The 144,179-nt window shown below is 39.6% G+C and overlaps 1 protein-coding gene across 4 annotated transcripts; it reads left to right on the top strand.

Annotated features, from left to right (window-relative positions):
- Positions 1 to 39,214: 39,214 nt before the first annotated feature.
- IGF1 (insulin like growth factor 1) lies at positions 39,215 to 121,947 on the top strand. 4 transcript variants are annotated; one of them, XM_003269932.4, is made up of 5 exons: positions 39,215 to 39,459; positions 43,940 to 44,096; positions 98,200 to 98,381; positions 99,887 to 99,938; positions 115,253 to 121,947. In XM_003269932.4, exons 1-5 carry the CDS (start codon positions 39,397 to 39,399, stop codon positions 115,276 to 115,278), a joined length of 480 nt encoding a protein of 159 aa, XP_003269980.1. In that variant the 5' UTR covers positions 39,215 to 39,396; the 3' UTR covers positions 115,279 to 121,947. The 4 variants fall into 4 exon arrangements, with proteins under 4 accessions (XP_003269980.1, XP_003269978.1, XP_012365599.1 ...); XM_003269930.4 differs by lacking the exon at positions 99,887 to 99,938 and having other exon boundaries at positions 115,253 to 121,923; XM_012510145.2 differs by lacking the exon at positions 115,253 to 121,947 and having other exon boundaries at positions 99,887 to 100,396.
- The last annotated feature ends 22,232 nt before the right edge of the window (positions 121,948 to 144,179 follow it).

Raw genomic sequence — 144,179 nt, 5'->3', positions numbered from 1 at the left:
AGCATACTAAGCAACTTGTTCCAGGTTCATTTTCAATCGGCATTTTGTGAGCACCTCCTAGGCACCAAGCAGTTCATATACTAGCAGCGCTTGGCCTTGGCTGCATATTAGAATCACCTAAGGAGCTCTGTGAAACGACTGCTCTCTGGGGCCCTCCTTCAGAAATTCCAGCTCAATTGGTATTGTTTTGAGGTGGGGCCTGAGCATTAGTATTTTTAAAAGCTCCCCAATGGTTCTAAGGTGGAGGCAGCAAGAAGGGCCACTGATGTATACAGTTTTGTTTATTCTGCCCAGCAATATGACAAGGGCAGCAGCACAGGGTGCCTATATAACATAAGAGGCAGCTGCTCACTATAATGCAGTCTCTATGACCACCTCCTGGAGCTTGGGCCCTCTTTTACGCTCAATTTCATACCATGACAGCTCATGTTACTAGGGCTTTGCAGGACTTGGTTTTGTTTTTTTAATTGAGTCCTCTAAAAAGAGTATATCAATGCTCCAAGCATTTCAGAAAATTAAATTTAACATACCAAACCATGATAGAGATATTTTAAACTTCATATTATAAAGTGTTTAACATACCGTCAGTAAAGGAATAGTATAACTAGCCCTCATTATCCATCACTCGGCCTTAACAATATACACATTTTCCTAGTCTTTTTTCCTCCTCTATCCTCCAGACTTTTTGTTTGTTTTGTTTTACTAGATTATTTTAAAGCAAATCCCAGGCATCAGATCATTCATTCTCCTGGAACTACTCCAGCATTTCACTCTAACACCTAAGAACTCTTTTTTTAATCATGGTAGAATAAACATAAAATTTACCATTGTAAGCATTTTTAAGTATAAGTTCACATGCATTAAGTATATTCACATTGTTGTACAACCATCACCATCCAACCATGAGCTTTCTTCATCTGCCCAAGCTAAAACTCTGAATACATTCAACACTAAGTCCCCATTTCTCCCTGACTCTGGCCCCTGGCAACCACCATCCTACCTTCTTGTCTATGAATTTGACTACTCTAGGCACTTCCTATAAGTAGAATAATACAATATTTGTCGCCTTGTGTCTGACTTATTTCACTTAGCATGATGTCATCAAGGTTCACTTATGTTGTAGTATGAAACACCTGAGAACTTCTTTTCCTTTAGCCAAACCATAGAACCATTCATTACCCTTAATAAAATGAATAATAGCTCCTTAATGTCAACTCATACCCAGTTTGGGTTCATTTTTCTTTGGCTGTCTCAAAAATGTCGCTTTACATCTAGTTGTGGAGTGAGGACCCAAACAGGATCTATCATTGCTTTTGGTTGAAACATCTCTGAAGTTTCCTTGAATCTAACTCACCCAAAACCTGGCACTTTTCTGTGTTAAAAAAAAAAAAAACAAAAAACAGAAGCAGATAATTTGTCCTGTAGAACTGTCCACACTTAGAGTTGGCTGGTTACATCTTGTGCCCTGTAATGTGTTCAAAATGCTTCTCTTTCCTCATTATTTCTGGTACATGGTAGATAGATCTAGCAGCTTTACCAATAGCAAACTATTGTCTTATTTTCTGGAAAGAAAACTTCACAGGGAGTGCTACGTCCATCATATTGTGCCATTCAGCAGGTCCGCACATAGGTCATCCTATGTTTAGTGATGCTAAGATTGCTGAACTGGTATCACCCTTATCCTTCTATCCCACTTCCGCCCCCACTTTTAACACTGAAATAAGACTTACACGCCAGCTACTCAGAGTTTACAGCCCTCTGCCCAGCGTTTCTCTTCTGTTGAAAGCAAGGAACAGGTCCAAAGATGTTAATAACTTGTTCAACATCAATTGTTTGTCAATCAATATTTACCGAGCTCCCACCCCTATGAGAACCTGAGGCTCTTCCCATGTGACGTCTCTCCACTCTTCCTCGTGCTTCCATTTGGCTCAGTTTTTTTTGTTTTCATTTTTCCTTTTTATGCTTCATTGAGGTATAATTGATATACAAATAATTGCACATATTTATTGTGTACATTTTGATGAATGTGGACATATGCGTACAACCACGGTATCTGTCACCACAATCAAGGTACTAAACATATCCATCACCTCCAAAAAATACCTTGTGTTATTTTCTGAGTTGGTTTCTTTGTTTGTTGTAAAAACATTTAACATGAGCTCTATCCTCTTAGTGTAAAGTACACAATACTGTATTATTAACTATAGGTAATATGATGTACAGAAGATCTGTAGAACTTACTTGTCTTGCAACATGGCTGAGTTCTTACAGGCTGTGAAAACTGCCTAGAGTAGAGCACAAGCCCCAGGAAGGCAGAAGATACTATCTGTTTATCCCCCCATTGAAATCCCTGGACAGAGCACAGTTCCTGGCACAGAGTAGAGGTATGATAAATATTTGTTGTATAAAAGAAAGGAAAAATGAATAAATGAATGATTCATTAATTTAATTAAAAGATTCATAAACTTTTGGGGTACTTCTCCAAATGTATGTTTTTTTCTAATCTCCTTTATGATCGTCATAAAAGAGTGCCCAAAAAGCTCGTGTTAGATTCTGCCCATGATTTCATTTCAATATGAATTTTAGACACTTGTAAAAAGCAGTGACCCTTTGCAAAGTGCTTTTTCGAGGAAATCTCCCAAGAAGTCAAGGACTGGCACTGAGTTTGCCAAAGGGCTTTGAAATCTCTTATCTGGATGCTCCATTGCCCATCTGTAATTCCCAGAAGGCAGCCAGAGTGAAATTTTTAAAAGGTGATTCCCATCATGTCAGTCTACCACTGAAAACCCTCCAGTGTCCTTCCATTGTGCTACAAATAAAACTCAAACTCCCAGATGGGGCCCCCAAGTCCCTGCTCATCCTCCCTTGTGTTCTTCTTTCTAGGCTTATTTCTTAGCATCTCTCCTCCCACTCTGGCCTTGTTTCATTTCACTGACCCCAGAACATACCGGCCCCTTCCCACCTCAGGCCCTGGTAGCTGCCTTTTACTCTTCCTGGCCTGCTTTTCCCCAGATCCTCCCAAAGCTTGTTTAACCTCACCTGTTTGACCTTCTATCAACTGCCCTGGGACAACCCTATGTAAAATGGGCCTCTTCCCTTTACTCTCCAGTCCATCACCCTGGGTATTTACTTCATAACATTATCACCATATAGAATGAGCTTACTTACTTATTTGTTCCCTTGCTTATCTCTTCTCCGTTAGAATAGAAGCTCCATGATGGCAGACAACTTATTTACCTTATTCACTGCTCTGTTCTCTAAAATTAGCACAATGCCTGGTAGAGAAAATAGGCTCAGTAACTACTGGGTGAATGGATTAAGGTAAATATTTAAAAGCTGTGAATGCAGAATGCCTGAATTGCCTCACATCAGCCTGTCTGCCCCTACCCTGGTCCTCACCCCAGTACACTGCTAAGCCTCTTGACACACTGCCTTAGTCCATTTGGGTTGCTATAACAAAATACTATAAACACAGTGGCTTATAAACAACAGAAATATACTTCTCAGAGTTCTGGAGACTGAGAAGTCCAGCATCAAGACCCTGGCAGATTTAGCATCTGATGAGATCTTGTTTTCTGATTCATGGATGCTGCCTTCTAGCTAGGCCCCTACATGGTGAAAGGGAGAAACAAGCTCCCTTGAGCCTATTTTGTAAGGGCACTAATGCCATTCATGGGGGCTCTACCCTTATGTCTAATCACCCCATAAAAGGCCCCATCCCCTTTTACTATGACCTTGGGGGTTAGATTTCAACGTTTGAAATTTGTGGGTGATGCACATATTCAGACCACAGCATACATTATAGTTTGGCATGGCCCCAGACTCTAAAAAAGGTTAAAAGAACCCTGATTTGCTCAGGTCTCCAGCTCCATATTTAATTCCTCTAAGGCAACTGGTAGCTTCAGTATTGGAGTCAAGTGATGGGGCAAAGCTAGGCATGGCTGAGATTCGCATCCACTTATGCCAGTGCTCACCCGGCACTGGTGTCAGGTGAGGCTGGCAGGCTTAGGGACGCTGGGGTCATGGCCTCAACCTCCCAGGTGTCTGGGGAAACCCTCAACCATAGCACACTCTCGGCGTCACTCTCTCCAGCTCACGGGGACTTCATAGAGAAATACGATGTGAAGCTGAAAAGACAAACCCCTACCTGACCATCCTAACCTGTGAATGCCCCATCGTGCAGCCTGAGCTCTGGAACCACCACACATTTGGCAAAGAGAAGAACATGTCTTTGCACAGCTTCAGTCCTGATCGGGCAACTAGATCCCTGGAGAATATACTGAGTGGCAAAACCTGAAGCTTCCACTGAGGATTAAGAGCAACAGCCCCAATGCCTGGGCTCTGCTGGACTCAGTACAATGTGGAAAAATGTGTTCTCCTGTTCACATTTAAAGAACAAAATAAAGATTGCACCTCCTTCTACCTTGAAACTGAGGCCTAACTTCTGAGGCTGTGGCTTATTCCTGGTTCTAAACATTCATGTGATTTCTCAGGTCCTATGTAGACTCTGTCTTATTTTCCTCTGCTTCTCCCTCTGCCCTTTTCCTCCCACTCTCGGAATCAGGGTCCTGCTCCTTATCTCAGTCTCTGTGCTTGGGGCCATGCTCCCTGCTGAACAGGCAGTCCTTCTCTGGATCTACCTCCACACCTTCCCATCAAAGCTTTTTCCATTGCCAATTCCACCACCTTTGCCCACAGCAGCCAACACCCAGATGGTGAGCTATGTTAAGTGCTGTTATATCAAGAGCAAGGAACTTGGCCTTGCCCCTTCTGTTTAGAAGAAGAAAGGGGTGGCTGGGTCAAATGGTATTTCTAGTTCTAGATCCCTGACGAATCGCCACACTGACTTCCACAATGGTTGAACTAGTTTACAGTCCCACCAACAGTGTAAAAGTGTTCCTATTTCTCCACATCCTCTCCAGCACCTGTTGTATATACCCAAAGGACTATAAATCATGCTGCTATAAAGACACATGCAGACGTATGTTTGTTGCGGCATTATTCACAACAGCAAAGACTTGGAACCAACCCAAATGTCCAACAACGATAGACTGGATTAAGAAAATGTGGCACATATACATCATGGAATACTATGCAGCCATAAAAAATGATGAGTTCATGTCCTTTGTAGGGACATGGATGAAACTGGAAAACATCATTCTCAATAAACTGTCACAAGGACAAAAAACCAAACACCGTATGTTCTCACTCATAGGTTGGAATTGAACAACGAGAACACATGGACACAGGAAGGGGAACATCACACTCCGGGGACTGTTGTGGGGTGGGGGAAGGGGGGAGGGACAGCATTAGGAGATATACCTAATGTTAAATGACGAGTTAATGGGTGCAGCACACCAACATGGCACAGGGATACATATGTAACAAACCTACACATTGTGCACATGTACCCTAAAACTTAAAGTATAATAATAATAAAATAAAATAAAATAAAAAATTTAAAAAAGAAGGAGAAAGGGGTGTCCACAAGATCTTGAGAGGGAAGAGGAAGTGGTTCTCTTTCCCTCATAAGTACTAAAAATGGAAAGGAACACCAGCATTTCAGATTTGAACTATTAAGCTGAACCACATGAAATCACCAGTATGCTACCTACAAAAATCAGGAAGTTCATATCACCCTAACACATCTCCTAAACTGCCTCTCCCGCCCAGGCACACAAAGCTATTGTAGGCTGTTTTGGACTAATTTGGAGTGAAGAAAGTATGGTATAATTAAAGGGTGAAGGCTTGGACCAAACAACTCTGTGGAGGAGAAAGCCTTACCAACTCTTTTCCCATTGCTTAGGACACTTTAAGCAAAGGATTAGAAGGAAATACTGGTCATTCATTTACTCTGTCCACAAAAATACATTCAAGTTCTATTGTATGCTAGGTATTATGCTGCTAATCTAATATTATTTTTATACTATGTTTACTCCCAGCCTTATTTTTCCTTTCCAGGAAGGCAAACATGTGCTGGTGTTATAATGGAAACAGCACTGGTTTAGGGTCAGAACAATTACGGTTCAGCTCCCAGGTCTGTTTTTAATTAGCTGCATGACTATGAGGGAAGTCCCAGACTCTCAAAGTTATCAGTTTCTCCATTGATAAAATGGGTATAAACATGTCTGCACCATATGTTAGGGATGAAATAAGTTGATCCATATGACAAGTGCACTCGCTATGGGCAGTTTTCCTTCACTCCTCCTTTTCCCATAAACCTTTCATTTATTCTCAAGTTGCCTGGTGTCCTAGACATGGCCTCTGGTTTAAATAGGCCTGTTCAGCTTGGAGCAGACTCTTATATTAAGTGGGGTGAAAGTCTGGATTAAGGTTCATAGACACTAGGTTAAGAATCCCTGATATATATTTAGGTGTTTCAATACTTACTGGATAACTCTAACCCCAAATGATCAATGTCACTGTTTGCTTTCCTGCTCTATTTCTAGACATATTATATAAACATGGCAAGATCAAAAAGCAATAGCAGTTTGGCTGCCACTTTAGACTTTGCCCCTGCCCAAAGCACTTGGCCAACGTAATCTTTGGTCATAACTAATTGTTGGCAAAGCTACAAGGAGTAGCTGCAATTCTATCCTGTTAGGGGAAGTGTAAATTGAGAACACTTTTGGAAGACAGCACTTTTGGACAGTTTTTATTAAAACCCAGAAATGTATATAATGTCTATCCTAAGAATTCACCACTAGGAATATCTGTTAAGAAAGTAGTCAGACATAAGAATATCTGATAAAAAAGTAATTCATTATATGTTTGGAGTTTGTTTGTTTTTGAGACTGTGTCTTGCTCTGTCATCCAAGCCAGAGTGTAGGCACAATCATAACTCACTGCAGCCTTGAACTCCTGAGCTCAAGCTATCATCCCACCTCAGTCTCCCAAGTAGCTGGGACTATAGATGAGTAACACTAGGCTCAGCTAAGTTTTTAAAAATTTTTTTGTAAAGATGAGGACCTCGCCATGTTTCCCAGGCTAGTCTCAAACTCTCAGCCTCAAGCAATTCTCCCACTTTAACCTCCCAAAGTGCTGGGATTATAGGTGTCAGCCACCACATTCAGTCTTAGATGTTTGTTTACAAAAAATCTGAAGGATGGGGCACCCCCAACAGTCAACCAGAGAGCCTTGATTAAATAAATTATGGCCACTCATAAAATGGAATCCAATTGAGCTACTAGAAATCTCACACAAAATAAGAAAGGATAATCTATTGCTAGGTGAATAGAGCTAATTATAAAAGAGCACAGTACAATGTTTTTGTTACGAAATGCACCAAAAGTTTAACATTGGTAATAACTGCATGGAGAGATTATTGATGATTTTTGTCATCCTCTGCTTTTCTACATTTTCCAAAATTTTTGCAATATGTATAAAGTACTTTCAAAATTAGGGGTAGAAAGAATGCATCTCTTTGTTTCTAAGTAGTTAACACATAAGTAACTATCTAAATAGCACCCTGCCACAGGGGAACAGAGCAGAGATCAGGGACTTCTGAAAATGAGAGAAACACTAATGGCCGTTGTTACATCATTGTTAGCAAAGGTCTGAAGATCAACCTTGTTGCAATTTCCATGTTCTGCATCAGTGCATATTTAAACGATGTTGTTGTGAGCTTTCCAAGCTACATAGAAAAGATTCCCAGGACCCAGTTGCATTCAACTCAGTGCATAATACAAAAGAATGTCTGGGTAGGAAGGAATCTTCAAAATCATTTTGTTTTGCTCTTCCCTTTCTTAAATGAGGCATCCAAGCTCAGAGAAACCAAGTGAATTGTCTTAGGCCACCGAGCTGGTCATGTGTATGACATTCTATATGGGATTCTGTACTAAGTACATTGGGGTTCATATGATGAATAGGGAAGGATTATCACAGATTAGGTGGACTTGTCACAAAACATGTCAATTTGGAACAAGGTGATGTATGAACAAAAACAGCAACAAGCCAAGATAAAACTATTTGCCAGCATTTCTCTTCAGGAGTGTACAGTGTCTGTTTCAAGGAATGTGGTGATAAGCTTACTTGGAGTAGACGCTGAGGCCCTGGGGCCATGAAATGGCTGGTACCATGGCTTCAGGAAGAGGGGCAAACTCCTCTGTACAAGAATTGTATTTGTTCCTTAAAGAGAGAGGGAGGGGAAAGAGGAAAGAGATGAGAAATGTCAATTACAAAATGTTGGTGAGTAGATCTTTTTTTGTGAACTCATGAAATAGCTGAGTTCTGTATACAAGTTGGGGCAACCAATAAGCTTACAAGCTCACCCCATTTTACCAATGACCTTCCCACTTTTAGCAGTGATAGTCCTGTGTCCCAGGAGCCCCTCAGTCCTGAGCAAACCAGGGTGGTTAATCTACCAAGGGCAACATGTGCACTTATGGGAGTTAGAGGCCTCTTCCAGCATCTGCATTACAAAGTAAATTTTTACAAATCCAAGAGACTGTCAAGTTTTGCAAAACATTGTCAAATTTTGCCAACAGGTTAAATGAGCAAAATGAGAATGAGAATATCTCTTCTCACATATAAAGAATCTATAATTTTTCAAAAGCCACTGCCTAAGTCATAACAATGCTTTAACATTATTGATAAATGTGAGAGCCTTGATTATCTGTGCTCTTGCCATTCCTGTGCTCAAAGACTAAGGATTAAATTCTTGCCCTGTTTATTGGGCAACTCACCAAACATCTGTGATGTATGTAGAAATCACAACTTCTGTAAATAAAACCAAACAACCATATGTAAAATGGAGATATAATTATTGCAGTCCTTCAAAGTACTGAGGTTTAGATGAGTTCATATGAGTAATGATTACTTAAATATTGTTAGTTTCTCTGGCTTTGGATGGTTAGAGCCCAAGGGGCTGCTGTTTGCTTTTATTTTCCATTTTCAAATCTTCTGCAAATATTGAAAGCAAAAGAAAAGTGAAGGGAAAATCTCAACAATCTTTCTGCTGGGCCAGAAGCTGCTCCCTAGTCCCCAGGAGCTGCCAACTTTTCTCTCTCCCAGGTTTTCTCTGTTTTTCTTTTCTAGTCCCTCCTGTTCTCAGAATTAGGATTTGGGTTGCCACTTTCTGTGCTCCTTTTACTTCAGAGGAGAATGTGTACTCAAGAGAAAGAGTCAGGCCAGGAGGGAACAGATGTGCCTTCCTCCTGGTCATTCCATTAAAGCCACCTTAAGGTTTGGCTCATCTTTCATAATAGCCTTTCTCACGGTATCTTTGTAGATACAATAGTAAGATGGAGTAAGTGGAAATTGATGTAAAGATGTCAGTTGAACAACAATACTATCCACTAAACTCCTAAGTAGCAATTAGAAAACCCGGTTCTAGTGGGTAGAAAAAAATGATTCTCAATCCTGAATGAGAAAAGAATCACCAAGAGAATTTGCCAAAAACAGGGATGTGTAGGGACCCATCACAGGCTTTCTCAGTCTGTAGGACTATATTTCTAACAAGTACCTGTATATTTAAACTACCTCCTTGGGTGATTCCAACGTACTGCCTGGGTTGAGAGCCCTGAGTATAGCATATGTGTGGTGCAGTGGGTCTCATGTGAGTGGTCCTGAGACAAGTGCACTGGAGGGCACACTTTGAGAAAGGCTGTGGTTGAGAGCACTGGCTCTGGACTCAGCAAGACCTGGGTTAGAATTCCAGCTCTGCTCCTATGTAATTAGACACATTACTCAATTGAGTTCTCACTTTCCTCAGACATGAATTGGGAATTAAAATAGGATTTCTCTTGTGTTTGCTATGGATGAAAGGAAAGAGTATTTGTAAAGTGTTTAGCAGCATAGAACAAATTACACTGTAAACAGTTAAAAAAAAAGTCAATTTTTTTTTTTTGAGACGGAATTTTGCTCTTGTTTCCCAGGCTAGAGTGCAATGGCACAATCTAGACTCACTGCAACTTCCACCTCCCAGGTTCAAGTGATTTTCCTGCTTCAGCCTCCTGAGTAGCTGGGACTACAGGCACCTGCCACCACATCCAGCTAATTTTTGTATTTTTAGTCAAGATGGGGTTTCACCATGTTGGCCAGGGTGGTCTTGAACTCCTGACCTCAGGTAATCCTCCTGCCTGGGCCTAAAAGTCATTACTTCTAACTAGTCACTTATTCCTCTTTGGGCCTGAGCATCGTCATCCATAGTATGGAATAGAGTATACTCAAAGAGGTCATCTATAAGGCCCCTCCCAGTTCTAACTTTCTATGATTGACAAGGATGTATAGCAGGAATTGGCAAACTTCTTCTGTAGAGGAACAGATAGTAAATATTTTAGTCTTTGCAGGCCATGTGGTCTCTGTCACAACTACTCAACTCTGCTGTTATAATGTGAAAGCAGCCATAGACAACATGTAAATTAATGAGTGTGACTGTGTTCTAATAAAACTTTATTGGCACAAACAGGCAATGGGCCAGATTTGGCCCTGGGTTGTAATCTACCAGAACTCTGATGTAAAAGATAAAAGGAGAAGGGAGGCTTCCTCCACTCTGTGCTAGTCAAAACAACTGCAGTAGTGTGTCTTCTCCAAGACTACACTTTTAGAATACACTGAGGCACACAGAGGTTAAGTAATATGCCTGATTTAACTTACATGTTTCAAATATGGCCATTCTCTTCTTACAATAAGACTTTAACACTTTTCTCACCAAGAGCTGGGGTCTATGTCTCCTCCTTTTGACTCTGGGCAAACTTATGTCTATGGCACAGGTGGTACTACATGACTTCTGAGCCTAGGTCATAAAAGGTGATACAGCTTATATCTGGTTCTCTTAGGACTCTCACCTTTGTAACCTAGACATCATGCTGTGAGAAAGCCTCTCACCCTATATATTAGTCTGTTTTCATGCTGCTGATAAAGACATGCCTGAGACTGGTTAGTTTATAAAGAAAAAGAGGTTTAATGGATTCACAGCTCCACATAGCTGGGGAGGCCTCACAATCATGGCGGAAGGCAAAAGGCATGTTTTATATGGAGGCAGGCAAGAGACAATGAGAGCCGAGTGAAAGGGGTTTCCTCTTATAAAACCATCAGATATTATGAGACTTATTCACTACCATGAGAACAGTGTGGGGGAAGCCACCCCATGATTCAATTATCTCCCACTGGGTCCCTCCCACAACATAGGGGAATTATGGGAACTACAATTCAAGATGAGATTTTGGTGGGGACACAGTCAAACCATATCACCCTATGAGGAAGTTCACATGGAAAGGAGCTGGTAATCAACCCCAAACTGCCAGTTCTGTGAATAAGCCAGTTTGTAAGTGAATCCTCCAGCCACCAGATAAGCCACCCCAACCGAGTGGAGCAGAGATGAAACATCCCTGCTGAGCCTTGCCCAGGTTGAAGATTCATGAACCAAATAAATTGTTGGTTTACCTTAAGCCATAAGTTTTGGGGTGGTCTGTTATGGAGTAATAGATAAATTAGTTTTTTTGGTATGAGAATTGGATGTTGCCACTTTGAAAAAATGTAAAATATGTGGCATTGGCTTTGGTACAGTAGGCAGAAACCTAAAAGATCTTGAAGAGAATTTTAGTAAAAGCCTAAAAAGCTTCAAGGAGATACTCTATCAGAAAGAAAAGTGAATAAAATGTTGTTCGAAGCTACAGGAAAAGATCTCCTGGTTATATTACATAGTGGCAGAAAATTTGGTAATTCAGTCACCTGGGTAGCATGGTCAAAATAAAATGTACATAGTAGATTTAATGATTTAACGAAGGGGACTTTCAAGAAGAATATTGGGAGAGTCATCTTGCTTCTTCTAGCTGCCTATGATAAAATGCGAGAGGAGACAGCTAAAGGACAAGCAATTACATACAAAAGAGCCAGAATTTTCAGGGTTTGGAAGTAAAACTGTGTCTCATCCCCAGCCTCTCCAAGATTTTCAAATCTATAAATGGCTTCGAGGCAAAGAGGATTGAATACAGGATATGGCGTTAAATCTCTTGTTAAGACCTAAGAAATATTTAAGGTGGTACCTCAGAGATGTATTCAGATAAAAGAACTTCTGAGGGTATGAGTGTCATCTCTCACAGATCTTCTCCATTAAACAATAAGGCTTCCAAGAATCATAAGGGTGATGTTCCTCAGGGCACTCACAGAGGTCCAATGGAAAGAAATGCCTTCCTCAAATAGGTCTGTGGATGACTTTTGTCTAGTGGGTACGTGTCAATATGATGCATAGAAAGTCCAAAGAGTTTTTAAGAGAATTGTTCTGAGCTGGGCATGGTGGCACACGCCTATAATCCTAGCACTTTGGGAGGCTGAGGAGGGCGGATCACCTGAGGTCAGGAGTTCAAGACCAGCCTGGCCAACATGGCAAAACCCTATCTCTACTACAAATACAAAAATTAGCCGGTGTGTTGACAGGCACCTGTAATCCCAGCTACACGGGAGACTGAGGCAGGAGAATTGCTTGAACCCAGGAGGTGGAGGTTGAAGTGAGCCCAAGATTGTTCCACTGCACTCCAGCCTGGGTGACAAGAGCAAAACTCCATTTCAAAAAAAAAAAAGAGAAAGAATTGTTCTGGTAGAAGCACTGCCAATTCAGACTAAAAGGGATAGAAACTGCATACAATTAAAAGAGTGCTTTGGACTAAGATGTAGACTGAGAGAATTATTCAGCGCAAATATGGGCTACAGTTTATGGAAAATAAAGGATAATTTAGAGTACGGAGCCAAAAGTCAGGGGAGAGACAAGAGCTGTGTAGAACCATTCCCAGGCAGTAGAATGAGGCTTAATCAAAGAACTAACAACAAGCATCTGCCTGTATTTCAAAACTGTTGTAGTGCCATACAGGTGTGTGTTTCTTACTTTTTCCCTCTTTGAATGGAAATATCTATGGGGATTGAAGTCCCCAATTATACGTTGGGTATGAGAGGAGCAGATAACTTGACTCTTTAGTCATAGGTCTTCAGAATGATACTCAAGTGGTTGTACCCAATGTTATAATAGGATGAGACTTGGGGGTCTTGGGAGAAGGGTATGAGCATATTTTGCATAAAAATTGGTATGAATTATAGTGGCCAGAGGGCAAATTGTGGAAGATTGTATTTTTTAAACATAGCCATAACAGTAACTTCAATCTCACATGCTCTTCTTACAAAGTAGAATCAAACCTTGTCTTAGTCCATTTTGTGCTGCTATAATCAAATACTTGAGACTGGGTAATTTATAATGAACAGAAACTTATAAGGAACTCACTTCTACAATAATGAACCCACTCCCAAGATAACAGCATTAATCCATTCATGAGGGCAGAGCCCTCATGGCCTAATTGCTACTATTAAAGTTCCCACCTTTTAATACTGTCACAATGGCAATTCAATTTCAACATGATTTAGGTGGGGGGGGGAATATTCGAACCATAGCAACATCCCTCTATCAAAATGTGATGCTCTGTGATTTCTGAGGCCAGACCATAAAAGGTGATAGAACTTCTGCCTAGCTGTCTTGAGTGTACATCCTTGGAATCCAGCCACCATGCCATAAGGAAACTCAAGCCATGCTGTCCATGTTGAAATTGACAGCCATGTGAGTGAGTCATCTTGGAGGTGGTTCTTTCAACATTTGATGAGCCATCCCAGCTAACCCCAAGTGCAGAAAAATAAACTATCCCCACTGAACCCTACCCAAATTGCAGATCTGTGATCGAAATAAATGACTTGTTTCTTAAGCCATTAAGTGTCAGGGTGGCTTGTAACATAGCAATAGAAAACTGGAACACTTAGCAAATGGTAGAGTTCACATTTAAACACAGGCATTCTGACTCCAGAGTTCATATTTACAGTTGATACAGAATGCTTCACTGTCCAGATCCCTATTTGAGACTGAAATTCCTGATTATTACCTCAAATGCTGCAAGTGTTGCCATTCAACAGCTCTCAGTTCTCAGGCCTCTACACCAATTGCTCTTGGGTGAAGAGAGAACTTATAACCTTACCCAAGGTTATAATCCTTTCTGGGGGCAGTCTGCACCCAACATTTGGTTGATGTAGGGATATAAAAACTCAGCCTCTCTGCCCCAACTTGGGCAACCCTCAAGGACTACCCCAGCTTTAGAGCTTTCCATGGGGTCAGCTAAGGCTTTGTTGCCTCCATACCACAGCCTAACTTCTCTTTTTTCCCAATCTGCTTCTTTCACTTCCTCCCCAGGTGCTGATCCTGAGAAACCTCCCCCAAAATTTCAGCACATGAATCTTCATTGCAGTGTCTTCTGCTTGGGGAACCCAATCTGCAATGCTAGTCTTAACTACACTTAAAATAGTAAGAATGGAATGAGGTGTTTACAAACGTGGGTAAACTAGAGGCATTCAAGCAAAGGCATTTGATGGGAAAAGAGTAGAGGGGAGCTAATCTATGTAAACAACTTTTATTGAATGCCTACTGCATGTTGTGATTATAAAGATAAGAGACTATATTTATCTAGAAAAGTTTGCCATCTAATAAAGGATATGGTCAATAAAACATGAAATTACAATACATGGTAGTAAATACTATGACAGGGGAAAACTCTAACAGGGCCATGGAAACCCAGAGGGCCAGCATCTCTGACCTTGCAAATACAGGAGAACATAAGCTTCATGTAAATATCAGTAAACATGCAGAAAGCATAAACATATGGAAAGTTGAAAGTGACGTGGCTAGATAATTTGACAAGGATCGGACCATGAAAGGCTTTGAGTACCCTGGCTAATGGTATGTATTTTGCTTTATAAGAAAATAGAGTTCCACTGAAAATCTTCAGGAAATGGATCATCAGAGTTAAGTGCACATTCTAAAAAGATCACTGCAGCCACATCTTGGAAGATTATTTTAAAAGTGGCAAGACTAGAGACAGGAAGAGCATTCAGGGTTACTGTTGTGATCATTCAGATGAGAAATTATGATCTTTGTCATTATTATTATTCACTAGTGCCAACAAACAGAAATGGGGATTCTGTACCTCTCCCCCTACCCTACTCCCTGCCCAAAATTAAACTATCTAAGCTGGGCATTCTATTCTAAATGTGGCTTCCTATACTGATTACATGGAGCAATTAGCTGATTAATCCTCTCCTCCATGGAGAGGCTGAGAAAGCAGAAGAAACAGCAGCAGTTCATGAGTTTCATGAGGGCAAATTAGTTCCTCTGTCCCCCAGCATACCAGAAAAAGCAGCAGTTCCTCAAAATGAAGATCTACATTAATCAGACACTTCTGTGACACACCACTCCTCAGCCAAATGCTGAAAAGCTTTGAGCACTCTCAAGGTACCCCCAAGGAGTGCCTTCCCTGCCTAAAAGAGTGTCATAACCACTTAGGGGACTTTCTTTAAGGATGAGAACATTTCAACTGGCAACCAATTATCAAGGACATCTAGTACAGCTTGAAGCAGAACGTATTTGTGTTTTGTGTTTGTCTTAAAAAGACTCATCAGCCATCATGTGTTTTGGTTGCAGAAAAGCAGAGACCTGTAAAAAATGCAACAGGGAAAGAAGCCTCGAGGACTCACTTTTGTGATTGGCTTGGGATGGAATAATCCCAACATCAGGGCTTCTCAGAGCCCCCAGATAATTGTTGGAATTCTTTAAGATTCAATTCCCTTGAGATTAGAAGGTGGGGGAATAGAAGCAGGGGAAGCAGTTTTCATTTTGTTTTATTAACTACAATCCATACACATATAAAAAGTGCTACAGGAGTAGGTGCACTTTCTTTTGCCCTTCACCTTCCACACTACGAGGGCACAGCAAGAAGGCCTCACTAGATGCCAGCACCTTGATTTTGGAACTGCAAGAAATAAATTTCTGTTCTTTATAAATTACCCAGACTCTGCGCAAAATGGACTAAAGCAAGTACTTACCTTCAAAATTTCTGTCTTGGTTGACTTCTAAGGAAATCCAACTAAGAAATGCCCTCCAGCAAAGGTTGTAATAATTTGTACTTCCACTAACAATGTGTGTTTTCTCTTTCCACATCAGTTTTATCCCTACCCCAACTTATCATCATTATTTATTCATTCATTTACTCATTTGTTCATCCATTCACTAGATGCCTGCTAAGCATATTCTGTATCAGACACCTTTCTGGCTGTTGCATACAATACAGGGAACTGGAAATCAGATATACTATCTCCTTTTCCTGTACTCCTGCCATTGCTAAATGTTTTTTAAAGAAGGAAAGTCCAATATCATTCCACAGCTGGAGAAAAGACATTTGAAATACATATTCTCAACTAAAGCAACACATGGAGTGAGGGATTCCAACAATCTGTAATCAGCAGTAACAAGATTGATTATCAAATCCTTCCCAGGTTTGCTAAAGGGTGGGGTTGAAGAGAACAGGAGATGTCAGACCCCTGAAGCAGGTCAAGGGGACCTGGGACAGAAGACAATCTTCAAATATTTTACATGTTGATCTAGACTAGGGTCTGATCCAGGACAAAAAGAAACTGCATGCTGAGCAATTTTGTCACAAGGTTACAAATGTTCTGCTTTCATGATTTATGGACATGTTTTTGTTTTTCAGACTGCCTGTTTTCATAGTAAAGAGCTTTATTCCCGGAGCGCTCGTTAATGGAGGTATTATTGTTCTCAAAAGAGCAAGAGAGAAAGTCACCGCTACCCTGGGTAAATTCCAGTCTGCCTTCTCTGCCTCTAAACCACGGCTGCCAAGTGTTGGGAGAAGTCTGTCTGTTCTGCAATCATGGAGTCCAACCACAGCTGAGCCCTTGCTGCTCTGAATACAGCGTGTGTTTGTCCATGCTTAACTCTCCCTTCCTTCTCAGCAGCTACTTCAGGCTTTCTCCTCTCTCTTTAAACCTCCTGCTCTGCTACTTTCTCTTTTGCTCTAATCAGATGAGCTTGTTTTCTATCTTAAGGGAAAAACTGGGCAATTCAAAGATGGTGAGGCAGGAGAATCGCTTGAACCTGGTAGGCGAGGGTTGCAGTGAGCCGAGATCGCATCACTGCACCCCAGCCTGGGCAACAGAGGGAGACTCTGTCTCAAAAAAAAAAAAAAACAGAACAAAACAAAAAAAGGATGGGCTCCTGCATTCACAAACCTCTCCACATCTGCCGCCATCCATGGCTCTCAATTACCTGCCCCTCCATCTGCAGGTCTCGCCTATTTTGTCTGGTCCCCTCCAGCTCATTAAGGTAGCATTCGCCTCCTGTCCCTCCCGTTCCCTTCTGTTTCTCAGAGCTTCACTACAGCTCTTTGGCGTCATCAAATAAACATGCCCAAATCTCTTTCAACTTTAAATGAAAAGGCTTTCCCTGTAAGTCCCCCTATCTGACTCCTCTTTCATATTGTATTGATTGATTGATTGAGACAGAATCCTGCTCTGTCACCAGGTTAGAGTGCAGTGGCTCAATCTCAGCTCACTGCAGCCTCTACCTCCTGGGCTCAAGCCATCCTCCTGCCTCAACCTCTGGAGTAACTGCGACCACAGGCATAATTTTTGTAGAGACGGGGTTTCACCATGTTACCCAGGCCGGTCTTGAACTCAAGCAATTTGCCCTCCTGGGCCTCCCAAAGTGCAGGGATTACAGCTGTGAACCACCACACCCGGCCTCATTTCTTTGAATAATTTAATGCCTTGAAAGAGTTGTCCATCCTCACTTTCTTCATATCTTCTCCTCCCAGTTGTTCCTAACTCCCTGCATCTTTTTCCACCCAACACAACATAGATACGTTTTTCTTTTCCTCATTTTCAAAACAATAAACTATTTTCAAATCTCAACTCACTCAAAATCTTTACAGCAGTGGTTTGCCATCATAAAACAAATATCACCTGGGAACATATTAGAGACTCAATTCTTGGGGCCCACCCAAGAGCTGCTGAATTAGAAACTCCGGGATGTGACCCAGTAACCTATGATTTAGCAAGTCCTCTAGGTGACTCTGATTTATACTTTGAGTTTGAGTTTAATATTGCCAACCTCTCTTGTTTCTTTTTTTTTTTTGCATATCTTATTTTGTTTTTTGCTTTTTTTAAATTTTTTAATTTTTTTTATTATTATACTTTAGGTTTTAGGGTACATGCGCACAATGTGTAGGTTTGTTACATATGTATCCATGTGCCATGTTGTTTTGCTGCACCCATTAACTCGTCATTTAGCATTAGGTATATCTCCTAATGCTATCCCTCCCCCGTCCCCCCACCCCACAACAGTCCCCGGAGTGTGATGTTCCCCTTCCTGTGTCCATGTGTTCTCATTGTTCAATTCCCACCTATGAGTGAGAACAGGCGGTGTTTGGTTTTTTGTCCTTGCGATAGTTTACTGAGAATGATGGTTTCCAGCTTCATCCATGCCCCTACAAAGGACATGAACTCATCATTTTTTATGGCTGCATAGTATTCCATGGTGTATATGTGCCACATTTTCTAAATCCAGTCTATCATTGTGGGACATTTGGGTTGGTTCCAAGTCTTTGCTATTGTGAATAATGCCACAATAAACATATGTGTGCATGTGTCTTTATAGCAGCATGATTTATAGTCCTTTGGGTATATACCCAGTAATGGGATGGCTGGGTCAAATGGTATTTCTAGTTCTAGATCCCTGAGGAATCGCCCCACTGACTTCCACAATGGTTGAATTAGTTTACAGTCCCACCAACAGTGTAAAAGTGTTCCTATTTCTCCACATCCTCTCCAGCACCTGTTGTTTCCTGACTTTTTAATGATGGCCATTCTAACTGGTGTGAGATGGTATCTCACTGTGGTTTTGATTTGCATTTCTCTGATGTCCAGTGATGATGAGCATTTTTTCATGTGTTTTTTGGCTGCATAAATGTCTTCTTTTGAGAAGTGTCTGTTCATGTCCTTCGCCCACTTTTTGATGGGGTTTTGTTTTTTTCTTGTAAATTTGTTAGAGTTCATTGTAGATTCTGGATATTAGCCCTTTGTCAGATGAGTAGGTTGCAAAAATTTTCTCCCATTCTGTAGGTTGCCTATTCACTCTGATGATAGTTTCTTTTGCTGTGCAGAAGCTCTTCAGTTTAATTAGATCCCATTTGTCAATTTTGGCTTTTGTTGCCATTGCTTTTGGTGTTTTAGACATGAAGTCCTTGCCCACGCCTATGTTTCTTTTTAAAACATTTTCTCCACTTGGTTTCTGTAAACTAGTATTCTAACTTTTCTTTTTTAAAAACTTTTATTGTAAATCAATAATTTATAATTGTATAAATTTGTGGGGTACAAAATGATATTATGATTTATGAATACAGTATGGAATAGTTGAATCAAGCTAGTTAACATATCCATTGCCTCAGATACTTAACATTTTTTGTGGTGAGAACATTTGAAATTTACTCTTAGCAATTGCAAGGTATACAATACCCTATTATGAACTATATTCACTCACTGGGTAATAGCAATACAAAAATGTATTCCTCTTGTCAAACTGAGATTTTGTACCCTCTGACCATTATTTCTTCATTTACCCTTCCCCCTAACCTCTGTAACCACCATTCTACTCTCTGCTTCTATGAGTTTGATTGTATAAATTCCACATGTAAGTCAGAATATGTGGTATTTGTCTTTCTGTGCCTGGCTTATTTCACTTAGCATAATGTTCTCCAGTTCCATCCATATTGTCACAAATGGCAGAATTTCCTTCTTTTTAAAGGCTATTAATATTCTGTGGTATATGTACCACATTTTTATCCATTCATCTGTTGTAGACACATTGATTTCATAGTGCTGCAATGAACATGGGAGTGCAGAATCTCTTCTCTTCAACAAACTGATTTCAAATATTTTAAGTAGAATTTCTGGGTCATATGGTAATTCTATGTTTCGTTTTTTAAGCAACCTCCTTACAGTTTTCCATAATGGCTGGCACTAATTTACATTCTCATCAACCGCATACAAGGGTTCCCTTTTCTTTGCTGCCTTGTCAACCCTTGTTATCATTTGTCTTTTTGATAACAAGTGTGACCAACATTCCTATGACCACTTATCTAAACCATGGACCCATCATCTCTTACCTGACTCTTTCATATGAAGTCTACCCAGTCTTCTTGCTCCTAGTCTTGTCCTTTCTCCCAGTGTTCTCCACATTGTTTCTGGAAAGGTCTTGCATTTCCAGACAGTGCTGAGGACTGATTTGATGTTCGTGGTCAAAAATCTAAAGTGAGGCCATTCAGCTTGGTTATGCATTTTCTCCAACCACATTCAGCTATACAGGTGTACGCATGGAGTTGATGGAGATTCAGAACTGGTTTTTCCTTACAAATGTGTTGGGAAAAGACATGGATAAGGTACATACACACAGGGGATGGAGTAAAGTGATGTGGGTCACGGAATGGGTCATGGAATGACGGGTTGGGTAAAAGGGAAATTGAGGGTATAATGGGATAAAGAATAAGGAAACATAGAAGAATCAAAGGATTTGAGATCCCAATAGTGGCAAGGAATGGTTAGAAATGGAGTACTAGAAGAGGTGAGCTGGAAAAATAGAAAATGGCATACAGGGAGGGGAATACTTAGAATGGAGACCTTGGAGGTAATGCAAGTTACCCAAAGTCTAGGGTATATTAGGGTTGATATATGAGGTACAGTGGAAGAACAGATGACTGAATGCAAGGAGGCAAAAAAGCTGAGAAGCCAGATTGTCAAAGAGACTGTCTACATAGACGCCAAAGTACTTAAGAATGCTAACAAACTCAGTGGTGGAAAGAAGGCAGTGATCCAGACCAGAAATCTTTAATGAATGAAGGGGACTGACAATAATGACAAGGGGTAATGGCAACAAGGTGGGAGAGAAGGAGGTATATTCTGATAACTTGTGCTCCAGAGGAGCTGCAGATGGAGGAGTTTGGGAAAGAGGGAGAGAAATCATCTGAAAATAGTCATAGGGAATGAGGAGGACATCTATCCATCATCTCCAGACCCTGGTGTGCATGAAATACAAGAGAAAAAGAAACAGTCTCCACAGAGAGGACTAGGCAAAATCACTGTCCTCCAGAGGCACATGGGTTTCAGTTAAAGAAAAAAAGGGGAAGCAAAAGACGATGAGGAAATGGGGAATTTTGCTGACGACCTGCTGTGAGTTCCAGAGGGCACAATAGAAAGATCTGGGGGAGGGGTATAGAAGATAAAGTCAGTTTGAGAGATGGACAGAGCAGTCCAGAGAGTCCCCATGATGGGATGTCAAAAGGATCAAAAGCTTGTAGGGTGACCATGTGGTCTTTAAGAAGGAAGTGAGTAGCCAGTTCTGACTGTAACCTCCTTTTTGAGACTAGTCTTGGAAGCAGTTTTCAGTGAGGAGGTGGGACATGTTGGAAGGCAACATGTTGTGTTGATGAAAAGCATAAGCTTTGTTAGTCTTATGTAAAACCCCAAAGCAATTCCTATTAAGCTCCCAGTGAATGTAACCTTTCCAGGAATTGTTTGTATTTTTAAGAGAGGCTGTTTTCCTTAAGTAGACAGGGAGGAAGGTATTTTGAGCCTCTGCATCTCACTTTTTCTGACTTGCATTTATAAATGCTGTTTTATTCCAAAAAAAAAAAAAAAAAAAAAGAATTGAGTCCCTCCAACTCTGCTTGAAGCTCTAGGACATAGATGAGTACTGAGTAAACTCTTCCCTTAAGAAGTGGAGAAAACTTAACCCTCTGCCTCTATATCTATTCCTTAAGGAAGATTTCCTTGCCTCCTTCCTTTTCAGTCCATACTTGGATCAAGTACCTTTGTTACACTCTTTAAAACAACAAACAGAAAAAAGGAACATATATTTCTTGTACGATTCATAGCTCAGCTTGTAAGCATACATTAATTAGTATAATTATTTAATGAATAACGGTCTCCCTGCAGCGGATTGTAAACTCCATAAAAGGAGAGATGGGGTGTGGTTTTACTCATCAACATGTTCTATTTCATGGCACGTTGGCTATTATGCTCAATAAATATTTTATGGATGAAGGAATCAATAAATATATGGATAAGTGTCTACATATTTACATAAATGCATAGAAAGAAGAAGGCATGACTCAAGTGATATAGGAGTTCACAGAGGTGAATCATCACTTCTGGCTGGTGCAAGGGGTGGGGGCACAGAAGAGATGGCAGGAGGATTAATGAAGGACAGGTGGTAAATGTGCTCAACTTTTCAGCTCAAAGCATTGGGATTGAGGTAGGGATGAGGATTCTTTAGCAGGAGCTGAGGGTATACATGGAATGAAGCATGTCTAGAGTGTAAAAAGTAGTCCAGTTTGACCAGAAGGATGGGTGAAATTATGTAATGCAAGGTATGTATGTATATTTGTTTGCAAAGGTCAGCCAGGTTGAATTGTAAAGGGCTTGGGTTGTTATATTGATTTCATAATATCTCCAACAAAAAAAGTTGATGTGATTCAACACATCACCCTCCAAGATAAAGAACGTTTGAAGCAGATTTCTACAGTCTAAAAGTCTAAATACTTTTTAAGGGAACTCATTAAAGACTGCTTAGAATTAATTCATTTTGGAGGAGATTTTGCAATTTAAGCAGCACAACAAGTGAGTGTCTTTTTCCGATAGTGCAGGCCATTGAACAGTCTGATTTTGCACAGGTCCATTACTCAGTGATCCAGTCAATCTGATATGCATGTGCATTAATTTCCCATGTCCCTGGACCTTATCGGTAAAGGCTCAGCTTGACAGTAGAAATGAACAAGGTGTTGTGAGGCTGAAATGGGAAAGAAAGAGCTTAGGTGCAAAGGTCCTATAGTATTGCCTTTTCTTGCTCTTTCTTTTTTCCTTTTCTCTCTCTCCCCTCACTGCTTTTTATATGTTTGTTTTATTTTGCACATATACACTTACTTAACTGGAACTATGAGATTTAGTATTATAATTCCAAACATACAATATTTCAAGTTAGTCTCTGTTTCAATTACTAAAATCAGACTTCCTGGACAAGGAGAAAGCCTCCACTTTACTCCCAACAAATCTTTGGGACATAATGAACATCTGGAATGTATACTCGGCGTCTTTAGATGATTACTGATAGACCCCACCCCATTGCGTTCTTCCAGGGCTATAAAAACGTGTTAACATAGTTACATCACACATTTCAGCTGGTTTGTATAAGGCATGATTTTACCCCATGACATTTATTTAAGAAAGTAAATCATAGTCTCATTCAAAGAGATGCTGTAGTTCAGGGCACCTACGTGAACCCAGCCTGTTATTTCTGCCCATTTTCTGGACTTAACCAACTTGTTTGACAATGAACTGTATTAACATATTTTTCCAGGCAACATAGTTTAGTAGTTCCAAGAGAATGAAGTTTTCTCCAGTCTGGGGTGACCTGGCTTCCATGCGAGTAGTTGGATTGCCCCCACTAAAGGGTTGCATCTTGCAGTCATGTATTTCAGTAATGGTTTTCCCTTCACAAAGAAATTCCCTCTTGCATTGTAGGATAAACACAACACTGGGTTTGGCATGCTTGGGACATGAGTGTCAGTGAAATTTTTCAAAAGGGCTCAATGAAGATCCTGTGGAACTGGTATTTATAAACAGCAAAAATGCAAATTTGCCACCACTGGTGTTGAATGGTAACAACTGCTATTGTCCAGTTATTCCTGATTTCACTTAGCATAGGTTATCAGTTCTTCCCTCCCACTGGAAAGATTCTCTTCAATCTCCAGCAGCTTTGGGTTTTATGTTTTGTGTTTGGGTCCTAAGAGTTATTTGAATTTGGATCACAGGAGTTCCTTGCCCCACTGAGCCTGTCCTTGGGGGCAGCACTTGCTGAATAGTCACAGGTTTGGAAACATTTGCTTTATCTGCAAAATCCACAAAAGTGAGGGGCTTGGAAAAGGCCCGATGTTGGGAAAACATCTTGGGAAAAATAGAGGCCCTCTTGGGAAAAATAGATGCCCTCACTGAGAAGCCCTAACTTCTCTCCAAACTTTGAAAATGCTACAATTGCCTCTGGATGTCTTCGCTTTCCAAAGCAGTGGAGTGAATTTAACAACTTTGGCACCTCGCAGAGAAGTTCACCAGTCCAGGATGTGGGATTGCTACCTCGATGGGAACCCAAGCTGGGAAAGAGACTGCCAGTGGGTTGGCAGTGCTCTAACCCCTGCAAGATCCAAATCTGAAGTCACCATTTTCCTTGTGAAGAGTCATGGATGTGAAGCCAGAGAGCAGTTGATTAAAGGGAACTAGTTCAGCTAGTATTCATTAGCCAGGGAAAGTGGGAAAAGAAAAGAGGGAAAAAACCCACAAAGAAGAACTGGGAGCAAAAAGCCAAAATGCTAGTCAGAAAGCATACAACCTGGTTAAACCATACTATCTTGAATTTCAAGAAAGTCAGCATGACTTCAGAAACTGTCTCTAATCTACCATGAGCCCATTTGAGAACTGCCAAACAGGGAAAGTAATAGCCTCTGAAAACCCCCGAACTGCACTGATTCTGGGGCAGGTTGAAAGGAATTTGCTATGTTATTTATCCTAGGACAACATGTAGATGTTTCTTTAACCTTAGGAAGTACAGATTGAGTTTACCCTAGACTTAGGATTGTAAGAAATAGAGCATTCAAGGCTATTAAGTGGGAATGTTAAGGCTTTTACATCTCATCAGAACAAAGCCTATCCATATCAGAGTGTGACACAGTAGATAAAAGTTTGGCATTATGATTTGCTTTACTTCAGTTTCCCACATATAAGGCTCCAGTAAGACATGCCCCAGAAAACCTATCCTTTGCTCTTATTATAACTGGAAGAGTATAAGTGGCTTCCTGACAGAGTTGGACTTTGCCTGAGATTCTGGCTTGGACTCTTCCAACTCTTGCTTATGGAGACTAATTGTCTATTTATGCTTCTCTGGCTGCTTGTTTTGTTTTGTTATAGGTAACATAGTATAGTGAAAACTCTGCATGAAATTGTAGTGTTGGGCTGGAAGAGCACATGGTGTTGTGTATTAGAACAACCTGATTTTGAATCTGGAATCTGTAATTTACTAGCCATAGGACATCAACCAAATCATTTAACTTCTAACCCAATTTTCTCTTCATTTATCCACCAAACATTTTTGGGTATCTGGTATGTTCCAAGAACTGCCCCCAGGCACTTTGAACTAAAAATGGAAATAGAGTGATAATTAAATGAGATTATTAAAACTAATATGAAATAAAGTATTGAACATAATACAAACTCAGTAATGGTAGCATTTATTAATATAATTATTAATATATAAATATTTATCGAGCACCTATTAAAAACCAAGCACTAAGCTGGGAGCTAGGGACATACTGGTATACAATAACAGTTTAGCTATGAAGAAGCCATGCTGAATATTAGCAAGAGATGAGGTTGCTGAGGAAGAGAGTGTTTTGAATGGCAGGAGGGGGGCTTAGATGTGATCAAAGGACTCTGAGGAGCCACTGCATGTTGCTGAACATGGTATGTGTGGAAGACGATTTCAGCAACCAGACAATGGCTAGATTGCCATGAGGGAAGACTAGTTAGAAGCTTATGCAATAATCAGGATTTCATCAATCCATTATGGAACAATTCCAGGCAAATGGAAAGGAAGAAGATGGACCGAAAGACATTATAAAATAAGAATGAGGGTGAGGTTTGATGAGCAAGTGAATATAGGTGTCAAATAAGCAAGCCAAGACCAAGATAATACTTATAGAGGTTCAAAAGCTTTGAAGAGTAAAGCACAAAACTGAGTAACTAAATACACACCCACATCTCTGGGCAGGGCATCTCTGAAAGAAACGCAGAAGCCCCAGTCAGGGGCTTATAGATAAAACTCCCATCTTCCTGAGACAGAGCACCTGGGGGAAGGGGCAGCTGTGGGCACAGCTTCAGTAGACTTAAACATTTCTGCCTGCCAGCTCTGAAGAGAACAGCAGATCTCCCAGCACAGCACCTGAGCCCTGCTAAGGGACTCAAGTGGGTCCCTGACTTCTGTGCCTCCTGACAGGGAGACACCTCACAGCAGGGGTCGACAGACATCTCATACAGGACAGCTCTGGCTGGCATCTGGTGGGTGACCCTCTGGGACAAAGCTTCCAGAGAAAGGAGTAGACAGCAATCTTTGCTGTTCTGCAGCCTCTGCTGGTGATACCCAGACAAACAGGATCTGCAGTGAACCCCCTGCAAACTCCAGCAGACCTGCAGAAAAGGGGCCTGATTGTTAGAAGGAAAACTAACAAATAGAAAGCAATAGCATCAACATCAACAAAAAACTCCATCCGAAGGTCACCAACAGCAAAGACCAAAGGTAGATAAATCAACGAAGATGAGGAAAAACCAGCGCAAAAAGGCTGAAAATTCCAAAAACCAGAATGCCTCTTCTCCTCCAAAGGATCACAACTCCTCACCAGCAAGGGAACAAAACTGGACATAGAATGAGTTTGACAAATTGACAGAGTAGGCTTCAGAAGGTGGGTAATAACAAAACACCTCCAAGCTAAAGGAGCATGTTCTAACCCAATGCAAGGAAGCTAAGAACCTTGATAAAAGGTTAGAGGAATTGCTAACTACAATAACCAATTAATAGACTAACATAAATGACCTGATGGAGCTGAAAAAAACAGCTTGAGAACTTTGTGAAGCATACCCAAGTATCAATAGTCAAACTGATCATGCGGAAGAATGGATATCAGAGACTGAAGATCAACTTAATGAAATAAAGCATGAAGACAAGACTAGAGAAAAAGGAATAAAAAGGAATGAACAAAGCCTCCAAGAAATATGGGACTATGTGAAAAGACCAAACCTACATTTGAATGGTGTACCTGAAAGTGACAGGGAGCATGAAAGCAAGTTGGAAAACACACTTGAGGATATTATCCAGGAGAACTTCCCCAACCTAGCAAGACAGGCAAACATTCAAATTCTGGAAATACAGAGAACACCACAAAGATACTTCTCAGGAAGAGCAACCCCAAGACACATAATTTTCAGATTCACCAAGGTTGAAATGAAGGAAAAAATGTTAAGGGCAGACAGAGAGAAATGTTGGGTTACCCACAAAGGGGAGCCCATCAGACTAAGAGCAGATCTCTTTGCAGAAAACCTACAAGCCAGAAGAAAGTGGGGGCCAATATTCAACATTCTGAAAAAAAAGAATTTTCAACCCAGAATTTCATATTTGGCCAAACTAAGCTTCATAAGTGAAGGAGAAATAAAATCCTTTACAGACAAGCAAATGCTGAGGGATTTTGTCACCACCAGGCCTGCCTTACAAGAACTGCTGAAGGAAGCACTAAATGCGTAAAGGAAAAACTGGTACCTTAAAGATCATCAACACTATGAAGAAACTGCATCAGCTAATGGGCAAAATAAGCAGCTAGCATCATAATGATAGGTTCAAATTCACACATAACAATATTAACCTTAAATGTAAATGGGCTAAATGCCCCAATTAAAAGGCACAGACTGGCAAATTGGATAAAGAGTCAAGATCCACCAGTGTGTTGTATTCAGGAGACCGATCTCACATGCAAACACACACAGGCTCAAAATAAAGGGATGGAGGAAGATTTACCAAGCAAACGGAAAGCAAAAAAAAAGCTGAGGTTGCAATCCTAGTCTCTGATAAAACAGACTTTAAACCAACAAAGATGAAAAAACACAAAGGGTATTACATAATGGTAAAGGGATCAATGCAACAAGAAGAACTCACTATCCTAAATACATATGCACCCAATACTAGGGCACCCAGATTCATAAAGCAAGTTCTTAGAGACCTACAAAGAGACTTAGACTCCCATGCAATAATAGTGGGAGACTTTAACACCCCACTGTCAATATTAAACAAACCAATGAGACAGAAAATTAACAAGGATATTCAGGACTTGAACTCAGCTCTGGACCAAGTGGACCTAATAGACATCTACAGAACTCTCCACCCCAAATCAACAGAATATACATTCTTCTCAGCACCACATCACACTTATTCTAAAATTGACTACAAAATTGGAAGTAAAACACTCCTCAGCAAATCCAAAAGAATAGAAATCATAACAAAGTCTCTCAGATCACAGTGCAATCAAATTAGAACTCAGGATCAAGAAACTCACTCAAAACTTCACAACTACATAAAAACTGAACAACCTGCTCCTGAATGAATACTGGGTAAATAACAAAACGAAGGCAGAAATAAATAAGTTCTTTGAAACCAATGAGAACAAAGACACAATGTACCAGAATCTCTGGGACACAGCTAAAGCAATGTTTCAAGGAAAATTTATAGCACTAAATGCCCACAGGAAAGAGTGGGAAAGATCAAAAGTTGACACCCTAACATCACAATTAAAAGAACTAGAGAAGCAAGAGCAAACAAATTCAAAAGCTAGCAGAAGACATGAAATAACTAAGATCAGAGCAGAACTGAAAGACATAGAGACATGAAAAACCCATCAAAAAAAATCAATGAATCCAGGAGCTGGTTTTTTGAAAAGATTAACGAAATAGATAGACTGTTAGCCAGACTAATAAAGAATAAAAGAGAGAAGAATCAAACAGACACAATAAAAAATAATAAAGGGGATATCACCACTGATCCTACAGAAAAACAAACTACCATCAGATAATGCTATAAACATCTCTATGCAAACAAACTAGAAAATCTAGAAGAAATAGATAAATTGCTGGACACATACATCCTGCCAAGACTAAACCAGGAAGAAGTTGAATCCCTGAATAAACCAATAACAAGTACTGAAATTGAGGCAGTAATTAATAGCCTACCAACTGAAAAAATCCCAGGACCAGACGGATTCAAAGCCAAATTCTTCCAGAGGTACAAAGAGGAGCTGGTACCATTCCTTCTGAAACTATTCCAAACAAGAGAAAAAGAGGGACTCCTCCCTAACTCATTTTATGAAGCCAGCATCATTCTGATACCAAAACCTGGCAGAGACACAACAAAAAAAGAAAATTTCAGGCCAATATCCCTGATGAACATCAGTGCAAAAATCCTCAATAAAATACTAGCAAACCGAATCCAGCAGCACATCAAAAAGCTTATCCATGATGACCAAGTCGGCTTCATCCCTGGGATGCAAGGCTGGTTCAGCATATGCAAACCAATAAACATAATCCATCACATAAACAGAACCAATGACAAAAACCACATGATTATCTCAAGAGATGCAGAAAAGGCCTTCAATAAAATTCAACAGCCCTTCATACTAAAAACTCTCAATAAACTAGGTATCAGTGGAACATATCTCAAAATAGTAAGTGCTAATTATGACAAACCCACAGCCAATATCATACTGAATGGGCAAAAGCTGGAAGCATTCCCTCTGAAAACCAGCACAAGACAAATATGCCCTCTCTCACCACTCCTATTCAACATAGTATTGGACATTCTGGCCAGGGCAATCAGGCAAGAGAAAGAAACAAAGCGTATTCAAATGGGAAGAGATGAAGTCAAATTGTCTGTTTGTAGATGACATGATTGTATATTTAGAAAACCCCATCATCTCAGCCCCAAATCTCCTTAAGCTGATAAGCAACTTCAGCAAAGTCTCAGGATACAAAGTCAATGTGCAAAAATCATAAGCATCCCTATGCACCAATAACAGACAAACAGATAGCCAAATCATGAGTGAACTCCCATTCACAATTGCTACAAAGAGAATAAAATACCTAGAAATACAACCAACAAGGGATGTGCAGGACCTCTTCAAGGAGAACTACAAACCACTGCTCAAGGAAATCAGAGAGGACACAAACAAATGAAAAAATATTCTATGCTCATGGATAGGAAGAATCAATATTGTGAAAATGGCCATACTGCCCAAAGTAATTTATAGATTTAGTGCTATTCCCATCAAGGTACCATTGACTTTCTTCACAGAATTAGAAAAAAAAAAACTACTTTAAATTTCATATGGAACCAATAAAAAAGCCCATGTAGCCAAGACAATCCTGAGCAAAGGGAACAAAGCAGGAGGCATCGTGCTACCTGACTTTAAACTATACTACATGGCTACAGTAACCAAAACAGCATGATACTGGTACCAAAACAGATAAATAGTCCAAAGGAACAGAACAGAGGCCTCAGAAATAGTGCCACACATCTACAACCATCTGATCTTTGACAAACTGGACAAAAACAAGCAATGGGGAAAGGATTCCCTATTTAATAAATGGTGTTGGGAAAACTGGCTAACCATATGCAGAAAACTGAAACTGGACCCCTTCCTTAACACCTTATACAAGAATTAACTCAAGATGAGTTAACAACTTAAACAGAAGACTTAAAACCATAAAAATCCTAGAAGAAAACCTAGGCAATACTATTCAGGACATAGGCATAGGCTAACACTCCATGACTAAAACACCAAAAGCAATTGCAACAAAAGCCAAGATTGACAAATGAGATCTAATTAAACTAAAGAGCTTCTCCATGGCAAAAGAAACTATCATCAGAATGAACAGGCAACCTACAGAATGGGAGAAGATTTTTGCAATGTATCCATCTGACAAAGGGCTAATATCCAGAATCTACAAAGACCTTAAACAAATTTACAAGAAAAAAACAAACAACCCCATCAAAAAGTGGGCAAAGGATATGAACAGACACTTTTCAAAAGAAGACATTTATGTGGCCAAAAAATATATGAAAAAAGCTCTTCATCACTGGTCATTAGAGAAATGCAAATCAAAACCGCAATGAGATACCATCTCATGCCAGTTAGAATGGCAATCATTAAAAAGTCAAGAAACAACAGATGCTGAAGAGGATTTGGAGAAATAGAGGAAATGCTTTTACACTGTTGATGGGAGTGTAAATTAGTTCAACCATTGTGGAAGACAGTGTGGCAATTCTTCAAGGATCTAGAATCAGAAATACCATTTGACCCAGCAATCCCATTATTGGGTATATACCCAAAGGAATATAAATCATTCTACTATAAAGACACATGCACACGTATGTTTATTGCAGCACTATTTACAATAGCAAAGACTTGGAACCTACCCAAATGCCCATCAGTGATAGACTGGATAAAGAAAATGTGGCACATACATACCATAGAATACTATGCAGCCATAAAAAAGAATGAGTTCATGTTCTTTGCAGGGACATCATTCTCAGCAAACTAACACAGGAACAGAAAACCAAACATCGCATGTTCTCACTCATATGTGGGAGTTGAACAATGAGAACATACGGGCACAGGGATGGGAACATCACACACCAGGGCCTGTCTGGGGGTGGGAGGCTAGGGAAGGGATAGCATTAGGAGAAATACTTAATATAGATGACAGGTTGATGGGTGCAGCAAACCACCATGACACATGAATACCTATGTAACAAACCTGCACCTTCCACACATGTATTCCAGAACTTAAAGTGTAATTTAAAAAATACAGATCCACATAAACACACATGTGTATGCTACATTTTCAGTCAACACTAAGGACAGACGGTACAAATAGCACCTATCAATGTTTCCAATAATTGTTTTGGGAGACTTTTCCTGACTATAAAATACCTGCTTAATGTAAAAAAAAAATGCAAAAAAGTATTAGAGGTGCTAAAAATCACTTGCCTCATGCTACACAAAGGTTCATAGTCCCACATAGGGTCAGGCACAGAGTCAGTCTCTAGAGGCATAAACATGTTGTAAAAGCTCTCTCCCAATGTTGCTAAAGGGCAGGAAATCATCCCAACTCAAATATCACCTTAGGCTTGAAACTTCTCTCTATTGGTCTAAACAGCTAACTTTCTTATAAGGGAATGAGTGTACTTCTTATTATCCAGAGAAACTAAGCACAGGTGCCTATTTTTGTATTTGTTTGCATGTGTTTGAGTGCGGTGTATGTTCTAGAATAAGAGAAGAAAAAACCACTGCTTATTTTCTTGTTGCCAATGAGTGTCATCTTCATAAAATATTAATGACACAGCCAAGCCAAGTGGCCACAACTTCTTTTTGGCAATGATTAAGAAACAGTAAGTGCAGGAGCCACAGGTATAAGAAAAATGAATGAGAAGAAAACTTAGAATTGGAAAATATAATTTATTAACTTGGGTTTTCTTTTTTGCCACTTGGAAAATATTATTATTACTCTTCAGTTTTAGTGAGGGAGGACCAGTGAGCGCACCTTTTGAGAGGCACTGATATGATGGTTAATTTTATGTGTCCACTTAGCTAGGCCACAGTACCCAAATACCTTGTCAAGCATCATTGTAGATGTCTCTCTGACTTTTTAAGGTGAGATTAACATTTAAGTCAGTAGACTTTGAGTAAAGGAGATTACCTCCATAATTCGAGTGGTCTCATCTAATCAGTTGAAGGCCTTAATAAAAAGAGACTGACCTCTTCTTCAGAAGAAGAAATTCTGCTAGCAGACTGCCTTTGCTCCCCTCCCTGGTTCTCCAGCCTGCTGGTCTACCCTGCAGACTTTGACTTTCCAAGCTGCCACAATCATGTGAGCCAGTTCCCTAAAATAAACCTCTCTATATATACTTGTATACATCCTGTTGATTTTGGTTCTCTGGAGAACCATGACTAATACAACTGGGCTTAACATTTTATCTGGAGCTCTGAAAGAAGCTGAGGTCTTCACCAAGGTACTGTGAAAAGGAGCCAAGGGTGTCCTAGGAATATCTGAGTGTCTGCAAGGTGTTTAACTCGTGTTAAAGGGTTTGTGCTGGGCAGAGGACAAGGTACTTTTTTTTTTTTTTTTTGAGACGGAGTTTTGCTCTTGTTGCCCAGGCTGGAGTGCAATGGCACAATCTTGGCTCACCACAACCTCCACCTCCTGGGTTCAAGCGATTATCCTGCCTCAGCCTCCCGAGTAGCTGGGATTATAGGCACCTGCCACCATACCCCGCTAATCCTTTTTGTATTTTTAGTAGGATGGGGTTTCTCCATGTTGGTCAGGCTGGTCTTGAACTCCTGACCTCAGGTGATCCGCCCACCTCAGCCTCCCAAAGTGCTGGGATTACAGGCTTGAGCCACCACACCCAGACAGGACAAGATACTATTTTGGAGGGTATGTGCTTCCCAGGTAGAGCATCACAAAGGGCTCTTCTGGATGCAGCATCCCCACTGCAATTGAGTGCCCTAACTTCTGTTTATGCAGGGGACCCCAACAGGAAGCACCCTGAGAAGTTTCCTCAGTTAGCCACCTTGAGGTAAAAGATTGAGACTGAGCCTCCATGCCCTGCTTTCACAGAGCATAATAAAACTTCCTTAATCAGCCCACATGAAGTATGTGATGCTCTGATGAACCTGCATTCCTAGAGAGTTCACTGCTCCCCAGAAACAAGATCTTGCCTCAACTCTTACAGTGGAAAATCTTTATCAAGTGTAATCATTAAAATCTACCTCCCAAAGTATAAACACTGCAATTAAGCTTTACAAATGGAATATCTGGAAAGGTGAATAGATGATTAATATGTACCTCAGTTCTTACCCAGGCCTGCCTCTCGCGGGCCTGGGCTCTTATGTAACCCACGTCTGCTATTACATATTTACCTTGAGGCACTCTGCCATTCCCAGGGTGAATCACAGACTTAGTTACACACAAATCTTTGTGTACAAGGGAACATGAGGAAATTAAGACTGTTTTCAAGTCATCCAACTGTGTGAAGGAGGCTATTGACGGGGAGTGGGAGGTAAAAGGTTTCCACAGGGTAGGACTCTGAGCTCACAGCCACAGCCTCATCTCCCACATCCCCCCATCACTGTGAACTTTCTCATGCCTACATAAGTTTGCTCATGCTGTTCCCTCTGCCTGGAATAGCCTTTATCATTGTTTTTCCATCTTGGAGGTGAATTCATGCTTCAAGTCCTAACTCAGATGCTTTTCTGTCTGCCAACCCCTCTTCAACATTTCCGGTCTCTATGAAAGACTGAAGTGAAAAATGAGTGAGCTTAATGGAGATCAAAATTATCTAGAAATGTAATTAATGCATTTATATGGTGGCATCTTTTTATGTAGAAGGTCTTTGTTCCCTGCCTTTATGTTGTGGCTATGTATTTGTTTTTCTAACACAATGCCATGTTATTGTAGTGATTTCCAAACATCAGGCCTTCAAACACCACCTACAATTGTGTGTCATAACCGTTGGCCACCTGTCAAATTATTTACTTACTTTAAATATATATGTTTTTCTTGACTTGATGTTCTTAAGACTTATATACATACATTTTAAAACTAAACTTTAAAATATCTATTTTAAATATAGCATCGTTTGCCTTAAATAGAAGGTTTGCTTAAGAGCAAATTCCATAAAAACAAAATAGGAACTTCTGTCTGGGAAGACTTTGGACTTGAGATTCACTTTTTGGTTGTTAAAACGAGAGGTTTTTGTAACACAAAGGATAAATGTTTGATGGGGATGGATACCCAATTCTCCATGATGTGTTTATTTCACATTTCATGCCTGTATCAAAATATCTCACGTGTCCCATAAATATACCTACTACATACCCACAAAAATTAAAAATTAAGTTAAAAAATAAAATAAAGAGAGACCAATGAGTGCTAGGGAAGCACTGAAGACAGACTAGCGCCAAACTGAGACTTTCTCCTTTAGAGATTCAGGATCAGAAAGGGAATTGTAAATGGAACCATCTCTATACTTAAGTGATTCTTCAATGCCACGTCTTTGACCAGGGGTGTTATAACCCACATTTTGAAAACTAACATGATAGAAATACTGCAGAACAGACAAGGAGACTGGGTTTGAATTCTATTTTGTGAGCACCTAAATTTGTCTTGCTTGAGAAGTCATTTTTCTATCCTCCAACCGCCCCTCTTCCTGGTCTTATTTTTTTTAAAAAATGAGGAGGTTGATTATTTTACTCTCAAAGAGTTTATGCAATTTTTATATTTTACCTTTATCATCATTTGTTTTCCAGACTTGCATTCATTCAACAAAATGTTTTGAGCTCATGCACCCGGAGTTAAGTGCCGGGAATACGGCCATGAGGAATCCATCTATGCCCCAATGAAGTTTATGATCTTTCTTTCCCCCTTATCAATCTTACCCTTTTTAAACTACAGTGAGTTGAATGTCTATCTTACTTATTTCAAAAGACTTAATAAAACTAAAGATAAGTGCAGCTTAAAATGTATTTAAATACAGAGCTTTCAAAAAAAACCCCACTCCTGCCAGAACGCATAGCCACGGTCAAGAGTGCAGTGGCAGTTTCTCAGAAGTCCACTAGAGGGCGCGCACATTTTTTTTTTTCCCCCAAGAAAGCGTTTATGTGGGTTCTGCCTGTGAAGTTTGGCGTTGGTGTCTCTTTTCCCCACCTTTTATGCAACGTGGGGCAACTGTGACGAGTCCTCAAGTTCTCTCACTCCACCAACCCATCCTTACCCCATGCCGTGACTTCTCCTCTGCCATAACGAAGAATTACTTTGCTCACACAACCACAACAGTTTCGTTTCTGTTTCCAGCATTTGTCCTTTTGACATTTTAGAAGAAATAAGATCCAAGTTTGATGTTGAAAAGAAAGCATTGATTTCTTTAGTGAGAGGATTTCTCCTCCCTATTTCTGTTTTCCCTAGTCGTGGGCGAGACACTTCTTTAAGGAGTTAGAGCAGCTCCTTTGAGCAAATCTTCTTGGGGAATCACAGGAATCTTTCTGAGCAAATGTTTTGGAGCTGACATTAGGCCCCTTGCTCCGCAGCATGTTGAGTTTTTGAGGCCCTGTCTTTCCTCTGAGTTTTATATTCTGAATTGACAAGTTCTTGACCTCAAACATTAGTTTGAGCAACCCATGACCAACCCTCCTCACAAACCATGATCCAAGAGAAACATCCAATAGTTTCCCCCAAGTTCTTTGCCTAGTGGTTGCCCTAGAACCTTAAGCCTCACCCTTTATTTGATTCCAAAATTCCCTTACCTCCAAATGTCCATTCTGAGCTTTCCTTGGGAGTCAGCAAAGACACTCGTGAAATAAATTGTAAATATGCCCTATTGTACATAGATATGAAATTACCATTTGGATGAACGCCTCTCCAGTTAACACAGGAAAGACTGGGAACATGGCTTGAGAAGAAAAAAAAAGTTGGGGGGAAGACAGGGCCTCCTTGCCCACCCCACCCATGCTTTCTGTGAACCTTAGCCAGCTTGCCCTTCAAGGAAATGAACAATTTTTTCTGTGTGTGTGCGAAAGGTGTCAGAAGGCTTCTGAGGCTGTAGCTTTATGCAAATATGCTACTCAAGAAGAAGGCTTTAGGGGAGAGTTATTTATATCCCACAGGCATTACACATGCAAAAGGTGAAACTGTGAATCTCTGAATTTCCAGGAGTGGATGTTCTCATGATGAGCACATCCTTGCAGTTAGCTATTTTGGTGGCCATATCTCACTGTCAGATTTTTGCAGGCAGGAGACTACATAATCATTCCATAATTTTATAATGACCCTAGATATTTCTCTGCAATGGGACTTCATAACCTGAACTCTTCTTGGTCTTCAGATTTACTACTACTTTGGATTTGTAGTAATAGGTGCATTCATTTCTTTTACTCCTAAACAGGTACAGCACTTAGCCATTAAAAAGTAATCTGGTGGCACGTTTATTGCTCTTTCATTTTCATATTGACTCCTGGAATTAGCCAAGAAAATGACCTTTTCTCTAGGAATTATTGCCCAGCTCCATTGCTGGCTCACCCTGTCCAAAAATATAGACCATTCTACAAATTGAAATATACATTAATCACTTCAGGAAATTGCTTCCCCCATTGGAAACTGATAGCTCTCATCGGAATGTTTCCAAAGCACAGCTGATGACAATTACGACTCACTGAAATTTCAGTTTTCTTTGATTGTGACATAAAAACTGGGACATAAATTAAAACCTAATTATCCTTTAAGGGTAATTGGGGTTATAAAACCGAGAGACTGTGAGTCAGTGTGTCAATATCGTGGAGTACAGCATCTGTCCCCAAAACAGCCTTTCTCATGAAATGCTTGTGGATAAGGTTATCTGTGCACCGAGCATGCCAAGAGAGAACATCAGAGTGGGTGATAGACTTGGAGACATATAATTAGCTTCTAGGACATCTTGGAACAATTAAAGTATGCTAAAACTGCAGTGGGAAGGGGTCAAAGTCCTGGCCTTCACCTGTAATGGTGTCCAATGTTGGAACAAGGAACTCAGCACCAAGACTCCAGCCAGTATCTGACTCTCCAAACTTGGTTAAAGAGGTTCTTTCTCATCTGGAAGACAGGTGAGATCAGCTCTTTTGTTTTATACAATCTACATCCTCAAAGTCTGTAAGAGAATAGACATTTTTTCAGAAAGGGTGTGATCTGCAAAAACTGCAGAAAAGAAAAAGATTTGTCGTAAATCAAGTGTACAAAGAGAGCTTATTAAAGGAAGCCATGGATTATTATTAAATGCAGGGATTACTCACACAACTGCACATGTGGATAATCCCTGCATTAAGAATAATCCAGGGCCACCTACCGGGCCACCTCTTGATGATACCTCTTAGTGTGCTCTTTGGATCAAATCCCATCCACTGAAATTTCCCAACATGGTACCCCAAAGCCTCTCATGACACAATCTGCCTCCCTCATTTTGGATTTTCCAAAAGATTTTACTCCCCTGTCTTCCCAGAGAATGTGTCACTCCCTCTCATTGTGCACTGTTCATGTTTTTAAAAGAGCACATGCCCATCACATGACTGTGAAGTTTTCCTCTTTGTCTCTGACATTCAGCTGAAAGCCCCTGAAGGGACTTGACCATATCTTATTCCTCTTTGTTTTCCTAGGGATGTGTGTAGTTGGGCACACAGTAGAGCTCACAAAATGTTGCTGAACATAGTGCACCATTGACACAACATAATTCCAGATTTCTAACTTTGATTTCTGAAAGGTAAACATTGCTACAAGGTATTAACCACACAGAAGACTCAAACAAACCCAACCCCCTTCCAAACAAAGCAGGTTTGTTTGTTTTTTGTTAGGGCACCCACTTCTACAAACAAATTTCTGGCCCCAGGATAACATAAAGAGCCAGAGTAGGATTTCAAGCAGACCTGTGTTTTCAGCGGATGTGTCAGTCCCCTGAGAGTCAAGTGGAGAAAAAAAAAAAAGAAAAAATTCAAGGTCCAGGTTATTTCCACCACTCCTGGGAAACCAGGCCTGGAGAGCTCTCTAGCGAAAGAGGTACGTCTGCTCTGGGCTTTTGCAACCTTATTTTGTAATTCACTTTCTTATCTATTGCTTCACAAAACCAAAGGGAAATAGGTACAAAAGGTATCGACAAAAGATCAGAACTGAATTCTCAGTGGCAAAGGCAAGTGTACGTTATAAATAGCAAAACAGCTGGCTTGGACCATGTTGCCGGCCAGTCACCCAGTTAAGGGATTTGAATGACATCATAACCCTCGAGAGGGTATTGCTAGCCAGCTGGTGTTATTTAGAATACACGAAAATCAGAGAAAGAAAACACACTCTGGCACACAGACTCCCTCTGTCTCTCTCTCACACACACACACACAGGTTTGAGTTATGTGGAAAATTCAAACAACAGGAAAATTGTTTGCCCCCCAGGTACCCTTCTCCCAGAGTGGTGGGGTGGGGAGGGGACAGTGACAGGCAGCCTAGTAGAAGAATAAAGAAAAATGTTCTATTTCAGTTGATTTTTACAGCTCGGCATAGTCTTTGCCTCATCGCAGGAGAAAAAGTATGAGACAGTGTCCTAAGGGGACCAATCCAATGCTGCCTGCCCCTCCATAGGTTCTAGGAAATGAGATCACACCCCTCACTTGGCAACTAGGACAAGGGGTCACCCGAGTGCTGTCTTCCAATCTACTTTACCTCAGTCACTTCAGGGTTAAAATTGTAGAGTTTGCTGGAGAGGGTCTTATCGTCCTTTCTTTCTTTTTTTGTTTTAAATTATACATTTGCTCTAGAATGTAAAATTGCTCTCCCATCCCCCATGTATATTCCTTTAATACTGGTAAGGTGTATTAGCAGACGTGTGTGTCTTCATGCCCAGCAGAAAGTTAATCAGAAAACAGATCCTTATTTTCTACGGCAGCATAAGTATTTTAATGTCTGCTAACCCTGTCACTAACACACATTCTTTTAAGGGAAAAAAATGCTTCTGTGCTCTAGTTTTAAAATGCAAAGGTATGATGTTATTTGTCACCATGCCCAAAAAAGTCCTTACTCGATAACTTTGCCAGAAGAGGGAGAGAGAGAGAAGGCAAATGTTCCCCCAGCTGTTTCCTGTCTACAGTGTCTGTGTTTTGTAGATAAATGTGAGGATTTTCTCTAAATCCCTCTTCTGTTTGCTAAATCTCACTGTCACTGCTAAATTCAGAGCAGATAGAGCCTGCGCAATGGAATAAAGTCCTCAAAATTGAAATGTGACATTGCTCTCAACATCTCCCATCTCTCTGGATTTCTTTTTGCTTCATTATTCCTGCTAACCAATTCATTTTCAGACTTTGTACTTCAGAAGCAATGGGAAAAATCAGCAGTCTTCCAACCCAATTATTTAAGTGCTGCTTTTGTGATTTCTTGAAGGTAAATATTTCTTACTCTTTGAAGTCATTGGGGAATTTTATTTAAATTGTGTACTGTTTGCTTCTGCCTAGAACTGTTATTCACTTTAAAATTTTCATTGTTTCGGAACTGAGAGTTATTTATAAATTGCTGAATATGCAATTCTGTGGAATCTGAAAAATAGCTCGGGGAGATGGATGCATTTGCACAGATATCTGTATGAGTAGAAACTATTGCAAGGTACTTATGCTAAATCCTCCACTTCTGCAGGGCTTCTGTGGTGTCATTACAGAAGATTCCTTTAAATCCCATCTATGGCTAAGGGCTATAGAGCATGGATATGAACTTGGGGATTTTTTTTTTCTTTTGCAGGTGCAGATGTTTTATTTTTAAGACCATGTTCTTGTGCATGTGTGTATGTGTCTCTGTGTGTGTGTCTCTGTGTGTGTAACTCATCAGGACTTTATTTACAAGGCATGCTATATATGAAAGGTTATATTTTAGATGATATTAAAGCTTTTAAATATGATCTTTGGAGCTAAGGTCCCGGAACTCTGCACTTATGCCCAGAGAGAGAGTTAAAGTTAGAGTAAAGTGTAATTTGTTCTTCCAAAAAAGAACTCCTTGACAACTCTTGCTGACCTTGCATATTTGTATAATTTAAACAAATACATACTGTATATGGAAAGCAGAAACTTTTTAAGAGCTGCTTGCCCAACTTTTCTGTTTAGAAGAGGACTTTCATGGGCAAAGTTTGGACTTGGGGTTTTGTGTTATAAAACTGTGATTTTATATTCGGTGTCGTGAAGTCCCTTTAGGTAAATCTGGCTGCTGCTGTCGGTGCACCGACTTCTCGTTTCCGATTGCTGGCCGTAGTTCTAGTTTCCATTCTCAGCAAAATTATATCCTTCAAGACTTGTGTTTTTTTTTCAATTTGCAAGCGCTTTTAAGCTGCTGTCACTGGCTCCACCGATTCAATTGCCTGAGGGCTCAATTCATAAGACATCTCTGCCACTTAGTGCAGCATTCAGTTGCTGCTTTCAAACACTTCACCACTAGGACTTTCCTTAGTCAAGTAAGTGGCTCCGGGAGTTAAAGATACACCCTTGTCAGGCACCTGATTCTGCTCTTCCTGAGATGCCAACACATGCAGGCCACCTTGCTTTCAAAGAAATGACGTCACTGTGCATACATACTATGTGATCTAGCAGCTGGAGTTTTTGTCTCCCTGCTTAGGGGATCGTAAAAGAGGCTGTGGAACGTTATCTCTGCATTAATTACAAGTTAAGAAAATTGTTTCCAAATGCACTTTTCATGCTGTGTATGCTGAACACTTCAGAAGTGGAGCTCTTAATAAGTTGTTACTTTTTTCTGTACTTGAAGCAGGAAGTGGTTTGAGGGAGCTGCGTGGTCTTTCACATGTAATTCAGTGAGTAAAGGTGTCCTGCCCAGAGGCAGAGCTCACAAGCTGATTGTACTCTGAGTCTCAAGGTATTTCCAAGTGAGTGAGTCGGGGGAAGGGAGTAAGGGAGTGGACTGGAGCTTGGGTCACTATCTGGGCGGCTACAATAGGCATACAATGGAAATAGGTGGCTTGATTGGGGGAAAAAGATTGACTTAAATCCCAGCTGTGCAATTTGTTCATTGTTTCAATGGACAAAAGGCAGTTTACCCAGGCTCATAGCATACCTGCCTGGGTGTCCAAATGTAACTAGATGCTTTCACAAACCCCACCCACAAAGCAGCACATGTTTTTAAGACCTCAGTTTTCTATTCACATCGGCCTCATAATACCCACCCTGACCTGCTGTAAAAGACCTGGAACAAACAAAAATGATTACACCTACAGTGAGTATTTTCTTATAACTGTTGCCCTCAAATTTTACAGGGCATTTTCATTGTAGCCCAGACATCTGGAATCAATTAATATTCCATTTATTTAAGATTAAAAAAAAAGAACTTTTAAAATTTGGGTTTGTGAATGATTTTTGAGAAAATGTTTTCTGATTTTTTTTTCTTTTTTTCTCATGTCTTTCTGATTCCTCCCTTTTTTTCTATCATATCTTTCCTTTCTCTCTATTCATTTCTTTTGTGTTTGGCAAAATAAAAGGCCAAGGAAATAATGAACATATGGGACCACTTGTTTCACACTTTTGACTCCTAAGCAAGTTCGGTATTGTTTTCATTTGTGGGAACATAATGTGATAAATTCTCTAGTTCTCTGTGGGTGTACTGGACTGTTCCCTAAAGGAAAATGCACTAGAGGTTCTATCTTGTCCTAGAACTATAAGTACTGAGATTTATCTGACAATATAACTCAGCAAAAAAAAAAAGAAAAAGAAAAATCTATTTAAAAAAAATCTTAAATTCTTAAGTTCCAGAGACTTATATGTATTGCTGCACTTAAATGTGTTAGACTAGAAATAACCATTAAAAATATAGTTTTGACATCTAATGAAGTTTGAAATTCACTAAGGCTATAACTTGAGTAATTTTTTTCCCTGGATTTCAAAAAAACTGAAGAACTTGAAGGCATCTACAGTTGCAGGTGCCTTCATCATTGCTATAAACTCAACAAAGAAGGGAGGGGTGGAGAAATAGGATTTGGTAGAATAACATACTTTCTAGAGCTGGCCCATTCCCGCAGTGTGGGGGTATGCTCTGCAAGATCAATCACAGGTTTGTTCTTTTGAAAAATGCCATGAGGTCCAGGTGGGTTGGATTTGTTGAGGTTTCCAATGGAAATATTGAACAGGAAAACCCCAATAATTTTACAACCAAAAAAAAAAAAAAAAAAGGAGAACTAGATGATAACTGGCTTCTTCCAGTCCCAGTGTTTTGGGCTATGTAGGGGGTGGAAGATTTCCATGCAGAGATCCTGTTGAGAAAAATGCAGTAAATGTTCAGTTGAGCTTTTACCTCCTCTTCTATTTTATGTCCATTATTTATGATCATTTGCAAATAGAGGGCGCTTTTCATCTTCAACTGCTTTACAACCATTAACTAAATATTTACGTTTTGTTAACGAGAGACAGGGGTTTGGGTTTTTTTTTTTTTCCTCAGTTGCTGAGGTGAAGGTCTGACTACAAAAATGGAAATCATCATTAGAATGATGGGGGAAATTTTGCCACTGATATAGAGCCACTAAATTGAGAGTCCATGGAGGGCAAGGAGGGTGGTCAGAAAATAAATGACTGTTTCATCAAAAGTGATGGGGTTGAATGGACCTGCCACTACTCTGAGGTTCAAAAAAGGCTCTTTTTATAATTATAGCTTCCAGCATGACCCTTTTAATAGGGCCCCTTCCCTAACACGTGTCAGGGACTCTTCCCATGATGCTGAAAGTAGATGCATCTGAGAGAAGTGAAGCCTCTCACCTTGAGAGGCTTCTTGGAAAAAGCCACATCTTTGTGCCACAAGTAACAATATTGAAAAACTTAATGATCATCTTAGCATGGTTCCTACTACTTAGAGTGAGGATGGAGACTTGAGCCACAGGACTGCTGCTTTGGGCAAGGCTGCCGTTTGGCGGTCTATCATTGACTAAGTCATGCCAACCAGGGGTCCCTTGGTATATTTTGCTATAAAATAGATACAGTGACACATAAGTCCCTCTAAGAGATGAAGCCAGAATTCCTGTGACTAAAAATAAAATAACAGATTTTTGCCGGTTTGAGCCCACTGCCCTAGCACAGAAGGGATTCTCAACACGTGTTGATTTGATATTGGACTTGAGGCCAGGGACTTTAGAACACAGGAGTGGTTTCTGTTTGAGCCAATTTCATTCTTCGATTCTCATATTTTTTTCTGTTTCTGTTATTTTCTCCTATTTGTGGTTGTGTCAACTGCTGATATGCCCCAGGTAAGGAATCAGTCTCTCTCTCTCTCTCTCTTATATTGAGAAAACAAACAAAAAACCCTATGATGATATATAGTATTGTCAAAAGCCATTTTTTGGCCATACTAAATTATTTTTAGTCAAAAATAGGGAATGATGTTTTGGTTAAAAAATATTCTGCTCAATAATGAATGCATACACCATCTGTGGATGGCCAATATTGAGAGAATTTAAATTAACAAAACTTATTTGGCCCCGAATCTGTACTGAGCACAATTTAACCTTTGATAATTCAAAAGTTCTACCAGGGTCTCAGAGTGATATGGGATCCCACTGTAATAATAGCATCTTTCATTTCCGTAGTAAACGTTTCTAGATATTTTATCTCAATTCATTGAAATAGGAACCCATAAAGAAAGGGTTCAGGGAGGTCTCCTGCAAAGATCCACAGTAGCCAGGGGAATAAACACAGGTTGTTGGATGCCGAGACACGCTCCTTCCACAACTCCCACTGGGTTCTCATGTACTCTATTGACTTCTGTGCTGCGTAGTCCTGGTTACTGACAGTCGTGGAATCATGGGAGTCAATGCACTTCTGTCCCACCCCACTCCCCTTGCAAGGATCAAGGAGGAAAGCTGACCCTCCCTCTGTTTCTTGGGCAGGTGAAGATGCACACCATGTCCTCCTCGCATCTCTTCTACCTGGCGCTGTGCCTGCTCACCTTCACCAGCTCTGCCACAGCTGGACCGGAGACGCTCTGCGGGGCTGAGCTGGTGGATGCTCTTCAGTTCGTGTGTGGAGACAGGGGCTTTTATTTCAGTAAGTAGCCCTCGCTCTCTATGTGCTGCTCGAGTCTAAAGTGTACAGCTCTGTGGATTTACAACCGCAGGGAGTGTGTGAATAACTGAATGACTGCCTGTGTCTGGCAGCCATCCTAGGCCTCTGAGATTCCTCACCTTAAAGTAAGCATAGTGTTTTGGCGGGGCTTTGGCAGGTTTTGCAGATCTAGGATGGAATTTTCCTCCTTAACAATTCGTCTTTAACTACTTCCCTCTAAGCCTTCTTTCAACTATTATGATCCACCCTCACTATTCCATTCCTTTCAATGAAAGGACAGGACAAAATAACCCTGAGGTATTGATGTTTTTGTTTTCAAAACCTATGGGTGTACATATAAACATATGGAACATATGCAGGGCTGCTTTAAGTGCTATGTGATTTGGAGTAAAATAGTAAGGACTCTCCAGTCATGTGGATCTGGGAAAAAAAATATTAAAGGGCATATCCTAGATGTCTCCATTCAATATGAAATCACCATGAACAGATAGAAGGTTAACTCCACTTAAAGTCTATGTTTGCAAATACATAGACTGTCTCTAAATGCAAACTGAAATGCCATACTGATTTGCTCTCTGTGCCAATTGACCTTGATTTTTTGTTGTTGCTCTCTTTTGGCATAGTTCTTCTTTGGGACCCATCAATGATATCACCATCTGGAAAAGGGTCTCTGACAAGTACAGAATCACTTATCTCTTAAGTAGCTCTTAGGTGATTAGAAAGTCAACAGCCAGTAAAAAGTAGACAGCCAAGTCAAGGCGTGTAAATAATACACACAAGCAAAAGTCAATGATTCCTCTGGGAACTGATCACTTAAAGAATCTAGCTCCCATGCATCTATCTCACTGTATATTATAGGACAGCGAAAGATTTAAAGCCAGATGTTCATTCCTTATAATTCTTTGGAGTTTTAGAGAGTTCCAGGAAACTGAGCATGAGTCATTCTTAAAGGTTCATATCACTCCAGTGTAGACAGCTTACCTCAGTTACCCACTATGCTTTGAATAGCTCCTGTGATGACTCACACACTTGAAGTCTCTCTCATCCTTCCCAAATGTCAGCCTCTCTCTAGGCAGGTGGGGTATGTGTGTGTATGACTGGCAGGGTAGAGGGTGGCCTGTGTATACCAGTCTGGAGATCAGTAAGGGAGATGGGAAGAAAGAGGCTTGTGAGGGGATTGGTGATCAGTACTTACAGTGGATTTGGCAGCAAATAGTTTTTAAATCACTAGTGACAAAGAATCAGAAGTGCCTTCTACTATTTGAATAGGCAAATTCCCACTATTTGCTTCCAGCCAGTCCTTTAATTGAGTGAACTCATTTATTTTTCTGGCAATAAAGCAATTCTATCCAGTTCTCTGTTGCAGAGCAGATGAATGAGTGCATTGGGTGAGTGATTTTCCAATAGCAGACTTGTTTTACCTTTAAAATATCCTGTGGAAGATAACTGTGGGACATCACATGATCCAACAGTGGGTCATAATTATTCTATAATTTGCAGCTACTGATCCTCATTTTTTTAAAAAATGAAAAAGTCGTTCTCACTTATTATGCCCAAGAGGACTTTTTTTTTCCTTGATAATCCATTTGTGCAATTTCCTTTGATCCAGTTCACTAGGTAATTGCCAAGCCTAGAAGTGTCCTCTGTTACGTGCCAGGTTGAATTGTGATGTTCAACATGACATTGCTCCAGAATTTCCATGCGCAGTGCATGAAAACTGGATCTTTCTATGCCTATGATATTTGCATTAAATGATGAAAAATGAGAATGGAAAAAATGATTGTTCCTAAGTAACTGTATGATACTTATAAGTGTTTGCACAGACACTTAAGAATATTGGACAACTAAAATGGAAACCAATTTCCAGGTTCTCTTGTTCTGTTACTGCAACAATCAAATTTCAGCAAATTTTTAAAAATTGTATCTCAATAACTTGAAAAGGAAATGTTATATATAGCAAATCTTGATGTTTACTTATGACTTGAGCTAGAAAGTGGTTTTGTAAATCATATGTTGTTGTCAGTATTGTCATTGAAAGTATGTGTGTCACGAGTTTTGCCTTATAGAATTCCATGACATATGTTAATCCGACATACCCTCATGGACAGAAGTGTCCAACATACCCTCATGCCCAAAAGTATTCTTGCTAACTTTCTAGTCAACTGGACAATCTTATTTGCCCAAAAGAAATTAGTCCATTTAGATTATTTTAATGTAATTCAAAACATTGATGGAGCATCTGTTACGTGTAAGCATTGAATGAGATATGAATGAGATGCCCAGAAATGAATAAGAGATTGACTTTGTCTTCAAGGGGCTTACAGTTGAGTGGTAAAAGAAAAATGCAACTAAGTATTATTGTCATAAGAGAAAAATAACCATGGAGAATAAATTATATCCTTTATGTTTTTCCTGAATATTTTGGTCTACTCTGCCAAGAATAATACCCTGTCAATGGGCTTCTTGATGCCAAAGGACATATTTATTTACCTTTGAATCCAAGTGTCTAGCTCATAGCCTGGATGCTATAGTAGCTGCCCATATTTGATTGTTGAACTGACAGGATTGAATTGAATTGAATCCAGTTGAATCCAATGGAATAGAATGGAATTACTTGTTTGGGATCTTGGTCTTAAGAACCATCAAGAATTAAGGTTGTCAAGTACTGTGGACAATACTTCTCACCTCATGGTTATCTAGTTATTTAATAAAACTGCTTTTATTTTTTTGAACTGAAAAAATATATACTAACAATGACTTAGAGGCTGCTGCATTTTGGTCATCCCCAAGCTACATTGATGTCTGTTTTGTGTCTGAGCCAATTATTCCTACAGGCATTAACTGTTGTCAACAAATTTCATTCAGTTTCCTTTTCATCCCCTGAGATTTACTGTGTGTGGAGAAGTCAGCTCTAAGCACATACAGTCTTTGAAATACGTTTTAGAGGGAAGCATTCTTCCCCACCTCTATACACTGTCAGTTGAGTCTTATTATTCTCTTTATGCTTATTTTCAAAGTTTTATTGTGGCTGTGACTTTTATTTTAAACTGCTTCAAATCCATTTTGGAAGTACAATTTTTTAGTAGTAGAGGGCAGTTTCTGATTTTAGTTTGAAATTCCGACATCTAAAAGAAAATTGCCTCCATATCTATCATTTTTGTCAATCTGCAGTATTTAACAAGGAGAGTTTTTTTTTAACTCTACTAGAACTGTTCTGAATAAAATATTTTGTAATGCTTCCTGTGTGTAGATTGACCCAATGATGTGAATTGAGCTCATATTTCCCTTCAAGCCCAAGTTCCACTACAGCACAGTGAAAGCAACCTTCTAGATTATGTTTGTGAACATTATCCCATCATAAATGGAACAGTTCATGTATAATTAATGCAGCTTCCCTAGACATTTTATGAAATGAAAGACCCAATGAAGAGCTAATTACTCATTTTTTCCTATGCATTACAGGGAAGATAGGAGAGCCTATCAGCCAGCCTTGTGTTCCTGTAGTCCTGTGAGAAAAATGGTGGCATAATGGAGATGAAAGCACATTGGGAAGGAGCTAGCGATTTTCTTACTAGATTGATGGAGCCCTTATAAAGGGTGGCTCGTTACAACCTCATTTTGCATGAAAAACACCAAGAGAAAAAGAGCTTCATATGAAATAGGAGAAGTGAAGCTTACCATAGATATAATTTTTGACAGCCATGGTGATTAACCATTTTAACATGCTGCTATGGGCCTGTGGAATTTCTCTCCTTGGAGATTCTTAAAAAATTGACAGACAACCAACCATCTTGGATGGTTTCAATTAAGAGCAACTGAAAGAAAGAGAGTTTCTGGGGTCTTTTTTAGTTTTAAGAGTCTATAAACAGTCCCTTAAATAAACTGTATATGCTTTACCTTGGCGGTCTGGGGAAATGGAGAAGTAAATCAATTAGAAAAGAAAGTTGGATATTCTTTCAGCTCTTCAGGATTTATAGCTTTTGTAAAACATACTTCCAATGTATAGTTATTAAGAACAGGTCTGAATAAACAAATGGCATTCTTCATGTGTTAAAACAGACTGTAAGGGCTTTAAGTGAAACTTTACAATGAACTTTCATTGTTATTGATTGCAACAACCTTCTTAGATCTAGGTTATTATTATTAAGTCAAGCTTCTTTCCTTTGATATACACTGCCCAGAAATCTACTCCCAGACCTGTCATTCATTAGTTGTAGGAGTTTGGCAGGCATTTAAACTTCCTGGGTCTAAACGTCCTTGTCCATAAAACAAGGGAATTTTATTAATACAAATGACCTCTTCTAACTTTAACAGACTCATAGTCTAGGTTGTAATTAACAAAGCTCTGGTGCTATTCAAGAAAGAAGAACCTTGGATTTAAGTAGTGACCAAATAACATTTAGTCTCTTTTATCTTATTTACAAAGTTTCTGTTGGTCCCTAGAGATAGGACATTCCACCCACTTAAAGTAAGAGGAGCCAGATTCTTCGTTTTGTTTTGCTTTAAGCTGGATTTCAACCCCTCGGGGATGGAATAGAAGCTCAGATATGACCAAATACATGCAGGTCTTTTGGACCAAGGAGCCAAAGAAGCACACGCCTCATGAAAACAGACTGCCATTTTTCTTTGTTAGGATAGACCCACTGACAGTTCTCATCTTTACATTCTCTCACTCTCCTGACTGTGAGGTCAAGTGAGTACGTACATTTTTAGATGCTCTTTATTAAATTAGAGGGGACAAATAAGAATCTACAGGTTTCTAAACCTTCACCAAAAGCCTCTTCCCAGCCTATTACCTTTTCAATTAAAGAAGAGAGTGTATAATTGGTGAATTTGACGTCACACTCACCCACCATTAGCATTGTTTTGAGTGGGGCTGGATTTGAGTTGCACCATTTTCATTCCTTTTATTGGTACCCCTTAGACTGCCTGCTATGCATCTGTGTGACAGCTGGTCAAAGTTAGGGGTACAGTCACTAGCTGTGGGAAAGCTTTTCTCTTTGAAACTAATTGGTACATGTGGGTTTGACCTTATGACCCTAGCCTCATTAGTACCACTAAGCTAATAGGCCACATATATTATTAAAGAAAAGCAATGTGTTTTTATATTGACCCCAAATGCTTGTTCCTGTCTTTAAATAGTAAAGGACCAGTCTCTGCAACCATAGGACCACTAAGAAAATGATGCAAAATTAGAAAATAATTTGCATTTTTTTCTGACATGCTAATGCCCTTCAAGACCATCTTCCTCCTGATGGAGAGTTATAAACAGGAGAGTGAAGGGTTCAAGACCAAGGGCATGGCCTCTATTGCCAAGCACTTCAGGTTTGAACCCCAGCTCTGCAACTTACTTGGTGAGTGATCTTGAGCAAGTTACTTAACCTGTTTGTTCCTCAATTTTCTCATCTGTAAAATGGGGCCTGCCTTATAGAGTTGGTGTTAGGATTAAATTAGTTATTATATTAGAATATGTTAACTTAGAATATTGCCTGGCACACAGTAAGCACCACATATGTGAGCTATTACACTTAATTATTCTCTTCTGAGATCAATTGCAGAATCTATTGCCAATGCTGAGGTATATGAACTGCCCAATTAATTACACACTCATTTTCTCTCCTTGGAGGCAGCTGATTAAAAACCTATTATGAGTAGTAAGAATTATGTAGTAGTATTAATAATAATCACATGAAGAATGTTATGTTTATTTAGTATATTTACTTTTTCAAAATCCAGTTGTATCAGCTCTCTCACTTTGTCTTGACTCCAGTTTTGGTGGGCAAAGATTATTGCTTCAAGGGACAAATGAGAAATGTGAAACATGAACATTTTGTAACTTACCCCACTGAATGGTTCCAGAAACAAAGCTAGGTTCTCTTGCCTCCAAGAAGTGTGTAGCATAGGGAGATGCTTCCAAAATCCCAGTAGTCTTCTGAGAGATAAGGAGCAAGAATCCCAGGGTGACTAAATTGATTTTGAACACTTCCTTGAAAAAGGCATGAGAGAGATATCTATGTAATGGCCCTATATTTTAGCTTCTGGAAAAATTGAGGAAATGCTAAGAAAACTTCCTCAGGATGCACAAGAAATGTCTTCTTTTAGAAGAGGCTAATTAGAGGCTGCTAATTAGAGGCTGCTGCTGTACAAGACCCTTCACAGACTGAATTCAGACAGAACACTGCAACTCACCTGTGTACACCAGGATATGCAGTAGGATCTGGGGAGCTTCTCTTCTGGCCAACTTCAAATCTTCTTCTGGCAAACCTCAAGTGCTTCATTACTTGCAACTATTTGTTTCACTGGTTTTTCTCAAAGACCTACTAAAAAAATGCTGTTTAATTGGACCAAACTTTTTCTTGGGGTGCTATTAGAGTCGTAGTAATGGGAGGTGGTCAAAGACACCATAATCCAGACAGGAAGAAACTTCCCCAACTTGACTATAAAAGGAGATGCGGGAGCAGCCAGTGGTTGGGATGCAAGATCGCCACGTTTGCTGGTGTTACTCAACCAGCTGTTTGAAGACCATTGGTATTGAAATGTATCCTATCTCCAGTGGCTGGTAGGGGAGACATTTTGGATCCAGGAGAGAATTTTGGCATTCTGCTAATTCAATGGGCCTCCAATACTTTGACCAGACATCTTGTGTCGTGCCATCATTGCCCAAGGTCTCCATTAGAGCTGACTTCATCACTCCAGCAGCCTTCCTTCTGGTTTTACAGCCCACACCAAAGATTCAGACACAGTGAAAATAGCCACAAGGTCCCTCCCAAGGAGATGTCTCATTGTTCTCAATAACAGCCTGCAAGGGCTTTGCTCTTTTGTGCAGTCAGACATCTTTGACAACCCATGGTGGCAAAAAATCGTTTTCGCATTGAGCTGCCGCCCTGGCAGAGTTCCATCCTACACCTCTCCATGAGACATCCCAAAGAATTACTTTAGGTTGCCTGGAAAGTTCAAACCCCCAGGCCTTATTAGCTGTTAGACTAAGGAGATGATAACACAGCATTTTGTTTGTCTTTATCTATACATGAGATCATGTTTAAAACATAGCAAAGAGGTGTTATTTGACATGAAATTCCCTAACTGCAGTTAAGTTGTATGCCTATTTAATGCATTGTTTAGTCTCACATTGGCTAAAGCCACTTAAAGAAGCACTTGGCAAGCTCTGGCTTTTCATTCTTGGCATAGCTGCCCCTCTTACTTTTTCACTGAACCTTAAATACCAAGAAAAACCCTTCACTTACTTTACATCTGGCATATTGCTTTCTGCAACTGGCCAGAACCTTTGCACGTGGCCCTCTGCATTTGTCCTAAGGTAATTAATGGCTTTGCAATATTTGATCATCAGCAGCACAGACACAAAGAGAAATTGTGCAACCAGCAGAGACCACACAACCTCTTTTAAATTAAAATCTTTTGCATTAAATGCTCAGGCATTCTGCAGGAATAAAGATTTCCATGCCAAAAAAAAGAGGGGTCAAAAAGAGGGGAGGAAATACCCAAGAACCTGATTATTGATTAAGTATACATCTCTGTAATCTCTCCCTCTTAAAACGACCTGATTGTTCAAAGAAAATAAAATTGAAGATTGCTACAAACTTAGAAGTCCTTGAAAAATAATCTTGTCAATATTATGCAATCTAGTCATGTATCAAAATTGCACTTTTACCCCATACATTCATGTACATGAAAATGGTAATAAGAATTAGCCAAATGCTGACTGAAATCCAGATAGAAGTGACATATGCAAGGTCACACAGCTAATTAGTGACAAAGGGAGAAGATACTGTGATTCTGTTTTCTTGTCCCACTGCAGTATTCCTCCATTTAGCAACAATTAGCCATGTCTGTGTCAAAGTTACCTGGTAAATTAAAATGACAAGGAGAAGCCTCCAATCAAATTCATCCAAATGAGCATAGATCTTATTGGTTCCTTCCTTTCAATAAATTCACCTGAGACTTAGGTTAACACTTTTGCTCCCTTGCTGTGGAAATTTGTACAAACTAAAGTGATTCCCTGCCTGTCTCCTATATGGTGTGCAAAGCCTTCACATGTACTTTGGGCTTTCCAAGTCCACTTGAGGTCATAATGTGACTATTATTGTATATTATACTATTCTGACTCTATGGTCACTCTCTCCAATGTCAACTTTGGTAGAACTGCTTTGGAATGACTTTGCAAAGCTGCGCTCCCGGAAAATCTGAAACAGTCTGACGAGTTGTTGGATCAGCTTTTTTTTTCTGGAGATTTCTCTGACTGTCCCAAGCCAAAAGAAATTTACACCTGATTTTTTTGCAGACTCCCAAGCAAATACTCTATGAATCTCTTCTGGTTTTCTTCTTTCATCTCTGGTCTTTATGAGGTTCTAAAAGGCTGTTTGAGGGACCTTTTTAAACTTTGAAAATTTGTCAGACATAGAAGCAATCCGGAGAGTATTGCTGGGAAGATGGTACTACCTCTGTGCCATTTACCCTGATGAAATGGGTCTTTCATCAGAGGCAAGTGATTTAGAAAGTCTGCACTGAGCCAACTCACATGCAGCCAACTCCTGATTACCTATAAAACTGGGGAAAGGAGTACCGAGAGTTATTATTCTGGATTAAATGGATTTAAGGACACTATAGATTTTTCTTCTCCCTCCTTGCTGAACCTGTCCCCAACCTCTTTATGAGACCAGGTGATGTGGGTTTTTTTTCATTTTGGTTTTTGTTTTTTTGAGACAGGGTCTCGGTCCATTGCTCAGGCTAGAGTGCAGTGGTGTGAACAAAGCTCACTGCAGCCTCAATCTCCCAGGCTCAAGTGATCCTCCTACCACCTCAGCCTCCCCAGTAGCTGGGACCATAGGCACATGCCACCACACCCGGCTAACTTTTGTATTTTTTGTAGAGATGGGGTTTTACCATGTTGCCCATGCTGGTCTCAAATTCCTGGGCTCAAGTGATCTGCCCAGCTCGGCCTCCCAAAGTGCTGGATTTACAGTCATGAGCCATCATGCCCAGACTGTTTTAAAATCTTACCTTATTCTCATACTCCTCACTCAACTTTCCCCAAGTGCCATTGGCAACAGAGTTTTTCAGCCTCAGCACTATTGACATTTTGGGTCAGACTATTTTTTGCTGGGAGGGAGCTGCTCTGTGCATTATACGATATCTAGCAACATACTTGGCCTCTACCCACTAGGTGCCAGCAGTCCCTTCCTCCCAGTCATGACCATCAGGAATGTTTGCAGACATTGCCAAATGTACCCCTGGGGACAAAATCACCCCCCAGTCGAGATTCCTAGACTAGACAAATCTCTAGAAGAGAGGCAACTAGAGAGATTGGAAAACCATGAGTGAAAGTAACACATCAATTCTCAGTCACTGTTTAATCCGGAGCCTATGGTCCATTGCCTGGAGCAAGCCATGAGAAGAGTCATTGTGGTTTTGAAAGCTTTTCTCTGAAAAATGAAAGTTCTTCCTATAGGCTATTTAAAACCTTTTGCAGGCCTTTTCTTTCTTGCCTTATAGCCATGGAATTCATGTATTTTAGTAAGAGAAGGAAGGGCAGGCAGAAATGGTTCAGAGTAGAACCCTGTGCTTAGAAGTTTGATTGAGACCACCTGGAGCAAATTAAAAAGAAGTTGGTTATCTATTTATTTATTTATTTATTTTTTGAGACAGAGTCTTGCTCTGTTGCCCAGGCTGGAGTACGGTGGCACGATCTCGGCTCACCGCAACCTCTGCCTCCCAGGTTCAAGCAATTCTCCCGCCTCAGCCTCCCGAATAGCTGGGATGACAGGCATGCACCACCTTGCCCTGCTAATGTTTGTATTTTTAGTAGAGACGGGGTTTCACCATGATGGCCTGGTTGGTCTCGAACTCCTGACCTCAGGTGATCTGCCCGCCTTGGACTCACAAAGTGCTGGGATTACAGGCGTGAGCCACCGCACCCAGCTGGTTGTCTTTGACCTTAACATACGTGGCTGTTCCCTTGTCACGCACATAATAAATAAACTCTCAATTCCTCACAAGTGAAAAAGCCTGGTTCAAAGGTAATGACCACAATTTTCTCCTTTTTTCTTGTGCCTTTCCTATCTGAGTCCTATCACAATCATTCAATTGCTCAGAAAGTCAGAAGTTCCACATTTGGGCCTGACCCAGCTCCCTTACTGAACAGTTCTATGACCTTGGAGAAGTCACTTAACGTACTTGAGCCTTACGTAGCTTATCGTAAAATGGGAATAAAAATACACTTCTGAGTTGTTCCGAGGCTCAGCTATAGAAATGCTTTGGAAATGAAGGGCCATCCAAATAGTCACGACTGATGAACTGAATTGGATGCTTTTTGCCTTGTATCCCTAATCATGGCTCACAAATTAGATCAATGCCATGATTTCTGTAAAACCTTAGGCAACAATTATAATCTGGAAAAGTTAATTTGGCAGTATATCTTCTCAACCTCATTAAAAAAGAAAAGCATGTTGCTGCCTCCTGTTCACATATCACTTTACATTGAGACCACCCAAGAGTTAATTAATGGATCTTCAGAATGCTCTCTCGGTATCACTATTTCCTCTCATTGGAAGAAGGAGCAAAGAGATGGGGCCTATCATTTTACCACACTGAGCTTGCTTAAAGACTTTGTTCCCCATGAGGTGATTGGGTAGTCACTGAGAGATATCACATATAAGCAAAAGATTTCTGTTCTCTCAAGTCAGCTATTGGTGATTTTTGCTTAGCCTCAAAAAGCAGCATTCAGCAGAGGAAATGTACTCACTAATCAGAAAAAGTATCTTCGCACTCTCAAGTTGCACATCCAAACTGTTTTCTTATCACAGCCTTTAATTTAGGGGAATTAAATTTTTTTGTTTGAGAATGGTTTTGATGAAATCAAAATTGTGAGTTTTATCACCATATGGACCAGTGACCCTGTGGTTCTTCTATCTCAGGGGCCTCACATCCCGTGGCTCCCAGAGACACAACATTTGATGCAGTTATAACACTTTTGAACCACACAATCAAATACTGCCTACTGCTGCTACTATAAATTCTCATTCTCTCTATTTTATCTTGAGCTTTTTCAGAAGAACACAGACTAAGTTTTAAGGGTTCCCCCCCCCCTCCTGTTTTTCACAGCAACTAGTATGGAGCACTTAATCAAATTTCTTGATTTGATATTGAAAATGTCATTCCAAAAGCTATTTCCTTCTTCCAGTCCCCAGAATATATACCATGACTTACAATTTGCTACTGCCATCATTTTGGATCTGAGATTGAAGATATAGGAGAAAAAAAGTCAACAAGTCTACTTGAGATGTCACCTCTCAGGACCCCTTCACCACTGCTCCACTGAAAATGCCTAGCTCAAGATTAGGCTAACTCTAGTCAACAGGTAATTTTCAAAGGCTACTAGACTCTCACCAATAAGGTCTACTTATGAAAGTGAGAACAGAACCTCCACTCAGTTCCTCTCTACTTCTATCTGAGTTATTTAAAAGCAGTAGTGGTGGGCAAGGGAAGGTATGCAACAATTGGTACATCCCTGGCTAAGGTATGAATCACAGCTGGAGCACCAGCCCTTAGAGAACACTACAAGTGGTTTCTATTTGCCAATGCAGAATTGAAAAATTAGAGAGCTAGAAAGAACCATATAGAGCAATCTGATCCAGTGCTCTCACTTCCCAGATGAGGGGACCAAGGTCCAGAAAAAACATGATGTGCGTGAGGTCACAAAAGTTGGTCGGAAAAGCCGGAGCTACTGGTCGGGAAGCCAAGGCTACAATTCAGTCACCTCACGCTTGGTCCAGAGCTCTTTGCACAGCTGGACCCTTTAAACTTAAACTCAATAAACTCATATGAGGGTAGTGCTCATAACCACAGTCCATAAACTCAAAGTGAATTGCTATGTCATATTCTTATGGTGTAACACCTCAGAATAGTTTCTAGAAAATTAAGCTCTTAGCCATTCATGAAATCTTCATTTACTAATTTCTACCATCCATTGGATAACATCATGAAGTCTCTTTATCCCAAATCTGATCGATCTGACTGTAGGACTATGTACCTTAATAAACCCTAGTAGTTTGAGGGATTGGAGGCTTACAAAAGAAATAAAGGAAAGAGCTGATTTTAATTTGAAGTCAAGCCAGCATATTGTATTGCTCGCTAACTCAGAAGTGACCCCAAACAAAAGGAATTATCGATGTGTTGTCTGTCTTCACACATTCCTAACTTGCTAGTCTTCCATGAAGGTCTTCCATGAAGAAGCTTAAATTTTCCTACGTAGTTGGAGTTTTATGTTTCTTTCCATTAAAGTTTCCAGCCGTTCATAGACATATTTAGTTTGGCAGAAGGTAGTGGTGACTCATGGAATGAAGAAATTTGAAGGCAAAGCTACTGAAAATGGATCTAATTTCTTTTTGGGGTAATTTGGGAGCGAGCAATTGATAATTTGTCTAATTTTCCTGGTTTCATCAGCTGCCACACTGCCAAATATATGTTCCATATGGATGCTTTATTATTCCTGAAACATATAACAAATTTCAGCTGCAACTTTATCTAATATGGTCAAAGGGTAAGACTATTGTTGGCTCATTTTCTCATTGTTTTTGGCTGGACACCCTCAATCAATGGCTATTGAGTGAAAAAACAGGATCATATTGAAACCATTTTCAGCATGTTCCTTCCTATGGATCCAACCATTTCACTGTGAGTTTGTCAAGCACAGCAAATGTTCTCTATTAAAGGGATGACTGTGTTTTCAACATAGATGCGACTGCCAGTTAATTGCATTCACCTTATAATTCCAGTCTCTCAATTTGGTGTAGAGATGTTTTTGGCTCTCCAAAGATTCCTTCTTTTCTGCTGATTCTTACCTCCTAGTATGGAACAGATATTTAAGGATGAATTCTGAGAAGATCAATGACACACATACAATAAGCATCATTTCAGGCTTCCCTTAAGTTAGACAGTCTGTGGGCCCTGAGTCATATGAATCATAAGACTTGTGAAAGGTATTAGTGCCACAAATCTGGCTGGCATTTCTGTAGATTATCGGTGCTTTGCATGCAATTATGAAAATCTCCCTTACCAGATAAGTCAGATGGGGGTTCAGTAACATTGCACAAAAGCATCATGGTGTGTAAGCTAAAGACACAGAAAGGCTTACTTCTGGCTGGTTCTGAAGTAGACACTGGCCACTTAGTGTTTTAAAGTCATTCAGTGGATGATTGGTTTCAATGAATATAAATGATTTTGATCTCCCTCTGCAACACACATATCAAAAACAACAGTAATAATAAAGAACAGAAAAGTCTATCTCTTAGAAAAAAACAGATTTGAATATTGGCTAGGGAAAGTGTTTTGTGGCAAGAAACAATCTCTTGTATCTCTTGTTTACAACGGGCTAATTGGTTTGATTAGCAAATTGTCTAAGGGGAATGTATCAATGTTGCTTAGGAAAAATAAAGCTTAGTGTGTGAAAATAGACATAGACATAGAGTCTTGCTACTCAAAGAAACCTGAGGGCTTTTCAGAAATGCAGAGTCAGGGGCCCCGACCCCAAACCAATTAAATCAAAATCTGCATTTTAACCCGATACCCACAGGATTTGGATGCGTGTTAAGGTTTGAGAAGCCCCATCTAGAGAATGGCAGGAAATAAGAGGCACTTGCTAATTCATGGCTCACATTTGATAAGACAGAATACAAAAAGATCAACTCTCACTGCAGATTTCAAAAATGATGTTGAGGTCAAACCTGCTTGTGGCCATTAACAATATATATGCTGATTCACCTGTATTCAGTCCAGATTCCCTCAAGTTGGTGGAACCTTTCCTCAGAGGAATTATAGAACTGCTCCAAGGATAACCCCATGGCCTGACCTTCTGTGAACTGGAAATTGGAACTTCTAATTGCTGTAGCTGCAATTTCCAAGCCCATCACTGGGGCCAGGAACTGAGCCCCAGTCCTTAAGATCTTGCCAGTTTCTTTTCCAATAGTTACATTTTTCAAGAACAGCCAAGCAAGAGTGCTTCAAAAAAAAGAAAAAAATCTAATTGCATTAAGTGGACAAATGTGTGTTTTACTCATATCAAATTTCATCTTTTGTTATGCTCAGCCAGATTCTAATATTATTTCTTATGGGTCTGAGTTAATTAGTTCTATTAGGGTTCCCACTGGGATTTTAGAGAAATGGTTCTAAGGTAAGAAAAGTCTATTTTGGTCACCTATCAGAAGGTGAAGGGTAAACTTTAAAACTGCTTTTCAAAGAGATACAGCTGGCTTCGGGTCTTTACGAGGGTCATTCTGAAACTCAAGTTCCCCAGCCTGAGCCCATTAATGAAGGTCGTTAATGAAGGCCTTGATATCTGAAGTGTGTGCTTCTTCAAAGGGACATTGTCCCATAGCAGAGCAGGTAAAGTGAGAGAGGACCAGTTTTTAACTTATATTTCTTGAAATGACAATAAAAAGAAAGGGGGGCCTTTGGATTGGAGACTTAGAAAATCTTGGATTTACTCAGAACTCTACCACTAAATAACTTGGTAGATTTGATTATTAGTCCCCTGGGTCTCAAAACCTGTTGCCATTGAAACAATGATATGTAAATGAACCAAGACATTCCACCTTTGAAATGTGATAATTGTGATTTCTCTTCCCAGTTTGGCAGGGAAAAAAAGTCACTAATATAGTTTTCACATTTTTTTCACACATCTTTTACTTGAACTTTAAGAACATGCCACTTCTTGACTATATTCTTGACAAGGATAAGATAGTATTGGACTTAGACCAAAATTATATATTTGATTTGTTTAGATTTAATGCATATTATTTTAATACAGTGATATCCCTGACTCATTGGCACTCTACCCATCGAATTAATGTTGACAAGATAATCTCTAACACCTTTTCCAGAATGAATATTTACTGTTGTTCATGAAAATCTCTAAAATCCCTTAGGAAATCTGACTGGATATGGAGATTATTGTTTGTTTCTTTGTTAGCATTCTCTCATTCCTTTTGCTGGGTGCTTTAGTAAAATGTATGAAAGTAAAATTATAGCTCTGCCCAATTTAATTGTAGAATCATCAGCTGGGCACCTGCTTTGTGTTTAGCAATACCCAAGGGAGAATGATGCCATCCCTTCAAAGAGGTTTCTTTGCGAGAGGACCCATGAAATTCCAGTCATACAACCGCAGGCTTGGGTCAGATGGGAATACTTCTCAAGTATGGTATCCCAGTCCACACCATCTATTGAGTGTCTTTTGGTTAGCCAAAACTAATGATGAAAGAAATGAGTAAAGCACAGCTCTATGCACATGGAATTGATATTCTAGAGCAACGTCACAAAATGTTTCCACTCCCACCCCACCCCACCTGCATCTAGTCCATAGACACGTTTTGTTTGGTCCACCCAATATGTATTTGTTTTAAATTTGGAAATATAAAAATCAAGAGATTATAAGCAAAAACAAAGATTAACAACTTCTCTTATGAAAAAAATGGTGCAATCCAGCATGGCTGAGCCTGCATTCTTGAATGGCAGTTTCTGATCACCCTTTTATGTGAAGTGTGTGCCCTTGCAGGCTTAATTTATTCATTATATACCTATCTGGCTCAGCATACACTGACCTATGCCACTCCTGCTCCAAATATGCAACATCTCGTTGGATATTAACTATACACCTGTCTATTTTATTACATGCAAGACATATCTATTGCCTTTGTGCTATCACATAGTTACCAGACTGACTGCTGCTGGTTTATATAAATAAGACACAAAACTCATCTTTATAGAACTGTATAGCCCTCCCCAAACAGAGCAAGGGTACAGCTCAGCTAGAATTTAAACGACAAGTCATTCTGGTGAAGGAAGAAGGCAGATTTTAAAAACTGAACATTCAAAAATTTAGACATCATCAAAGGGATATTTCCTCAAGAGCAAGTGGAGTTTTTGGCCAGTGACCTTGTAAAGCAGGAAAGGCCAGGTTCCCAGCCAATGCAATGGATGGGTTGCACAATCACCCTAAGTGTTGAGCACAGTGGAGACCATCAACTCAACTCTTCAGACAAAACAAGTTGTAGCATTACAGTTTGTTTTGCACCAAGATCCATAACAGCTGTTACCTATTTACTGGAAGATCCTTCCAGTCCCATCACTATTTAGATCTTCCTCATCGCCCACCAAAACTATTGCAACAGCCTCCTCCATGATCGTGCTGTGTGCAAGACTGCTTGAGGCCAGCCATCCCACCCATGAGATTAATCTTTCCAAAGCAATTCTTATCACTTTATCCCTTTTCTAAACAACATCCAGGGACCATTCATGGCTATGTAAATTGAGTGAGTCCAAACTCCCCAATTTGACAGTCAGGCATTTTATGTAAGGTCTCTATCTGACTTTCTTAATGTATCCCTATAGCAGAGCTCACAAACTGGCAGTCTGTAAGTTGTATCCAGTCCTCATAAGTGTTTTTGTGTAGTGAATACAGTGTTTTTACTAAAATTTGAATTATTTACTAAATGACTCTCCCCTTCACATTGGCACATGCTTTCTGCTTTACCAAAAACCCCCCACCATTCTCTATTGCCTTGCTCTGGTCCACTTCACTTGCCTGCATGACTTGCCGTAGTCACTGAGACATTGACTTGATTGACTCACCGAGTTTACAAACGCCTCCCCCTACATATTCCAACATCCAACCTATGTGACTTACTACCACCTATTTTATTTTCCTGGACTTTCCTCTCTTTTCTCAAATGTCACCTCCTCTGTAAAATCTTCTACCAGATGTCAACCCTCTTTCTTCTGAGAGAGAGAAGCAATAATATTACTCTTACAGCACTTTGTTTTTTTTTTTTTGGTCAGTGTTCCTACCATCTGCTTAACTATAAGCTCCGCAAAGGTGAGGGCTATGTTTTATTAATCTCTGTAAGATCCCACTTACTCCCTCATACACTGCACTATCCATGTCTGCATGGAATTAATTGTTATTCATTTTTCTTTGGCCTTATGGGCCTAGATTAGTTGTGCGTGCCTTTAGGAAGGCAGTAACTCATTTGAAATGTAGACATGGCTGAGTCGGAAGGCCTCCATGGACTTTTCGGTATTTTCAAGTATGGAGTGAGAAGTGCTGTATCTAAAGGAAACTACTGAGGGAATTTAGGTAAACAGAACATGATCCTTTTTGTTGGAAGCTGGCTGTGATCTCCAGATTAAAACACTATTGCATGCCTCATGAGAAGCATCAGCAAATCCTTTAGTATGCGCAACTTGTGTTAGAATTGCAGGAGTCAGTCTATTCCTGGGGGCTGGGCTGAGATAATGAATTGAGTCAATGCCAGGTAGAGCACAAATATACTAGAAAAAATGAAACAGAAAGAGCTCCGTATGCTGCATTCAAAAGTGTCAATTTCTAAAGTTTCTGAGTAACTAGAATGGGGCTTGCATTCCTGTTTGCCCTGCAGAAGGATTGTCAACAAGTTACGAGATTATAGAATCAAATCTCAGGCACCAGAAATGGATCCAACTTAGTGAATTTCGACCGGAATGACCAGTTGCAAAATATTGACCAAGAAGAAGAAAGTCATTATTTTTCAATGTCATTAAATTCAGCAATGTTTTATGGATAACTGTGTACCTAGAATTGTGCTAGAAACCAAGGGGAAGCTGAAACAAAAAAGCCAGAGCAGAAAATTAATGTTCATGAACACCCATCATGCTCCCAAAAAGTAACATACAAATCTGCCTTAAGGTTACCTTCAATCTGATTAAGAAAACAATTCTTACCCATATGTCAGAATAATCATCATAAACCTATAGAATTAAAGTAAGTAATAATGTATAAAAATAACATTTTTTTCTCATATTCTTCCTGGATATGGCAGATCTCAAAATATGTTTACTGAATTTCCAAAAGAATACAAAAAATTTTCATCCTTCTCTCTATATATACAGTCTTGTGAAATCATCCACTAATGTTTAAAAATAGGTGGAATTTGCACCTTCATGTACTCTCTGTCTGCCTGGGTCCTTGGCTAGGTAGAGGTATGGTTGTGTTCTATAGCCTGAGAGAGGCCAGAAATACTGGGCAAACAAGCTGCTTTGACTTTGAGTTGATGAAAAGCTTAGGAAAAAATCCCTCCTTTTGTAGAGCTGCCAGGCCAGTCTTTCCAACTCAAGTTCAATGATGCATCAAAATTCTACCTGGAGTCATGAGGTTCCCCTCCCATCTTATCCTCTGTATCCCCCGGTCCAGATAGGATTTGATGCAGATAACATGGGTACTGTTGGTTGCTTTTCTTTTAGCATGAGGATTCCTCAAAACAGAGTTTTGTTAATAAATTAAGCAGAATTTGAGTGAATTTACGCAGAGTTTGAGAATTTAAGTGAATGTCTGGGTATATTTGAATAATATTTATTTTGCTATCAGCACAACAACACTGGATATCAAAAAGAGTTCTGAATATGAGGTGAGGAGACCTGGACACCCTGAAAAGCCTTGAATTCGCTGGGTAGCTGGGTTCCGTCAGGCAATTCTCTCCCTTGTCAAATGGGTACAGTCAGCCCTGCCTGCCTACCCAAAGCAGTTTTTTTAGTACCAGGTGAGATAATACCTGTGGAATTGCCACAAAATTCTTAGAAAATCAGGACCTGCTACCAGTTTCCAGAGGTAATTTGAGTGAAATGTTGTTAGAATTGAGGGAGGGCTAGGCTAGAGTACATCCTGAAGTTGAAAGTGGGTTAGCCAAGACGCATTCATGCCCCTTCCTTTGGAACATGGGGACTGTCATTCCTTTTTGGGTCACGTATGGTTTCTGTGGACTGGAATTACAAGGGCAAATGTAGGAATTGCTGTAATATTGGTCAGTACTTTTCACATTCCGCCATCCCATGAGTAGGGATAAGAGGTTAATTAAATACATCTCTCGGGCAGCAGAAATGATCAAGGCTGTCCCTGGAACACAGTTGCTTCAAAAAGTAGGCTTTTGTTTCAGGGAAAATCTCCCACAGAGAAACATGGAACGCCAAAGAGAACTATAAATAGGACTATCATTTATGTCAATTATAAATAGATTTGTTCCCTTTTGATTAGAAGATTAATGCTAGCTGAAACTCTGTAGTTGAGCAGAAATGAGGGAAAAACTCCTGACAAAATATTATTACATGCTAACAGTTAGATCTGATGCCTTTTCCTCCCTGAGGTATTTTCTCTGATTTTCCCTAAATGAAGACTTTCTTCTCATTTGAATTTATGTCCAGTTTAGTCTTTGAAGTGCATTTGTTCATACTTCTTAGCTCCTCAGGATCTCTAGATTAGACAACACACACACACACACACACACACACACACACACACACACACACACACCTTTTTTAAATGGAAAAAATTGAATAAGTTGAATGTCCGTGTTAGGAATTTAAAAGGGGGCAAAACTTTCTCCTCAGATGGTCCTAAGATGGCCACTATGCCCTCCTCCAAAAGTTCTGCTTTCTATGAGGGAGATGTTTTACCAAATTACCATGTACATATGGATCCTTAGCAACCCATATTAACACTGAGCATAATGACCAAAGAGATAAAGGAAAAGATCAGTAGAGGAAGGGCCATAAGCCGTCGCTGCTGAGCACCTGCCTGATATGGAGCCATATTTTTTCATTCTCCATGAAGCGATATACAATGGGATCCCAACTCTTTACATATGGTTAGCCAACTTCTTGTCCTTGATTGTGTTCATGACTTGTCTCTTCCCAGGGCCAGAGAGAGAAATGGCAACTTCCCATCCAAACTGACTACTAGGTTCATCCTGGGAAGAGAGATTGCAGGGTGCCTCAGTCCTCTACTGGACATACTGGAATGCTGGTCTCTTGCCTGCTAGGATGACAGGATGGGGAATTTTGCCTGAGTCTGCCCACCTTGCCTCATGGAGGCTTTTGATTTCAGCTACTGCAAACTAAGCAGTAAGGAAAGGGGTGCAGGTAGAGACTGGAAGAGAGGGTAGATGCAATGAGTGGAGATCTCTGTGTGGAACTCCTCCCTCGCTTGAAATGTCCTATTCTGGTTTCACTGTGAGATATTTCAAAATGAACTTAACTTGTCAACTGAAAATGTACTGCCTGACCTGAGATTTCTGGAAAAACATGAATCAGAGGTTTGGAAAGTCTGGGTCCTAACACATAAAGAAATATATTGAATATTTATAAAGATATAACATTCTTAGAACTGTTTCTGTGTGTGACCTCTCTCTTCCAAGTGGCATTGCTCAACAGCCCAGCTCTCATCAGAAGGCTGACATTATGCTGTTGTGCAACTTGCAGCCATAGCAATGTCACTTTCCTAACTGCACTTGCTGTGCATTCAACTACTGAGAAGCCAAACAGCTTTAAGTTTGAGTCAGAAGTTCTAGGCAGGATCATTCTTGTGAAACCTGAACCCTTAGTTCTTCTAAAAAGTCAAAATACATTTGGATCTTGCAAATCGAGAATGTCAGAGCCAATATTTTCCTCTTTAATCAAAACCCAGGAATGGCACGGTGGGTGGCTGGGGCCATGTCCTCCCTTCCTCCCCTTCCCTTCCCCCACACTCCCAGCCAAGATTCTCCAGGCTTGAGAGAGCTGATGTGGAAAAGCAGCTCTGGCCCTTGTGTGTTCAGCCCTGAACCTCTCTGCCAAGCACCACATTAATGGACACTAACGCATTGTGATATAGAGGCATGAGCCTGAAATCACCAATTTGTCCCCAGACTGATAGGTAAAGGGCAAATAGGAAAGCCTTCTTCTTCCCTCTCATCCCTGCGTTCCCAAATATTTGGGGCTCTATCCAACAGCCTGGCTCTGCAACAAATATCTGCCTCTGACTCAATTGACCCCTTCATGGGGAATCTTCCATCCACATTGGATAACTCTACTGGCTCAATCTATGAACAATTTTCAAAATTGAGGAAATAAGGCCCTTTTCCATTCTTAAATAGGCTGGCCTAAATATTCTTGGGAGCTTCATGGAGAGTGTCATGCACTGGCTTATTCGCAAAGGTGGCAATGGCCTTCAGACTCAGCTAAGACAAACATTGGCACATGCAGGTGGCCATCAGACGTTAATGTTTATCTTGTTCCTCTGTATTGCTGTTATCTTTCAGGGAAATCTACGAATAGCAGAAAGATGAATCTTCCCTTCCCCATGGGGCATGTACTTCCTTCTAGGGAGTAGGAAGAGAAGACCCTGTCATTCCCTAGACCTCATGAGTCACTCTGGAGGGTTGCTAGTAGCCGTGGTTAATGGCAAGCTTCAGAAGGGGAGAGCTTCCAAAACCTTGCCACAATGCCTGTGAAGTGCAGTGAGAGTACTCATGTTTCTCTGGAAGTCACGTCATGTGTTTAAGGTAGGCCTTGAACAGAGAGGATTTTGATAGATGGAGAAATTCTGGACACAGAAACTAACTCAATAGAAGAGCACATAGATAGCAAAGTAAGGAGTATGTTTGCAGGTGCATGAGACATCCAGCCAGTTGTTTGGGTTTTAGGCTAGTGCAGAGCAGTGCAAGATAAGCCCAGAAAGATAGGTTGGCACATCTATATTGAAGAATTATAATAGCTAGCACTTTCCAAGCTCTTATATGCATGACACTGTTTTAAGCACTTACATGTATTAACTCACTGAATCACCAAACAACTCTGTGAAATAGGTACTATCATTATCTTCACTTTACAAGTGAGGACACTGAGACACAGAGAAGTGCAGAATGTGATTAAAGGCACATAGATTCTAAGTGCAACAAATCCAGGGTTTTAACTCAGGCAGCCTACCCAAGCATGCATGGTACCTGACAACCTTGACAGCATGCTCTATACACCATACATTTATTCTTTGCTTCTTCTTCTATCCCCACATCTCTAGCCGTGGAAATGCTGAGTAACTTTTAAAGCCAAACTCATCTCTTTCCTAGCAATGCCTCTTCCAACTTCATCATAAGAGAAACTTATCTTTCCCTGTTACAGGCCTCTCTTTTTTTGTACATACAGTAATTTTCCCAACCTTACTTATATTAGAGTTAAGAATGTGTTCATCTGTGAACTTCTTCAGACCAGAACTGGCATCATATTCCTCTGTATGTCCTCAGAACCTGGGACAGTGATTTGCATGTAGAAAGTGCTCAATTAACATTGCCTGAATATAACTGAATATATAACCAGAGGCCACTATCTGAGGCCTGAAGAAAAGTTTCCTAATCCTACCATACCTCTTTAAGATCATCTTTCCAAATTCAAAACAAAGCAAAACAAACAAACAAATCTAAGAAATGCCAAGCCCTATGGAGAACTCTCCCACTCCTGAAAACCTATATCCTATAAAAAACACTTTGGAAAAGCACAATGTAGACCCTCCTAGGCCACACACCTAACACATTATTCCAGCTTTAGCCTAGCTTGACTGTAAAAGAATGCTAAAGGCAGCAGTGCTTCTAAAGGCAAAAGCGCAGCCACACATGAATGATGTATCTCACTAAGAACTGTGGGGTTCCAGGATTTCTGAGAAGACTCCTTTCATTCTAATAAAGTTCTCAGCTTCTCGACCCCCAAACCCTAACTCCCTGAGGAAGATTCAAAAACACCCAATTTAATTAAAGCCTTTTTTTTCCTCACATTGAAGTCACAAGTTTTCACAGGGTGCAACGTGTTGCTAACCCAGCAATTTCCAGACAAGGCTGCTCAGCAAAGCAGGTGCTGTTTTCTTTTTAGGGCCCATGTCCTTAAATTGCTTTGCTGCTCAGAAGTCTCAAAGGGCCAAGTTTCTCTGGCAGATTCCAGCCCAAGTGCTCCTCTTTGACCCAGCTCTTTCTGGCTCAGAAGACTTCTTTTTCCCATAGGTGCAGTTAGCCAATAAGAAGAGAATGTCTTATCTTTTTAAAAAGTACACTTTCAATGTCTTCATTAGTTATCTTCAAACTCAGAGGGTCAATAACCACAGTAAGAGGAGCACCATGCCTTCTGGAAGGATGTCAAATAAGCATGCTGAATGACCTACAATTTTGTAATTGGCAAGACTGCCCTAACACAGATTGATTGTTATAGATCTACAAAGTTCAGTGCTAAAATATGATTGATTAGTGTGCAAATTTTACTGAGCATCTATTTTATGACAGGCTCTATAACAGATGCTAGGGATATGACATTTGTATTAGTCCATTTTCACACTGCTATACAGAACTGCCCAAGACTAGGTAACTTATAAAGAAAAGAGGTTTAATTGACTCACAGTTCCACAGGGCAGTGGAGGCCTCAGGAAACTTATCATGGCAGAAGAAGAAGTAGACATATCTAACATGGTGGCAGGCGAGAGAGTGCGAAGAGGGAAGAGCCCCTTCTAAAACCATTAGATCACAGGAGAACTCACTCACCATCATGAGAACAGCATGGGGGAAACCACCCCCATGCTCCAATCACCTCCCACCAGGTCCCTCCCTCCACACATGGGAATTACAGTTCAGGATGAGATTTGGGTGGGGACACAGCCAAACCATGTCAACACTGAACTAAACTGACAGGGTTCCTGCCTCAGATGCTTAGAGGTTAGCCAGAAAGGTGAACATGGCCAGTGCCAAAGAATAGCAAGGAAGGGAGAGATTCCTGTTCACTGGAATCATCTGAGCAGTGAGCTATACAGTATATTCCTCAAGCTTCCTTTCCTTCCCAGTGGTTGAAATATCTTTCTCATTGATCTCCCATCGTCTTTTCACTTTCTCTTCTTTTCATCATCTACAGCATGCATTGTTACACACCCATTGTTATAAAAACTGGTATGAGATTTGTTGTGGCAAGAAAGCCTCACTGTCCACAGGCCTACATCTTAGCACCTTGATCTTGAGCTTCTAGAAGTTTTGGCTCCCTGGAAGTTCATTACTTACGCTGTGTAAACAAATGAAATAGAGAGTAATAAAATGCGCTCAGTAATTCTCACATTATTTGTTTGAGATATACTGAAATGATCTACAGAAAGAAGAGCAATACTCTCTTATCCTTGAAGATCAAATGCATCAAGGAGTTACAGGTTTTGAAAAAAACTTCATTGATGAACTTAATTCGTACCCAGGAGTCAACTGGTCTATGTAGAAGAGTCTTGAGAATAGAAAAGCTACACTAGGTATGCAGAACCATTCTTGAAATTTGGTATATGAAACTGTGACTCACTTGATGTAACTTTAGAGTGTACGTTTTGACACCTGCTTATTTTCTTACCAGTAGCCTTTCTGGTTTTCCAAAATCTTTCTCCTTGTTACCCACTGACACCATCAGACTAACCTACTATAACAGGTTAACAGACTAAGCAACTATAACTAATCTACTATAAAGATCTTTTAAAGCCTCTTCAAGGCTGAACCTCTGTGACTCTGCATTCCTAGATCCCAAATCCTGTCTTCAATTAACAGAGGTTTAGGAGAAATGACCCAAGATCCTTCTTCTGAAAACCCACCCAAAGTATTATTGGAATCTTATTCAAATTGGAAAGAATGATTTAAAACTAGAGACAGAGATGGAAGTATATTATTGTATTGACAAACAGCACGTAGATATTGAGAAAATGAAATTAAATGTAGCAAGAGAACTTATTTAAGTCTCCCAAATGAGTTTGAAAGAAAGGCAAATTTGCCCTGTATCTGTATTTGCAAACACAGAAAGAGTAATACTAACTATCTCCAAATTAGATGATGAAAGCCTTAGCCTTCAGATGGATGGTGAAGAAAAGATTGAAAAATCTGGAAATGCAGCATTTTATCAAGTCAAATTTAGTCCCAGAGCAATTGGGCATCCATTTGTCTCCAAGTGGAGCAGTGTATGATGGCTGTTTCCATTCGTGGCAGAGAGCTGCTGGGGCCATCAGAGCAAGAGAGGCTTCACAAAGAAAGTTGGAAAGCAGCGCCAAAAGGCAAATACAATTCCTGTCACATCCAAAATAGTTCATTTAGCTCTTTATGCTACTCTCTTACTCTTTGTCATGGAGCAATTTCTAGGAGAGTCGCATAAAAGTAGAGAGGTTTTTAGCTTTGAGCAACAAATAAGTGAACTGGGCAAGGAAAGCATGAAATTTAGTGAGGAAAAAGAAAAAGAATGACAGGGGAATAATATGAAAACCCTGGGAAGAAAGCACTTCCCCTGTAGAGAATCTACCGTATGAAAATTCACTCCTCTAAAACAGATATACTTAGGATGGATTTTCTCCATTCGGAAGAGTCCATCACTTTAATAAGACACTTTTGAAGTCTGCATCTCGTAACCTCACGTTTGACACGTCTGAGCACTTCTTCTTGAGAACTCGCCCTCTCTCTATGCTACTGGATGAGACGAAAGGAGAATCTGTGAGCCCGGTGTTCTTTGGAGGCCTCCACCTACGCACATTTGTGCTTCACTTCTGCCAAGTGAATATAATATGACAAGGCTTAGAAAGCCCAGGTAATCCAGAGGGCAAGAGTTTGTGTCAAGAATAGAGGTAGAAGAACCATCGAATTATAGGGCTGTAAAAGACCTTGAATTCATCAAATCCCTCCACAGAGAAGGGGTTAGGATTCACCCCTAGAGGAATGTCAGCACAGGTCTCTCTCAGGATGTCCCTTCTCTGACATCCTGAGAGAGGCCTGTGCTGACATTCCTCTAGTTGGGGGGCGGGACAGAGAACAAATAACTTTACTGCCTTCCTGTTCTGCAAACAGAAAACCATAGCAATGGGGTATCATATCAATTTTTTATTATTATTATACTTTAAGTTCTTGGAAACGTGCAGAATGTGCAGGTTTCTTACATAGCTATATACGTGCCATTGTGGTTTACTGCACCCATCAACCCATCACCTACATTAGGTATTTCTCTTAATGCTATCCTTCCCCTTGCCCCGACACCCCGACTGGCCCCACTGTGTGATGTTCCCCTCCCTGTGTCCATGTGTTCTCACTGTTCGACTCACACTTATGAGTGAGAAAATGTGGTGTTTGGTTTTCTGTTCCTGTGTTAGTTTGCTGAGAATGACGGTTTTCAGCTTCATCCATGTCCCTTCAAGGGACATGAATTCATCCTTTTTCATGGCTGCATAGTATTCCATGGTGTATATGTGCCACATTTGCTTCTTCCAGTCTATCACTGATGGGCATTTGGGTTGTTTCCAAGTCTTTGCTATTGTGAATAGTGCTGCAATAAACATATATGTGCATGTGTCTTTATAGTAGAATGATTTATAATCCTTTGGGTATATACCCAGTAATGGGATTGCTGGGTCAAATGGTATTTCTGGTTCTAGATCCTTGAGAAATCGCCACACCGTCTTCCACAATGGTTGAACTAATTTACACTCGCATCAATAGTGTAAAAGCATCTCTATTTCTCCAAATCCTCTCCAGCATCTGTTGTTTCCTGACTTTTTAATGAACACCATTCTAACTGGCATGAGATGGTATCTCATTGTGGTTTTGATTTGCATTTCTCTAATGACCAGTGACGATGAGCTTTTTTTTCATGTTTGATGGCTGCATATATGTCTTCGTTTGAGAAGTGTCTGTTCATATCCTTTGCCCACTTTCTGATGAGATTTTTTTTTTTGTAAATTTGTTTAAGTTCCTTATAGATTTTGGTTATTACCCTTTGTCAGATGGATAGATTGAAAAAATTTTCTCCCATTCTGTAGGTTGCCTGTTCACTCTGAGGATATTTTCTTTTGCTGTGCAGAAGCTCTTTAGTTTAATTACAACCCATTTGTCAGTTTTGGCTTTTCTTGCCATTGCTATTGGTGTTTTAGTCAGGAAGTCCTTGCCCATGACTATGTCCTGAATGGTATTGCCTAGGTTTTCTTCTAGAGTTTTTATGGTTTTAGGTCTTACATTAAAGTCTTTAATCCATCTTGAGTTAATTTTTGTATAAGATGTAAGGAAAAGGTCCAGTTTCAATTTTCTGCATATGGAAATGGGCTAAATGCCCTAATTAAAGGCACAGACTGGCAAATAGGATAGAGTCAAGACCCATTGGTGCGCTGTATTCAAGACACTCATCTTACATGCAAAGACGCACATAGGCTCAAAATAAAGGGATGAAGGAATATTTATCAAACAAATAAAAATCAAAAACAAGCAGAGGTTGCAATCCTAGTCTCTGATAAAACAGACTTTAAACCAACAAAGATAAAAAAAAGACAAAGAAGGGCATTACATCACGGTAAAGGGATCAATGCAACAAGAAGAGCTAACTATCCTAAATATATATGCACCCAATGCAGGAGCACCCAGATTCATAAAGCAAGTTTTTAGAGACCTGCAAAGAGACTTAGAGTCCTACACAATAATACTGGGAGACTTTAACTCCCCACTGTCAATATTAGACAGATCAATGAGACAGAAAATTAGCAAAGATATTCAGGACTTGAACTCAGCTCTGGACCAAGCAGACCTAATAGACATCTACAGAACTCTCCACCACAAATCGACAGAATATACACTCTTCTCAGCATCATATCACGCTTATTCTAAAATTGACCACATAATTGGAAGTAAAACACTCCTCAGCAAATGAAAAAGAATGGAAATCATAACAAACAGTCTCTCCAACTACAGTGCAATCAAACTAGAACTCAGGATCAAGAAACTCACTCAAAACTACACAAGTACATGGAAACTGAACAACCTGCTTCTGAATGAATACTGGGTAAATAACAAAATTAAGGCAGAAATAAATAAGTCTTAAAAACCAGTAAGAAAAAAAAAGACAAAACATACCAGAATCTCTGGGACACAGCTAAAGCAGTTTTTAGAGGGAAATTTACAGCATTAAATGCCCACAGGAGAAAGTGGGAAAGATCTAAAATTGACACCCGAACATCACAATTAAAAGAACTAGAGAAGCAAGAGCAAACAAATTCAAAAACTAGCAGAAGACAAGAAATAACTAAGATCAGAGCAGAACTGAAAGAGATAGAGACACAAAAAACCCTTCAAAAAATTCATGAATCCAGGAGCTGATTGTTTGAAAAGATCAACAAAATAGATAGACTGCTAGCAAGACTAAGAAGAAAAGAGAGAAGAATCAAATAGACGCAATAAAAAATGTTAAAGGGGATATTACCACCGATCCCACAGAAATACAAACTACCATCAGAGAATACTATAAACACCTCTATGCAAAAGAAACAAGAAAATCTAGAAGACATTGATAAATTCCTGGACACATACACCCTCCCAAGACTAAACCTGGAAGAAATCCAATCCCTGAATAGACCAATAACAAGTTCAGAAATTGAGGCAGTAATTAATAGCCTACCAACCAAAAAAAAAAAAAAAAAACCCAGGACCAGATGGATTCATGGCCGAATTCTACCAGAGGTACAAAGAGGAGCTGGTACCATTCCTTCTGAAACTATTCCAAACAAGAGAAAAAGAGGGACTTCTCCCTAACTCATTTAATAAGGTCAGCATCATCCTGACACCATAACTTGGCAGAGACACAACAAAAAAAGAAAATTTAAGGCCAATATCCCTGATGAACATCAATATGAAAATTCTCAATAAAATACTGGTAAACTGAATCCAGCAGCACATCAAAAAGCTTATCCACGATGATCACCCTTGGGATGCAAGGCTGGTTCAACATAAGCAAATCAATAAACGTAATCAATCACATAAACAGAACCAATGACAAAAACCACATGATTATCTCAAGAGATGCAGAAAAGGCCTTCGATAAAATTCAACAGCCCTTCATGCTAAAAACTCTCAATAAACTAGGTATTGATGGAACATATCTCAAAATAACAAGAACTATTCATGACAAACCCACAGCCAATGTCATACTGAGTGGGAAAAAGCTAGAAGCATTCCCTTTAAAAACCAGCACAAGACAAGGATGCCCTCTCTCACCACTCCGATTCAACACAGCATTGGAAGTTCTGGCCAGGGCAATCAGGAAAGAGAAAGAAATAAAGAGTTTTCAAATAGGAAGAAAGGAAGTCCAATTGTCTCTGTTTGCAGATGACATGATTGTATATTTAGAAAACCCCATCATCTCAGCCCCAAATCTCCTTAAGCTGATAAGCAACTTCAGCAAAGTCTCAGGGTACAAAATCGATGTGCAAAAATCACAAGCATTCTTATACACCAATAACAGACAAACAGAGAGCCAAATCATAAGTGAACTCCATTCACAATTGCTACAAAGAGAATAAAATACCTAGGAATCCAACTTACAAGGGATGTGAAGGATCTCTTCATGGAGAACTACAAACCACTGCTCAAGGAAATCAGAGAGGACACAAACAAATGGAAAAACATTCCATGCTCGTGGATAGGAAGAATCAATGTCATGAAAATGGCCATACTGCCCAAAGCAATTTATAGATTCAGTGCTATTCCCATCAAGGTACCATTGACTTTCTTCACAGAATTAGAAAAAAAAAACACTTTAAATTTTATATGGAACCAAAAAAGAGCCTGTATAGCCAAGACAATCCTAAGGAAAAGGAACAAAGCTGGAGGCGTCACGCTACCTGACTTCAAACTATGCTACAAGGCTACAGTAATCAAAACATCATGGTACTGGTACCTAAACAGATATATTGACCAATGGAACAGAACAGAGGCCTCAGAAATAACGCTACACATCTGCAACCACCTGAACTTTGACAAACCGGACAAAAACAAGCAATGGGGAAAGGATTCCCTATTTAATAAATGATGTTGGGGTATCATACCAATTTATGAGATGGTCATTTGGCTCTTGAGTGGAGGCCACCCCTCAGTGACTCAGCAAAATTTGTCCTCTGCACAGTCCTTGTATCTTGTACCGCCTGAGGCACTCAAGTATATTCTGCTTTATGTCATAGTTATTTATGAGTTAACGCATCTCCTTACTGGGTCCCAAATTCCTTGAAGGTTGCAACTTTGCCTTGCCTATTCATTTTCACATACTACACAGCACTTAGGGCAGTGCCTTCAATGTAGCAGGTAACCAATTGTTTTCTTGCCTTTAAAGTAGTTGTTTTTAAATTGACTTGCAGCTTAGTTCTGCAAGAAGACTAGAGGAGATATGATTTTGTCATCATAAATTTAAAATGTCCTTAATATTTTCTTAATATTTAATCTATAAAAAGTATTCCTGGCACATAGTAGACAGTAAATAAGTTTGTTGAATGAACTTACAGGTAAATACATCAATGACTGCTCATGGAGGGTGCCCCCCTTTTTGCCCATGAAGTTAAGGTGGTGTTGGGAGAACGCTTTCATTTCCTGATCCTAGCTCTCCTGTTTCAGTCTAGTATTGTCAATACAAAGGTGTCATCATTACCGTTAATCCCAAACTGATGTAATCTGAACTTTTGCTCTGTGTAATTACAGATATGGGGTACATTTCCTAGAAAAGAACTGCCCTGGACAAAACTGTTAGGTAGGAAAAAAAAAAAGGAAATTGGGTCTCTTTTTTCCATATTGTCAAGAGCAGAGAGGACCTCACTCTGCCCCCTCCCTCTTGACTCCTCACACCCAATAGCAGCACCAATGCCTGCCACAGAATTATGAGCACTTCAGCAGTGCATGGTGGCTCACACCTGTAATCTCAGCACTTTAGGAGGCTGAGGCAGGCAGATCACTTGAGGTCAGGAGTTCGAGACCAGCCTGGCCAACATGGTGAAACCCCATCTTGACTAAAATACAAAAATTAGCCAGACATGGTGGCAGGCACCTGTAATCTCAGCTATTCAGGAGGTTGAGGCAGGAGAATCACTTGAACCCAGGAGGCAGAGGTTGCAGTTAGCCAAGATTGTGTGCCATTACGTTCCAGCCTAGGGGACAGAGTGAGACTCTGTCTCAAATAAATAAATAAATAATAAAAATAAGAAGTTACAGGCACCTCAAGGTTGCCTGTTTTTTGCCTACTGTTGCTTCAGTTATATACTCTCAGTGTTCCTTTCCAGAAACTCTGTGTAAATATATCTTAATTCAATGAACAAAGCCATAATGGAGACATTTGAGGCATTAGTAGCCAGCTAGTGATCTGTTGTTTTGTTCATTCAAGAGGAGGTTATCATGAAAATACTCTGTGAGAAACAGAGTTCCAGGATTACACTGGCTTAAACAATATGGAAGTTTGTTTCTCTCATGTAGTAGTCCCAAGATACATAGTTCAGGGCTGCTGAACCATCTGCTGTGCAAAGTGGCTCTGTGCCACAAAATCTTCTAGACCCAGCAATTTCTAGATTTCTATTTCACCATCCCAGCATGGTGGCCCTCATCTACAGGGCCCAAGATGGCTGCTGGAGGTTCAACATTATACCCATGCTCTAGCCAACAGCAAGATAAAAAAAAGCAAAGGATGCATTTAGGTTGTCTTTTAATGAAGGATCCCAGAAGCTTTCATGTGACACTTTCACTTATATTTCATTTCCTAGAACTTGAACACATGGCCACACAGACCTCTAAGTTAGGCTGGAAAATACAGTTAGCTGAAAATTAGGGTTTCTATTACTGCAGAAAGAGGGAAAATAGCTATTGGGAAATTACTAGGAATCTCTGCCAAAGACGCTATCCCTGAGCTCCTTACGTTCTATCATTTGAGTGCCCCAAATCAAGACACTACAAAATGAAAGGTTGATCTAGTGTCAGCCAGATCTAGATGCCAGTCGTGTTGGCATCACTTAGCGAGCTTTGTGATCTCTGAGCCATTTCCCATGCTATCAAAAATAGCAATAACACCTCCCTATTAGGTTCCTGTAGGATGATATAAGATAACCAGTGGTGCCTAGCACAGTGCCTGGCATATATGGTAGATACTTAGTCAATATTTATTTTTACCATTCTGTCTGCATATAAGACTGGCTCAGTTCCAGAGTTCAGATCAACTTGGGCACAAAAACATTAACAAAGTTCCTGGCGGCCATATTTCTTGAGCAATTTTATACTCTATCCATTAGCCAGATGTGTTAGAGCAAATGAGCGGCTGCTCAAAAGAATGTCTTTATCCTCACTTGCCTTTTTTTCCTGTTATTGTTGGATGGTGTCAAACAAGACAGAAGCAATTAATAAACTTGTCAGTATCATAAGAGATGACAATTAGAATCAGCAGAGCTTAAAAAGGAGCCTAAAATCATAGGGGCTGAGGTAGTGGGGTTTTTAGAATGCAAAGAGCATGCATTTTCACTTCACTCTGTTTATCAGGCCAAGCAAACTAAAGTGAAAAGTCACTGTGGAAAAAGGTGAAGAAAAAGGTACCTATTTTGCATCACCCACTATGTCATATCAAGTAAATGAGTTAAAATCCCATGTCAAGTACTGGGCTTTATTCTCCATGGTTTCACACCAAGTTTCTCTTAGAAGATACTCTAAGATGCACTAAGCTTTCCCATTGACTTCTGTCTAGGCAGGAAGTTTCTACTCAAGTTAACAAGCAGTGTTGCCAGATGCAGTGGCTCACTCCTGAAATTCCAGCACTTTGAGAGGCCAAGGCAGGAAAACTGCTTGAGCTGAGGAGTTCGAGAACAGCCTGGGCAGCATAGTGAGACCCTGTCTCTACAAATAATCAAAAATTAACCAGACATGGTAATGCATGCCTGTAGTCCCAGCTACTTGGAAGGCTGAGGTGGGAGGATCTCTTGAGCCTGAGAGGCTGACGCTGCAGTGAACCATGATTGCACCACTGCACTCCAGCCTGGGCAACAGTGCAAAACCCTGTCTCGACAAAAAAAAAAAAAAAAGAAGAAGAAGAAGCAGTGTAATAGAATGATTTAGTGCTCAAAAAGTCTTGAGTTTGGATCCTGGTTTGGGCATTTAATAAGTGAGTGACGTGAGACAAATAAATAAACTTTTCTATGGCTCAATATTTTCAACTGTAAAGTGAAGATGATAACAGTGTCCATCTCATAGGATTGTTGTAAAAGGTAAATTACATAGCATATGTATAAACCAGATGCACTCAGGTTTTCCAGTCTCTTTGGGTCACACTTTTCTCCAATATCTACATAAAATAACTTGCAACCCCTTTTCACATTCCATGGGAAGCCCATGCTCTGTCCAAGAGCTCTGAAGATTTGGGGTATCATGCTTCTCTCAAGTTATTTCACTCTGTAGCCTGCTTCTCAAATATGGCCCACTCCCACTTGTCATTCCTGAAACCATTATTCTGTGTTCCCTGCCCCCTTTGCTTCAGCTCATCTAAAGGGCAGGAAAAGCTGGAAGCAGGACAGTCATGAGTGCCTGAAATTTTGCAGGAGCAGCAGGCAGTAAGAGTGGGAGGACCTGCGATCTATAATAGTGAAAGACATGATGCAATATATTGCCTGCCTGGTTAAAGGAGTAGAAAGGAGTCAAAGATGACTGTAATGTTTTGAGTCTGGGTAAGCAAGAAGATAATGGTGCAGATACCAGCAAGTCCAGAGGAGGATTTGACTTTGTTGACTTGACTTTGGTTGACATTGACTTTGGTCAATGGCAAAGATTGACTTTGGTTTCAGAGATACTGATGTATAATAGAGCTTTTAGAAAATAATTCCCATGAGTCACTAGGGTGCCTGTCCAAAGTGCAGTAAAGGGACTGCATAGAAGAAGAAGCTTGGAGATTTCCTTGTACAGGTGATAGCTGAAGCATATTCCCCATCACAACATTAAATTTATAAATTACTTTTAAAAATAGAAAGAAAATTGCCATTTTAGAGTCTCAAAAGGACTGAGCACCAACCAATTACATCACAAATGATCTCCCAAAAAAACTCATTCCTTTAGACCAGGAGATGAGTTTCTATTCATTATTATTTTTGTAGCTAAAATTTCAAATCACAGAATCATAACATATTGCAGTTTGTTTAAGCCTTAAAATGTTCCTGGCCCAAATGCCTCACTTAAATAGGGGGAAACTGACCTGCTGGAGAGTCTGAGTGACCTATCCTTGTTCACTCAAGTTGAATAATGCGGCCAGAAATTCTATTGTTAGAATTTCTGCTCTCCCTTGCTCATTTTTTCACCTGCAGTCCAGCTACCAAAGATAGGATTTTAGACATTCTATCTACATTAAAAATGTTCCTTCTAACTGCAGCAGAAACACAGGTAGAAAGGAGATAGTGTAGAATAAGGAGCCAGAGGCCTGGATTTTAGTCCCGTGGAAAAAGAACCAGCCGCACTACCTGGAGAGAATCATTTAGTCTTCCAATTTCTCAGTTTCCTGATTTGAGTAGCAAGGAGATGGGTCTGGATTCACTCTGAAATGTCTTGCAGCTCTGACATTCCATGATTCTTGGAGAAATCGGCTGTCTCCAACTGAATCCACAACTTCCAATCCCACACAAGATGGAGAAGCAAGCCCATTCCAGTATTTGGGGAGGCCCATCAGGACCAAAGCTGTCCTCTCTCTGTGGGGGCTGGAGAAGGGAAGCAGCTGAGGCAACACGATCAGTTTCCTTCCCGTTCAGAAGAGAACAAGCGAGCTCCTCCCAGGGGAAGCCATGAGGATTTGGACAGTGTGGGGTCTGTCTTATGACAGGAATGGAGGATTTCTGTAGAATGGGGATGCTTAGCGGCCGTAAGAATCAAAGATGGAAGGAAAGCCAAGAGGTCCTTAGGTCCGGTCCCTTGCCTCTAGCTAAGCCTTCCAAGGCAGATGGTTGTCATCCTACGTTTAAAGATCTCCAGAGTAGCAATTGCTCAGCTTCCCACAGTGCCTGGGGTCAGCATGTTTCCCCTTATAATCAAGAAATTCTTCCCGATGTTTAAGTGGAAATGCTTCCAATGTGGCCAGAGTCTGTTTACCCTTGTCTAGTCCTCAGAAGAGATAAGGAAGAATCTTCTGTGTAATAATCACTCTTCTTATGCCTGGTGCTGGTGATTAAGTCACTTCTTAGCCTTTTCTTTTTTGGGCTAGATCTTAACTTCATTTTCCACCCAGTTAATCTTTTTTTTTTTTTCTCCTAGCTGGATCTTTTCCAGGTTCTCCAAATGAGCCTTAAAATAGGAGAATGAAATCTGAGTTCCCACTCTAATTAAAACCTCAGCAATGCCAAGTTTTGTGGAAAGATTACTCTCTAGGCTTTCGTTTCATAATTCTCTACATACACCCGCCTCATATTACAATTTGTTGTAGTACTTTCCTGCTCACTCAGGGCCCACAGCTATTTTGTTATAGTACTTGTCTCTGCCAGATGGAGCCCATTTTTGTCTATTTTAAACATCTTTCTGTTTTTAATGACTTCTTGTTTCTAAATTGTTAAAGGTCTCCTTAAATTCAAATCCTACCTTCTAATGTTTCTTTACCTGACTTAATGCCATCTGAAAAACATTCTAGTCTATTACTCATCATTGAGGAAGGAAACTCAATTTTGTATCAATCCAAGAAGGGCCTGAATAGCACTCATTTCTCCCAATACTCACAAGCATGGTTTGAGCATGAAAAACAATGCAGGCCACCCCTTCTCCATTCATTTATTCATGAAACATCTTTTGAACACAGGGTAGACACTGGACACACAGTGATGAACAGTTTCTGTATCCATTCACTAACGTGTTCCTACATGTATACAAAATGTACTCCTTAAGCACTTACTCTGTGTAAAACCATTGCAAGTGTTGTGGCTACAGCAGTGAATAGGGAATAAAAGGCTACTGGCTTCATAGATCCCACATTCCAATGGGTATGGGGGAGGACAGAGACAAATTACAAGTCAAGCAACAAATAAATAAGACCATGTCAAACTTGATAAACGTTTTGAAATAATGGGATGATGAACCTGAGGATGGTACTGCCTTAGATGGATTGGATGGGGGAGGTACCCCTCAGAGGGAGACCCTGAAGACCTTTCGGTTTAGCAGAGTTCTGTTATTCTGAACCAATCCCCTAAAGCAAACCCACTTCCCTCATGTTTTCTTCTGACAGACCCAGCACTAACTTTTTCTGGGGTGTTCATGGTTTATAATGCCTTGTTACTCAGTAATTATTTACATTCCCAAAGGACTGTCTCATGTTCTTTAATCAAAAGAAGAGATAAAAGAAGGAATTTAAGTATACAGGTGCCTTTGTTCCATAGGAAGTTAATGGACATTCCTGGAAAACGAGAGTCCGGTTGTCTATTGTGTGGAGAAAGTGGACTTTAGTACCATGAAACAGATTTCTTCACTGTGGCACTTGAATAGGCTGTTCCCTGACCATCTTGAATAGGCTGGTGAACTTTAAGACTCTGCAAAATAAGATAATGTTTACAGCCGTTTCTTAAGCTTTTTGCACGGAACTTCTTGAACAACTCTTCAGTGAATGCTGAGCTGAAAAGATCTCTTGGATCCTTAGGTGTCCTTTGACATTGGATTTGGCATTTGGGATGTGATTCCAAATCACCAGCAGCCAATGTGCAGGCCAGTCATCGATGTCTCTGAAGAGTGTGATAGAAAGAAGACCGCAGAGGAAGGCAGGGAGTCCTTTCTGACTTTGCCTCAGCTTCTCTTGTGACCGTGGTCACGTGTGACCTATGCTTCTTTCGTTTTCTCAGATCATGGAGTCTTCTGAGAATCTTCTGAGTGTCTAAATGTTCTCTTTCCAGGAAAATCCACAAACATACATAATTATACATCATGCAGAGGGTTGATATGCCTCCTACCAAAATGCATCTCTGAACTGGAGGGTTTCCAAGGATCTGTCTGTCCAGTGCGAAAGGTCAAATAGGTTTCTGCTCTGGTCATATTGACATCTTGGTGTTTTGGTTTGTATGTTTGCTTTTAATTGACACATAATAATTGTAAATAACTATGGGGTACACATGATGTTCTGATACATGCATACATTGTGTAAAAGTCTAACAGGGTATTTAGCATATTGATCATCTCATACCTTTATCATTTCTTTGTGGTGAGAATATTCATTATCCTCTTTTTTAGCTATTTTGAAATATACAATATGATATTGTTAACCAGAGTCATCCTGTTGTGCAACAGAACACCAGAAATTATTCCTCTTGTCTAACTGTAACTTTGTACCCATTGAAGAGTTTCTCTCTATCTCCCCATCTAACTGATGCCCCGCAGCCTCTGGTAACCACTATTCTACCCTCTACTTCTATGAGATTAACTTATTTAGATTCTGTATACAAGTGAGATCATATAGTATTTGTCTTTTGACATTAGTTTGGACAAGATTCCAAAAGCAAAAGCAACAAAAGCAAAAATAGACAAATGGGATTACATTAAACTAAAAAGCTTCTGCACAGCAAAGCAACAATTAACAGAGTGAAAAAACAATCTTGGTCCATGTTTTTGATTAGCTTGTGTGCTCCTTGGGACAAAACCAAGCATCCTACCACCTCTCAAGCTTCCTTCAGCCTTCACCACACAAGTGGTGCTAATATGTGTTTCTGCACCTGTGCCAGGTTCCTCTGCAGAGTCCCGAGGTGGCTGTTGCATGAGAGACTGCTAGGGAGGCCGGGGAGACCCCTCCACACAGAGGTACTAGCCAGCCCTAGGGATGCCCCGTTGACTTCTCAATGAGTGAATGAGGTCATTTTTCCTCTGTCTTTTCCAGAAATAGATTCGTTGAGAAGGCATATGCTGAAATGACCTAGCAAGGCAGCAGGAAGGAAGTGACTAGAAAGAGAATCATTAAAAACCCAACTTCTTATTTAAAGGAAAATGGAAACAGGGGCCTGGAGGAATGCTCTAATTGGGAAGCCAGCAGTGGCCCCTGCCTTCCCTCCCAGTGCTCCGAATATGGATTTCCTGCCTTCGGGCACTGTTGGATTTAAAGCTAGGAGAGCCTCATACACAGTCTCATCAGAAGGGCTCAGAAAAGAAACAGAACTTCATGTGCCTTCTTCCTGCCACTTATGTGTGAAATCAGTTGGATTAATTAACCCTGTTTCCTCAGTGAGACTGATTCTATCACTCGCTTGAGAAATTCTGATGATTAGGTGTAACCTAACTGATAAATAATATTTTTTTTTTTTTGCAAAATTAAATGTCCTCTGCTTTGTATAATTACCGTGGTTCTATGGGCAATCATCAGTGGTATATTCCCTTCCACCCTCCTTTGCCATGAATTTTGAATGATCCATGAAAAGATATTTTGATGAAGTGGTACCGAAGGTCCCCAAACCGACACTGCCTTTTTGGCTTCTCTCCATTACCCTAGGAGGTTATAGGGCAAAGGCATAGCAAGGGTAGGTTTGGGTTCCTGGGAAGTCTGTCTTCTAAGCTGAATTTTACAATTGAGCAAGTTGGCTTGACTGGCCATCTGACAATTCGGAAAGCTTAAAAATAAATTGAACTTGGTATTTAGAAAAGGCGTCTTTCAATATCAGAAGACTAGCTTGTGTTTCTCGCTTTCCATTTGGCCGGGGAATCTGTGAAGGCTCTAATTTCCTTCCCTGAGACCTGGCTTGTTGTCTTCAGGTGCTAGCTGGAATTCAGAAGGACACAGACTGTGCAAATAAAAAATGCAGGGAAGGGAAAAAGGTCAACATGTGTTTTTTGTTTCAGTTCAGTTTCTTACTTTGAAGGGTTATAATTTTTTTTCTTTCTGTTTTGCAATAAAACTGGTGCTGCTACCAGACTGACATATAGATACCTTTAGTAGGCAATTATCACAAGAGATATGAAGGCTTTCTGTGTAAGAAAGTATAAGAGGTCTTTCCCAGGACTGCAGTTTTTACTGGTTCTTCCCTTCTCTCCAGTGCCGCAGGACTTGATCGTATATTATATACACACATATTAGGAGTTGATATTGCACACAGGCATTGGCATCATCTGAGAACCTGTGGAAAATGCAAGTGCTTGAGCACCACCCCAGTACCTGTTGAAACAGCAACTCTAAAAGTGGGGCCTGTTGACTGTGTTTTAATAAGCCCTCCAGGTGATAAAGATGCAGGCTCAAGTTTGAAAACCACTAGTATGTGTTAGTTATCTTGGGCACTACCTGCTCCAGGAACCTCCACAGATTTATGGGCCTGAATTTCATCCTTTCATGAGGTTTGGGGAGAAGCATGTGGGTGGAGAAGCCTTGCCATTTGAAATCAAAGGAACTTCCAGATTCATAAGCCACTTAAACTCTCAGTTTTTTCATTTATAAAAGTGAGAATAATTCCATTGGCACCATAAAGTTGTTGAAATGGCTGATGCATAAAATGTATGTGAAACTGATTTTTGAACTGCCAGGTGCTCTCTGGAGTTAGCTATATGGATTGATGATGCCAATACACATTATGGACTGCAGGCATGCTGGGGGAAGTGGAGAGACTGTGTATCCTGGGTCCTCTTCTATATTCTGAGCACCAAGCCCAGGCAGATAATGGCCATTCACTGAGTCTTTGCTGAATAATTTTAACTAATATTGGGTAAGTGTTCATTCATGCATGCATCACAAGCACCTTGTGAGGTGAGTATGTGCCTCTTTTTGGATGCAACCTGAGAGGTTAAGGAGCTTCCTCACATCACATAGTTAGAAATGGTACGCTCAAGGCTCTTCTGTAAAATGGCGTAGTATTAATACTTGCATGTAACCTACGCACTTTCTCTTGTGCACTTTAAAATCATCTCTGGATCACTTATAACATCTAATATAATGTAAATTCTATGTAAACACCTGTTATACTGTATTTTTAAAATGTGTATTATTTTTAATTGTTATACTATTTTTTTAATTTTCTTTCAAATATTTTCTATCTATGGTTGTGGACATGGAATCTGCAAATACAGAGATGACTGTACTTTTGAAATGCCCTCTGAACTCAAATGATGAAACACATGAAATCAAAAAATTTGTTTTTCAAATTAAAAAAAAAAAATGGTTTAGCCAGCATCTGAACCCAGGCAAACTCCTCCAGAGCCTGTGTTCTAAGCACTTCACCACACAACATCACCACCAGTTCTTCATAATGATGCTAAGGAGGGCGATGTGAGATGACATTCTGGGAGTGCTTCCTTTGTGCCACAAGCTGTCTCAAGCTCTCTTTGTGCCTTAACTCACAAAAACCCTGTAGAAGGAAACACGATGATCATCCTCTTTTAACAAGAAAGGAAATGGAGACTTGAGACTGGCCCTGGTGTTAGCTTTCTTCTTTCCAAAGTACAAATTTCTTCTATTGCTTCTCTCTTTGTACTGTTTGTGCACCCAACTTGTCAATCCACCAATCAGTGAGCATTTGTGAAGTGTCCAAATGCCCAGTGTTGTGCTTCTAAACACAGAAGCATGAGATGACAGTTTCTGCCCTCAAGATGCTCAAAATCAAATTGGAAAGAATAGGCCAGTCTTCACAAAACAGAAAAAAAAGGCTAATATACAGTTAAGAGCTTGTTTATGATACACAAAGTAACCATTTTCCATATTTAGAAGGTTAATGGGAATGAAGTCATCAGACAAGAATTCTCATGGGGGCCTGAAGAAATTTTGTGTTGCTAGACTGAGACTTCAACAATTTCTCTGAGCAATTATCCTTGAACTGTTAAGTTCAGCATCCCTGCATTGCAGTTTCCTTTAAGTTTGTTACAGTTATCCTGATTATAAGGAGATAGTTACCTGTCATCCTGTTTTTGTCTGTGTTGTTAACTTCTTATCCCTGGTACTGAGAATAGCGTCTAGAATTCAGTAGGTGCTCAAGTTTATATGTGATTGAATGTTTATAAAAAGGAGAATAATAATGTGGTGAAAGAAGGACAGAAGTGTTCAGCCAAATTTTGGATTGGATGAGAAGGCAGATTGTCAGGGATATCATGACCCAAACAAAGGTGGAGAGACACCAGATTAGGGAGGAGCCAGGTTCTCCAGAGAGGACCTGGGTTCAGAAGGAGCACAGGAGCAGAGCCTTTGTTATTTAGGATGCAAACTCTCCCACTCCCATACACTGAGGTGTGGTGCTGTCTTGGCAGCTGTGTGTTGAACCCCTCTCACTACCCTAGAGAAGAAACCTCATAGGTACTGGTGATTTTCTTTTTTTTTTAAGTTTTTATTTTTATTTGTTTATGTATGTATGTATGTATGTATTTATTTATTTTATTATGCTTTAAGTTTTAGGGTACATGTGCACAACATGCAGGTTAATTACATATGTATACAAGTACTTGGTGATTTTCAAAGTTGAGAGACCAGAGTCTCTTGTCATCAATTTCATTTTCCTTGGTTTTACTTCTACTTAGAAAACCTTTGGATGCCAAACTCAAGTCTTGGTTACGCCCCATGTTTCCTTCAAAGGAAACTGCACTAGTAATTGAAAACAGAAATTGGTTCATTTATTCTAACTCACAGGACACAGGTAAGATTCCTGTCTGTGCTCCACCTTGGCTGTCTCTTTTCTAATCCCGGGAGAAAATCTGGATATAATTCTCTGCTTTGTTGATTAAATTCCTCTGGTCCTTATGCAAAATTGTGGGCTTTCATCAAAATAGGATTGTCTGATAATACCCTTTGACTCAGTAATTCCATTCCTTGGAATTTATTCTTATAAATGATCTATGAGTAGTAGAATGTTATGTGTACAAAGAATTTATTGCTGCATTAGTTAAAATGATGATAAAACTAGAAATAGCCTAAATGCCTACTAATAGGAAAATGGTTAAAGAAACAAATGATGGCATATCTACTCAGTAAAATATTCTGCAGTTTTAAAATTATACTTACGAAAACTATATAGTAATACGGGAAATGCTTACAATGTCATGTTAAGTGGGAAAAAAATACAATACTGCATTAAGTTTAGGTTATGGCTGTAGCTATGCCAAAATAATGTATGTATCTGGATGAGAAACAGAAACAATTTTGAAAAATGAAGATAAAGTGATTTGCTGGGATATCAAGATTATGGGTAAAAACTTCTCTATTTCAGTGCCTGCTGAAGTTGTTATAACTTTATGAAATTCAAGGGTATGGGCCGGCTATGAAACAAGGCTGACTGCCCCATCTGAAACTGAAAGGGTCACAATGCACTGGGTAAGATGTGAGCATGCAAGAGCTATGTCCTAAACTGCAGAAGTGCACAGACTTCTCTCTCAAGGGAAAAAGCCACGCATGGCATTCCTTCTGGCATTCTCTAGAATACCTAGGATAAAACTCTGTGCACTGCATGTGCTCAAATCCTGGGGTTAGTTGGTCCGCTTAGATGCCTTCACCCATATTCTTCATTGATATTAGCATCATGTGCCCACAAGAATCCCAGTAAAGGTATCAACTTCAGAGTTCTTCATCACCAGGGAATTCTTTCACTTTCAAGGTGTCCCCGAGTAAGGTGACCTGTCTTTGCAACTTACTAGATGTATGATTTGGGTCAAGTTACTTAACCTTGCTAAGCCTCAGCTTTCTAAAATGTAAAATGGATGTAGTAATAATGCTGCCTCCATGTAGATACTGCACATGTGTAAATAAGACAAGAAAAGTAATATTTACTATAGTAGCTTAGTAGGAAGCACTCAATAAAGGGAAGCTATTGGTAATGTATTATTGCAAACACCCTGATTTTTCTAAATGTCAAGGAGAAACTTGTGTTTAATGGAATAGTTTTCAACTTCATTTCATTATATCTTTGGGTCTTGTTATAGTGCCTTCTCTCTCAGTAGCTAATTAGTATCCTCTAAGTTTGAGTCTTCTCAAGCGTTCATGCTTCCATGGAAGTGTTTTCCGCACTCCTGTGTTTAAATCACGTTAGAGAACTTAACTAAGCTTCAAGCCTAGTAGTGTGGTATGTGTAGTTACTCTGACATTTAGAGAAATGCAAAAGTTCAGGTCAGATAGAAGGCTAAGAGAAAGAGACCCCTTGGTGATGCCACAGATGACTAACCCAGATGGGGGAGATGAGAAGGCTGGGGAGCCAAGAGCCACAGCCAGACACAAGAGAGGAATTTGGTTTGAAAAGAGAGTATTAAGACATCAACAGCCTGGAAAGAGAAGTACGGGCTGATTTGTGACCTGTTGAGCACCAAGAAAAAAAGATGTGGCAAAAGAAGGCACAGATGTTCTGAAAAATGCAAAGAATTTATGATGGCTCAGAGTCCAACTGAGGGAAATGACTGCCAAAGGCAGATCCCAGTGGACCGTGGGAGCACTGGCTCAATGAGAAGACATGAGGAGGCTAGGACTTCATAAGTGACCTTTACCAGACTGTCTTCCTAAACCAGAGCAAGGAAGAGAGATGAGGAGGAGAAGATGAACAAGTTGTTTGAGAAGAAAAATAAATTAGCAAGTCTTTAGAAGTAGATTAAAATATTCCTGAACCAGCAGCCTTTTTACTAAAATTCTTTTTTTTAAGTCATCTTCAATGGCTTGAACTTACAGTTCAGTTATGAGGATGTGTGTAGCTCTGTCTACATTCTCTTATCAGAACTCCTACTACTCAGAGTCAAAAGCTTCACTTCTTTCCTCCTATCCTTAACATATGGAAGCTGCTACAATACCTTGAGGGTCATTTCATTCATCAGCCTAACAGTTTTTAAATGTAGCTTTTATATAAACAGGCATCCAGTTAACAAAGACCATACCCAGCAAGAGGTCAGTGGATTTTGATATTCTCCTTTTTCCCAAAGGGAAGAGGCTTCCCATTGGGGTTACAAAGTAGCAGGTACTTGGCTGGAAGGCTGAGAAGAGAGAATGGAGGCTGCCCTGTTGAAAGACTGTGTATCAGAAAGGAATGTTTAAATCCTGAACTTAGGCCCTCACTTCTGCTAGAGCAGGGCAGAGCTACTTATGTCTAAGTATTGGCATAAGTGATGCCTCCACACAGCTTTCTCAAACCCAGATGTGGGACAAAGAGAGCAGACAGAAGGCAAGTGTCCAGGGAAATAAAATGGCCCACAAGCAGTTATCCTGGCCCAGTGTCCCTGCACCAAAGGAGCTTCCCCAGCTGTGTGTCACATTAGGTCTCACATTGCATATTCTCAAGGAGGCCAACTAATTCTGTAACCATGGATAGGTCCTGTGATAAATTGGAAAGTGACTTCTGGGGCAACAGTCTCTAGTTCTCAGAAAGGAAATTCACAGAAGTAAGCGGTTGGCCAGAAGGCCAAAAGGCCATTGCCTCAGAGTGGATCCCAAAGCAGGGTGATGTGGCCATTCACAGCATGTTTGAGTATGTAAGAAAAAAGAAAAATAAGAAAGAGTATGATTTCTCCTGCCAATATCATAAGCTGAGAATATTTTTCTTTGCTGAATTCAGTAAAATAAATCAGAGATTTTTCTCGATGGATAATCATATTTGTTAAAAAGCATTTAAGGAGGTTTGGGAATCTGAGCATGATGTTGGTCCCAGATGAAATAAAGATGAGAACATGATTTAGCTTGGAGACAAACTGCAACTTAACCATACCTCTCTTTTTCTTTTTCCTTATTCATAGTTCATTTCTTCAATTCAGAAAAATAGTTTTCAGCGGGGAGGGGATTGGGAGGAGTGCAATGGCTAAAAAACAGGCTCAGTGAAGGCCAGAAGATTACTAAGAAACCTCTTCAGTTGACCTTGAGTTTGCTACAATATCCAAAGATATATGGCATTCTAAAATATAATAATTTAAGGAAGGCACTTATAGTTTCATGGTCATGTTTAAGCAATAATATATTAAGAATAAAAGGGAGAGAAATAATAGCAGCAAAATCCTGCAGAAAGAAAAGAAATAACGGTCTGATGAGTCCAGATTTTATCTGAAATTTCCTGAAATTATGTAATCACACCCTAAATGAACCATTCAGCCTCAGTCTGCATACTTGCTTGGTATTTTGAAAAAAATAATACCACAACATGCTTGAGCACTCTTCGTATAGACTTTTAAAGTTTACTGACCTTAGCAGTAATTTATTTTACCAAAAAAAGAGGATGGCATTTGAAAAACTATGTTTAATCTTTATCTTCTGATTTTATATTCTGGGCAGATGTTGGGTACCAATGGCATAGATGATGTCCTGTCTGGAAGCCTATTCGTATTATCAGAGATAACATGTAGTTATGGCTAGACATTTCCAAGGAAACTATGCATCTGTCCACCTGAAAATAAGTGAATATCACACAGAGAACTCATGTACCATTGGCAGACACCAAGGAAATTAGTGAAATAAAACATTGGCCTATGTTGAACACTAGGAAATAAAGCAATCTGGTCAACAATATTAACAGTCCTCCTAGGGCCGAAAGAGTCATTTGTTTACCTTATGAAGATGCGGCTTTGTGAAGAATAAAAGTAAAAGGCCATGCCCAAGGATTATTAGAAAGGCTCTTCTCATACTAATTCTCATTTCTGAGTGCCCACAGAAGTGAGGGCCATCTCTCTTTCCTTAGGACTCTGGTTTTCAAAATGTAGCTTGATTCTATCACCTGCTTCAACAGCTCCAGCAAATGACTCTCTAAAGGGCTCTTTGTGCCCTACCTTGAGCTGGCTTCTGCAATCCATATAGATGGGCTTGTCTCCTTCCCCTAATCAAGCCCAACTGCAAATTAGACATTTTCCTTCATCAAACTCAACACTGATCCCTGCTTTCCTTAAAGTCAGCTTATAAATCTTGTTTACATCCAAAATTAAATCTAACAAAGAGAAAACTCTTGGTTTTCTCATCAAACTTCACTACTATACTCCCCTATTATTAGCTAGAAACATTAATATGCCATATATATATATATAGATTATTGATTACCAAGTGGGTCTTGCATGACCATCTGGATATTTAGGGTCATCTTTTTAGAAGGGGTGCTTGATATTATCTAGCACATTTAGTTGTTTACATGAGAAACTAAATCTCAGAGAATTTGGGTGACTTGTGCATCCACACAGAGGATTTGGGGCTGTAATCCAATGTTGTTTTCAATATACCATATTGCCTTGTTTTTATTCCCTCTCTGCATATGGCACTGTGCTAGGTGCTATAGAAACATTCCCCAGGACCTCTCAATCCAAGAACAACACTGTTGATACACCAGCATGAAAGGGACATCACACACAACCCAACTGGCACTCAAGTCTGCACCATGCAGTTATTTATATCATGTAACACCAAACCATCTCCTCCCACTCGCCCTCCCTCCTTCCCTCTCTCCTGTGTTCAATCTGTCGCTGACTCTGGCTGCTCCCTTCTCTGCGACAGTGCCAAGGGCTGTTTCTGCTGCTGTAGAGGCTGTCTTCCAACAGTTTACTCCCGGATTCAGGCCGGGATGCCTTTCTTTAAGGAGCCTCCACCTCCCAACTCTCTCCCTCCAGACACGCCAGACTTCCCTGGCAGACGCCACCCCTTCACCTGCCATCCTGACCATGTCACTCCCACCCCTGGGACAATGTCCAGATGTGCCCTGAGCAAAAAACAGATCCCTGAGGAGACTAATGGGGAGCAGGGCCCCTGAGAACGGAGGGCAGGTGCCAAGTTGCAAAGAAAAAAAGAAATGAAAGACTTTAGAGAGAAACTAAAAATAAAGAGAATGTGTTTTAATATCCCTTTGGCTGATTCATCTTTCTGTGGCACCAGAAAGAGGGCGTTACCCTCTACTCACGAATGCCTTATGTTTTGTTACAAGGCCTCTCTTCCCACATCTGAAAGAGTAAAATAACAATAAGAGTGTAAGTACAGGAGATAATGCTGGTGGCATAGCTACAATCTCCAGGCTGGAGCCAGTCTCGGCTTACAGTTTTTGTCAGTCTTTCTAAAAAAAAAAAAAAAAAAAAAAAATGAGATAGCTAAGGCCCATGTATGCGATTCCTCAACATCCCTTCTTATTCTTTCTCTGGCTGTCTGTTCTCATCTCATTCAGGCATGGGTCCAAGATGGAGTAGTGTTTAAGCAGCCTGGTGACATTGTATACTGGGTAACTGCTTATTCCCAAAGCATGGCTGGCAGGAGAGGGAGCCCTGGTTTTCAGTCATTCCAGGGAGGAAATGAAATGCTAATACCTAGCCTACCATAAACTCCACAGTGGCATAAGCCTTGCTCAAAAGTACATCAGTGAATAAAAAGAATGTCAAAGGCTGTCAGTAGCAGAAGAGGAAAGGAAATAGAAAAAGAAGAGAACAGAATGAGATGAGGCATGAAGTAGAGAGAGGTGAGAGAAATACTATGCTGGGTGAAAGTGATTGGGAAACCATTTCTGACCAGGTATTTCACCACACTCATCCCAGGCCTTGCAGCATTGTTTTGAAATAAGAAGCATTGATATTAATACCAAAAAGTCAATGATTTTAACCAGTGGATTATTTGGGACAAATCAAAGGTAACAAGGGGTCAAGATAAGCCCATATGCCTTATTTGACTTGATTGAAAGATTCATTCTCCTAGTGTCTATTCTAGATTAAAACTATTCAGACCAGTCTATACAACATAAACTTTGGATGTTCTTTCAAGAGAACAGCTATTCATTTACTTTAGTGAATAACAATATCTAGAAAGGCCATCTGCTTCAACCAAACTTTGGAAAGGATGCATTTTTAAGATTAATGGAGGAAGAGGATACCTGCCCAACTAGCTATGTTAACCAATTCAACACCATAATAATAATAGTTAACATTTATATAGTTTACCATACACCAGCCATTGTGCAAAACACTTTGCGTACATTCTCACTTAATCTTCCTACCAGTCCTGGGAGGTACTCTTATATATCCATTTTACATATGAGGACCTGAATCTTAGAAGATTGAGTGCTTTGCCAAATCAAAGCTTAACAGTAAAGAAATGGTAGAATCCAGACTGTCTGGTTCCAAAACTTGTGCTTTTAGCCACTTCACATATTGCTTCTGTCATTGGTATGACAGATGTCACAGGCAGATCATACTCAAATTCTGTAATACGTTCTAAATAATACAAACAACATAACCAGAAAATAGTAGCTAACTTATATAGCAGGCCCCACTGAAATAATTCAAACATAAAAATGACCTCTTGGCATTTGATTATCTTTCACCTTAGACGTTGATAAACCAAACCATTCCCTTAGGACAACATTTTCTGTCCAGCAAAGCATTTCTCTTGCCAAAGTATAATTTTGTTGGCTACATCTATCTCCTCCAAGCCCTGGAATCAGACCTAAGCTAGTAAATTGTGCTGTCCTGGCAAGACGCTCATCCTCCAGGGCATTGTATCAGGCTAAAGTAATACATCATGTTGCTTCCCACTCTGTCTGCCCATTTCTCCAAAGAGTCCTAAAACAGTAATGTTTCTGCTTTGAATCTCTTGCTGTTATTGCCCCTAGGACTTGCACTTTAGCTTCCTGGCCTTGGAAACCAAGGTGAGCTGAATAGCACTCTTTTCACACCTGCTCTTGACTTGGGCTTCCAAAAGAAAGGAGGCTGTCAACAAAGGGGCAGCCCCATAGAACTCTGCTTCATTCCTTTTAGACTCAGAGAAACAAAAACATTGACTTGATTGGGTAACGGAAGACTTTGGTCTTTTGGGTTATGGGGATTTAGTAGCTGAGAAAGAGTTGCTGAGTAGTGAGGGTGGGGGCAGGTCATAGAGGGCCATAATTCCTAGAAAAAGATGACCTCGTCTAATTGAGAGGTAGTGAGACCAGCAAACACTGGCAATTAAAAATTAACACAGGCCAAAAGTGAAATCGATGCCTAAATTTGATAGGTTTTCAAGAAAAGTTTATGACATGCAGTTCATAGAAAAGAGAACATTTTCTCAGTGTTCACTTTTACAGATGCCAAAGGTCAATCTTACTTGGAAAGATCCTTCCACAGAAAAGCAGAAATGTACAGGGTCTCCTAGCAAAGTATAAGGCAGGCAATAGATATATTAGAAAATCTTTTTTAAAAATCCTAATTTCAAAGTGTTTTACAGCAGCTTTGATACTACAGTAATTCACTTAATTCCCTAATATGTGTCTGAGTATGTGTGTGTACATACTCATGTTATTCTAAACGTAAAAAGATGTGGCCAGTTGACAGTAGTAAAAGCTTCTTTCCATATCTTTACTAAGCACATGACAATGTATAACTCAATAATTGCTTTAATTCAAGTTGTGATTTCAATAGACAAAAATTTAAAGGCAAAATATTGACTGTCAAAATGTTTTAAAGTAAATGCAAATCCTATGAATTCTGGAAGTATCAACCATTCGATGTATTACATTGGAGTCTTGATAATAATATAATCACAATTTTCCTTATATTAGAAATTTATAAAAGGTCTCAAGTCTTCCTTATAAAGCCGTCAGAGATGTAGGAAATATTGGGAGGTGATTCTCCCTTTTCCACAAATGAAAATAGTAATTAAAATGCTAAAATGAAGACTACTTTAAGATTATTCATATCTTATATAATTTTCCTACTAGTATCCCATGCAAAATAATGCAAACCAAATGAATTTATATTAAATAAGGTGGCCCAGGGAGAAAATCTTGCCCTAAAAAACTAACCATTCCAAGTTATTCTAAATCGGCAATGTGTCTGGAGTTCTGAAATAAATAACTGGTGTGAAAAACCTAAGTTTCCAGATTTTCAGATCTTAACTGTAATATTTGGTTGTGTAATCAATCCTTAGTTAATCTAAGTGAAATGCAGTTCATTTCTTATTAGCAAATAATTTCATTTGTGTTTTTTATCAGACAGAAAATTGAGCATTTTCTAGAAATAGCCCTTAAAATCCAGGTTAATTGTCTTACCTCTTTTTTCCTCTTTTCAAAAAAAAAAAAATGATCAACTTTGGAACCTCTTCCTGTTAGCAAATTTCTAAAGAATAGTTTTATTCCTTAGAACTCAAAGAATAACAAATGTATATCTTAAGAACTAGTTGCTTCCTAACTTGAAAACGTTTGCATTTTTTTATTATTTAAATACTGACTCTTCAAATCAATGTCTTCCCTTTCCAATGATAGAGTTGAAATAGTTAAAATAAAACTTTCTCAATAAGCAAGATGGGAAGTTTCAAAGGAAATTTAAGCTGAATACATTGTTCCAACTGCATTCCCAGAAATCTATAAGAAACACAAACTTATGCAGCATCAGTAGAGGAGGTAGTACCATTTTTACCAGTAATGAACAACCAGAGTCCCTTGTTCTAGAAGTGATGACCCTTGTTAAATCTCAGCATTACACATTTCCCTTCAGAGATGGAGGGGAGCAAGTTGCTTGCATCCATGACAAAATGTGAGACTCAGCTAACTGGTGTGGTTTTGATGATGCCACAGTTCAGCCCAAAACCCTTGTAACTAGCAAGTTTGCCCTGAAGATTATTGAATTACTCCCCTGACCATGCATTATTTAAAGGGAAGTGCTGTTATTATAGAAGCCAGCTGTTTCACCATTGGAATTCTGTCTGTTGGCCAACTTTTAAGATACAGCAGTACATTGTGACTAAACATTATGTCTACTCATGGAGGAGTCAAAGTCTAGGTTAGGTGGTGGCCAACTTGTCTGGTAAGCAGTCTTTGGTCTACATGCTATGAAACCTTTGAAGCAAAACTGACAAAATAAATATATAAATTTTTAATGTCAAGACTTTGTCAGCAAGAAAAATTATGTGGAATGTTATACATGCCTATTCATTCTAACAGTTGAGTAAGTGCATGAACACTTCATCATGCCAGTACAACAGAACTGTTGGACCACACCTTGCTGTAGAAGGGACTATACCAGGCACCTGTCTTTTTTTTTTTTTTTTTTTTTTGTAGCATCGAGTAAGGACAATTAAAAAGTGTTTAGGGCATCTTGGGGAACTTCAAATAGATAGAAAACAACTTTTCACCTTCTAAGTTAGAATATATTTGCACCTCTTCCTTGAAGTGGTTTCCAACCGTACTGAATATTGGGCCCAAGCCAGTTTTCTCCTTCATCTCTTCACTTGTTATAGAATGTCTGGAATAGAAAAGACCATAGCAGTTATCCACTGTGTTCAACATAGGAATCTTCTGCTAGGATATCTGACAGATGTTTATTACAGCCTTTACTTAACTGTTTCCTACAATGGGGAGTTCATTACTTTTCATTGAAATCTGTCCCATATGTAACACTTGTAAATTCAAATTGTTAGGAATGCTTTTCTTATATTAAGCCAATATTTGTTTTTCATTCACCTACCAGCTCTGATTCTGCCCACTGGAACAGAATTATACAGCACCTAATGAAGTGTTTCTCAAGGCAAAGATAGAACAATTAGTTCTATCTCATTTAAAAATTAGTCGAAATGACAATAGTTATAATTTAGAAGTCATTAAAAATAACTATCTCAAATAGGAAAATGTCAAATACTGAAGCCAATTGTTTTATTACCTTTCTAATAAATTACATTGTATCAGGATTCTACCTGTAGACCATAGCAGCAAATATCTTTATTGTGGTTCTAGAAAAATAAACAATACATAGCATTTGAAGATATGGAACAAAACTTTGACCCTCAACTGTGATCTTTCAATTGGTGAGAAATGAGTTTTTTGTTTGTTAAATATTTTGATGTAGAGCCAGAAGAAATCAAGCTTACAGGGCACTTCAAAAGATGAATTAAACTTCAAAAGGCAATAGGTAAACACTTGTTATATTCATATATTCCCAATGACGTACAATGAGTCCACTGTAGACATTATAGTAGACAAAGAAAAACATCTCTCTAGGATTGTGGTAGCTAGAGATAATTGGTAATTATATTTATGGCAAAATCTAAGTCTGTATACCACTATTTCAACAATATTTTTAAAAAAAACAAATGTAGACGTAAGATAAACTTTCTCTATGGAACACTGCAGAGAAGTCCTAAAATTCTCTGTACCTAAACCCATCGATCTACAGACTAAAAAGCATGAGCTCAGAGTTTAGATGAGCTTAGAGTTTGACTGAGTCATGTCAAACTCTGAGCTCATTTAAGCAAGGTGATAAACCAGATGCCTGGTATTTCCTGTTATTTTTTTTTGCTGTGATGATGATGACTTTCTATTTTACAAGAGGAAATAGACATGTGGTGAGTTTCATGGTTGTTTATAGTCATCAAGAAGTGAATATGCAATCATAGAAACGATCTCTGCCATCCCAAGATGAAGGTTAATGTCTTCCTCTTATAGCAGACAAGGAGCTCCAGCACCTGTGGGACCCCAGAAGCAGAATTAAGTTAGAGGAGCATGAAAGGGAAATACTGAATGGGTCCTGGAATCCCAAAGCCTGCCCTTGTCTGTCTTCAAAGGCTAACCATGAATTTTGAAATCAGTTGTTTCTGAGTTGGCTAACTTTGAAAGTTTCTGGAGCTCTTCCTACCAGCCCACCCCCAAACATCAAGTTTCTATTTCATAAACAACAAATGAATCCCCATTACATCCCATTAAGAAATTTATAGTTTCAATAAAGGGCAATCATTACCTGTAATGGACAAAAGATACAATGATCACAAAATAGGCCAAGTCACCTTTTCCTTCCTCCCCACCCGCAAGAGAGAAGCCAAAGGGTATCAGCTGTGCTTTACTGGCTAGCCACTTAGCAAAAAGTATGTAGAAGTCCTTTGTGGATTACAAAGGACAGTGTAAGCCCATTTGTGTCTTTCCTCTAATTTATAGTTCCAGGAAAAGATTATAAAAACAAGAAAACAAAAAAATATTGTTTACATTGCTCAGGGGACCTGCTGAGGCACAGCTTGCCAGGGCCCAGTCCCTCCCAAATGCCACAGCCATTGGAAGCCCACAGGGTCTGCTCCGAGACCTGCACAGCAGACTCCGCCCAGAAAGACCACAAATGAACCCTCACTGAGTTACTACCTCCAGCTGCCCTAAGAATGACAATAAACCTGCCTTACGGGAGGAAGCAGCCACCAGGGTCCTGTGCCAAGCATCAGGAAAGCATTTGGGTTCTTAGAGGATGCCATGAATGCTGGCCCTTCCAGCAGGGAGGCAGCCAAACTGGTTTGGTAGCAGGCCATTACCATGGGCCTGATCTCCCCCAGTGAGGGAGTGCAAAATACATGAGGATTCTGATTTTCAAAACCCTATCCTCAAGTAATGGTGTCATTACTACACAAACATAGACTTGTGATTTAAAACGTAATGTTTTCTTCTGTCAGGAATTAAGATTGAATACCTGTCAGATTAATAAATTGGATTCTTCTGTGCCTGTGATTTATAAAATTTCTTCCATAAAGCCTGAGCATCCGTGGAGAAGACCAGGAGAGATAAGGGAAGAGAAGAGAAAGCAAGTTTCTGTCCCTCTGCTCTTGCCTGGGCTAGAACAGAATCACATGAAAGATGGACATTTCGTTCACTGTTTCAGTTTGGTAGTTACTCAATAAGAAATAGAATTCATTGTTCTGGCCTCTTGGGGTGATAAGAGAGGGAGCCCTACTAGATTGGTATTGTAATTAGTTTCAAGACCCAAGACTTCTGTACACGGTCAATAGTGACAATGCTTCTTCACAAACCACATAGGATCCTGGAAACGGTACTCACAGAAAGCTGGCTATGATTTATTTAGGACCTACACTATATGTCAGGTGCTGTGCTATGCATTATTCATACTTGATTTCATTTAATCCTCAAACAATTCTTACAAGGAAGATATCATTAACTCCATTACATAAATGGGAAAACTGAGGCCCAGAGAGCTTAGTGACTTTTCCAGAGTCATACAACAGTTCTCCTGGGCTCCTCAATGAGGCATTTGGGCTTTGCAGCAAGTAGATCTCAGTTTGCATCTTGACTCCCCGATTTACTGCATGAATGACCTTGAGCAAGTCTTTGCCACCTCTGAGTCTCAGTTTTCACATTAGTAAAATGAGGAGCCCTTTCCAAACTTAAAAACTGTTTGATGTTCAACCTGACTATATAGTCAAAGCAGTTAAACAAAAAGGCAAACATGTGAGCTGTCCTGCTTATAAAAACAATGCACAGTTGCCAACAAGATTAAGAAAACAATGCATGATCTTCTTTTAATATTTCTATCATCCTCTGAAGCCAATATATAAGAAAAGACAAGGATTGGGCATAGACAAGATCCTTGCCTATAGGTTGGAAAACTTGGGGAGAGTTACCACAAATAGCATGGTGAATGAGTTAGTGCTAACGAGTGTGGTACAGACTCCAGGAGACATACTGGCATTCAGAAAGATCCGTGGGGTCAGGAATCATTGGGGAAGTTTCAAGAAGAGGTTGAGACATTGCAGAATACGTAGGTTGACTAGATGTGGGGAGAGGCAGAAGCTGGGTGGAAGACTGAAGAAAGCAGATTCCACCCTAACATGAGGCCACTCTGTTTGATTTGTGCAGACAAGCCCACAGGGTATGGCTCCAGCAGTCGGAGGGCACCTCAGACAGGCATCGTGGATGAGTGCTGCTTCCGGAGCTGTGATCTGAGGAGGCTGGAGATGTATTGCGCACCCCTCAAGCCTGCCAAGTCAGCCCGCTCTGTCCGTGCCCAGCGCCACACCGACATGCCCAAGACCCAGAAGGTAAGCCCACCTGGGTGGGATCCAGCCATCCTCAAGTGGTCTCTCTCTTGTGCATGTGGGTGGGCCAAGCAGAAATCCTGCCCCATAGTATCCTGGCTTACAAGTCAAAAAAGCTCCTTTGAACCAAAGAGATGGATTACATCCCCATCTCTTCGGTCACTCTGCATTGCAAATTTCCCCTCCCACCGCTATGGACGATGTGATGATTGGAAGATGTTACAAAACAGTGGCTAAACAAATGTGGGCTTTGGTATCAGACAAAAGTGAAGTCCTGGCTTTCTCACACACCAGCTTAGAGCCCTTGCCAAATAATGTGATGTATCCAAGCCTCAGTTTCATCAGTAACATTGGGATAATAATAATACCTACCACATCAGTTTGTTGTCAAAATTAAGGAGCTCATGCATATACTTTGAGATGCTTTTCACGTGCCTGCATAAAGTAATTGTTGGACCATCATTAATGTCTGCCATAATTGTACTTAATAACAAAGCTTGTAACCTTTCAACTTCTGAGATTCTATAATCTTGCAAAGAAAATAAAAGGCTAATGGGAACTATTCAAAATTCATATTCAGTAGCAAGCATAATTAAACACAAAACATTAAAAATAGAAATTTCTGTTTGGCTATAAGAATGCCTAGAACTTTGTAATGATCAAAATCTGCAGGCATCATTTTCTAAGAGCTAGACTGTAAACAAACCTCAGAGGTACCATCTATCCCATCAGAAGTACATAAAACATCTGATGCACATTTAGTCACTTGATCGATTTTTCTTGAATGAGTGAATGAATGAACAAATGAATATAAGAGATTAAAATTTTAGCCATTAAGTAGAAAGAATAAGAACTAAAGAGAAGGTAAAGGAGGAAAAAGAGAAGGCAAGGAAGTTGAGTAAGGAAAGAAATAGCTCTCATTTAAGTCTTTTGGGGACTCTGTTGAAAAAAGAAATGCCAACATGTGGTTTTAATCTTTGGAGCTAGAACTAATAATATTGTGCAAAAGCACAAGATGAGAGATCAAGAAGTTCACCATGACAGCTTCGCTGCTTCCTGGTCTTAAACCTCAGCTGAGGCTAGAAGAGGACCATGGTGGCTTATTGGAGACGTGACCCCAGGGAATCCCTCTGAAGGATAGAAGGGGACTGGGCAAGACCCAACACACACAGAACACAGTAGCCACTGGCCAGGCAGGAAGCAAGGATCTCAGAAAAGACTTTTAGGTGAATGTGGCAGGAAAGTGTGCTTGCTGGGGCAAAGGCAGATTCATTCTTTCTCTTCCCAGGTGACCCAGCGCCTCTTGGTTTCTAACTGGGGAGGGGGTAGGTGTCAAGAGATGAGTCCCAAAGTTCTGGAATGGTGGGTCTTGTGACTGAGGTCTAGACCCCTCTCCAGCACGAGTGCTGTCTCCTGCATCATATGGAGCCTGGGCATTCTGAGCTCATTCAAAGGGGCACCATAGGAACCACTTGTTCTCAATGCAATTATTTTTGTGATGTTTACAGTATCAGCCCCCATCTACCAACAAGAACACGAAGTCTCAGAGGAGAAGGAAAGGTGGGCCAAAGACACATCCAGGAGGGGAACAGAAGGAGGGGACAGAAGCAAGTCTGCAGATCAGAGGAAAGAAGAAAGAGCAGAGGAGGGAGATTGGAAGTAGAAATGCTGAATGCAGAGGCAAAAAAGGAAAATGAAGGACAGGAGGACTAAAAAGACAGAGGCAAGGATGATGAGAGAGGAGCAGACAGCAAGAATGAAAAGCAGAAAATGCAATAGAGGAAATGAAGAAAAGTAGGCCTGCTGGAGCTAGATGATGATGTGATGGAAATAGAAGTAACCTTTTAGAGAATCTCACTAAGAAACATGGAGAAAATGGAAAAGAAAAATGTAATGCCCTAGAAAGCCCAAAGAAAGACAGTGGCAAAAATGAAAAAAAGAATAAAAATTATAAAAGAGGCAAAAAAGACACATTATTCTCTGCCTCTAAAACACAAATAAAAGAATTTAAATAAAAATTAAGGCTTCTATATGCATTTTTAAATTTTGTATGAATCTGTTATGGAAGAATTGCCTATGTCAATATATGTTCAGGTTAAATATTAGCCCCAAATGCTCAGCAAGACTGAATTGTGTCATAGAAGTTCCGAGATTCCCTTTTCCCGCAATGTCATTGGAGGCTGCATTTCTTAGTCAAGTCCAGGGTTTAGGCCAAAGGGCATCTGGTATTGCCTAAAACCCTGTGAGGTCTGTGAGGTAACTTTTGAGAAGAGGTCACTGCATTTTTCTTCATCTTTTTTGCACTTTGGAATCAGATATAAAAGATGTATAAGTTTGCTAGGGCTGCCATAACAAAGTATCATAGGCTGGGTAGTTTAAACCACAGAAATTGACTTTTTCATAGATCTGGGAGTTGAAAGTCCAAAATCAAAGTATGAGCCCTTGCAAGGGCCTTAGAGAAGGCTCTATCATAGGCTCCTTCCCTCGGCTTGTAGGTGGCCTCCTTCTTCTCCCTCTGTGTCTTCACTTCATCTTCCCTCCATACATATCTCTGTGTCTAAACGTCCTCTGTGTGAAACGACACCAGCCAGATTGGATTTGGGCCCACCCCACTGACCTCATTTTAACTTAATTATCTCTGTAAAGACTGTCTCCAAATACAGTCATATTTTGACATACTGGGAGTTAAGACTTCAACACATGAATTTGGACGCAATTCGGCCAGTGACAGAAGACTTCTGATCTCTGATGATAACCACTGCATTTTGATTACAGCTCCTAGAAAACACTCCCCTCCACCACCCCACCACAGATCTATTTTGATATTTGAAATCCTGAGTTTCTGCTCCATGAGAACCCCAGGAACATACTATGTTAGATCTGGAAGAGGCCTCAGAAATCCCCTTATTTTGAAGACTAGGACACTGAGATCCAGAAGTGGGTAAAGATGTGCTTGGGTTCTAAGCTGCTCTTCTTTTGGCCAGGAGACAACAGCACATAATCAAAGTGGGTCAACTAAGAAAGAATTCCAGAATGAAAAGAGAAGGCAGAAATGAAGGGAGCGAATGAGAGCAAAAGTGCTGGATTTCCCTGAGGGTGAAGAAAAGCTAAATAGAATCAAAGAATTCAGATTTTCGAGATCTCCTTCAGATCCCTTGGTTTAATCAGTAGGATTGGGGTCTTCATAGATAATAAAGCAAAAAGTCTTGCCATCCTCCAAGTTGTGAATTAGAAGAGCTGAGAAAGGGTACAAGACAGAAGTTCTCAACCAAACAAGTGGTGACATTTTGGGGTAAGAATATGACTAACCCAGAAGTGAAGCATTTCATCCAAGTAGTCTGTTTTGAAGATGTCATGGTATAAAGGAACCTCCTTTCTGCCTGGTCCTCCATGCCCCTGCCATGGTTTTTACTCCAGGATCACCCTTTCTAGTGATTCACTGAAAACCCAGGATTACTTAAATATGATGGACATGTTCACGGCTCAATCCAGGAGGAAAAGGTTGAACTGAAAGCATGCCAAAGCCCCACATGGGAGCCAAGCCACTGCTGCTGTGGTTGCAAAGTGGATCCTGGCTTATCAGAGCAGAGAGAAGTCAGGATGGTGCCTTAGCCCAAGTGGCCAGTCACCTTATTCAGGAGATGCTAAGTTCTCCAGCTAAGACATCCAGGCTTTAGGACCAGCTGCAGGCAGAAGCCAATTCCTACTACAACCATCACCTTACAGTAGCATATAAACATAGATGGCTCTTCAAGGGACCACAGTTCCATTGAATAACTAAGAATTCATGTCCTGTGGAAAGCTTTGAATAAACTATAATTATACCCAATCATAAACTTCATTCAAGAGGAACTAAAGCAAAGGCAGAGAGAGAAGGAAGGAGTGAGGGAGGGAGTGAGGGAGGGAGGGAGGGAGGGAAGGAAGGAAGAAAGAAAGGAAGGAAAGAAGGAAGGAAGGAAGGAAATGGAAGGAAGGACAAAAAGACTTTCTAGTTAAAGAATGCTGAACTAGCAAACTACGTACTATAAGACAGTTCTTTTCGGAATGAGTTTTATCAACTCTAAAGCAATTATCTGGAATGCGTACATGTGATTACTGAATAATATGAACCAAGAAAACAGAAAGAATCTATATTATCTTTCCATTTCCTTCTTTCCAGTATCAATACCCAAGCATCTAGTGATATACATGGCATATAATGTTGGATGGATGGATGGATGGATGGATGGATGGATGGATGGATGGTCGGATGGACAAATGAGTGACATAGGCTGATGAATAGTGGTAGAAAGACACACCATAAAAACAAGCGGCACTGCTGAGATGAAATGATTCCTATTCTCCTGCATAAGACAGTGATGCAAGTACAGAGTAAAAAAGGAAAGGCATAGGAGCTATGCTTATACATGTCTTGCATGTTCCTTCTCTGGCCAAATTGAAATTGTTCAAGGACCTATTGCCACAGGTGGCAACTGGCTAAGAATTTCATAGTGAATATTATATACCTATTACTCCCCTTAATGTTTCTTTGAAGTAGGCAGAATATTAATAATCATTTAAAATTCCAGTGTTTCAACTTCAATTGTTTCGTAGGGCAAATTGATAATTGTGTGTAAAACTAATTGGAATACGTATGGAATAATCATCCTGAAATAAAATTGGTGAAAAGTATTTTTTATTGAGCATCTACAATGTGCAAACCTCTGTACTAGGCACGAACAAGAGTTTAAGCATTGGAGAGGCTAAAATGTAGTCTTTAAGGCTGGGCACAGTGGCTCATGCCTGTAATCCTAGCACTTTGGGAGGCCAAGGCGGGCAGATTGCCTGAGCTCAGGAGTTCAAGACCAGCCTGGGCAACATAGCGAAACCCCATCTCTACTAAAAATACAAAAAAATTAGCTGGGCGTGGTGGCACGCATCTGTAATCCCAGCTACTCAGGAGGCTGAGGCATGAGAATTGCTTTAACCTGGGAGGCAGAGGTTGTAGTGAGCCGAGATCCTGCCACTGCATTCCAGCTTGGGTGACAGAGTGAGACTCTGTCTCAAAAAAAAAAATTTAAAAAAATAAATAAATAATAAAATATAGTCATTAAGAGTACAAAATGTAGATTCAGACTACCTGGGTTCAAATCTTGGCTTTTACTTACATTGTGGCTTTGGGCAAATCATGTAATTTATGTGTGCTTCAGTTTCCTCATCTGTTAAATAGGGGTAACAACTGAATCTACCTTATTCAGTTGTTGTGAGGGTTTATTGAGATTGTGTGTGTGTGTGTGTGTGTGTGTGTGTGAGTGTAGTGTGTGCATGTGTGTTTCTGTGCAAGGACTGGGTGGTGTATATTCAAAGACACATATTATAGTGCTTAAAATGGTATCTAGCACGTAGTAAGCATTATTCAAGTTTTAGTTAACATTATTTTACTTACCTCTGAAAATTGGAGCTATGTGAAAAAGAAGTTGGTCTCCTGAAGTAGAAGCCAGTCTTGTGTCACCAAAAACTTCAAGCCCAAGCTTGCCACCCTTTTCCATGATGTGGTAGAAGAGTTTCAAGCATGTGGTAGGAAAATAAGAGAACTCAATGACCTAAGAACCATTCCAATCCAGAGAACCCCCGGTTCTATGAATAATTCCAACTTAAATAGGTAGCTTGGCTCTCCCACGTGAGAGCCATTGCTTCTGTTTCCGGGTCATATAACGAACTTTCAGAAAACCGCCATTTTTCTCAACTAGTTAAAATTAAATGTAATATGTGCTTTCATTTCATGGTGCCTGGGGAAAATTTAATTGTAGCATGAACTCCAGTTATTGGTAGTTTTAAGTAAAATTGCCAAAATAAATAGAAATGCAGGATATATCCAGGCTCACACAGCTTCCGGGACACTTTAGTTTCTAGGGCTGCCAATCCAGTGCCTTTCACAAGCATTTGATCTTTTTTCAAACATCTCTTGAAAACAAACAAAACCTCACACAGCTTCTAATGTATGCACTGTTCAAATGTAAAGGTGGAAAGGAGGCAAAGAAATGAGCTTCCAAAGAGCCATTCCCCTTCTCTTGCCTCCATTCCTTGAGGACCTCCCTCCCACTAAAGGGAAACATTGTCTTCTTAGGTAATAAATTCTGCAATTTCTCAAGTCCATTAACATCCACTGGGCAAGATGAGGTCTATGCTTTTTATTTGCCCATAGGAAAATAATAGGGCTTTTTTGCGATATTCACTAGATAACGCAGAGTTGACTTTTAATCCAAGGGCAACATTGATAGTCTCTAGTTAAAGGGGAAGTCTTCAGGAGCAATGAAAAGATTAATAGTTTTAGATGAAGCAGAATCCAAATCCCTTTTTATGAGTTTTGAAATATCCAGTTTGTATGCTCACCTCAATATTTAAAGCCCAGTTACTGATTCCTTTGGCCTAAGCAAGACAGGTCAATTTTTAAAGAGGGAGTAGCTGAGTTTAGCAAAAATTCTCCAGGTCCACAAAACTTCCAGACATGCAAGGTGAAAATCAGCTTTTCCGTCATCCCCAAAGGTCTAACTGGAATCAGAACTTTTCCCTGATGCCCACATATTTGGAAGTCCTTTTTTAATGGGACTCCTTAATGCCTTTAGTGCCATCCCATTTTCATCCAGTGTCCAAAATAAATTATTTAAAAATATAAACTTATGTTTAAATTCCAGAAGAGAGAAGTGGAGATTGAGAACAGCAGGGAAATGATGAGAGCTATGGGACAAGAGGTTTATGAGTCCATATCTGATTCTTTCAGATAGCCCCTAAGAAAGTTCTTATCATACCAAGAACTCAATTATAACTTTCATTGCCTATTGTTAGATGAGTAACAGGAGCTAGAAAACATTTTGGAAATTCCCATCTTTATTTTTTTAACTAATATGGTTATAGTTTTAAGAACCATTGGTCAAGAAGCTAACTTTTTAAAAAGTGGAAGTATGATGGTTAGAAATAAGAATGCTAAAGGTGCATCAAACTATTTTAATTCTAAATGTCCTTGGCAGCAATTTAGAATCTGTAATAAACTATATCAAACAGTTTTGAGGGGAAGGGGATTAGTTTCTCCTCTTCGTGTGTGTGTGTGCGCACCTGTGTATGTGTGTGTGCACCTTTGTGTTCTAGCATCGTTGCACCCATTACAGAGCTGGGGGTAACTATTTACCAAAATTATAGGTGAGAACAGTTTCCTGGATTTTCTTTCAGTGAAGGTAAATTCCTCTGTAAAAACTAACCATCATTCAGTAAAAACTGCAGGATTCCTTGGTCTTCTCAAAAGCCTGTTTCTCATCCTAAATTGAAAATTATTCAGAAAATAGAGAGGACATTATTGGAGGGGCGGAAAGAAGTTGGTTTTCTTTTTGTTGTATCTTTTGAGGATCCAGGGACTTCGACCATTTTCCATCTAACATACAGAGAAAGATTCTTTAGGTCCCTATCTATAGATTGCAGTAACTTTCCTATAGAACCAATTTGCAACTTTAGAAATTTCTAGGTCTAATTATTGACCCATTACAACCAAAGGTCAATGCATCCAGCCAATCTTCCTTCTATCATCCCCTGCCCTTACTTCTATTAGGGACTGGGATTATGGGCAAAACCCATCAAATGTCTCTTCTACCACTTTCCCGTTTCTTAAACATTAGCCTCTAACTTCCTTTATTCAGTCTGTCATATGCTTTCATGCCCATTGGGTCAGATAAAGGAACATTCATTTATTTGAGTAGGCATCTGTTATGATCACTCTGGAAAAAAGATGACAATGGGTTACCTTGTCCTCCTGGGCTTCTCTAACTGACATGGTCAAAATGTCCATATGAAGATAAGATGTTAAGAGCAAGATTTATGAAAAGCTGAGTGTGATGGCAGCTCTTGTCTCATAAAATAACTCCAAAGTTCCCAGTGAAAGACCAAGAAATTTTACATCAAACCCAAACCGGCCAAATGGTCCAAGCTTCCAAGCTGGGATCCATGGCTAAAGTTTCTGCAAAATTCTGGATACGATGTATAAACATTCACATGGGGCTTTCTGTCCAGCCAGCACCAAGAGGTCAAGTAATCAAGGACCAACTAGCCCTGCCATCTGTGAAAATATGATGTGCTATTTTCACGGCTTTAGTTCACAATTATGGCAAGACAAAAGTTCCAAATGATTAGGAGCAAGACCATGGCAGGTTGACGGTTGAGTAAGGTTCTCAGTCAGCTGACAATTGTAGAGTTGGGGATGTGCAATGTTTATGTCATGGTGTAAGTATGTGGCATGCTTGACTAGCTCGTGAGGCACTGGAAGACTAGAAGGAATGAAAAATACGAATGAATCAATAAATGCATAGTATAATTACTGTTATTTTGTCAGTATTGTTTTACCTAGGTCACTATTGAATGCTCTGATTTGTCTCTCTATAAATGATAATATGTTTTCTTCTTCAAAAGAACACTAGGATGAAGGTAGAGGTGCTTTTGGCACAGTGCCACAATTCTGATTTTTTTCAAACTCTATGCATGCATAAAATGTTCTTGAGCCATTCTCTGCCTTGGAATAGCACTGGCTGGCACTCTGCATGTTTACTTTTATATGCTGAAGGCCCCCATCAACCTCAAACAGAGGCAAATCAATTTAACTTGTCATAGTGTTATTTTATTCATCCTAAAAGTTCAAGAGAGCCTTCCAAACTTCCAAAATTTCTCTCAATTCACTGAGGAGGAAAATTCAGAACACAGCATTTGAATGTTCTGCCCAGAGTTGTCACACACACAAGGAATGAGTGAAAGAGGGAAACACCCTTTCCTCCTAACCCTGTGAACTCATCACTATTGCATTGAAATGATACCAAAAGGTAAAATCCCTAGGCCTCACATCTCCCAAGGACACTGTAATAGGAGTTACTGCATACACCAGTTTAAGTAACTCTAGCATAAATTGTATGTCAGATGAAACAACGGCATTTCGGAGGCTTAAGAGAAAAAGAATAATCAAATCCAGGTTTTAGGTACGAATGTGCTGAATCTTTAGCACATAGCAGCAAAATTGCTAGAATCTGGTGTTTCACTTTTTAAAATACCACATTTGAACCTTTCAACAATTCCAAAATCAACTCCCTCTGCGAAAGATAGTAAGCTTAAACATTTTTTAAATTTAAAAATGTAACACAAACAAACAGCTAACTAAACAAGCTGCCCATAAAATCAACAGTCTAGGGAGCCGTGATCCTGAAGTATTTTACAACATCCTACATGACTATTAAAGGCAACATAAACACCTCTTGTCAGCAAGGGAAACTACCCTTGGCATTTTTTTTCTTTGTTCCCCAGGCTTTTAAACCATTCTGATAGAGATTTTTTACATCACAGGAAGAAATATTTGAAATAGAGTCAGGTGGTAGTCTTTAAAGAGTAAGAAAGTTGCTAAGTCAAGATAATCTTGGAATAAAGTCCTCTGATTCCTGGAGATTCCTAGGGATGCCCCAGTCACTAGAAAACAGAGCTGTTAAGTCCACTCTCCCAGCATTCAAGGGAGCTCTGGAAACCAAGGAGCTAGCTACCGTTTCCCCACATTCAGCCAGAGAAAGGGCAGCACTCTAGCATGCAAACTGCTTTGACAATAGTAACAATTAAAAAGTAAATTAAAAAGAATCATAATAGCTGATATTGATTAGGTACTTGCCCTGTGGCAAGGGCTATAGGGAATCATTTAATCTTCACATTTAATCTTCACATGAAGCTTGCAGAGTGAGTACCACAATTATCACTATTGTATAGATAGGAAAACTCAGGCTGAGTATGGCTAAGTGTCTCTCCAACGTCTTGGGCTACCAAGTGATCAAGTAGAATCCAAACCCGAGATAGATAGACCACAGTGTGTTAATCAAGCACTGCACTCTCTCCTGCATTTCTTAGTTGATATTTACCATATACAATCTGTCACTTGTATGAGATGGCAGGGGGTTCTGTGCTATTTGTCCTTGTAGAAAATACCACAGGAAGAAAGTAAGCGGCCATGCAATATTTGCTGTTGACCTGAACTCCATTCCATCATTCCTGCAGGAAATTCGCGTCCATTTAATGAGCATTTCCTGGTTTGCCACTTTGCTCAAACACTTTGCTTGGGTCTGGGGAGGATATAGAAGTGAAGGAAATATGCTACCTGCTCTCAAGGAACTTATGTTTTAGTGGAGAGACACATATGCAGAATTTACTCTACAGAACATCAATGCTTGAGCAAATGTAGACCCAGAGAGGGCTCTTACAGCACACAAGCCAGAACAGACTGATGGTGCTAACAATTAGGTTCAAGTTTTTTCTAAACAGTAGATTCTCCTGCATGCAACTATACTGCATGCCAGATAAATGACTGAGGGTTATTACATCCAATTACAACACCACTCTGAGGTAGGTGCTCTTACCCCACACTTTCATTTTACAGAAGAGGAAATTGAGGACAGCACAATGTAGTGATTATCAAAGGTCACACAACTACTGTGTGGGAGAGCTAGGATTCAAACCAGATATGTAAGATGAGGTCCTCCAAGAAACAGAAGATGAGAAGGTGTTAAATGAGCAGGGGTTTTATTAGGGGGAATTAATGCGTGAACAGAAATAGGAGAGGATAGGCAAAGCCATCAGATTGCAAGATAAGCCTGACCCCAAGGGAAGGAGAGAGGGAGAGCAGATTGGTTGGAAACATTTTTGGTGGGTCTATGGTCTAAGGAAAGTTCAGCAAAGTCATCATGGAGGTTTTCAGCCAAAGTTGGACATAAAGTTGCCCAACAAATTCCTGTGTTTCTCAGAAATAGGTCTGCCTCGATGTCCCCACCACACTTGGTCACTGGCTCTTGGGAGGAGCCTGCCCTGGTCCAATCCACTAGAGCCAGGGGGCGGGGGAATTCCTACAACCACATAAAAAGTGGGGTGAGGTTTCCAGAAAAAAACATGATCCTGGGCTGACCAAAACTGTGTCCAGTAAGTACATATCCCTCACTCTGTTAAAGAAGCAGCCACATAAACGAGTAGTACAGGTTTCTCAAAATGTGCACCTTGTTCTTTGGTTTTAAAGTCACATCCCAAAGTGCTGAGTAGATCGCATGACCCTCGCTTTGCCTGGCTGCCAGAGAGGAAAGACTGATCCAACTCTCCTGGAATCTGAACTTGTGATTCCCTGAAGTAAAGAGATATCAAAGTTGATACTGAGACATCTAAATCATCCTCCACCATTTCACATGTCCCCAGGCCAAGCCAGAAAAATTGCTATAGCACATCCCTTTCAACAGGTAAAGGGCTGATATCTGAGCCCTCTTTCCAATCATCCACTGCTCTTTTCTTCTCATTTTGCCCTTTTTGGGAGAAGGTCAATGCTGAGTTAGTACTTTATGCTGTACAATAAGCTGCTGATATTCCATGCTGGACAGAATTTTCCCAGTATTTTTTATAGAGTGCCAGGCTTTTCCTAGACTTCATGTCATTACAATACTTAACTTGTTTGGAGTGGGTGGAGATGGAAACATAGTCTATTGAAAACATCACTGCTTCCTCCCTGAAGTTTAAAGAGCCTATTTTTATCCTTTTAGATTCTATCTCTCAGGCAAAATCTCATAAAGATAGGTGGGGAGGAAAAAAGGGGGGTTATAATATCTAGGGAGTTTGCTTTTGCTAATTGAATACTGTGCTCCTAGACTTCTATAAATACCTTTACAAATGGGTCCCAACTTGTGGTAATACTCACCCTCCTCATTGAGTCTTCTGCCCCATGGCACAGCTTTGCCCTCTAAACCAGCATCTACCCCCATCTGGGAGCATGGGCACCTCATGATATTATCAACTATTGCTATTGGAAAGTGATTTGGACTTGAAAGCACTAGATATTTTTCACCTCTTGGGGAGGCAGTTTAGCAGAGTGGTTAACTGGTGAGCTCCAGAATCAGAAGGAATAGGTCCAAATTCCAACCACTATCACACCTCCATCATAAGAAATTAGGCAAATTGTTTATCCTAAGTTTCAGATTCCTTAAAGATAAAACAGTCAAGACAGTAGTACTTATCCCTGAGAGAACTATAGGAAACAAGAAAATATATGCAATTTACATACATACTACAATCCCCAGCACATAACAAATGTTCAAGTAATGGGAACTGTTATTATTTTAGCCCTTTGTCTATCAGTTTGTTCCTCTGTGACCTCAAGCACATTACTAAATATTAGCGAGCCTCGGCTTGTACATGGGACTGACAGGAACAACACCGCATCACCTCATGTGGTGATTGTAAGGATTCGGTGATATTATTTTGTAAACTGTAAGGCCTCTGCAAATGTTAAGCAAGATTATTATTGCCATTGTTATTAGTCCTCAGTGATCTTTTTTTTTTTTTTTTTTTTTTTGAGACAGAGTCTCACTCTGTCACCAAGGCTGGAATGCAGTGGCACAATCTCAGCTCACTGCAACCTCCGCCTCCTGGGTTCAAGCAATTCACCTGCCTCAGCCTCCTGAGTAGCTGAAACTACAGGCACACGCCACCACACCAGGCTAATTTTTTGTATTTTTAGTAGAGACAGGGTTTCACTATGTTGGCCAGGCTGGTCTCCAGCTCCTGACCTCAAGTGATCTGCCCACCTCGGCCTCCCAAAGTACTGAGATTACAGGTGTGAGCCACCACACCTGGCACAGTAATCTTAATTGAAAAGTCTGTGGATAGCTTTCCAAAGGAAAGCTTGGAGCTAGGATAAGAACCAAGAGATAATGGGAGAAGGTGAATGGCCTCTTCAGGGCCTTTTCTAGCACTCTAAATATGTGTGTCTGTACATAATGGGTAATCATATATATCAAATTAAACCCTCCACAAACTTATTTCCTAATGTGTTGGTTAACCTTTCCTTCTGAAGGGTAAACTTCTTTAACCAACCCCAGTGGGCTGGAGGATCAACATTTTCTTAATAGTCTTACTTTCGTTGGTGTCAATAGGAAAAAGTATTTACTCACTACTGTTTTCCTTTTAAAAATCTGTCTGGTTGCATACTAGAAACAGTTTCAGCTGGTTTTTTTGTATTGGACAAGCTGCTGAAGTGAAAAGTTTTTGCTTGACTGAATGTGGGACAGTTTCATAACCCTTCAAGAAGTGCACCGAAGGTGGGTGCCAGCTCTGATGACGGCTGCCTCTAACATGCCTCCACTTGCCGCCCATTGTCAAGGGTGGCCGGCGTAATTAAGTTAAGACAATGAGCAAAGCAACAGATGCAACTGAGACCTAGTCCCTGAGTGCTTTTGTTTTGTCACTGTCATTGTCTGCAACAAAGAAGTCACATGTGACAGCCTGGGAAGAGAGCCAAATGCAAACCAGACGACATCCCAGCTGGTTTGAATGGCCTCCACCGTGCACGTGTGTGCATGGGAATCATGCTACTTGGCACAGCATCTGCTTCACTCAAGTGAGTTTCAGCCCATGGCTTTGCTGTGATGCTGAGACAGACCCAGAAGAAACAGACCAGGGGATCCCTCTGCTCAGACCTTTCACTTTATACCTTGTGCTCTGAGAGAAAATAAAAAGAATCTCTCTATTGGAGACAAAAAATAAGATGTATGTGGTTGGTCAATCTAACCTCAATTCTTTTTGCTATAGCCCCCCGCTAATTTAAAGAGTGAAGCATAGATGGTACCTTAATGTTTTCTTGTAGAAATTTGGGATTAATTTGGCTTGAGAGGAAGAATGGAGATTAAATGCTTTATGAGGCTTTCTTTTTCCCATTTCATTCCTGAATATTTTCTTAGTTTGGGCATTGCAGATGCTTAAGGATCTTCTTATTTTGAGCTGGTATGCCTCTTAAACAGAAAAACAAAAGGTAAAATTCAAATTAGTGTGTTTCTCTGCCTGTTAATTAATTTGGTTAGTAGTTAGGCAGAGAGATGGCATCCTTAATAATATCTATTTTGGGGGTTTGATGAGCTACAGACCATCAACAGTGTTGATTGAGAATTGAACAAAAACATTTCAAGGAGTTTAGGAACATTAATGATGCTATTCTGTGGCCCCATGTGTCCTTCTCTCATTTTTCTAGAGAACTCCTATAAGAAAGCAGAACATGGCCAGGCATGGTGGCTTACGCCTGTAATCCCAGCACTTCAGGAGGCTGAGGCAGGCAGATCACCTGAGGTCAGGAGTTCAAGATCAGCCTGGCCAACATGGCGAAACCCTATCTCTACTAAAAATACAAAAAATTAGCTGGGCATGATGGCACGTACCTGTAATCCCAGCTAGTTGGGAGGCTGAGGCATGAGAATCACTTGAACTGGGAGGCAAAGGTTGCAGTGACCCTAGATTGCACCACTGTATCCCGCCTGGGTGACAGAGTGAGACTCCAACTCAAAAAAATAAAAATAAAAATAAAGAAAGCAGAACCCAATGTAAGATTAAGAACACAAGTTTAGCTCATGCCTGTAATACCAGCACTTTGGGAGGCCGAGGCGGGTGGATCACAAGGTCAGCAACTCGAGACCAACCTGGCCAATATGGTGAAACCCCATCTCTACTAAAAAGTACAAAAGTTAGCCGGGCGTGGTGGCAGGCGCCTGTAATCCCAGCTACTACGGAGGCTGAGGCAGGAGAATCGCTTGAACCCGGGAGGCAGAGGTTGCAGTGAGCTGAGTACGCGCCACTGCACTCTAGCCTGGGTGACAGAGCGAGACTCCATTTCAAAAAAAAAAAAAGAACTCAAGTTTACCAGGAGCTTAGCAGTAGATGCTTTGCACCACAACAAATGTATCTTAAGTGGTCTTTTGTGATATTTGAGGGGAAGTGCCAGGATTTAAAACAGATGGCATTTCAAGTTATTCTATACAAATGCCCAGTTTCTTTCTACCAGCTTTTTATCCTTTTTGCAGTGGTCACTGAGCTACTTTAATGAATGTTTTTACACAATGATGCCATCTTCCTTCTACTCAGTCAGTACAAGATGTTGACCATCAACTCATAAAATGCTAGCTACCTTTCTTGAAGGACTTGGTGATAACTCTAATGTTTAATGTTCCAAGTAGAACTGGAAAACATGTGTAAGAAAAACTGCCAGATCCCTATGGGCCTTGGCCAATAGGTATTATTCCCAAGGGGTGGCAGTTAATCTTTTTCCCCAGCCTTCATATTAAAACCTCTAACCTCCAGGTCTCAGGTCTGCGTAATCTCAAATGTGCTTTAGCTCCTCACAACATTGTAACTGTGTAGGTGTTCATTACCTTAGCCAGAAGACAGTTTAAGATTCCAGGTCCCATGGAGTGAACTTTTGTTTTTGGTTATGAACCTCACTCTATACCAATAATTATCCATTACATCCTTCTGTAGAGGGCTCTCTGGCTAGAGGTAAAACCAAAAAAAGAAGTACCTCAGGTTTATGCATATAAATGCCAGTTCCTCTTTGATTTTATTTCAAAACTCCTGTCTATATACTTTGCAATTTAAATACATTCAAGGATAAAGTAATAACTGTAGGAAAAGTATTATAATATAATAACTTAGATCTGCACATCACGAGGGGTCCCTCATACTCATTCATTTATTTCACTCATTTTACAGATATTTATTGAGCACCTGCAATAACCTGGACACTGTCCTAGACACTGGGACTATAACAGTGAACAGACAGACACATCTCTGCTTTCACAGGGGTTCTATTCTAAACAAAACTCAATATCCAGGCTGGGTGCAGTGGCTCATGCCTGGAATGCCAGTACTTTGGGAGACCAAGGCCGGACGGATCACCTGAGCCCACTAGTTGAAGACCAGCCTGGGCAATATAGCAAAACCCTGTCTCTACAAAAAAAAAAAAAAAAATTATCAGGGCATGGTGCCATGCGCCTGTGGTCCCAGCTACTTAGGAGGCTGAGGCAGGAGGATTGTGTAAGCCTGGGAGGCAGAGGTTGCAGTGAGCTGAGATGGCACCACCGCACTCCAGCCTGGGCAACACAGAGAGATCCTGTCCAAAAAAAAAAAAAAAAAAACCCTCAATATCCTTAAGATAACATCATTGCTTGTTGATGGGTGAATGGTAACACCAAATTAGGAACCCAGGACTTTTAGTCTTGGCATGGTTACTTTCCAATAAAGGTGATAATACTAAGAAGAGGACAAATGAGTTAATAATGATAGTAGCAGCTAATACTTATGTAGTGCTTACCACGTGCCAGGTCTATTGTAAGCACTTTTATATATATTAATTATTTAATCTTTGATCCTATAAGGTAGATATTATTGTTACCCTAGTTTATGGATGAAGAAACTGAAACACAAGAGATTGCCACTCATACAAGTTTACATAGCTAGAAAATAGAAGAGCTATGAGTTGAGCTCAGCCCAGTATGTCTGTGATTTTACAGACTCAAAATGAATTATAAGATTTCCTAATCTTCAGTTGCTAAAACTCTGCCTTGCTCTAGAGGAAAACAAGAAAAACAATGAAAAATAAATATCTCTTTTTTACAAAAATTAACACAGAACAAACTGCAATAAAACAACAGAGGATGAACCCAGAATGTGATTGATTTTTTTTCTTACTAGTAAAGGATCCAGAGGCCAGAAGTTTGGATTTTTCAGGATCTCCTTTCAATCAATGAATCTGTGATAGAAGCAGATGAATCAAATCTCATCTTTGTGTGATTATAAAGCTGTCTGTGGTATTCACGCCACCAGGGGTACATAGAAGATGCCTGAGCGAGGTTTGGCAAAAGTACTAAGGGCCTGTCCACCTATAAATGCTCTTCTCAGGAAAACCAAGGTTCAAGCTCTCTGTTAGCTCAACTTGTAAGGCGTAAGATATGGAAGGTTGAGACCAGTGTTAGAAATAGATGGATACATAAAACTTCATCGAGTTAATGTCGCTTTTTCTCCCTTATTTATAGGAAGTACATTTGAAGAACGCAAGTAGAGGGAGTGCAGGAAACAAGAACTACAGAATGTAGGAAGACCCTCCTGAGGAGTGAAGAGTGACATGCCACCGCAGGATCCTTTGCTCTGCACGAGTTACCTGTTAAACTTTGGAACACCTACCAAAAAATAAGTTTGACAACATTTAAAAGATGGGCGTTTCCCCCAATGAAATACACAAGTAAACATTCCAACATTGTCTTTAGGAGTGATTTGCACCTTGCAAAAATGGTCCTGGAGTTGGTAGATTGCTGTTGATCCTTTATCAATAATGTTCTATAGAAAAGAAAAAATATATATATATATATCTTAGTCCCTGCCTCTCAAGAGCCACAAATGCATGGGTGTTGTATAGATCCAGTTGCACTAAATTCCTCTCTGAATCTTGGCTGCTGGAGCCATTCATTCAGCAACCTTGTCTAAGTGGTTTATGAATTGTTTCCTTATTTGCACTTCTTTCTACACAACACGGGCTGTTTGTTTTACAGTGTCTGATAATCTTGTTAGTCTATACCCACCACTTCCCTTCATAACCTTTATATTTGCCAAATTTGGCCTCGTCAAAAGCAGCAGCAAGTCGTAAGAAGCACACCAATTCTTACTCACAAGATTCCATCTGTGGCATTTGTACCAAATATAAGTTGGATGCATTTTATTTTAGACACAAAGCTTTATTTTTCCACATCATGCTTACAAAAAAGAATAATGCAAATAGTTGCAACTTTGAGGCCAATCATTTTTAGGCATATGTTTTAAACATAGAAAGTTTCTTCAACTCAAAAGAGTTCCTTCAAATGATGAGTTAATGTGCAACCTAATTAGTAACTTTCCTCTTTTTATTTTTTCCATATAGAGCACTATGTAAATTTAGCATATCAATTATACAGGATATATCAAACAGTATGTAAAACTCTGTTTTTTAGTATAATGGTGCTATTTTGTAGTTTGTTATATGAAAGAGTCTGGCCAAAACGGTAATAGGTAAAAGCAAAACAATAGGGGAAGCCTGGAGCCAAAGATGACACAAGGGGAAGGGTACTGAAAACGCCATCCATTTGGGAAAGAAGGCAAAGTCCCCCCAGTTATGCCTTCCAAGAGGAACTTCAGACACAAAAGTCCACTGATGCAAATTGGACTGGCGAGTCCAGAGAGGAAACTGTGGAATGGAAAAAGCAGAAGGCTAGGAATTTTAGCAGTCCTAGTTTCTTTTTCTCACTGAAGAAATAAACATCTGCCAGCTGTGTCATGGACTCACCACTGTGTGACCTTGGGCAAGTCACTTCACCTCTCTGTGCCTCAGTTTCCTCATCTGCAAAATGGGGGCAATATGTCATCTACCTACCTCAAAGGGGTGGTATAAGGTTTAAAAAGATAAAGATTCAGATTTTTTTTTACCCTGGGTTGCTGTAAGGGTGCAACATCAGGGCACTTGAGTTGCTGAGATGCAAGGAATTCTATAAATAACCCATTCATAGCATAGCTAGAGATTGGTGAATTGAATGCTCCTGACATCTCAGTTCTTGTCAGTGAAGCTATCCAAATAACTGGCCAACTAACTAGTTGTTAAAAGCTAATAGCGCAATCTCTTTGAAAACACTTTTCAAAATACGTGGGAAGCATTTGATTTTCAATTTGATTTTGAATTCTGCATTTGGTTTTATGAATACAAAGATAAGTGAAAAGAGAGAAGGAAAAGAAAAAGGAGAAAAACAAAGAGATTTCTACCAGTGAAAGGGGAATTAATTACTCTATTTGTTAGCACTTACTGACTCTTCTATGCAGTTACTACATATCTAGTAAAACCTCTTTTAATACTATAAATAATATTCTATTCATTTTGAAAAACACAATGATTACTTCTTTTCTAGGCAATATAAGGAAAGTGACCCAAAATTTGAAATATTAAAATAACATCTAATAAAAAGTCATGAAGTTATCTTGTTTAACAAACTTTACTCTTATTCTTAGCTGTATATACATTTTTTTAAAAGTTTGTTAAAATATGCTTGACTAGAGTTTCCAGTTGAAAGGCAAAAACTTCCATCAAAACAAGAAATTTCCCATGCCTGCTTAGAAGGGTAGCCCCTAGCTCTCTATGAATGTGTTTTATCCATTCAACTGAAAATTGGTATCAAGAAAGTCCACTGGTTAGTGTACTAGTCCATCATAGCCTAGAAAATGATCCCCATCTGTAGATCAAGATTTTCTCATTAGAACAATGAATTATCCAACATTCAGATCTTTTTATTCACCTTAGAACTTTTTGGTTAAAAGTACCGAGGCTTGATTATTTCACGCAAATTCTATATTTTACATTCTTGGAAAGTCTATATGAAAAACAAAAATAACATCTTCAGTTTTCCTCCCACTGGGTCACCTCAAGGATCAGACGCCAGGAAAAAAAAAAAAGACTCCCTGGATCTCTGAATATATGCCAAAAGAAGGCCCCATTTAGTGGAGCCAGCACTCCTGTTCAGTCAACAAGTATTTTAACTCTCAGTCCAACATTATTTGAATTGAGCACCTCGAGCATGCTTAGCAATGTTCTAACCACTATGGACAGATGTAAAAGAAACTATACATCATTTTTGCCCTCTGCCTGTTTTCCAGACATACGGGTTCTGTGGAATAAGATACTGGACTCCTCTTCCCAAGATGGCACTTCTTTTTATTTCTTGTCCCCAGTGTGTACCTTTTAAAATTATTCCCTCTCAACAAAACTTTACAGGCAGTCTTCTGCAGACTTACGTGTTTTCTGTCATAGTTAGATGTGATAATTCTAAGAGTGTCTATGACTTATGTCCTTCACTTAAATTCTATCCACAGTCAAAAATCCCCCAAGAAGGAAAGCTGAAAGATGCATTGCCATATTATCTTTCTTAACTTTTTCCAACACATAATCCTCTCCAACTGGATCATAAATAAATTGAAAATAACTCATTATACCAATTCACTATTTTATTTTTTAATGAATTAAAACTAGAAAACAAATTGATGCAAACCCTGGAAGTCAGTTGATTACTATATACTGCAGCAGAATGACTCGGATTTCATAGAAAGGAGCAACAAAAATGTCACAACCAAAAACTTTACAAGCTTTGCTTCAGAATTAGATTGCTTTACAATTTTTGAATGAGGCAATTTCAAGATATTTGTAAAAGAACGGTAAACATTGGTAAGAATGAGCTTTCAACTCATAGGCGTATTTCCAATTTAATTAACCATACTTGATACTTAGGTCAAATTTCTGTTCTCTCTTCCCCAAATAATATTAAAGTATTATTTTAACTTTTTAAGATGAGGCAGTTCCCCTGAAAAAGTTAATGCAGCTCTCCATCAGAATCCACTCTAAAAGGGATATGAAAATCTCTCAACACCCACCCTACATACACAGACACACACACACAGACACACACACACTCACACATTCACCCTAAGGATCCAATGGAATACTGAAAAGAAATCACTTCCTTGAAAATTTTGTTAAAAAACAAACAACAAACAAAAAGCCTGTCCTCCCTTGAGAATCCTTCCTCTCCTTGGAACGTCAATGTTTGTGTAGATGAAACCATCTCATGCTCTGTGGCTCCAGGGTTTCTGTTACTATTTTATGCACTTGGGAGAAGGCTTAGAATAAAAGATGTAGCACATTTTGCTTTCCTGTTTATTGTTTGGCCAGCTATGCCAATGTGGTGCTATTGTTTCTTTAAGAAAGTACTTGACTAAAAAAAAAAAAAAGAAAAAAAGAAAAAAAAGAAAGCATAGACATATTTTTTTAAAGTATAAAAACAACAATTCTATAGATAGATGGCTTAATAAAATAGCATTAGGTCTATGTAGCCACCACCACCTTTCAACTTTTTATCACTCACAAGTAGTGTACTGTTCACCAAATTGTGAATTTGGGGGTGCAGGGGCAGGAAATGGAAATTTTTTAAAGTTAGAAGGCTCCATTGTTTTGTTGGCTCTCAAACTTAGCAAAATTAGCAGTATATTATCCAATCTTCTGAACTTGATCAAGAGCATGGAGAATAAATGCGGGAAAAAAGATCTTATAGGCAAATAGAAGAATTTAAAAGATAAGTAAGTTCCTTATTGATTTTTGTGCTCTCTGCTCTAAAACAGATATTCAGCAAGTGGAGAAAATAAGAACAAAGAGAAAAAATACATAGATTTACCTGCAAAAAATAGCTTCTGTCAAATCCCCCTTGGGTATTCTTTGGCATTTACTGGTTTATAGAAGATATTCTCCCTTCACCCAGACATCTCAAAGAGCAGCAGCTCTCATGAAAAGCAATCACTGATCTCATTTGGGAAATGTTGGAAAGTATTTCCTTATGAGATGGGGGTTATCTACTGATAAAGAATGAATTTATGAGAAATCGTTGAAAGAGATGGCTAACAATCTGTGAAGATTTTTTGTTTCTTGTTTTTTTTTCTTGTTTTTTTTTTTTTTTACTTTATACAGTCTTTATGAATTTGTTAATGTTCAAAATGACTTGGTTCTTTTCTTCTTTTTTTATATTGGGATGAGGAATAATAAGTTAAACCCACATAGACTTTTTAAAACTATAGGCTAGATAGAAATGTATGTTTGACTTGTTGAAGCTATAATCAGACTATTTAAAATGTTTTGCTATTTTTAATCTTAAAAGATTGTGCTAATTTATTAGAGCAGAACCTGTTTGGCTCTCCTCATAAGAAAGAATCTTTCCATTCAAATCACATGGGCTTTCCACCAATATTTTCAAAAGATAAATCTGATTTATGCAATGGCATCATTTATTTTAAAATGGAAGAATTGTGAAACTTTATGCCCCTCCCTTGCAAAGACCATAAAGTCCAGATCTGGTAGGGGGGCAACAAAAAAAGGAAAATGTTGTTGATTCTTGGTTTTGGATTTTGTTTTGTTTTCAATGCCAGTGTTTAATCCTGTAGTACATATTTGCTTATTGCTATTTTAATATTTTATAAGACCTTCCTGTTAGGTATTAGAAAGTGATACATAGATATCTTTTTTTGTGTAATTTCTATTTAAAAAAGAAAGAAGACTGTCAGAAGCTTTAAGTGCATATGGTACAGGATAAAGATATCAATTTAAATAACCAATTCCTATCTGGAAAAATGCTTTTGTTTTTTAAAGAAACCTCTCACAGATAAGACAGAGGCCCAGGGGATTTTTGAAGCTGTCTTTATTCTACCCCCATCCCAACCCAGGCCTTATTATTTTAGTATCTGCCCCAGAATTTTATAGAGGGCTGACCAAGCCGAAACTCTAGAATTAAAGGAACCTCATTGAAAACATATATTTCACGTGTTCCCTTTTTTTTTTTTTTGGTGAGATGGGGTCTCGCACTGTCCCTCAGGCTGAGAGTGCAGTGGCATGATCTCGGCTCACTGCAACCTCCGCCTCCTGGGTTTAAGTGATTCTCCTGCCTCAGCCTCCCAAGTAGCTGGGATTACAGGTGCCCACCATTATGCCAAGCTAATTTTTTGTATTTTTAGTAGAGACAGGGTTTCACCATGTTGGCCAGGTTGGTCTCAAACTCCTGACCTTGTGATGTGTCCGCCTCATCCTCCCAAAGTGCTGGGATTACAGGCATGAGCCACCACGCCCTGCCCATGTGTTCCCTCTTAATGTATGATTACATTGATCTTAAACATGGTCCTTCTCTCCTCATTCTTTAACTATCTTTGATAGGGTCTTTCAAGGGGAAAAAAATCCAAGATTTTTTAAAATAAAAAAAAAAAAAGAGAGGACACTAAACCAAATGTTACTGCTCAACTGAAATATGAGTTAAGATGGAGATAGAGTTTCTCCTAATAACCTGAGCTGAATTACCTGTCACTTTCAAAAACATGACCTTCCACAATCCTTAGAATCTACCTTTTTTTATATTACTGAAGCCTAAAAGTAAACATTACTCATTTTATTTTGCCCAAAATGCACTGATGTAAAGTAGGAAAAATAAAAACAGAGCTCTAAAATCCCTTTCAAGCCACTCATTGACCCCACTCACCAACTCATAGCAAAGTCACTTCTGTTAATCCCTTAATCTGATTTTGTTTAGATATTTATCTTGTACCCGCTGCTAAACACACTGCAGGAGGGACTCTGAAACCTCAAGCTGTCTACTTACATCTTTTATCTGTGTCTGTGTATCATGAAAATGTCTATTCAAAATATCAAAACCTTTCAAATATCATGCAGCTTATATTCAGTTTACATAAAGGCCCCAAATACCATGTCAGATCTCTTTTTGGTAAAAGAGTTAATGAACTATGAGAATTGGGATTACATCATGTGTTTTGCCTCATGTATTTTTATCACTCTTATAGGCCAAGTGTGATAAATAAACTTACAGACACTGAATTAATTTCTCCTGCTACTTTGAAACCAGAAAATAATGACTGGCCATTCGTTACATCTGTCTTAGTTGAAAAGCATATTTTTTATTAAATTAATTCTGATTGTATTTGAAATTATTATTCAATTCACTTATGGCAGAGGAATATCAATCCTAATGACTTCTAAAAATGTAACTAATTGAATCATTATCTTACATTTACTGTTTAATAAGCATATTTTGAAAATGTATGGCTAGAGTGTCATAATAAAATGGTATATCTTTCTTTAGTAATTACATTAAAATTAGTCATGTTTGATTAATTAGTTCTTTTGGATAATGTTGGTGTAATGTGTCATTCCTTAAGAATTCTACTGTTACATAGTGTTTTTATTAAGGTCATTGCAACAAATAAACATGAAAACATACCCAGAAAAATAAAACTAATCATACACAAAAATGAAGATATCTCATAGAATTTACAGATTCTATTTAAAAGTAAATATATTTCAAAGGACTTGCAAAAGCTATGTAAGAGATGTATGAATTGTACAATATATGCATTAACAATAAAGCAGTTGTACATAAAATCCCCTCACTGTCACCCAACAGTGACTTATAATCCCTGACACAAAGTGGTTGGGAAAATATTCTATTGCCAGAAGGTTCAAACGTATCAAATAAGGCACATAATATATAAATGGCATCTAATACATTCCCATACCAAGAGATTTATAAGAATGTGATCTCTCAGCATTCAGTTTTTGTTTCAATAAATCGTTCCAATTTTTTACTGAATAGATACTGTGAATATCAAACTCACAACAGCATTTATACAAGTACGAGGTATAAAGATTGGTAATGTCCTTCTTGTTTAAAAGCATCTCATTTCATTTTTTAAAAATTCATTAACTATTTGGAAAGTTACCCAAATATAAAAAAGTCTCACAAGTTTTATACTTAGCTTTAAGGAAATTATAGTAAAGTTTTCTTTAATATTTTCTCACTTGCCATTGGTGTCCATCTCACATTCATTCCCACCTTTGCTCCCTCAAAATGTCCAAGAATCTCCTTGGGACTAACATTGTGCGGGCCCCTTCTTCCTCCAAATGTCTTGTTCATGCTGTTAGCATTTTGCCTCCTGTAGTCATGGTGTTCTGTATTACTTCTCTCCCCACTTCACTCCAGACAATCCCTCTCTCCTTTCATTCACACTAGGGTGACCTAGCCACAGCCTTTCACTAAAGATTTTGTAGACAATGAAAAGGGGATGAGTTAAGCACAAGACAGAAAATACCTTCCACTTCAATGGCAAACATCACTATTACCACGAATCCAAGGAATTTCTGGCTGCTCATGTGCCTACTGTCATCTTAGCAAGATCTTTTCCACTCTTCTGCAAACTCTCCCAGGAATCACTTTCTATCAAACCCTTTATCCCTTCCTTTGGAAAGAACTTATAAGAAAATTATATTGTATTCTTATGCAGGGCAATCTTCTCCCATCACAGCTTTGCCGGTGGTGGGGTGGGGGCAGGGCTGGCTCACCTTTTATTACTGAATATGTACAAAGTGTGTTCTTTCCTTAAAGGAAAAAACAGTTCTATCCCTAAGAGGAATTCTATCTTCCTTCCAGGTCATCTACATCAAATAACAGCCTCTTTTTTTAAAAGAACATCTTTTTCTTCTGTAAGATCTTTTTGCAGATAATTACCACCACTCCAACAATAATGGTGGTTAATATTTACTGAGCACTTACTGTGAGTCAGTCATTATGCCAAGCGGTTTACCTATATTATCTCATTCATCCTCCCAACAAGCCTATGCATCAGGCACTATTGTAAACACTGACTGATAAGGAAATGGAGGCTCAAAGACATTACTTAGTTTACTGAAGGTCACAGATCAGCAGAGAAGGCTTGAATCTGGGTCTGAGGACATCAAATCTGGGTCTAAAGACATTTGCTTTTACTACCCCACCACTTATACCGAATCCAGACATGAGGACAGCTCAGAATACTGACTGATACTTTCTTGTTCAAAATTGGCTTTACACGCTACAGGCAGACACATGGCTAATGGCACCTTTGAGTGATGACCTATTATTGAGTATGATATTATCAGGATAAAGAAGCATTTCTGCACGGTAACCAATGTATCTAATAATGTGTCATTCCCCACTGCCGTTCTTCCACGTGTGCACATCAGTTCTGGATAGTGCTTCACGCTATGTAGGTAACACCCAGGGATATAGAGCCAATCTTGGGATACCTCCATGAGGAAGGTTATGTGTTGGCTCTTATACAGTCCAGGAATAAACATTCCCACCTAAGTGAAACTGGAAGCTGATTATACAGAATCTTACCAAGACCTCTGGCAACAATCCACCTATTTTTCTCTTGACAGCTTATCGAAGTTAGTGTAGACTCAAGTGCTATGGTTGAATCAGGGCTTCTGGAGAAAAACTGCGGACTTAGAGCCTAGAGTTCCAGGAGATGAACATTCCCATATACCTGCCCTCCAAAGTGGTCTTAGACAGCCCACACAAGCATTCCCAGTGGGTGGAGTGGTGCTGGTCCTAGATAATTTGGGAGACATTTGGCACTGTTGCAATGACTGGGGAGAGTATTTCTGACATTTATTGGGTATGAACCAGGTCTCCAGACATTTCAAGTAGGAGATAATCCTGTTTATAATCACCTAAGTCCAGAATATAACTCCAATTTATTTATAAACTCAAAGTGTTTTTGCACAATTTTAACATAAACCGACTTCTTCAGGGATGCAATTACCATACAAATTAAGAAAAGGTAGAACTTTACCAAGTCTTTTTCACTGTTTTAGAAAATCACGTCATCAGTGGCAATGCTAATTGTGCTGTTTGAATCTTTCCACTCCACATCTGCATCAGTCCGCACGTGCAGCTGTCCCATGCATGATTCTCCACGAGTATAAACATCCGACCACTTCCGTGTGTTTTCTAGGAGAGTTGTGCCTAAGCATTCTATCTTGTAATGCATGTTATTTTATTACAAACTCTTTTCCTTTTATTTCTCCTTTATGTACAGTTCAGGCATCATTTTGCTTTTTGTTAAAATTGTTTATGTTGATATTATCTGTGAATTTCACTTAGGGACATTAAAGGGTAGATCATAAAATATATGTTATAAAAAGGAGAGCTTTGGGTCTGATAGGGTTGAAACTGCTGGGCTATACCCATCCATTATGAGCCTCCCCGAGTCATAGTGACAGATGGATGGCAGAGCCTTCGCCCCCTTCTCAGTGAAGCATTCTAAGTGTAAAGCTCAGCTGAAAGCTGGTATCTTCCTCACCTGTTTATGGATAGAGATTAAACCTCTGGGATCCCATAAAGGATAATGGTTATAGTTAATACAACATCTGGTTTCTAAATGTTCTTTTCTTCACCCTGTGATGGAATGAGATGGCTTGTAAAAGAATAAAGCAATCACTAAAAACAGGAGCAGATGTAAATTGGATTTGAGACAATTGCAACAGTACATCAGAAGTAAAATTTGACCTTGAACTACAAGTAAGGTAGGAAATGTGGCCTGGTAGGGAGGTTTCTCTTTTAAGAGGAGATTTAAAAACTGACTAACTGTGCTATAATTTTCTAACTCCACCTCACTTATTTAATTCAGTGTTTCCTGCTTAGGTCCAAACCTCCTTCAGAAAGAACCCTGAGTAGGGTCTCTCCCTTCAAATGGACATGTAGGGGATAACAGGGATCATAGAAATGTCCCTATACATGTGCTATGGCTGAACCTATCACTCCACCCCATGAATATGGAACTGTCTTTCCCAACCCCAAATCTCTAAAAGGGAAACAGAGGTGGGAGGTGATTGTTCCTGGAGAGAGGGAAGGAGACAACAGTAAGAAAGAAACACGACCCAGGATTGTGCTTCTCCATCCTATTTAGTTCAGAGCTCCAAATTCAGCCACCCTTATACGATCTAAAATATTCAAAAATAAGGCTACCCCAGAGCCAAATTTCTTTTTATTTCTTCTGCCTCACTCTGCTTTAAAGATGAATTGGAAATAGAGACATCCTCATCTCTCAACTATCACTAAGTAGATTCTCTTAGATAGTTAATATTGAAAAGTGTCCTCTGGTATCTCTAGACCTCACTGCTATAGTGAAAGGTACAGTGGAATAATTTAATATAGATTTGTGCTAGAATGTGCTGGCTGATTACTTGTTTGCTCTCATATCCATTTCCCAACATTCCCTTGATTTGCTCATTTTCACAAGGAGCTACATTTTTCAGCACCTATGAGCTCTGGTTTCTGGGTAAGTTTGGCCAATAGAAGGCATTAGCAAAAGACAAAAGACAAGAAGAAGGGAGAAGCCAGGTATTATCCCCCTTTTCTCTTTGCCTCCAACAGCATCTTCAGCAGTACTTGCAGCTCTTGGCTCCATAACCCCTTCCTCCCAGTGCAAGCAGCATTCTGTTCCCCTAGTGGACCTAGATCCATGCAGATGGTTTTTCCCCTCTCTGAGTATCTCTAGCCATAGGGATGGTAGTGATTTTAGGATGTTGTTTTTTCTGGGTTGAATCCCCTCCCTTATTTAGCTACTTATCTCTTCCACCACCTGTATTAAATCCCCTCTGTTGGTTGTGCACAGTGGCTCACACCGGTAATCCCAGCACCTTTGGGGGTCAAGGCAGGAGGATCACTTGATTCCAGGAGTTGGAGACCAGCATGGGTAACAGAGTGAGACCTTATCTCTCCTAAAAATATATATATATATATATATATATATATAAATAAATAAATAAATAAAAAGCTAGGTGTGATGGTGCGCCCCTGTAGTCCCAGCTACTCAAGAGGCTAAGGTGGGAGGATCACTTGATCCCGGGAGGTCAAGGCTGCAGTGAGCCGTGATCACGCCACTGCATTCCAGCTCAGACTAGGCAACAGAGTGAGATGTCTAAAAAAAAAAAAAAAAAGAAAAGAAACAATCCTCTCTGTTTAAAATGCCTGGTCTAGAAGGGTTTCTGCTCTCCTTACTAGGCCCTAACTAGTACAAACAGGAATTACATAGCAGTAAGAAACAAGTGCTGAAATCAGGCAGATGTGGGCTTGTGTCATGCTCTAATATGTGCTTTGGACAAATTAAAATGACTTCTGTGGGGTTTAGTTTCCTCTTATTTTGATAATAACAGCAATATCTGCCTCAAATTAGTATTTAAGGATTAAACATTATCATACAATAGTTCCTAAACTTCTAGATTTCTCAAAACAGTGAAATTTCTAAAAATAAAACTAGAAATTGAGAAAAATCAACCTAAGGTGTCAAAATCTTTATTTGCCTAAAATAAGGAAATAAAAAATCATCTGTCATCACCATTGTATCACTGAAAATGAATTAATTTTTTAAAAACATGGAAAGAATATAATCTAAGAAAAAAGGGCAGATTCTTTAATTGCGGAAATTAAGCTTTAAAGAAAATTCATCATTAATTTAATTTTTTTTCATCTTTTTAATTTTTCTGTGGCTAGATGAAACCACTGGCATAGTCCAGCACTAGTCTGCTTATCAGCTCTTGTTTTGTGTGGTCTCTGGTATTTTTACTATTACTTTTATTGTCATTACTCCTGCTGTTATTAAGAATGAGAGTATTAATTAAGGATCTAAGATAGCCAAAGTAGAATTCTCTCCATTGGCTTTGTCACATCATTTTCTTTTTTTTATTTTTTAATTATATTTTAAGTTGTGGGGTACATGTGCAGAACGTGCAGGCTTGTTACATAGGTATACACGTGCCATGGTGGTTTACTGCACCCATCAACCCATCATCTACATTAGGTATTTCTCCTAATGCTGTCCCTCCCCTAGCCCCCCACCCCTTGACAGGCCCCGGTGTGTGTCACTCTGTTTTCTATATATACTCTTAACTCATGGCCTCAACATTTCTGACATTCACCACATTTCCCCCTAATTTGACTCTGACCAGAAACATCAGGTAAAAAGTGCTAGTGCAGATCCTTGCACCACAATGCAGATGTAAAAATTTCAAGTCTAGCATTTTCTTACTGTGTCATAATTCTTTATCTTTCTTCACTCCAGCCCAGCCCAGCCAGCAGACATACAAAGTTTTCATGTAATAATTTTTAACTACTTATTTGATATTTTCAGGTTGTCCCTTTATAATGTTAAAATAATTTATCCTCAATGTAATCAATTCGAAGGAACAATGCAAATAAGTATGTTGCTTGTCTGTGTACAAACCAAACACTAAGAATTTTTCCACCAGTTTTGCTGGATTCATCAGCATATAATTTTATTCTGCCTTTTACTTTTAGTCATATTTATTCCACAGCATATTCTTTTAAGACATCACTATTATTCTTAGAAATCAATGAAATAAGATTTGATGGTCTGATCTCTTACTTCTCAGCCTTCAAAATTTTCCATAATGCCAAATAAGAGAAATATCCCTGGTGTAGCAATCTCTAATTCCCTGAAAGAGAAGTGAACTTGAAAAGAATTTTCAAGTCCTTTTTAAGCCATGAAGATTTATTTTGAATCTTTCAGTGTGTGCATAGCATTATTCCAAGTCCTCTTCAGGGTCACTCTTGTAGGACCCAGGGTATATCTGTTAACTGAAAAAGCAATTTGAGAACCTCTAAGACTGATTTTTGAAAATGCAGTATCCACAAAAACAGATTTTAGATGCCATCCCAGCAGGTGCTGGTAACTCTGTACTTGTGTGGAAGATGCCTTCTGTGGGTTTGTTTAGGAGCTGTTTTATGGATACCGGCATTCTTCTCAAGAACACTGAGCATTCTATGCTGTATCCTTGTATGACCACTTCACAAGAATTCTGTGTTGACTTGTATTTCCCAGTAAAAGTATGAAGCAAGCAAAAGCAGTCTGATAAGGAAAATCTGTTGGGGAAAGGTTTGCTTAGAGAGTCTTTTGGGCACATTCATGCTCTCTAGAGCTTTTTTGTATAACACTGGTAAGCCAGTTCTCAAAGCCAAACTGATAATACTCCAATGCTTACAAGTAGACACTTGTACAAAAGAACTATACGCTCCTGGATGTTCACACTGCCCTTTGCTTGAGAACTAAATGAACATAGGAATGCAGATGCAGGCAGACATGAGCATGACAGTTTCAAGTGCATTTGTTCATGGTGTTGTCTCTGAAAAGGTGATCTCTGTCCCCAGAGTTGAGGAAGGAGGGCAGACAAAACTTTCTGAAGAAGCAACCTAGATAAACCCACTTGGAGTTATTCTTCCAGTAGTTTAAACAGATTGCACACACAACCGCTCACACTTTCTCACTGGGCCCCCTTGGGACCAATGCTAGATAGTTTTGAGACAAGCAGACAGGATTAGGGGTCAAGTCTGTGAACCATGGAATGCAATTTTCCTCTCCATGAAACTAACTGGCCCTTTTGGGGATCAAACCTATGACCTTGAGCTTGTTAGCACTCTACTCCAACTATGCCCCAAACAAATACAGGTCTGAAGCCAGAGGACTCCAAACCACACATAAAAATGTAATCAACAGAGCCACAAGGAAACACGTAAAGTAAACACTTTCCATATAGGCAAAAAGAACAGAAGATTTGGAAAGAGCCTACATTCTCTGAATCCCTTAGTCATCTGAAGGCTTACTGGAAATTTCCACGTGGATATCTTCCAACACTTTGACTTCAACCCATTTTCCTCTCTCAGTCTCCACCTCTAAAAGCAATTTGCTATTTGGAACTTTCTGTCTATGGCACCATAATTCAGTCAACCAAGTTCAGAACCTTGGAGTTTTCCTCAGCAACACATTCAAACATCCAATGCTCATTAGGTCATCCTTCAAGGTCATTTATGCTAAATAACAGCCTCTTTTTAAAAATAGAGATCAAAATATGCTAAGGCCATTATTCAAACATCTCTTATATCTCTCCTCCTGCCTACCTCCAAAGGCATCACTCTTATTAGTCCAACCCTTATTGCCTTCTGGACAATTGCAATGGCTGCTCACCAGTACTCCTCTCTCAATACATTTGATATAGCATTTTTAAAGTTTTGCTTGGCATACCTCATGAAAAACTTCAGTGGCCACCATTTTCAATTTGATATCTTTCTTTTTCTTAATAGCTATTGCAACTAAAATATTCACATACACCACACCTTTGCATAAGTCATTCACCCTACTTGGAAAGCTTCCCCTTGCTTCCCAAATATTCAAAGGCTAGCCATCATTTAAGGCATAGACCATGTTTCAATTCTGTATTTCTAGGCTCCTCCAAAATCAATGACTGTTTCTCTCTGTTGAACTCCTGGACCCAACCTTAGCAATATCATTCATTAGGAATCTAATTCTCTATGAATCTATCATTAGTACATTTTTCCTCTATGTAATGGTTCTTTAGCCATCATATTGTAAATTTTCTTAAGGTAGAGATTAGGCTTTTATCTCACAGGCATTTACTGAGCACTAATGTGTGAGAGATGTTATTCTGGAAATATAATTGTGACCAAAACAGATTTACATTATGGTAATGAGGAGATGGACAATAAACAGATACATGAACAAGATGCTTGCAAATAGTAGAATTAAAAAACCAAGAGGTCAATATGTTAAAAACATGCATTGAATCACTATTACTAATTCACCTCTTTTCAGGGGCTGGGCAGTCTAATGGAAAAACCAAACCTTTGCAAAATGAATTGTTCCCCCAATCTGTCTTAGGTTCCCTTCACTTTCAGTATTCTCTCTCTTACAAAGTTCATCCTATTACCTGGTTTCCTCTTCCATACAGGTGATTTTAGATTGAAGTCTCTCTTTTGAAGTGTAGTTATCATAATCTACTGCCTGACAATCACCTCCACCTAGAATTATACTGTCCAATACAGTAGCTAGTGAGCACTCGAGATATGGCTAGTACAAATTGGGATGTGCTGTGGGTATAAAATACATATGGGATTTCAAAAACTTAGCCTGAAAAAAAGAATATAACATAATCAATATTTTATGGCAATTACATATTGGAATGAAAGTATTTTGGCTATATTAGGTTAAATAAAATATATTACTAAAATTAGTTTCATTCTACTTTTTTTAATGTGGCTACCAGGAAAATTTAAATGACCCATGGCTTACATTTGTGGTTGTCATATGTCTGTTGGACAGTACTGACCTAGATCTACCAACCATTCAGATATGGAGCACTTACTGCATGCCATGATTCTACTTGGTGCCTAACTTCTTATACTGTCAGTACTTCAATCTGGTGAGTCTAAACTGAATATGCCCCTTCCCCTTTCTCATCCCAAGGTTACTCTACACTTCCACTTTGCCACTTTCATCAGTTACTGTGTTCCAACTTTCCAGAGTTAGAAAGTCAGACATCTTTATCTTTTCTCACAGTGCATCATTTGCCAGGTCCTGTGCAGTTCCCTCAATAAGGTCCTCTCTGTTTTCTCTCTCCCCACTATTCTCATGCCACTGACATCTCTCAATGGACAACTTAGTAGGCTCCCTGCCTCCTTCTCTTCCCACTCCAGTCTAATCTATATGCTACTGCCACATCAATCTTCCTAATCCACCAAAGTGATGTCAGAATAAAAGAATGGTGCATTTGAAGGGGCCTTCCAAATCTCTGTAGGCTCCTTTCAAAATGAGATGAATAGATAAGATTTACAGGGGAAGTACTGCCTGTTTGCCACTGACTATTAATAGCTCACATGTATAATCATGTGAAATCATTCCAATAATATTATGAGAGAGGTCTTATTTTTATTATACCCATTTTGCAAATGGGAATCCCAAGACCCAGGGAGATTAAGTAACATACACCAAGGTATGTTAACATTATTTGTGAGCCCAGGTCTATTTGCCTCCAGAGGTGTTGCTCTTAAATTCTGTGTTATATTATTAAAGTAATTGGGGAAAGTCTTCATAGTCCTCTCCCCACAAAACTTGCATCTTTCTAGATCAGTAAGTTCATCCTATGTCAGGTCAAAAGTCCTATTCATCCTATGTCAAGTCAAAAGTCGAAGTCATTTCTGATGCTGTTCTTTCTATCACACTCCAAATGAAATCCATCAGCAAATCTCATAATCACTCTCCTAAAAACATACACCAAATCTTCATACATACACTGTCATCACAAGCCCTGCCACTGCTCACTTAAAATGTAATTTGGTTACTTAATGCTGTAGTGGGTTGAACTGTATCCCTCAAAAAGATATATTTGAGCCTTACCGCCCACGCACACACACACTTATTAATGTGACCTTGTTTGGAAATAGAGTCTTTGCAGATGTGGTTAGTTAAGAATCCCATGACTGAATCATTCTTGATCTAGGGTGGATCCTAAATCCAATAAATGGTGTCTTTCTAAGAGCAAGGAGAGGGCGATTTGGACAGAGACACTGATACATGGGGAAAGGCCATGTGAAGAGGGAGGCAGAGACTGGAGTTGTGCTTCCACAAGCCAAGGAATGCCAGAAGCCACCAGAGCTGGAAGAGGCAAGGAAGGATTCTCCTCTAGAGCTTTCAGAGAGAGAGTGTGGTCCTGCTGACACCTTGATGTCTTACTTCTGGCCTCCAGAATTGTGAGAGAATACATTTCTATTGGCTTAAGCACTCTGTTTGTGGTAGTATGTTGTGGCATCCCTAGAAAAATAATACTCCGTCCTTTCATCTTCTACAGTCTGTTCTTAACACAGGAACTTCCGGTTTCCGGTCTTGCAGGTAAGGAGCTTAGAAGTCAAAACTCCATTCTCAAAACAAGTAAAAAGCTGAACAGAATGAACAATCAACAACTCTATTTGGATCCATAAGAGAGGGGAAGACACAAGGCAAACTGCTATCCACAAGACTGGAGACAGACAGACAAATACAGGGAATCATGGCTTCCCAGGACAGGCTCATGAGCAGAAACTGCCATGGGAACTAGTGCTGTGGAGGAACATCTGAACTGTAATTGACTAATTACTGGGGACTCAGTGCTGACAAGCCAGAGAATTAAAAACTTTAGGGGTCTCAGGAGCTCAACCAAGTCCCCACAGTAAGCCTAAGAGAAAAATCCTCTCATGTTTCCATCAGGGGGAGAGTAAAGGGAACCATTTTGAAATAGGCCAGGGAATTCTGTTCTTAACAAGATCTTCCCCAGAATAAACTAATTAATCAGAGTCTAACCTCCTAGGGAATCATCAGAAACTAACTGACCTGGGGGAAAGGAAATACCCAACTCCATCCCACTCTAGCCATTCTGTTCCACCTAAAAGGGAAGAAAAAACTGAGAAATACTTCTGAAGTTCACAGTTCAAAGGCATAGACTCACTAAAGGACTGAGACTTAAGTATATGACTATAGATTGCTTGCCTGCTCCCCACAGCTTACCCCACATTACAAGGGGCTTACTTACCTGATACATCACATCCAACTGCCAAAAAATTATAAACCATACCAAAAGACAAAAACATCATTTGAAAAGACAGAGCAAGCATCAGAACCAAATATGGCAGGAATATTGGAATTATCAGACCAGGAATTTAAAACAACTGTGATTAATATGCCAAGGGGCCTAATGGATAAAGTAGATAGCTTGCAAGAACACATGGACAATGTAAGCAAATGGATGGAAATCCTAAGAAAGAATGAAATAGAAATGCTAGACATCAAAAACACCGTAACAGAAATAAAGAATGACTTTGATGGGCTTCTTAGTAGACTGGACACAGTTGAGGAAAGAATCTCTGAGCGTGAGGATATAGCAGTAGAAACTTAAAAAAACTGAAAAGCGAAGAGAACAAATACTGGGGACAAAAACAGTACAAAATATCCAGGAACTGTAGGACAACTACAAATGGTGTAACATATGTATAATAGGAACACCAGAAGAAGAAGAGAAAAAAGCAAAAGAAATATTTGAAATAATAATGGCTGGGAATTTCCCCAAATTAATGTCAGGACAACAAAGTGTTGCAAGAAGCCAGTTAGTGTTCTACTGCATTGAAAGGTAATAAAATATTCAGTAAGGTATTTTATAATGTAAAGGATATTTGTGCTTTTCTTGAGTAGTTTTGGTGAATTAGAACAAACATCACATTGAAGCTGAAGTAAAGAATGAGTGAGAGGTGTGGAAATGAAGAAAAAAATGTGTAGAAGACTTTTAAAAAGAATACTGACCAGGAAGAATCAGAGAAACAGGGCTGTGGAATTAAGAGATTTTTTTTTAATGGAAGATGCTAGAAAAGGTATTGATGCTAACAGAAATGACAAAGCAGAATGACAAACCCACAACCAACATAATACTGAATAGGGAAAAGTTGAAAGCGTTCCCTCTGAGAACTGGAACAAGACAAGGATGCCCACTCTCACCCCTCTTCTTCAACATAGTACTGGAAGTCCTAGCTAGAGCAATCAGACAAGATAAAGAAATAAAGGGCATCCAAATCAGTAAAGAGGAAGTCAAACTGTCACTATTTGCTGACGATATGATTGTTTACCTAGAAAACCCTAAAGACTCTGCCAGAAAGCTCCCAGAACTGATAAAAGAATTCAGCAAAGCTTCTGGATGTGAAATTAATATGCACAAATCAGTAGCTCTTCTATACACCAACAGTGACCAAGCTGAGAATCAAATCAAGAACTCAGCCCCTTTTACAATAGCTGCAAAAATAAAATAAAATACTTAGGAATACACCTAACCAAGGAGGTGAAAGACCTTACAAGGAAAACTATAAAACACTGCTGAAAGAAATCATAGAAGACAAAAACAAATTGAACAAATCCCATGTTCATGGATGGGTAGCATCAATATTATGAAAATGACCATATTGCAAAGAGGAATCTGCAAATTCAATGCAATCCCCATCAAAATACCACCATCATTCTTCACAGAACTAGAAAAAATAATCCTAAAATTCGTATGGAAACAAAAAGAGCCTGCATAGCCAATGCAAGACTAAGCAAAAAGAACAAATCTGGAGGCATCACATTACCTGATTTCAAACTATACTATAAGGCCATAATCACCAAAACAGCATGGTACCGGTATAAAAATAGGCACCTAGACTGATGGAATAGAATAGAGAACCCAGAAATAAACCCAAATACTTACAGCCAACTGATCTTAAGACAAAGCAAACAAAAACATAAAGTGGGGAAAAGACATCCTATTCAACAAATGGTGCTGAGATAATTGGCAAGCCACATGTAGGAGAATGAAACTGGATCCTCATCTCTCACCTTATACAAAAATCAACTCAAGATGGATCAAGGACTTAAATGTAAGACCTGAAACTATAAAAATTTCAGAAGATAACATCAGAAAAACCCCTCTAGATATTGGCTTAGGCAAGGATTTAATGACCAAGAACCCAAAAGCAAATGCAATAAAAACAAAGATAAACAGCTTGGACTTAATTAAACTAAAGAGCTTTCACATGGCAAAAGGAACCGTCAGCAGAGTAAACAGACAACCCACAGAGTGGGAGAAAATCACAATCTATACATCTTCAAAAGAAGATATAGAAATGGCCAACAAACATGAAAAAATGCTCAATGTCACTAATGACCAGGGAAATGCAAATCAAAACCACAATGTGTTACCACCTTACTCTTTCAAGAATGGCCATAATCAAAATATCAAAAAATAATAGATGTTGTCATGGATGCAGTGAAAAGGGAACACTTCTAAACTGCTTGTGGGAATGTAAACTAGTACAACCACTATGGAAAACACTGTGGAGATTATCTGAAGAATTAAAAGTAGAACTTACCATTTGATCCAGCAATCCCGCTACTGGGTAACTATCCAGAGGGAAAGAAGTCATGTACAAAAAAGATACTAGCACGTCTATGTTTATAGCAGCATAATTCACAATTGCAAACATGTGGAACCAACCCAAATGCTCATCAATCGAGTAGATAAAGAAACTATTATATATATATATGTATTATGTGTATTATATATATGTGTGTATATATATAAATGTAAATGATAGAATGCTACTCAGCCATAAATAAGGAATGAATTAATGGCATTCACAGCAACCTGGATAGGATTAGAGACAATTATTCTAAGTGAAATAATTCAGGAATGGGAAACCAAACACTGTATGTTCTCACTTATAAGTGGGAGCTAAGCTATGAGGATGCAAAGGCATAAGAATGACACGATGGACTTTGGGGACTCAGGGGGAAAGGGTGGGAAGGGGGTGAGGGATAAAAGGCTACAAATTGGGTTCAGTGTGTACTGCTCAGGTGATGGGTGCACCAAAATCTCACAAATCACCACTAAAGAACTTACTCATGTAACCAAATGCCACTTGTTCCCCAAAAAACCTATGGAAATTTAAAAAAATGATCCAGTATAAAGTTAGAGGCTAAAGGTAAAAAAAGAAAGAAAAGAGAAAACTTGAAGAATGAAGTCCTTGAGAAGATGAGAAGGCATAAAATCCAGAATCTTGCAGGAGAAATGCTACTTCCTTGATGATAATGGTGGGGTGAGAAGAAGAAAAAAAAAGTGCAGCTGCAAGTAGGTTTATAGACTTAGCAGAAAAAGTAGGGTGTGCCTATTTGATAATGTCTACCTTCTCCATGAGGTAGAATTCAAGGCCATCACTCAAAGTGAGGATAATGGCGAAGAAGTGGGCTGGAGGGTAGAAGTTTGAAGTGAGTGGTGAGTGTAAAAGGTATAAAATGTTCATTTTGGGGCAGGCATGATGGCTCATGCCCGGAATTCCAGCACTTTGAGAGGTAGAGGCGGGTGGATCGCTTGAGCCCAGGAGTTTGAGACCAGCCCAGGCAACATGGTGAAACCCTGTCTCTTAAAAAAAATTACAAAAAATTAGTCAGATGTGGCGGCACATACCTGTGCTCCAAGCTTCTTGGGAGGTTGAGGCAGGAGGATCTATTGAGCCCGAGAAGCCAAGGCTGCAATGAGCGATTATGACACCACTGCACCTGGCCAATGGAGTGGGACCCTGTCTCAGAAAAAAAAAAAAAAAAATGCTCATTGTGGCAGGCAAGACAACTTTAGTAGAAAGCTACATCAACAGAGAAGGTCCTTTTGAAGTTCTGAATTACAAATATATAGTGACACTTTATCCCCAATATGACTTTCACTATGGCCCCAGGTTGAATGTACAAAGGAGAAAAGTCAAAGTCTTTGCTAAATGCGACATTAAGTTTTACTTTCTTTCAACCTTCAATAAATTCCCTGCAGTCAATCAAAAAGTGTATACTCAATCTGGTATTTATTTTTTGATACCAAAGAGTTGTTTGGGGAATACTTTTAGTGTTGCCTTGTTGAAACAATCCTGGGTAATTTTCCATTGCTGAAATAAGTAGTATTCTTTTTGTTTTTACAAATGAAGTAAGAACAAATATGCATACACAGGTTATCTTCAACTCCTCTGTTCTCACTTCTACAACTATCTGTGGCCATCAAGCCCTGCACGCTCTGCCTCCTAGGTCGTTTTTCAATCCATCCTCTTTCTCCACATCCACTGCTATCACTCTAGCCCTACACATCAGTGGGACAGCATATAGCTGCACATAAGAAACCTCTGAGCCCCAACCAACTGGCTCAGAACTTCTAGAAACTGGGACCCTAAATATCCATTTGTAATAAGTTCCCCAACTGACACTTCTTCTGTCAACATCTGTCCACATTTGGAACCCATTCCACCATATGCAACCTGCATTTTGGACTTCCTTGACTTTGGAAAAAAGCACCTGCACCTAACAGAAAAACAAATCTGAGAAAGAGAAAGAGCATCCCATTTTTGAACCAATACATGATCCTCAGAGACGACCACTTGAGTCTAGAATACACATGGCCATTTTGTGTGTAAGAATTAATGTTTATGGAATGAATAAGTGCATGGATAACAGTTGATCCCACAGGAACGAATGAGGAGGTGCTTCATTCAGTAGTAGTCTACAAGATTTGTCAGGAACTTTGCAACGTTGAAGGTCTGCCAGGGAGAAGAAATGCCCAAGGCCAAGGAAAAGTTTTGTAAGAGGAAAACTTAAAGAGGAGTATGGAAGTTTGAAAGGAGCCACATATGAAATAAAATGTCATTTATTCTTTTCTAATCACAACTCAGTTTAATAAGGAGATTTGGCAGGAAGGGAGCCCTGGTTGGAATAAAGATATTCTGTTAACCAGGGAAGGCAGTGGAGATCACAGTAGCCAAATACACTGGCCTTCCTTAACTTACCAGCTGTTTCCTTTCTGTTGAATGGAAATAGACAAACTAAGCCTTCTAAACTCAAAACGAAAATAATTTTTTCAGACTCTAGAGAGCATGATCAGGTTCTTACAAGAGAAACGACTTAGCAGTGACTTAATAATGCATCCTCAGAATACAAATTCAAGGAACCAGACACGGAATGTTCAGCAGCCTTTCTAATGGCATTCACAGAGTTATTTTTATGCTTAATCAAATGAGTCTCAGACAGCTTTTGAATATGGAAAGGATGATACACAAATGTTTGTGCCAATTTCTGGTTATGCACTTTGCTTAAAAATTGACTTGGACTAGCTGAAATTTTGGCTACAAGGATTTCTTGGTGAAAACACAGTAAAATATGCAGGCATTTCATCTGAATTGAGGGAGGTGTCACTTCACTTTGAGTTTCAGGGTTGTAAAAGGTCAGCTAGGTGACAAAGTGACAAATTCTCATTACACTGTTTAACAAGATTTTATAGATTACATGTTGAAGTAGGCAATTTCCATTACCATTTCCTGGATGGGGAATACATTGAAATCCTCTATTAAAAGTATAATAAATTACTCATAACCTAAAAATTAAGCATGTTCCCTTCATTTGCTTTTGCCTTAGAAATACAAAATTATAATATGATATAATTTCAAACAAAAAGACATAAGAAACGTTTAACTGAAAACATCTGTTTCACAAATAAACAGAAGCTATCAGATTTAGTTCAAAATTAGAGCACCTACGAGCTGACTGGATTTATGGTAGCACTGCCAATTTAGTGCAATTTTCCTTATATGTTATATATTGGGAATAAGAGCAGGGCTCCCCAAATACCCCATGGATGAGCAGTTTTCATTTCCCTGGAAGTCCTTGTCTTTATATCTTACCCACGCTGTGCTGGTTTCTAGGAAATACCTGGTTGAATAATGCAAAGCAAGGAAGGGAAGACCCTAGGAAAATCTCACCAAAATGAATTCATTTGAAGAGAAAAAAAAATCATTTTTTCCTTGGCGAAAGTAATTTGGTTTGGCTTTCCACATGACCCAAATTCACCAGATAATTACCAGTTCTCTGTTTCTCTTCGTGCCGTTTTGGTCTGGCCTTTGAATCCTGGGTGTACCCACAGTCCAAGGGATTAACTGAAAATTTCCCCTGACATTATTAAACCCATATACCATGCATTTTATGGCCTGCTGCAGGACCCCCATTGCCAGTACTAGGAAATGTGCTCAGGAGATTGGCCCAGAATCCAAAATCAGATAAAGGGAAAAGAGTTATTGGAATAGACTAGTTGTAGTTGTAAACTACATGAGGGCAGGGATATGCCTATCTTACATGCCATTTTATCCCCAGCAGTTAGCCCAGTACCTAATAGGCACATAGAAGGGGCTCCATAAATATTTCTTAAAAGCATACACAAATGAATGAATAGAAAATCAAATTAACAACCCCAGAAAGGTGAGATAGTAAATAAATAACTTCTCTGTTATTGCAAAAAAAAAAAAAAAAAAAAGCTGTCAGAGATTGTTAGCTCTGTACCATACACACACACACACACACACACACCACACACACACACACAAATTTGGCTGGGCACAGGCAGTAAGAACAACTACAACTAGCAATTATTAAACTATACTACGTAGCAGGCATTGTTCTAATTAAGTACTTCCGGTGTATTAATTTATTTAGTCACTGCAAACTACATTGCAGAAATTATGATACTGTGACTGGGGAGACAAGGAAGCTAAGGCTCTAAGGGTTTCATAAATTTCCTCAAAATTTCCCAGCTAATAAGAAGAGAGAACCAGCATCTAAGGCAGTCGGTCTGATGCCAGAGACCACATTCTTAATTGCCATGCTGTATTAACTCCTAAAATTAAACCTAGGACATGACGATGGTTGCTGCATCTAGTACAAATGCTGAGGGTCTATGCTCCACATCTCCAAGCATCTGCTGGAAATCATGCCTATGTTTCATGGTATTTATTAGTGACCTTGGTCACTGAAAAAGAGATATCCAAATAGATAGCTCATATGGACCTTAGCAAAATCTGGGGACATTGTGGGGTATCACTTCTGCTGAAAATCTATGGGTTGATATGTAAGCAGAAGTTTACAGAAGGTTCTCAACAGCAAAGGCTGAGAGAGACAGCTAACATGGCCCTCCCCTAAATAGCAAAGCAAGGTACACTGTCCACTTATACTTGCTGGGTCTCCTCCCCATGGTCCCCTCTAGCATCTTCATCCCAACCCTCAGCCCACCACTTTTCTCCCTCCTCCAGTCAGGTCACTATCAACTACCCACTAGCCCAGAGAGAGGGTGGGGTGACTTGGTTCTTCCCCTATTCTCTTTGTAACCTAACTTTATGTCATAGACAACTTGCTTCCTTAAAGACCTTCTCTTTGGATTCTCAAGCTTTTTCCTCTCTCATACAGAACCTGGCTCTTGCAAGTCAAAGCTTTAACATTCGAATCCATGTTTCTATTGTGGGGTGCAAGAATCTATTTTATTAGTTTCTTTCTTTTCGTTGTCCTAATCTAACAATGCTAACTCTCCTCAAAGCAATATGGATGCCTCTGGCTTAACAGGAAAGATATGCTGTAAACATAAGCAGAGATGATATGTCTAAAATAAAAATCTTCCTTCTACACCAGTGAACTATAGACCACTCAGCTTAAGAAATCATCAAAGCAAAATAAAAAAAAAATAAATAAATAAAAAGAAATCATCAAAGCATCATAATTTACCTTGAAGTGTTTAGCTTTGCTGTCTCCTCCCCAAACCTGAGGAAACAATTCTTAGATGTAGTAGAAAGAAGCTCTGGATCTTAATTTTTCTCTTAGATCTGCCATTAAGCTGCTGTTAAACTTGGGCTAGCCATGTGTCTGCATTGGGGGATCTTCCCCAGCTGTACAGTTTATGGAACAATCATCTCACTCACTAATTATGAGGCAATTACTATGGGCCAGACCCTCTCTGGGAAGGTGTACATGCCTTGCCTCTCTTGACCTTACAATGATCTTCAGAGCTAGGGAGGTATTTTTATCCCCATTTTATAGATAAGGCAGCTGAGGCTTATCACCCAGGTATAGTGATAAATTTTGATTTCAATTCAGATTTGCTGGGCTTTGAAACTCTTTCTGCTCTACGACTATATAGTGTTTAGATTAGTTTTCAGTGTTTATTACTACAGAGCTTCTAAATCTATCATAAGGGCAGCTTTAAGGGGCAAATACAAAGTCTGAAACACATCTATGCACAGTACAAGAAAGAGAATACCCAATAGTTAGACACCCCAGTCAAGGGACAGAGTCATGGAGATACCCTTGTCCAAGAACATACTAGCAGCAAATGTGATTCAACAAGCAAATTCCCTTTGGTTGACCAATCTGGGTTGACTACATTGATGGGATAATTTCTCACCCTCCTAAGACAAGACCAGAGTTGCAAAATCTTGGGGAAAAAAAAGTGCAAGGCAGAGACCACAAGCATTCTGGCAAAAATCTGATTTGCAGTGGCTTCTCACACTGACTTATTTCTGCTGAAATGATAAGGAGTCCAGGCAGGCTCTCTGGGCAGGAAGCTCCAACGCCTAGGGAGGGGGCCTAATTGGGAAATGGACAATGAACCATACACAGACTCTTGTATCCCTGACACAGCATAAAAACTCCCCTTGCTCTGGATGGCAAAGCTGTTTTCCCACTGTGCGCGTGGGAGAGCGATGACGCATTCTGTGACAGTAACTGCGAACAGGTGGGGGGAAAAACAAGGGTCACTTCCAAGAGGCCTGTTAAAACTTTCCCTTTTCAAAGTCTGAGGAAATAATAATGTGGCTGCCCAAATGAAAACCTATCTGTTGCTATGCGTTCAGTGTACACCTTGCTTATCCACTCAAGTCTCAATTAAAATCACAGCTGTTATTTATGTATTGGATTCAGATGCTCTCTCACAGCTGTGGCAAAGGAACAAAGGAAAATACCCTTGTTGGTTGTTACACCTGCAACTGGGATAAATGGTGGTTGATGTCAGCTGCACTTATATTGTATCTGGAATAATAATAATGCTTTTCATTTGCAGAGAGCTTTACAGTTTATGAAGCCCTTTTACATGCATTTCATCCATTCACTAAAATTAAACATGGTGCCTCCCTTACAGAAAATAATACAAAGGGATCCTTTTTCAAAAATCAGCTTCTGCACTATGTGGATGGCCCAACATTTCTGCATATTTGAAAATATTTATTACATGGTCATCATGATGACCCTAAGGTTTCCCACTGAACAATTTTTTTCTCTACTATAACAACAACAGCAGCAAATACCACACACACACACATGCACACACTCATGTTTCCCATTTTTAATTGACTTTTCTTTTTTGCTTGTTGATTTGTAGAAGTCACTTACATATTCTTAGTATGAGTTCTTTGTCAGATATGTGATTTTTTTCATATCTTCCAGATGCTTGTTTGATCTGTGATTCACATACATTCCTTGGCTTTTAGAATTAGAAAAATTGCTAGTGATTCTTTAGCCTGACCTCTTCATTCACAGTTGAGGAAAATGGGCCCAGAGAGAGGTTCATGTAGCTACTTAATAATAAGATTAGGACACAAATCTTCTAACTTTTTCTCCTTGTCTGTAGCTAATACTCTGCACTAATGAATTCTTAAGTTGTGGTAGTCTTACAATTCACACATTGCAACAACAACAAAAAGACTCCTGACATATGCAACAATATGGATGAATCTTAGACACAAGGTTGAGTGAAAAGTCAGGCACAATGGGTTATATACACTGTGGTTCCATTCATATAAAGTTCAAAAGTAGGCAAAACAAACCTACAGTGATAGAAATTAGATCTGTCCCTTCAGAGAGGGTAGTGAAGGTGTGAGGAAACTTTCTCCAGTTGTCAAAATATTCTGCATCTTGATTTGTGAGACAGTTACATGGGTGGATACATATGTAAAAATTCCTCACACTGTACACTTAAGACTTGTGCATTTTACTGATGTATGTATGTTACATATCAGTAGAGAGCAAAGGAGAAAACCAAAGCAAAATAGAGATTTAACTATTCCTCATTAATGTGATGGATATTGACCAAAGAGAGTAATTCTGGCCCTCAAATAATTTTTTAACCTCAATTATTCTTTTTGGCTGATTTCCACTATTACACAAGCCATGAAGTTGTCAAATCTCTACTTCTTTGAATAATCTAGCTCTGCCTTGAACAAGCTGTGGGTTGGGCTAATTGACCTTCAAAGGGTCTCCTAAGTCCAAATTTCTGGGATTTTTTAAAAAAGGGATGCCAATCTCTGAGTGGGAAGGAATGTCAGAAGTTGTCTTGTTCTTGTCTGTTATTTTGTAAGAGGGAAGAGTAAGCTTGGAAAAAGAAAACGACTTGTTCAAGACGGCATCAATAGTAATTTGCTGCAGACCTGCAGGCCTCATCTCAACTCAACTCAAAAAATAATCCATGAGTGCCTGCTATTGGGCTAGGCACTGAGTCAGATGCTACACTGGATTCCCAGACTCCATAATGTCACAGATAATGTTCTCATTGCACTGTTTTGTGAAAGAAGCAACGATCTCATCTTCCACATACTCATGAGGGCACCGGCAAACAAGGTCAGAAGCCTTCAAAATGAAGCAAGACCAAGGTCAAAACACCAAAGTTATGTAACCACATCCTGTCTTTTCCTGCACTCAAACACACAACCATCAGAGAAAGTCTTTCCTTGTCCTAGGGTAATGGTTCTGGGATTCTACATCATGATAATGGAAAACAGCAATTTTAGAATCTACTATACAAAAATTCTACTCATATGGCCTAAAATTATGTAAACCTGAACTTTCCTATTTTATAAATTTCTACTTCCTTTCTGGTGAAACTTGCATTCTTAAGCAAAGCACATTCCTTCTTTATGAACTTAGCACACATGATGAACTAATTGCTATAGCCTTCTTACAAAGAGGTTATAGGAACCAAACATGAAGAGTGTACAATTTACCCCTCAAAGCATGCAAAGCATGAGAATTCCCCATTGTGACCAGAGCATAGCACAGTAGATGCAGGCTAATAGAGAAAGTCAGAAGACATGGGTCTGTTTGAATTCTACTGCTAACTAGCTACACGACCTTTTTTTTTTTCCTGGACAATCATGTCTCCTTTCTGGACCTCCATTTCTCCATTCGCAAATTGAAGAGGTTGTACCAAAGAATCACCAACATTCTTCTTAGCTCTAAGTTTCAACAAAGGCTGTAACTCATGGGCCCATTAAGAAATGTTGGAGTCTGGTAGGCTTTATTGTTGTTTCGGGGAGCACTATGAGT

The sequence above is a fragment of the Nomascus leucogenys genome, chromosome 10 (assembly GCF_006542625.1).
Source record: "Nomascus leucogenys isolate Asia chromosome 10, Asia_NLE_v1, whole genome shotgun sequence".
Taxonomy (NCBI): domain Eukaryota; kingdom Metazoa; phylum Chordata; class Mammalia; order Primates; family Hylobatidae; genus Nomascus; species Nomascus leucogenys.
The sequence above is the reverse complement of the archived record's forward strand: the minus strand, read 5'-3'. Positions and strand labels throughout refer to the sequence as shown.

What these genes read in the sequence shown, in the direction of transcription:
- IGF1 (XM_012510145.2), top strand. Translation starts at nt 39,397, where the DNA reads ATGGGAAAAATCAGCAGTCTTCCAACCCAATTATTTAAGTGCTGCTTT. An exon ending in GCTTTTGTGATTTCTTGAAG is followed by an intron (nt 39,460 to 43,939) that starts GTAAATATTTCT and finishes TTTCTTGGGCAG; the next exon opens with GTGAAGATGCACACCATGTC. An exon ending in AGACAGGGGCTTTTATTTCA is followed by an intron (nt 44,097 to 98,199) that starts GTAAGTAGCCCT and finishes TGATTTGTGCAG; the next exon opens with ACAAGCCCACAGGGTATGGC.